This window comes from Neopsephotus bourkii, unplaced genomic scaffold (assembly GCF_033783945.1).
Source record: "Neopsephotus bourkii isolate Nb327-2 ecotype Australia unplaced genomic scaffold, CSIRO-AGI_Nbou_v1 NB_658, whole genome shotgun sequence".
NCBI classification, from domain to species: Eukaryota; Metazoa; Chordata; class Aves; order Psittaciformes; family Psittacidae; genus Neopsephotus; species Neopsephotus bourkii.
In genome coordinates, this window is record NW_026901157.1 from 1 (window position 1) to 108,928 (window position 108,928).

Consider the following 108,928-nt stretch of genomic DNA (forward strand, 5'->3'; position numbering starts at 1 on the left):
ATCACCATCAACACCATCATCACCATCATCATCATCACCATCAACACCATCACCATCAACACCATCACCATCAACACCATCATCACCATCAACACCATCACCATCAACACCATCACCATCAACACCATCACCATCAACACCATCATCACCATCAACACCATCACCATCAACACCATCACCATCAACACCATCACCATCAACACCATCAGCATCAACACCATCACCATCAACACCATCATCACCATCACCATCAACACCATCATCACCATCATCATCATCACCATCAACACCATCACCATCAACACCATCACCATCAACACCATCACCCGCATCACCGCCACCATCACCATCATCATCAATCATCATCATCACCATCAACACCATCAACACCATCACCACCATCATCATCACCATCACCACCACCATCATTACCATCATCACCATCATCACCGCTACCATGACCACCATGACCACCATCATCATCACCACTATCACTACAATCATCAGCACCATCATCATCACCACCACCACCATCATGACCACCATTATCACCATCATCACCATCAACACCATCACCCTCATCACCGCCACCATGACCACCACCATCATCACCATCACTGCAATCATCATCACCATCATCATCATCACCACCACCACCATCACCACCATCATCATCACCACCATCATCATCAACACTATCATCACCATCACCACCATCATCACCACCATCATCACCATCATCAGCACCATCATAGAATCATAGAATAGTTTGGGTTGGAAAGGACCTGAAGATCATCCAGTTCCATCATCACCACCATCATCACCACCATCACCATCACAGAATCATAGAACCATAGAATAGTTATGGTAGGAAAGGACCTTAAAATCATCTAGTTCCATCATCACCACCATCACTACAATCATCATCACCACCATCGCCATCATCATCATCATCACCATCACCACCATCACCACCATCATCACCACCATCACCACCATCATCACCACCATCACCACCATCACCACCATCATCATCACCACCACCACCATCACGACCATTATCGTCACCATCACCTTCATCCCCATCCCCATCCCCATCATCATCAGCATCACCATCATAGAACCATAGAATAGTTATGGTAGGAAAGAACCTTAACATAATCTAGTTCCACCATCAGCATCATCCCCATCATCACCACCACTACCATCCCCGTCACCACCTTCATCACCACCATCACCACCATCACCATCATCACCAGCATCACTACCACCATCATCACCTTCATCACTACCACCACCATCACCCCCATCACTACCACCATCATCACCTTCATCACTACCACCATCATCACCTTCATCACTACCACCACCATCACCCCCATCACTACCACCATCATCACCTTCATCACTACCACTATCATCACCTTCATCACTACCACCACCATCACCCCCATCACCCCCATCCCCACCACCATCACCTCCATCCCCATCCCCACCACCACCGTTCCTACCGGTTGGACGCCCTCTTGGTGGCTGCCTCCAGGTCGTGCTTGCGGCCCAGGTACCCCTCGAGCTGGACGTTGCTGGTGCGGGCCGGGAGCGTCGCCGGCTCCTCCGGCTCCTCCCGCCGCGGCGATGCCGGTTCCTCATCACCCCCCGGGCCCCGGAGCTGGCACCAACCAACGGCCCCGTCACCACCGAGAGCCACGGCGGCACCGCGCTCACCGCCATTGTCCCCAATGGGGGGCGATGGGTGCCGGGGTGGGCGATGGGGACCCCATGGGTGCAGTGCGAGCGGTGCTGGGTGCTCCCCGGTGACAGGGGCACGGTGGGGCCATGGGACAGGGAGCACCCTGGGTGCACACTGAGGGGTTACCGGGGGCAGTGAAGGGGGTCCCAGCGCAGGGCAGGCACTGGGGGTCACAGGAAGGGCTCAGTGATGGCAGGGAGCTGATGATGCCCTCATGCACCCATGGGTGGGCACCGCAGCGCCCTAAGGGATGGGAACAGGGACAATGCCTTAAGGGAGGAAGGGCCTGTGAAAAGGGCCATGTCCCCAAGCAGGAAGAGGGACCCTGTCCCCATGGAGATAGAGGATGCCCATGTCCCCAGGCAGGAAGAGGGACCCTGTCCCCATAGAGATAGAGGATGCCCATGTCCCCAAGCAGGCAGAGGGACCCTGTCCCCATGGAGATAGAGGATGCCCATGTCCCCAAGCAGGCAGAGGGACCCTGTCCCCATGGAGATAGAGGATGCCCATGTCCCCAAGCAGGAAGAGGGGACCCTGTCCCCATGGAGATAGAGGATGCCCATGTCCCCAGGCAGGAAGAGGGACCCTGTCCCCATGGAGATAGAGGATGCCCATGTCCCCAAGCAGGCAGAGGGACCCTGTCCCCATGGAGATAGAGGATGCCCATGTCCCCAAGCAGGAAGAGGGGACCCTGTCCCCATGGAGATAGAGGATGCCCATGTCCCCAGGCAGGAAGAGGGACCCTGTCCCCATGGAGATAGAGGATGCCCATGTCCCCAAGCAGGCAGAGGGACCCTGTCCCCATGGAGATAGAGGATGCCCATGTCCCCGAGCAGGCAGAGGGGACCCTGTCCCCATGGAGATAGAGGATGCCCATGTCCCCATGCAGGCAGAGGGGACCCTGTCCCCATGGAGATAGAGGATGCCCATGTCCCCAAGCAGGAAGAGGGACCCTGTCCCCATGGAGATAGAGGATGCCCATGTCCCCAAGCAGGAAGAGGGACCCTGTCCCCATGGAGATAGAGGATGCCCATGTCCCCAAGCAGGCAGAGGGACCCTGTCCCCATGGAGATAGAGGATGCCCATGCCCCCAAGCAGGAAGAGGGACCCTGTCCCCATGGAGATAGAGGATGCCCATGTCCAGCAGGCAGAGGGACCCTGTCCCCATGGAGATAGAGGATGCCCATGTCCCCAAGCAGGCAGAGGGACCCTGTCCCCATGGAGATAGAGGATGCCCATGTCCCCAAGCAGGCAGAGGGACCCTGTCCCCATGGAGATAGAGGATGCCCATGTCCCCAAGCAGGCAGAGGGACCCTGTCCCCATGGAGATAGAGGATGCCCATGTCCCCAGGCAGGAAGAGGGGACCCTTTCCCCATGGAGATAGAGGATGCCCATGTCCCCAAGCAGGAAGAGGGACCCTGTCCCCATGGAGATAGAGGATGCCCATGTCCCCAAGCAGGAAGAGAGACCCTGTCCCCATGGAGATAGAGGATGCCCATGTCCCCAAGCAGGCAGAGGGACCCTGTCCCCATGGAGATAGAGGATGCCCATGTCCCCAAGGGCAGAGGGACCCTGTCCCCTGATGAGGATGCCCTGCAGGAAGAGGGACCTGTCCCCATGGAGATAGAGGATGCCCATGTCCCCAGGCAGGAAGAGGGACCCTGTCCCCATGGAGATAGAGGATGCCCATGTCCCCAAGCAGGAAGAGGGACCCTGTCCCCATGGAGATAGAGGATGCCCATGTCCCCAAGCAGGCAGAGGGACCCTGTCCCCATGGAGATAGAGGATGCCCATGTCCCCAAGCAGGAAGAGAAGACCCTGTCCCCATGGAGATAGAGGATGCCCATGTCCCCAAGCAGGAAGAGAGACCCTGTCCCCATGGAGATAGAGGATGCCCATGTCCCCAGGCAGGCAGAGGGGACCCTGTCCCCATGGAGATAGAGGATGCCCATGTCCCCAAGCAGGCAGGAGGAGCAGAAGATGCCCATGGCCCCAAGCAGGCAGAGCAGGCAGGAGTGGAGCGGGTGGCAGCAAGCACAAGGTAGGTTGGCACATGGGGTGATGGTGCCCTGATGGTGGCAGTGCCCTGCTGGGTGGTGACTCCATGTGGGGCAGTGATGCCCTACAGGTTGTTGAGGTCTTATAGGGTCACAATGTCCCATGGGGTGACAATGGCTTGCAGGGTGACAGTGCCCCATACAGTGATGATGATCCTTGGTGTGATGATGCCTCATAGGGTGACATCTCCATGGGGTGACCATGTCTATACAGTGATGATGGTCACTGGTGTGATGCCTCACAGGGTGACACCTCCATGGGGTGACCATATCTATACAGTGATGATGCTCATTGGTGTGATGATGCCTCATAGGGTGACATCCCCATGGGGTGACCATGTCTATACAGTGATGATGCTCCTTGGTGTGATGATGCCTCATAGGGTGACATCCCCATGGGGTGACCATGTCTATACAGTGATGATGCTCATTGGTGTGATGATGCCTCACAGGGTGACATCCCCATGGGGTGACCATGTCTATACAGTGATGATGCTCATTGGTGTGATGATGCCTCATAGGGTGACATCCCCATGGGGTGACCATGTCTATACAGTGATGATGCTCATTGGTGATGATGCCTCACAGGGTGACATCCCCATGTGGTGACCATGCCCATACAGTGATGGTATGTCTTGGTGTAATGATGCCTCACAGGGTGACATCCCCATGGGGTGACCATGTCTATACAGTGATGATGCTCATTGATGTGATGATGCCTCATAGGGTGACATCCCCATGGGGTGACCATGCCCATACAGTGATGGTATGTCTTGGTGTAATGATGCCTCACAGGGTGACATCTCCATGGGGTGACCATGCCCATACAGTGATGATGCTCATTGGTGTGATGATGCCTCACAGGGTGACATCCCCATGGGGTGATGATGCCCAAGGAGTGACAACACCCCTGGTGCCACAAGCCATGGTGTGAGCCAGAAGCCACAGTGCTGTGTGTCCATTGCCTGATGTCCCCCCCATGCCAGGGTGCCACAGACCCATGGGGTGTCCCCATGGGTCTCCCTAGGGGTGCACCCCAACAGCAGCGGATGGTGACCGGGATCTGCCCACCCCATGCAGATAACCCATGGTCCCGAAGAGGAGTGATGGGAAGGGAAGGGGAAGGTGCAGCACCCATGGGTGCAGCACCCACGGGCCCAGCCGGCCTTTTTTTGGGGTGATTTATAGCATTTATTCAACTCAAGGCAAGGAACAAGGTGAGGACAAGGGGGGTGCAGGAGCCGTCGGCACGACGCGGTGATGGGTTTGCCAGGAGACGATGGGACATGCAGGGAGACCTTTCCATGCTGCTGGGGAAGGAGGGAGCTAAAGGTGGGAACTGACCGGCTCTGGTCCGTCGGTGGTGGGTGCCGAGGTGTCCTGTGTGCTCGTGTCCTTCCTCTTCTCCTCCTCCTCCTCTTCCTCAGACCTGCAGCAGGGAGGAAGAGGCTTGGAGCAGCCTGGTTTAATGGCAGCGGGTTGGAACTGGATGGGCTTTAAGGCCCCTTCTGACCCAAACCAGTCCGTGGTTCTTTATCCCCATCCCAGCCAGGGCTGGCTGCTCTCCTGCCCCATTGATGGATGGAAGCACTGGAATGGTGGGACTCAGCCTTCCCCTTTCCCTGCGCTGATTCACTGCTCCCAGACCAAACCCTTGGAGAAGAGGGATGCTGCAGGTGGTACCCATGTGCATCCCCCCCAGTGACGACACCGGCGCCTCTTACCCAGGCCCCAGCTCCCCATCCAGATCCAGGCGGTATTCCGGAGCCTCGGAATGCGTCGTCCCGTCCCTCACCAGCCCCTCACGCAGCGTCCGCCCACCCAGGAGCTCCAACTGCCGGGGAAGGGGACAGGGGCGTCAGGGGGCGATGGGGATGCGGGATGGGGATGCGGGATGGGGCTGCGGGATGGGGCTGTGGGATGGGGCTGCGGGATGGGGCTGCGGGATGGGGATGCGGGATGGGGCTGCGGGATGGGGATGCGGGATGGGGATGCGGGATGGGGATGCGGGATGGGGATGCGGGATGGGGACCGGTCTCGGTGCCGAGGCGCGCTCACCGTGGTCAGCTTGCGCAGGGCGGCGATGCGCTCCTCCCACGTGGCCGAGGACTTCTCGAAGGCCTCGTGGCGCTTGAGCAGCTTCTCCACGGCGTCCACCGTGTGCCCGTAGTCGCTGCTGGCCAGGTAGGGCTCCTGAGCCATGAGCCACGACTCGGCCACCGAGGCGTCGCGGGAGAACTGGCACACCTCCAGCACTGCGGCGGGGGTGGGAGCGCTTAGACCCTGCCACCAGCACCAGCACCACCAGCACCAGCACCATCATCAGCACCCATCGTCATCATCATCATCACCAACCATCACCACCCATCATCATCACCAGCCATCACCATCATCATCATCAACCATCACCACCCATCATCATCACCAGCCATTACCATCATCACCATCACCACCCATCATCATCATCATCACCACCCATCGTCATCATCACCAACCATCACCACCCATCGTCATCATCACCAACCATCACCACCCATCGTCATCACCAACCATCACCATCACCACCATCACCACCCATCGTCATCACCATCACCACCCATCATCACCACCATCACCACCCATCATCACCACCAGCCATCACCATCATCACCACCACCATCACCACCCATCGTCATCACCAGCCATCACCATCACCACCATCACCACCCATTGTCATCTCCAACCATCACCGTCACCACCATCACCACCCATCACCATCACCAACCATCATCACTACGACCAGAGAGAACTGGCACACCTGCAGCACTGTGGCACGGATAGGGGCGCTTAGACCCTTCCACCGTCACCATCGTGGTCACCACCATCACCACCCATCATCATCACCACCATCACCACCCATCGTCATCACCAACCATCATCAGCCATCGTCATCACCAACCATCATCACCCATCATCATCACCAACCATCACCATCACCACCACACATCATCATCACCATCACCAACCATCACCATCATCATCCCCACCATCACCACCCATCGTCATCACCAACCATCATCACCCATCGTCATCACCAACCATCATCACCCATCATCATCACCAACCATCACCATCACCACCACACATCATCATCACCATCACCAACCATCACCATCATCATCCCCACCATCACCACCCATCATCATCACCACCATCACCACCCATCATCATCACCAACCATCATCACCCATCGTCATCACCAACCATCACCATCACCACCACACATCATCACCACCATCACCAACCATCACCATCATCTTCACCACCATCACCACCCATCATCATCATCAACCCTCATCACTATGACCCGGGAGAACTGGCACACCTCCAGCACTGCAGGCAGGGAGAGCAGTGCTCAGACCCTGCCACCACCACCATCATCACCACCAGCATCATAACCATCATCACCATCATCACTCCCCATCACCAACCATCATCACCCAGGAGAACAGGGGTGCAGCACTGCACTGCAACAGGGCTGGCAACGCTCAGACCCTGCCACCACCATCACATCACCATCATCATCATCATCACCATCATCACCACCTGAGAGAGTGGTGGTGGGAGAGCACAGCGAGCTCAGTGCTCCATCCTTGCTAAACATAGGAACCCTTTTACCTGCCCCCATTTCACCCTGTGGCTGGGGCCCTGCATGCACCCATCACTGGCACAGGGACAGAACCCTTCCCCTCCCAGATTCCAGCGATCCAACAACCAAATTTGAGCCATGACACCTTAAAAAGGTTCATTTTTCATGGTGATCATTCAGTTAAACACCTTCACTTGGACCTGTCTCTTACAGAGGCTGCCTGGGCAGCCAGCACATCAGTTTTGCTATGCCCATGGCTGGTTGCTGGATTCTATGAGCAATTTTTCAGTCATTTTAAGAAGTATTTCGGTGTTTTTGGCACATCTGACAGTGCTCAGCCCCACCGTCACCACCATCATCAACCATCATTACTGTCACAACTACCATCACCATATTAACAACACCAGCACATCCCCAGCACCACCACATCTCCATCACAACCACCCCATCCCCATCACCACCACCCCATCCCCATCACCAGCACATCTCCATCACCATTGCATCCCTATCACCACCACCATCACATCACCACCACCACATCTCCATCACCACCATCACATCCCCATCGCAACCACCCCAACCCCATCTCATCCCCATCACAACCACCCATCCCCATCACCATCACCACATTTCCATCACCACCACCACATCCCCATCACAACCACCCCATCCCCACAACAACCACCTCTCCCCATCACCTCATCCCCATCACCACGACATCCCCATCACTACCAAATCTCCATCACCATGACATCCCCATCACCATGACATCCCCATCACCATGACATCCCCATCACCATGACATCCCCGTCACCACCACATGCCCACCACTATCACCACATCCCCATCACAACCACCCCATCCCCATCACCCCCTCATCCCCACACAACCACTCCATCCGCATGACAACCACCCATCCCCCTCACCACCAAATCTCCATCACCACAACATCCCCATCACCATGACATCCAAATCACTACCAAATCTCCATCACCATGACATCCCCATCACTACCAAATCTCCATCACCATGACATCCCCATCACCATGACATCCCCGTCACCACCACATGCCCACCACTATTACTACATCCCCATCACAACCACCCCATCCCCATCACCCCCTCATCCCCATCACAACCACCCATCCCCATCCCCACCAAATCTCCATCACCATGACATCCCTATCACCATGACATCCCCGTCACCACCACATGCCCACCAACTATCACCACATCCCCATCACAACCACCCCATCCCCATCACCCCCTCATCCCCATCACAACCACCCCATCCCCATGACAACCACCCATCCCCCTCACCACCAAATCTCCATCACCACGACATCCCCATCACCACTGCATCCCCATCACCACCACATGCCCACCACTATCACCACATCTCCATCACAATCCCTACATCCCCATGACCACTCACACAACAGCAGCTGGTCCCGGCGCTGCTCCCACATTTCCATCATGGTTTTCCTCTTCTCCACCAGCTCCACCAGCTTTGCTTTGATCTGCAGGGGGACACAGTCAGGGGCAGCCCCAGTGGCACCGACCCTACTGCACCCCACAGCCCCGGCTGCCCTCACCTCGGGTGACTCCTGGTGCTTGCGCTGCAGCAGCTTCTTGCCCAGCTCAATGCAGGTGCTGAAGCTCTTGTCCCGGGCGTCCACCTCGGCCTTGATGCCCTGGTGGTATTTAATGAGCAGCTCCACTGAGGAGACGTCCCTGGAGACACAGAGGTGATGGCATTGGAGATGGGTCACAGAGACAAGGGATGGGGTGGGATGAAGGGAGATGAAAGCTCCTCCAGCTCCAACCCCAACCCCTTCCACTGGAGCAGCTTGCTCCAAGCCCCTGTGTCCTTGAGCACTGCCAGGGATGGGGCAGCCACAGCTTCTCTGGGCACCCTGTGCCAGCGCCTCAGCACCCTCACAGGGAAGAGCTTCTGCCTAAGAGCTCAGCTCAGTCTCCCCTCGGGCAGGTTCAAGCCATTCCCCTTGGCCTGGCCCTACAGGCCCTTGTCCCAAGCCCCTCTCCAGGTTCCCTGCAGCCCCTTTAGGCACTGGAGCTGCTCTCAGGTCTCCCCTTCTCCTCTCCAGGCTGACCCCTGCTCTCATCCCATTTGCCCACTGAGCATCACCGGTACCGCGCCGGTCGCAGCCGTACCGGGGTTTCTCCTGGGTCTCGATCTGCCGCACGATGCTCTCCATCCAGCACAGCAGGTCCCGGGCCATGCTGAAGAACCGGTGCCTGTCGGCCGTGTCCTCCAGGCGCGCCCGGCGCCCGCTGCACGCCTCCAGCAGCTCCCGCAGCGCTCGGGCCACCTCCTGCTCCTGCTCCTGGATGCTGCTCGCCTTCTCCCCGGCATAGGCGGTCTGCAGGCGCGCTGCCGTGTCCTGGAACTGCTGCACCTGCACGAGGGAACCGACCCCGTTGGGAAAGAGCCTCAAGCTCACCCAGTGCAACCAGTGCCAGCACTGCCTGACCCACATCCACACATCCTTGCAGCACCCCAAAGGCCAGTGCCTGCAGCCCTGCCCTGGGCAGCCTGTTCCAATGCCTGAGCACCCTCTGGGGCAGGAATTGTTCCTCAGCTCCATCTAACCCTGCCCTGGTGCAGCTTGAGGCCGGTTCCTCTTGTCCCATCCCTTGTTCCTTGGGAGCAGAGCCCAGCCCCTCCTGGCTCCATCCTCCTGTCAGGCAGTTGGAGGCAGCCATCAGGTCCCCCCTGAGCCTTCTCTTCTCCATCTGAACCCCCCAGCTCCCTCAGCCCTTCCCCATCACCCTTGGCCTCCAGCCCCTGCCCCAGCTCCATTGCCCTGCTCTATGGCCTCACCTGCGTCTCCAGCAGCCGGAGGTCGCGCTCGAAGGCGCTGTGCATGCGGTGGAAAGCCTCCACCGAGCTCGTGTCCTCGCCCAGGTCCTGCGGCAGCTCCTGGCGCCGGGCGCCGATGAGGGCCAGCAGCTCAGCACCATCATAGAAGTACTTGTGCAGGTCATAGGAGGCAGCCAGGAGCTGCATGCGGGTGTCGATGAGCTCCAGGAGGTCAGCCCAGCTCTCGTTCAACCCATCCTTCCATTCCGCCATGGTGGCCGCCTCCGCGTGCCCCGCGTCAATGAGGTCCTCGATGGTCAGGTTCACCCGGTCCACGCGTTCCTGCCCCACGCTGCCCGTGTCGCGGGCGAACTCCCGGAACTTCTCCCTTAGGAGCTGCACAAAGGACTCGAGCTCATCCCCCATAACCCCGGCAACGGCATCACCGCTCCCATCCCCGCATCCTCACCGTGACGTGGTCCAGGTCCTGCCCCATCTCCTGCGAGGAGGCCACCACGTCGCGCTCGGCGATCCATTGCTCCAGGTCTTCCACCTCCCGCTTCAGCTGGAAGAGGTGGGCCATGTGCTCCAGGCGCCGGCGCCGCTCCTCGCCCGCCTCCTTCAGCCCCGCGTAGTGCTTGTCCACCTGGCCCTGCAGCCGGATGATCTGCTCCCTGCGCGGCCCCGCACACACACAGCGCCCGTTCGCACCCGCGGCACACCCGGGATGCCAAACGGGGGTCTTTGGGGTGAAGGACCCATGGTGAACCCCTCCCCTGCATCCCTGTGCCACCGCCTCCCCGCTGCATCCACAGCGATGCCACCATCGTGGTGAGCAATGGCACCGGCGCTCCAACCAGAGCACCCATCCTGGTGCTGAGGGCACCCCAGGGACACCCCAAGGGACAGGGGACAGCACCTACCCCTCGGGGTGGCCGTTGGAAAGCAGCTGCTGAGCCCTCGCCGCCAGCTCCTTGATGGTGATGCCATAGTCCTCGATGGAGCGCTGCTGCCGCACGTGCCTTTTGAGCATCACCAGGCTGCTCTCCTCGTCCTGTGGTGGGACAGACGGCAGCACCCATCAGTCCAGCCCCAGCACCCTATGCTATGGGTGCACTACCCACTGTGGTGAGGAGCTCAGCAGGGCACGGCCATGGTAGGGGTTGGTGTGTAATGGGTATGGCTTGGGGAAGGGTGGGATGGCAGGTAATGGGCTAGAACGGGATAGATGACAATGGCCAACTATGGTATGGCCTGTAATGGCATGTAATGGCACGGGAAGACCTCTAATGGAATGGCACAGTGTGGCACGGATGGCATGGTATGAGATGCTAGAGCATGGGATGGGATGATGACATGTAATGGCACAGCACGGCACAGGATGGTGTGTAACAGCACGGCACACGGTGGTACCAGAGCAGAATCAGAGTCATGGAATGGGTTGGGTTGGAAGGGACCTGAAAGCTCATCCAGGGACCCCTTCCACTGGAGCAGCTTGCTCCAAGCCCCTGTGTCCTTGAGCACTGCCAGGGATGGGGCAGCCACAGCTTCTCTGGGCACCCTGTGCCAGCGCCTCAGCACCCTCACAGGGAAGAGCTTCTGCCTAAGAGCTCAGCTCAGTCTCCCCTCGGGCAGGTTCAAGCCATTCCCCTTGGCCTGTCCCTCCAGGCCCTTGTCCCAAGCCCCTCTCCAGGTTCCCTGCAGCCCCTTTAGGCACTGGAGCTGCTCTCAGGTCTCCCCTTCAGGAGCCTTCTCCTCTCCATAGCTGATGGATGCTCATTGCACTGCGCTCCAGTTTAACACAGGATGCCCCAAGGCACGGGAGCACCGCACGGAGCCCCCCTCACCTTGGGCTTCTCCTCATCCCCCATGAACAGCTCCTGCTCGCTGATCCAAGCCTCGGCCTCTGCAGCATCCATGTAGTACAGCTGGGCCTCCTCTGCCTCCCGCAGCCGCTGCTGCCGCGCCGCCACCTCCTCCTGCAGCCTCTCCCACTGCTCCCGCAGCTCCCGCGCCCGCGCCTCCAGCTCCGGCCTCGGCTCCTCTCCCCTTGTGGCCTCCTCAGCCCTGCTCAGGACCTGGGCCAGGCGCGGGCCATGGCCCCGCAGCTCCTTCCGCAGCGTCTGCAGCGCACAGGGTGGGGATGGAGCGGGGCTCAGCCATGGGATGCGGGATCCCATGGCACCCACTGGGTGATGGGGGCTCTCCCTGCTCACCTCGGTCCTCTTGGCCAGGCGCTGCACGCTGGGCAGGTCGCTGCCGTGCTCCGTTGAGCTCGCCAGGGGCAGCCGCTCCTGCACCCAAAGCTGGAGGTGACAGCACCCAATGAACACCGCACAGCACCCATGGGTGCCCCCCTTCCCAGCGCACCAGACCCCTCCTTTGTAAGGATGCTCACCGTCTCGTCCTCCAGGTCCCTCCCCAGCTGGTACATGGCCTGAGCGGTCTCCAGCTCCTTCCTCCTCCTCTGCAGTGGCTCCAGCAGCTCAAGGCACCGCTGCCGGAGCCTCTGGTCGTGCCTGTCACCATCTGGCACATCCCCGGCAGGGGACGGACCCTGTAACCCCAGCTCCTCCAGCTCCTTCATCCACGCTCCCACTTGCTCTTCCAACCTCTGGTAGAGCCATAGAACAGTTAGGGTTGGAAAGGACCTTAAGATCATCCAGTTCCAACCCCTTGCCATGGGCAGGGACACCTCACACTAAACCATGGCACCCAAGGCTCTGTCCAACCTGGCCTTGAACACTGCCAGGGATGGAGCATTCACAACCTCCCTGGGCACCCATTCCAGTGCCTCAGCACCCTCACAGGAAAGAATTTCCTCCTTAGATCCAATCTAAACTTCCCCTGTTTCAGTTTGAACCCATTACCCCTTGTCCTGTCACTGCAGTCCCTAATGAAGAGTCCATCCCCAGTATCCCTATAGGCAGAGTGTGGGGATCAGAACAAGGATGGAGACCAATGGGCTCCATATGGGGACACCCCCATCACCCTCTTTCACCCCATACACACCTCAACACCCCCGCACCAGCTGTGCCCCCCAACCCACCGTCAGCCTCTTGAGCAGCGCCTTGGTGCCGGGCAGGTCCTTGGCGCGCTCGGTGCCGCGCAGCTCCTGCTCGGCGCGGCTCAGCCACGTCTCCAGCTCGCCGTAGCTCCGGGCGTACAGCGCCGCGCGGTTGGCCTCGAAGAGCTGCCGGCCCTTGGCTTGGGCAGCCCCACAGAGCCCGTCCCAGCGCTGCCGCAGCTCCTCCAGGCGCCGCGTCACTGCCTCCCCATGCCGGGGCTTGCGCCGCGCCAGCTCCTGCCCCTCCTGCGGTGCCGATGGGTTGGGGTGAGTGTAAGGATGGATGGCGGCGGCGCAAGCACCTCCTGCCCGGCCCATCGGCACTCACCACCTCCGTCTTCTCCAACCAGCCCTTGTTGGCCTCCAGCTCGGCCAGGAACGCTTGGTGCTTCTGCCACCGGCCGTGGAGACCGCGGGCGTCACCGTAGGACGCATCCTGTGCCGTCAGCATCTTCTCATCCATCCAGGCTTCCAGCTGTGGGTAAAGGGTGTCAGGGCTCGGCCAATGGGAACCCCCTGGCACCGCCGGCTGTGCCATGTGCCTACCTCGCGGCAGCTCTGCAGGAAGCTCTGCAGCTCGTGGTTGTCCTGCAGCAGCTCTGCTGCCTCCTCCGCCTTGGCCATGACGGCTCCGTGCCTGGCGGGGCAACCGGAGATGGGCATGGGGTCAGTGATGCTCATGGCGTGATCCCCACCACTGTGAGCCCACGATGCCATAACCCTAACCCTAACCCGTGCCGGCCTCACCGCTCCTGGAGGCCTTGGCACTTCTCAGCGATCTTCTCAGCAAAGATATTCCCCTCGGCCACCAGCTTGGTGCCACCATTCACCGCCTTGGGGACCTTCTCAGCGGTGCTCTCCATGCCGGCACGGAACTCCTGGAACCGGCGCAGCGCGGTGGCCGAGCCCTCCAGCGTGCCGGGCAGGTCGAGGTGCGCCAGGGTGTACTCCTGATGGGGACACACCATGGGGTCAGCACCTCGCCATGGCCCTAAGGCAGCAAAACCCCCTTAGGACTCACCCACCTGGTTGGTGAGGAGGATCTCCGCCTGCTTGGCGTCCTGCAGGAACTCCTGGAAGCCGCGGCACTGCGTGAGGAAGCGCAGCCGAGCCTCGGCCATCCTGCCCAGGGCAGCCCAGCCGTCCTCGACGCCGCGCAGGCGCTGCCGCAGCCCCTCGTACTGGGGGTCCGTCTGCTCCCCGACCACCCTCTGCCCGGCCTCCATCAGCGCCCCGAAGGCGGGCGCGTGCTCCTCCGCATCCCTGCGCGCCGCCTCGTGCCGCTGCAGCAGCTCCTCCGCCTCCGGCAGCGACGCCGGCACCTCGTCGGTGGCCGCCACGGCTTTCTGAGCCCCGAAGAGCCACGCTTGGAAGTCATCCAGGTCCTGCAGGAAGCGCCGGAGCTGCCCCGCTTCCCCCAGCGATGCTGCCTGCTCCCCGAGGGCGGATTGAAGCTCGTCCCAAGCGGCCACCGCCGCTTCCAGCCGCTCCGACACCTCCGGGGCCACCTCGGGCCGCTCCTGGGCTACTCGGTCGGCTTCGGAGCGCAGCGCATCCAAGCGGTCCTTGGTGAGCGCCAGCTCCCGCTCGATGCCGTAGAGCTTGCGTTGCGTGGCCAAGACGCCGGCCAGGTCCCGGCCCAGCTCGGCGGTGGCCTGCACGACCTGGGTCTTGCTCTGCAGCCACTCCCGGGTCTCCTGGCACTCCAGGCGGTAGTTGAGGAAGCGCAAGGCTGAGCCCACGGCCCCGCGGCGCTCGGACACCAGCGCCCGGAACCGGTCCCACCTGCGGGGAGATGGTGGTGATGGAGGGGACCGGCCCGAGCATCGCAGGGTCATAGAGGCATGGGGTGGGTTGGGATGAAGGGAGCTTAGAGCTCATCCCATTCCAACCCCAACCCCTGCCACTGGAGCAGCTTGCTCCAAGCCCCTGTGTCCTTGAGCACTGCCAGGGATGGAGCATTCACAACCTCCCTGGGCACCCTGTGCCAGCGCCTCAGCATCCTCTTCCTTATCTTCAACCTGAACTGCCCCTGTTTCAGTCTTAACCCATCACCCCTTGTCCTATTGCTCCTGTGTCTGATGAAGAGCCCCTCTCCAGCATCCTTGCAACCCCTTTAGGCACTGGGGCTGCTCTAAGGTCTCCCTGAAGCCTTCTATCCTCCAGGCTGATCCAGCCCAGCTCTGTCAGCCTGGCTCCATACGGGAGCTGCTCCAGCCCCTGATCATCCACTTGACCTCCTCTTGCCTTGCTCCAACAGCTCCATGTCCTTATGCTGAGGACACCAGCACTGCACGCAGTTGCCGACCGCTCACCCCAGTGTCACCCACGATCATACCTCTCATTGAGCTGCTCCTGGCACTGCCGGACCTGCGGGCTCCGTGGGTGACCGCTTGCCAGCAAACCATCGGCTGCTTGGTTGACGGCAGCGATTTGGGAGGCCACAGAGGCCATCTCCTGCTCCAGCCCGTCCAGCCTGCAGAGACACCATGGAATGGGATGGGTTGGGTTGGAAGGGACCTTAAATCCCATCCAGCTCCAACCCCAACCCCTTCCACTGGAGCAGCTTGCTCCAAGCCCCTGTGTCCTTGAGCACTGCCAGGGATGGGGCAGCCACAGCTTCTCTGGGCACCCTGTGCCAGCGCCTCAGCACCCTCACAGGGAAGAGCTTCTGCCTAAGAGCTCAGCTCAGTCTCCCCTCGGGCAGGTTCAAGCCATTCCCCTTGGCCTGGCCCTACAGGCCCTTGTCCCAAGCCCCTCTCCAGGTTCCCTGCAGCCCCTTCAGGCACTGGAGCTGCTCTCAGGTCTCCCTTTAAGGAGCCTTCCCTGCACACCCCAGCTCCCCAGGCTGACACCGCGCAGCAGCTCCGCACCCATCCCGGTTCCCCTTTACCGGTGCTGCGCCACATCCAGGTCCTCCGGTGCTTGAGGCACCTCCAGCTGCCGCAGCCAGGTCTCCTTGGCTCCCATCCACAGGTGGCAGGCATCGCTCTCCCCGAACACCGTGTACAGGTCGAGCGCATCCCTCAGCTGCCTGCCCCTGCGCTCGGCCAGCGCCGCCGCCTCCTCCTGCAGCTCCCGCAGCTCCCGCAGCCGGCTCTGCGCCTCGGGGCCGGCCCGCAGCTCGGCCGGGAACCCCTCCGCTCTCCGGGCCAGGCTCTCCAGCTGCCCCCGCGCTCCCTCCAGCTCCTCCAGCAGCTCCTGGTGCTGCCGTAGGAGGGCGCGGGTGCGGGACTCGTCCTGCCCCAGCTCCTCCGCGCCCGCCCTGCGCCGCGCATCCCGCAGCGCCTCCGCCAGCTCCTCCGCTTCCACCTGGAACTGGAAGAAGCCCTCGGCCTGGTCCAGCCCTCGCCGTCGGAACGCGGCCAACTCCTCCAGCTGCGCCCACAGCGCCCGCACGGCCGCGCCCCGCTCCCGCAGCATCCCCGCAGCCCGCCCCGACAGCCCCGCGCCGGCCGCCAGCGCCCGCTCCAGCCGAGCCCCGCGGCTCCGCAGCTCCGCTTCGAAGGCTTCGTGGCGGCGGCGCAGCAGCAGCACCCCCGGCAGGTCCTTGCCGAAGTCCAACGAGGAGTAAAGCTGCTCCTGCTCCTTGATCCAGCCCTCGGCCTCCTCCAGCTCCCACAGGCACAGCCACAGGGAGCGGGACTGCTCCAGCGAGGCTCTGCGCCGGGCTGCCAGCGCCTGCAGCTCCCGACGGCACAGCTCCAAGTGGCTCACGCGGTCACGGATCACTTTGGGGTCGCAGGGGCGGTAGCCTGGAAGGGAACGGGGTGGGGTGATCGTCATTGGGGTGCATCCGTCCCCTATTGCCGCGGTCCCGGAGCATCCTGGTGCTCCTACCCTCGGCGTCGGCGAAGCGGAGGGCGGCGGCGCTGATGGCCCGGGTCTTCTCCGCCTGCAGGGCCATGTCGGTCTCCAGCATCCGGTGGGTCTGCAGCAGCTCCTCGGCCTCCAGAAGGTGCTTCCCACATTCCGGTGATTCCAACTGCACCTATGGGAGAGCTCGGGGTGTCACCCACTGCCAGGCCCAGCAGCTGCACACAGCATCTCGGCCGCATCCCAAGGTGAGTCCCACCGATGCCCTGCCTGGTTGGAACAAGGGATCCAACCCAAGGTGGCACCCAACCAATGGTGGCATCCAACCCAAGGTGGCATCCAGCCCATGGTGGCACCCAACCCATGGTGGCATCAAACCCTTGGTGGCATCCAACACATGGTAGCATACAACCCACAGTGGCACCTAACCCATGGTGGCATCCAGACCTTGATGTCACCCAACCCACAGTGGCACCCACCCCATAGTGGCGTCCAAACCCACAGTAGCACCCAACCCATGGTGTCACCCGACCCATGGTGTCACCCAACCCATGGTGGCACGCAACCCATGGTGGCACCCAACCCATGGTGTCACCCAACCCGTGGTGTCACCCAACCCACGGTGGCACCCAACCAATGGTGTCACCCAACCCACGGTGTCACCCAACCCACGGTGTCACCCAACCTATGGTGGCATCCAACCCATAGTGGCACCCAACCCATGGTGGCACCCAACTCACAGTGGCACCCAACCCACGGTGGCACCCAACCCACACTGGCATCCAGCCCATGTTGGCACCCAACCCACTGTGGCTCCCAACCCATGGTGGCACCCAACCCACAATGGCACCCAACCCATGGTGGCACCCAACCCATTGTGGCTCCCAACCCATGGTGGCATCCAACCCACAATGTCACCCAACCCATGGTGGCACCCAACCCATGGCAGCTCCCAACCAAGTGTCACCCACCCCATAGTGGCACCCATGATGACACCCACCCCACAGAGGCACCCAACCCTCGGTTCCTCACCTTGACCTCATCCATCCAGTCAATGCAATGGAGCATCTCCTGGAAGAGGTGCTGCAGGGTGAGGTTCATCTCCAGACGCTGCCGTCGGGCAGCCAGGAGCTCCTGGAGCTGCTCCCAGAGCCGCAGGATGTTGTCCTTGCGCTTGTTGATGCGCTGGATGTCGTGGTACCCCTCCGCCTCCAGCTCCTTGGCCACTGCCTCGATGGCCTGCACCCTCTCCTTGTAGGCGGCCGTATCCGTCTCAATGGCCTCATGCTTCTTCTTGGCCGCCTCCACGGCGGGCAGGTCATGGCCGAAGTTGTCCTGCCCATCACAAAGCCCTCGGTGAGGCTCCGGTTGGATGCCCCGGTCCCCATCCTGGTCCCCAGCCTTACCTGTGCCACCAGGCGCTGGTTCTCGCTCAGCCAGGCCTCCCTCATGGCTGCCTTGCGGTCGAAGCGCCGCGCCAGCTGCTCCAGCTTCTCCTGCCGGATGAGCTCGTTGCGCAGCGCCAGCTCCCGCTCGTGTTCCGCCTTCTCCAGCTGCTCCCAGGCCTGTGGATAGGGATGGCACCGGTGTCCCGCCATGGCCCTACACCGACCCATGGGGCTTGTTGTGCTGGGGAGCCCCAGAGGAGCACATGGGTGCTGGGATGCAACCTGGCCTGGGGTGGACCGGACTGCACCAGGGTGGACCGAATGGGTCCTTGAGCTGCTCCTGGGTGGACTCAGCTTGACCCAAGAGATGGACACAAGCTGCCTTGAAACCCATTCTATGATGACTTAAATGGCTTTGGGATGGACCCAAATTGCACCCAGGAGATGGACCCAAACTGCTTTGGGATCCACCCTAAGATGGACCTGAATTGTTCTGGGATGGACCCAAACTTCCCCCAGGAGATGGACCCAAACTGCTTTGGAATCCACCCTAAGATGGACCTGAATTGTTCTGGGATGGACCCAAACTGCCCCCAGGAGATGGATCCAAACTGCTTTGGGATCCACCCTAAGATGGACCTGAATTGCTCTGGGATGGACCCAAACTGCCCCCAGGAGATGGACCCAAACTGCTTTGGAATCCACCCTAAGATGGACCTGAATTGCTCTGGGATGGACCCAAACTGCCCCCAGGGGATAGACCCAAACTGCTTTGGGATCCACCCTAAGATGGACCTGAATTGCTCTGGGATGGACCTAGATTGGTCCAGGAGGTGGATCCAGCCTGCCCCCAAGAGACGGATCCAACCTGCTTTGGGATCCATCCTTGGAAGAACTTGAATTGCTCTGGAATGGGCCTGAACTGCTCTAGGAATGGCACAGGTTGACCTAGCAGATGGATCCAGCAAGGCTTTGGACCCATCCTAAGATCCCTAAGACTTAGGGATGCACCCTAAGATGGACTTGAATTGCTCTGGGATGGACCCAGCTTCACCCAAGAGATGGACCCAACCTGCCCTAGGACAGCCTGGAGAGCAAAACCCCCATGGATACCAGGGCAAGAACAGTCCCCATGTCATAGGGTGCTGTGGGGGCAGCCACACGTCCCCATGGCAGCAGGACATCCCCATACCCGGTTGATGTCGGACACCAGGCGCCCCTCGTGCGGGGTGTAGACGCGCTGGTTGTTGGCTCTCATCCGCGACTGGATGGTGAAGAGCAGCACCTCCAGGTTCCCCTTCTCCTGAAACCTGCCCGGAGCAGAGAGCTGAGCCTGGGGCACCCATGGGTGCTCCACACCAACACACGGGCACGGTGGGGCTGGGGGGCACTCACTTGGGGGGCTTCTCCACGGTGCGGTAGGTGCTGAAGGCCTGGAGCTGGTGCTGAACCCCAGCCAATGAGTTGGCGAAGCTGCGGCTGTTGAGGGAGGCGATGGTCTGCTCGATCCAGGTGAGAAGGTCCGAAGCCAGCCCCCCATAGCCCTCAATCATCCTCTCGGTCTCCTTGGCGTGCTCAATGACCTGTGGTGGGGATGGTGGTGAGCGTGGTTCGGTGCCGGTACCATAGAAGAACCCATCCCACCTCAATGCCATCCCTTTACCTTGCCCAAGCGCCTGCCCTCCACTTCCAGCACCTTCATCTTGGAGAAGTAGTGGTAGAAAGCCACCACGTAGGTGATGATGGACTTCTCATCGGGGTTCTCCGTGAACACATCTGCTCGGCAAGGGCAAGAAGCATCAATCCTGACCCAACATCAATGGGGCCACCACAGCCTCATTGGGTCCCCCCTTGCTCCCACCCACACCCTCCTTCCATGGGGTTGGGAGCCTCTCTGTCCTTTCCACATGGACCCGGGCCTGTCCCCAGGGTGTGATGGGGGAACTGAGGCAGGAGGGGCAGCAGCAGGAGCTCACCTTCGGGGTCAAGCAGTGGGGTGATGCCAAGGTGCCGCTCGGCCACGCTGAACGCGTGCTCCAGGTTGTGCCGTGCATTGGATTTGGTCAGGTTTTGGAAGTCAACCAGCTCAGGCCTGGGGACAAAGGGGGTGGGATAACGGTGATGCACCCATGGGACACCCCCTGGGGATATCGAATCATAGAATGGGTCGGGTTGGAAAGGGCCTTAAGATCATGAAGCTCCAGCACCTACCTGTGCTTGTGGATGAGGGCGTTGAAGGCCAGCCCATCCTTCCAGCTCGAGGTGAAGTTGGTGACGTTCACATGGGGGTACCTGTGATGGGGACAGGACATCCCCATCACCATCACCCTCCGGTCACCCCAAGTGCCCAGCATGGAGGGGTGCGCGTCCCAGTGCTCACCCCGCTGTCTTCATCTGGCACCAGAGCAGCAGCGCGTCCCGTGCAGAGCGCGTCTCCCGGCCCTCCTGCGTCTCCACTATGATGTCCTGGATCTGGGGGCAGAAGAACACCTCGGGGTTGGATGTGGATGTCCATAGAGGAGGGATCCCGCTCGGGAAGGATCTGGGGTGCTGGCTTGGGATGCGCCCCACCTGGAAGCGCAGGATGATGGTCCAGATGAGGCCGAGGACCAGGCGGTGGTTGCCATCCACGATGTCGTGCGAGCCCATGTTCTCCAAGTGCACCCTCTGCTCCTTGAGGAACTGCAGGGCCTTGTCCACGTTCTCCAGGCAGTGGATCCGCATCCGGCCTTTGGTGGGCTTGGGCTGGGACACGACAGAGCTCAGCACCCTCCCTTCTGGGCTGGGCACCCCATTGCCTACCCAGGGACACCACTGCACCCTGGGTACCGCCCTGATGGAACCTTGGGCAACGCCGAGGTCAACAGGCTCGATGGGGCATGGGATGGGATGGGATGGGATGGGATGGGACCGGGTGCGATGGGATGGGATGCGATAGGATGGGATGCAATGGGATGGGATGCAATGGGATGGGATGTGATGGGATGCGATGTAATGGGATGTAATGGGATGGGATGGGATGGGATGGGATGGGCCGGGATGCAATAGGATGGGATGTGATGGGATGGGAAGGGACACGATGGGATGCAATAGGGATGGGATGGGCCGGGATGCGATAGGATGGGATGCGATGGGATGGGATGCAATGGCATGGGATGCAATGGGATGGGATGCAATGGGACGGGCCAGGATGCGGTAGGATGGGGTGCGATGGGATGGGATGCGATGGGATGGGATGCGATGGAATGGGATTGGATGGGCCGGGATGCGATAGGATGGGATGCGATAGGATGGGATGGGACGGGACACGATAGGATGGGATAGGATGGGATGTGATGGGATGGGATGCAATGGGGTGGGGATGCGATGGGATGGGATGCGATGGGACGCGATGCAATGGATCCTGGGGTCTCCATCTGCATAGGCTTCCTACCAGAAGCTCTCCTGACAGCACCTCCAGCAGCTTGATGAGCACTCGCCCGTCCCGGAGGTCCATGTAGAGGTCGGAGATGCGACAGGTCACCCGGGCCAAGTGCGAGTTCACCCACTTGGTGAAGGTCTTCTTCTGCACCGCCTCCCTCTCGTCTGCAACGGGAAGGGACGCGGTGGCACCGCACCGAGGACACCCCCAGCAGCACCAAGGGGCCCCGGTGCGGGACGCACCTGCCAGGGCCTTGATGCGGGAGCGCTCGAAGAGGCGCGCGGAGCTGTTGTCGTTGTCCAGCTCGTCATCGGAGGCGTCCCAGCGCACGTTGATGCGGCTGCAGTGCTGCTGCTGCTGCTGCTGCTGCTGCACCTCGTAGGCGCTCACCGAGCTCATGGTCCCTCCTCTGTCCCCCGCTGGCTGCCGGCGAGAGGCCCCTGGTGCAGAGCGGGAGCCGGGGCCATCACCGTCGGCATCGCCGGCGGCTCACGGGGATTTGGGGCTTAGAAGCTGCTTAAGCTGCTCAAAGGGATTTAACCTCGGCCCCATGGAGGTGTTGGGGGCACCTGGGTGCTGGGTGCTTGGGGGGAACAATGATGGGTGCATGGTCCTGGTGTCACACCCAGCATCCCAAACTGGGTCCCAGCATCCCTCACCCTCGGGTACCCCAGGGACATGGGTGCTCTTGCACCCATCCTGACACTGCAGCATGGAGGAGATGGCACAAAGTGGGTGACAAAGGCACCCAGCATCTCAACCCGGGTCCCCATGGGTGTCCCCTCGCCCTTGGGTACCCCAGGGACATGGGTGCTGTTGCGCCCATCCTAACACTGCATAATGGAGGAGATGGCACAAAGTGGGTGACAAAGGCACCCAGCATCCCAACCTGGGTCCCCATGGGTGTCCCCTCACCCTCGGGTACCCCAGGGACATGGGTGCTCTTGCGCCCATCCTGACACTGCAGCACGGAGGAGGTGGCACAAAGTGGGTGACAAGGGCACCCAGCATCCCAACCCGGGTCCCCATGGGTGTCCCCTCACCCTCGGGTACCCCAGGGACATGGGTGCTGTTGCACCCATTCCAGCACTGCAACATGGAGGAGATGGCACAAAGTGGGTGACAAGGGCACCCAGCATCCCAACCCGGGTCCCCATGGGTGTCCCCTCACCCTCGGGTACCCCAGGGACATGGGTGATGTTGCGCCCATCCTGGCACTGCATCATGGAGGAGATGGCACAAAGTGGGTGACAAGGGCACCCAGCATCCCAACCCGGGTCCCCATGGGTGTCACCTCACCCTCGGGTACCCCAGGGACATGGGTGCTGTTGCACCCATCCTAACACTGCAGCATGGAGGAGATGGCACAAAGTGGGTGACAAGGGCACCCAGCATCCCAACCCGGGTCCCCATGGGTGTCACCTCACTCTTGGGTACCCCAGGGACATGGATGCTCTTGCATCCATCCCGGCACTGCACCATGAAGGGGGTTCACCATCACTGGTGGCACAAAGCAGGTGACAATCACATGCAGCTCCACAACCTGGGTCCCCATGGGTGTCCCCTCAACCCTGGGTACCCCAAGGACATGGGTGCTGTTGCACCCACCCCAACGCTGCACCATGGAGGAGGTTCACTGGCCCCGTTGCAACAAAGCAGGTGACAACAACCCTAACCGATGTCCCCATTGGTGTCCCCTCACCCCTGGTACCCAAAGGGATGTGGGTACTGTTACACCCACCGCATCACAGCACCATGGAGGGGGTTCACCATCACCGGTGGCACAAAGTGGGTGACAATAGCCCCAACCCAGGTCCCCATTGGTGTCCCCTCACCCCTGGTACCCCAAGGGATGTGGGTACTGTTACGCTCACCCCATTGCCACACCATAGAGGGGTTCACTAGCATCACCAGTGGCACAAGGCAGGTGACAATCACACCCAGTGCCACAGCCCTGGTACCCTCATAGACACGGGTGCTATTGCACACATCCCATCACCACACCATAGAGGGGTCATCACCATCACCAGTGGCACAGAGCAGGTGACAATAGCTCCAACCCAGGTCCCATTGGTGTCCTCTCTGCCCTGGTACCCCATGGACACCGATGCTGTTGCACCCGCCCCATAGAGGGGTCACCACCATCACCAATGGCACGGAGCCGGTGACAATCACACCCAGTGCCACAGCCCTGGTACCCCATGGACACCGATGCTGTTGCACCCACCCCATAGAGGGGTCACCACCATCACCAATGGCACGGAGCCGGTGACAATCACACCCAGTGCCACAGCCCTGGTACCCCATGGACACCGATGCTGTTGCACCCACCCCATAGAGGGGTCACCACCATCATCAATGGCACGGAGCCGGTGACAGCTGCCGGGGCCGGGCCCCCCCCTCCCCGTGGACATTTGAGACCCGGTCTATGTCTATAAATGCCCCTGAGCAGCTGGCGGCGGGGGGGGGGGGGCGCTGGGGCCCCGCATGGGAGCAGGAGCCAGCACCCGGCCGGGATCCCCCCCCCCAACCGCGGCTCCGCGGGGTCCCTCGGCCGTGGGTGTCCCCGGAGCCCCCGGGCGTTATCGGGGCCGGCAGCGCTGGGCAGGGCCCGGCTCCCGCAGTAATCGTGGCCCCGCAGGCAGGGACTTGGCTCCGGGGCCCGGCTGGGAGGTGGGGGAGTGCGATAGAGCCTGGGCATGGAGGGGAGCAGGGGTAGGGGACGGCACGTGTGAGCGAGCGTGTGCGGGAGCGTGGTGGAGTGTGCATGCGGGAGCAAGAAAGGGGGGGAGCGTGACAGAGCGTGTAAGAGCGTGTAAGAGCATGCACATGTGTGCAAGGACATGCGGGAGCGTGACAGAGCGTGACAGAGCGTGACAGAGCGTGACAGAGCGTGACAGAGCGTGACAGCATGCACATGTGTGCAAGGACATGCAGGAGCATGGCACAGCGTGTAAGAGCATGCACATGTGAGCAAGGACATGCAGGAGCATGGCAGAGTGTGTAAGAGCATGCACATGTGAGCAAGGACGGGTGGGAGCATGACAGAGCATGACAGAGCGTGCACGTGTGAGCAAGGACATGCAGGAGTGTGACAGAGCATGTAAGAGCATGCATGTGTGAGCAAGGACATGCAAGAGAGTGGCAGAGCGTGCACATGTGAACAAGGACATGCAGGAGCATGGCAGAGCATGTAAGAGCATGCACATGTGTGCAAGGACATGCAGGAGCGTGACAGAGCATGTAGGAGCATGCACATGCGAGCAAGGCCATGGAGAAGCGTGCCAGAGCATGTAAGAGCATGCACATGTGAGCAAGGCCATGGAGAAGCGTGCCAGAGCATGTAGGAGCATGCACATGTGAGCAAGGACATGGAGAAGTGTGCCAGAGCCTGCACATGTGAGCAAGGACATGGAGAAGCGTGCCAGGGCATGTAAGAGCATGCACATGTGAGCAAGGACATGGAGAAGCATGCCAGAGCATGCACATGTGAGCAAGGCCATGGAGAAGCGTGCCAGTGCGTGCACACGTGAGCCAGGACACGCTGGAGCGTGTAAGAGCACACACGTGCACGCAAGGACACGGGAGTGCACGCAAGGACACGCAATAAGGCACAGGGGAGCGCTCAAGACCGTGCAAGTGCTCAGGTCCCGCAGCAGAACCCCAGATGTGGGAACATCCCCCCCCCCCCCCAATAACCCCAATCCCAATCCCAAAGGATCCCAGCCTCGGGATGCGATGCCCCGAGCGGGCCGAGTTGTGTCAGGTCCTGGCTGCATCATCCCACAGCATCATCAGCACAGCAGCGAGCATCCGAGGAGGAGGAGGAGGAGGAAGAGGAAGAGATGGGACCCAAGGGAGCTTCCAGCGTGCATCAGGCGCGGGCGCTCACGCAGCCTTTAAATCTCCCTCTGCTTCCCCAGTGCCTTCCCAAGGGCCCCGCTGGCAGAGCCCCCCCCATTCCCACCCATTGGAATCCCGGGATGCCGTCGCCAGCACCGAGCATCCTGCGGCCGGAGCCAGGGCAGCGCCGTGAATCAGCACTTCCCGGTGAGGGGCTGGCACCGTGCCGCTGCCGGTGTCCCCCCCCATAGGGCCTGGGTGGTGGGGTGACCCCCCCCCTGCACCCCGATGGCGGCCGGGGCACCCCTGGTTCACCCTTCACCGTCACAGTGTGCTGCCAAAACACTGCCTGCTGCTGCTTGAGGGCGCATGGGGACCCCAAAACACCCCGGAATCACCCCAAAACAGCCGCTCCATCACCTTCACAGTGGGACTGGGGAGTCCCGGTGGCACCCAGTGTCACCCCGGCTGCTTCACTTCACCTCCATCACCCTCCATCTCCAGCCCCGTTGGGAATTGGCAGGAATTGAGGGGTATCCCCACATCCCTCCTGCATCCCAAGCGCATGGGAAGGGCCTGGAGCAGATGGTCCCGCTCGGCACGGCACGGGCTCCTTTGGCACGGCATGGCACGGCATGGCACGGCATGGCACAGCTCCTGCAGGCAGCGCCGGGCCTCGCCCTCCCTCCCACCCATGGGTGAGGGTTTGGGTTTCCCTAGGGCTGGAATGGGCTCGGATGCCGGCCGTGCCAGGACTGTCCCATGTCCCCTAACACGGGGACACGCACACGTGCTGACGCTCCACACACATTGCTGCCTATAAATAGGCCTCCCCTTGGCTCCCTTCTTAGGAGCTGCCCCCCCCTCACCCCAAAAGCACTACATGGGGCCCCGAAACCACCCCATAGCGACAAAACGCACCTCGGGGGGAGGCTGGGGGCCAGCACCCACTGCTGTTGGTGGAGGGGGGGGGTCCTTTCCTTATATCCCATTGGGATAAGCCAACAGGGAAACAGCTCCGCAATTCCCTGCCTCCAGGAGTGGGTTTACAAAGGCAAAAGCTGCCTTGAAACAGGAATCTGGCTTATTAAGGGGGGGGGAATCCCTTCATCCCAACACCCATCCCTGAGCATCCTCCTACCGCCGGGACAAGGGGGGGGGGACGGGACACAAGGACACAGGAGATGGGGAACTCCTCCCAGTAACTCCAGTCTGCCCCAGTCGCTATGAGCAGGCTGGGGGGGGACGCATCCCACCGGAGCCCGCTGTCCCACCGCCGCGCTCCCGGTGCTACCGGAGCCCCCAGGACCTTGTTGTTGTTGTTGTTGTTGCTGTGGGTCCCCCCCCATAGGGACAGCGTCCCCGGGCTGCCCCACAAAGTCACCGCCGCTCGCCCGCCCCGTCCTTCCCGTCCCCGTCGGGACCCCCGCTGACACCGAGAGGGGGATAACGGAGAGCGCTGAACTTTACCCGGTACCCGCAGCCCCCGCGGGGCTGCACCGCGTCCTGGTACCCACCCCCCCCTTCCATCTCCATCCCCATCCCCGCATCCCGGCTCTCACCTGCGCGGGGCTGCGGGCGGACGAGCGGCGGCGGCGGCAGCGGGCCCGGGGCCGGAGGGGGAGCCGGGACCGGAGCGGGGCGGGGGGAGCGGAGCCGCCCTGTGCCGCGATATAAATAACATTATCTGTGCGCGCAGGGACATTCCTGCCCGGGGCCACGGCGCTGCCCGGCCCCGATAGCCCCGCTCCCCCCCGCGAGGGCCGGGCCGAGCCGAGCCGAGCCGAGGCGGGCGGGGACGAGCCGCCCGCCCCGCAATGCAGCACAGCGGCCCCCCCCGGCCGCCGCTGCCGCCGCCGCCGCCACCGGCTCCTACCGGGCACGGAGCGGCGCAGAGCCCCCCCCCTCCAACCGGTAACTCGGGACCCCCCGCTCCGGGTACCCCGTTAGGTAGAGGAGGGGGGGAACAGGGACCCAACCAGCGCTGGGTACCATGGGGGGCACGCGGGTGCTGCACCCCCCGAGGGAGGCACGGGTGTCCCCGTGCTCTGGGGGTCTCCCCGTTAGCCCCAGGCACCCCACACTGGCCCTGGGTCTCCCCCACTAGCCCTGTGCGTCCCATAGCTAGTCCCAGCGCTTCCTCAGCTAGCCCAGCGCCTCCCCATAGCTAGTCCCAGGTACCCTCCAGCTAGCCCTGCTCGTCCCCTTGCTAGTCCCAGCGCTTCCTCAGCTAGCCCTGCGCGTCCCTATAGCTAGTCCCAGGTACCCTCCAGCTAGCCCTGCTCGTCTCCTTGCTAGTCCCAGCGCTTCCTCAGCTAGCCCTGCGCGTCCCATAGCTAGTCCCAGGTACCCTCCAGCTCGCCCTGCTCGTCCCCTTGCTAGTCCCAGCGCTCCCTCAGCTAGCCCTGCTCGTCCCCTTGCTAGCCCCAGGTACCCTCCAGCTAGCCCTGCTCGTCCCCTTGCTAGTCCCAGCGCTTCCTCAGCTAGCCCTGCTCGTCCCCTTACTAGTCCCAGGTACTCTCCAGCTAGCCCTGCTCGTCCCCTTGCTAGTTCCAGCGCTTCCTCAGCTAGCCCTAGGGTTCCCCAACTAGCCCTAGGGCACTCCTGGCTAGCCATGGGGGTCACTCCGTCCCAGGCACCCCTCGGCTAGCCCTGGCTGTCCCCCACTAGTCCTCAGTCCCATTATCCCCGTTATCCCTGCTTGTCCCTCAGCTGGTCCCAAGCGCACCCCAGAGAGCCCCAGGCTCTCCTGGCCACCTCTGGGAGGCTCTCAGCTGGTCCCAGCGCTCCCCCAGGTGGCCCTAGGGGTACCCTCGCTAGTCCTGAGTGGTGGCCCCCAGCTTGACCCGAGTAGCTCTGCCTGGCCCCGGGCACTGCTGGCTACCCATGGGGGTCACCCAGGTAGTCCCAGGCACCCCCCACTAGCCCTGGGTGTCTCCCACCAGCCCTGAGGCTCCCTTAGCTGGTCCCAGGGGTACTAGCCCTACGTGTAGCTCAGGTAGCCCTGGGTGCCCCCCAGACAGCCCTGGGTGCTCTTGGTCCTGGGGGCACCCTGGCTAACCCCAGGCACCCCCCTCCGGTCCTGAGAGTCCCCCACTGGCCCTGGGGCTCCCTCAGGTAGCCCTGGGCACTCCCCAAAGCGCTCAGGTGATCCCCATCCTGCCCTGACCCCCCCCAACCCGCCCAGCTTGCCCCCAGCCGGCCCCACTGAGAGCCCCCGACCAACGGCGCTAGGACCCCGCAGCCCAGCGCTGGCTGCCCAAGCACCAACCCTGGGTCGGGGAGGGGGCTACCGATTGGCCACGCCCCCACCCATAAACCACTCCCCTATTCGTAAACCACGCCCAGTCACACGCAAGCCACGCCCATATATAGACACTGATAAGCCCCCATATTGTAGGTGGGGTTAATAGCGTTGGTCACGCCCCCAACCTTGAGCTAAGCTCCGCCCCCACGGCGGAAGTCTCGCGAGAGCTGCGGCGGGATGTGCGGCGGCTGTGTGGGCACCGAGTACCCGGAGCGGGTAGGCCGAGGCCGGGCCGGGGTGGGCCGGGATGGCCCCGGTACTGGTGTCGGTACCGATACCGACCGTGTGCCGGTGCCGTAGGGCACCACGTGCCTGGAGGGCGGCTCCTTCCTGCTCAACTTCGTGGGGTGCGCGCAGTGCGGCCGCCGGGACCTGGTGCTGCTGAGCAACCGCGCGGCCGGGCTGCACGGCGGGGAGGAGATCGTCACCTACGACCGTGAGCGGGAACCGGGGCGGCGGGGATGGGGGGGGGGCCTTGGGGCGATGGGGGACCCCAGGGGATCGGGGGCCCTCAGGGGATGGGGGGGGCCTTTGGAGTTGAGGGTGAGGGGCCTTTGGGGCTGTGGGGTGGGCCTGAGGGGTCTGAGGGTGAGGGGGTCTTTGGGGCTATGGGGGCCTTTGGGGTTTGAGGGTGAGGGGGCCTTTGGGGCTATGGGGGGGCCTTTGGGGTCTGAGGGGGGGGAGCCTTTGGGGCTATGGGGGGCCCTTGGGGCTTGAGGGGGCCTTTGGGGCTATGGGGGGGCCTTTGGGGCTATGGGGTGGGCCTGAGGGGTCTGAGGGTGAGGAGGCCTTTGGGGCTATGGGGTGGGCCTGAGGGGTCTGAGGGTGGGGGGGCCTTTGGGTTGGGAGGGTGGGGGGGCTTTGGGTTTGAGGGTGAGGGGACCTCTGGGGCTATGGGGGGGGCCTTTGGGGTCTGAGGGTGAGGGGTTGCCTTTGGGGCTATGGGGCGGCCTTTGGGGCTGTGGGGTGAGCCTGAGGGGTCTGAGGATGGGGGGGCATGAGGGGTCTGAGGGTGAGGGGGCCTTTGGGGTCTGAGGGTGGGGGGGCCTTTGGGCCTATGGGGGGCCTTTGGGGTGGGGTGGGGGTGGCTGTGGGGATGGGGGGGGGGGTTGGGAGGGTGGGGGGGCCTTTAAGGCTGAGCAGGGCCTTTAGGGCTGGGGGGCCTTTGGGGATAGGGATAGGGGGGACCCTTTGGGGTCATTGGGTGGTGGGGGCTTTAGGGCTGAGCGGGGCCTTTGGGGTCTGAGGTGGGGGGGGCCTTTGGGGCTGATTCGGACCTGTGGGGCTCAGGGGTGCCTTTGGGGTCTAGGGTTCGGGGGGGCATTTAGGGTTATGGGGGGCCTTTAGGGCTGAGCGGAACCTGTGGGGGTAGGGGGAGACCCTTTGGGGTCTGAGGGTGGGATGGTCAAAATGGTTGGAGAGGCCTTTGAGGCTATTGGGGAGCCTTTGGGGATGGGGGTGGCTGTGGGGATGGGAGGGGACCCTTTAGGGTCTGAGGGTGGGGGGGCCTTTGAGGATGGGGGGACCCTTTGGCGTCTGAGGTTGAGGGGGCCTTTAGGGTTATTGAGGGGGCTTTTAAGGCTGAGCAGGGCTTTTAGGGCCGAGGGGGGGCTTTGGGTACGGGGGACTCTTTGGGATTTGAGGGGGGCATTTATGGCTATGGGGGTCCTTTAGGGCTGAGCGGGGCCTTTGGGTATGGGGGGGGACCCTTTGGGGTCTGAGGTTGGGGGATTCTTTAAGGCTGAGCAGGGCCTTTGGGCTCGGGGGTTGGGGGGGGGGGTTGGGGGGCCTTTGGGGATGGGGGACCCTTTGGGGTCTGGGGTTGGGTTAGGATGGGGGAGGCCTTTAGGGCTACTGGGGGCCTTTGGGGTTTTGGGGTTTATACCTCGGGGGGGGGGGCCCTTTGGGGTCTCGTGCTCTGGGGTTTGGGGCTTGAGGGGACCTTTGGGGCTGGATGTGGGGGCTTTAGGGTCTGGGGATGTGGAAAACCTTTGGGATTTGGGGCTTGGAAAGGAATGGAGGGAGTTTGAGGCCTATGGAGATGAGGGAGGTTTTGTTTGGGGTCTGATGCTGGGGGGGGTACCCTTGGGGTGGGGGTGATGCTTTTGCGGGGTCATGGGCTGGGGAAGTGATGCTTAAGGGAGGGATCTCAGGGTTTGGGGTTGAGGGGCGTCAGGGAGCTGATGGCTGGGAAGGGGTTTAGGGGCTGGGGGTGGATTAATGCTACAGGGGATGGGGGGCGCATCCCTTTGTCCCTAAGGGGCTGAGGGCATCGGGGTGGGAACGCTCAGGGGTGGGAGCAGCCGCATCCCCTTAACCCCAGTGTCCTCTCCCCTCCGCAGACCTGTGCCGGAGCTGCCACCACCTCATTGCACGCCACGAGTACACCTTCAGTGTGGTGGATGAGTACCAGGTACCCCCAGAGCCCCACTGTGTGCCCCACTGCTGGGGGGCCAGGCCCCCCCTGTGCTTGCTGGCACTGGGCCCTGCTCCCCGCTCACCTCGTGCATCCCAGGCAGTGCAGTGGGAATGATGGTGCAGCCAAGCATGGCTCTTCCCACCTCCGCCCTGGCACCTTTCCTATGCAGGAGCTCGAGGGTGGAAAATGGGCTGGGGGGAGTGGGAAACTGGATCCCACTGGATCCGATTGCAGTCGGGGATCGGGTGATGGAGCCGGCTTGGGTTTCCCTGCAGGAGAGCAGCGGAGCTGCGGTGCCAGCCCCCCCACTGTGTCCCATCAGAATACACCCTCCTGTGCTCATCCCTCTGTGTCCCATCAGGAATACACCCTCCTGTGCTCATCCCTCTGTGTCCCATCAGAATACACCCTCCTGTGCTCATCCCTCTCTATCCCATCAGGAATACACCCTCCTGTGCTCATCCCTCTCTATCCCATCAGGAATACACCCTCCTGTGCTCATCCCTCTCTATCCCATCAGGAATACACCCTCCTGTGCTCATCCCTCTGTGTCCCATCAGGAATACACCCTCCTGTGCTCATCCCTCTCTTATCCCACCAGGAATACACCCTCCTGTGCTCATCCCTCTGTGTCCCATCAGAATACACCCTCCTGTGCTCATCCCTCTGTGTCCCATCAGAATACACCCTCCTGTGCTCATCCCTCTGTGTCCCATCAGAATACACCCTCCTGTGCTCATCCCTCTGTGTCCCATCAGGAATACACCCTCCTGTGCTCTCCCCTCTGTCCCATCAGGAATACACCCTCCTGTGCTCATCTCCATCCCATCAGGAATACACCCTCCTGTGCTCATCCCTCTGTGTCCCATCAGGAATACACCCTCCTGTGCTCATCCCTCTGAGGAATCCCCTTCCTCCCTGTGCTCATCCCTCTCTATCCCATCAGGAATACACCCTCCTGTGCTCATCCCTCTCTATCCCACCAGGAATACACCCTCCTGTGCTCATCCCTCTGTGTCCCATCAGGAATACACCCTCCTGTGCTCATCCCTCTGTGTCCCATCAGGAATACACCCTCCTGTGCTCATCCCTCTGTGTCCCATCAGGAACACACCCTCCTGTGCTCATCCCTCTCTATCCCATCAGAATACACCCTCCTGTGCTCATCCCTCTGTGTCCCATCAGGAATACACCCTCCTGTGCTCATCCCTCTCTATCCCATCAGGAATACACCCTCCTGTGCTCATCCCTCTGTGTCCCATCAGGAATACACCCTCCTGTGCTCATCCCTCTCTATCCCATCAGGAATACACCCTCCTGTGCTCATCCCTCTGTGTCCCATCAGGAATACACCCTCCTGTGCTCATCCCTCTCTATCCCATGAGGAATACACCCTCCTGTGCTCATCCCTCTCTATCCCATCAGGAATACACCCTCCTGTGCTCATCCCTCTGTGTCCCATCAGAATACACCCTCCTGTGCTCATCCCTCTGTGTCCCATCAGGAATACACCCTCCTGTGCTCATCCCTCTCTATCCCATCAGGAATACACCCTCCTGTGCTCATCCCTCTGTGTCCCATCAGGAATACACCCTCCTGTGCTCATCCCTCTCTATCCCATCAGGAATACACGATGCTGTGCCTGCTCTGTGGCCGGGCTGAGGACTCCATCAGCATCCTCCCTGATGACCCCAGGCAGATGACTCCTCTCTTCTGAAGCCAGTTTGGATCCCAGTATGAGTCCCTGGGTGTCCCAGCATCTCCCTTCCCACTCCCCATCCGCACCAGGAGATCCCTGGCATTGGGATCCCTGTGGGTAATGTTTTCCTTTACCTGGTTTCTCCAGTCTTCCAGCCTGGATGTGGTGCATTCCGGATGCTTCCATGCTCCCATACCCGCATCCCAGCTCCAGGAATAAGCAGGAGCACCACAATCTGAACCCCCCCCCATGTGCTGAAGACATGAAGGGGGCCCCAGCATGTTGTCACCCCACAAAGGGGTCCCAAAGGGTGCTCACCCCACCTCAGGAGCCCACATGTGTGGGGCAATAAATGTGACGTGTTACAGCCTTCATCCCCATGGGCTCCCCAGAGCTGGTTGGGGGGCAAGGAAGGGATTGGGGGGCTTTTCCTTCCTGTGAGGCTATGGAATTCCTTCCCTTTGAGTGGATCCAGCCCTTCCCAGCACCTCAGCACCCGTCCTGCTCTCTGAAACCCTGGTGAGAAGCTACATGGGATCCTTTGGGATCACTGCACCCCCAGGGCCTGTTTCCCTGGGTTGTGTCACCCAGTGACACCCAATGCTGCCCTTGGGTACCCAGTGACACCCAAAATCAGTTCTTGGGGTGCGATGCTGCCCTTGGCACCCAATGACACCCGAAATCACTCCCTGGGGTGTGATGCTGCCCTTGGCACCCAATGACACCCAAAATCACTCCTTGGGATGCGATGCTGCCTTTGGCACCCAATGACACCCAAAATCACTCCTTGGGGTGTGATGCTGCCCTTGGCACCCAAAATCACTCCCTGGGGTGCGATGCTGCCCTTGGTACCCAATGACACCCAAAATCACTCCCTGGGGTGTGATGCTTCCCTTGGCACCCAATGACACCCAAAATCACTCCCTGGGGTGCGATGCTGCCCTTGGTACCCAATGACACCCAGAATCACTCCCTGGGGTGTGATGCTCCCCTTGGCACCCAATGACACCCAAAATCACTCCTTGGGATGCGATGCTGCCCTTGGCACCCAATGACACCCAAAATCACTCCCTGGGGTGTGATGCTGCCCTTGGCACCCAATGACACCCAAAATCACTCCTTGGGATGCGATGCTGCCCTTGGCACCCAATGACACCCAAAATCACTCCCTGGGGTGCGATGCTGCCCTTGGCACCCAATGACACCCAAAATCATTCCTTGGGATGTGATGCTGCCCTTGGCACCCAAAATCACTCCTTGGGATGCGATTCTGCCCTTGGTACCCAATGACACCCGAAATCACTCCCTGGGATGCGATGCTGCCCTTGGCACCCAGTGATACCCAAAATCACTCCTTGGGGTGCGATGCTGCCCTTGGTACCCAATGACACCCAAAATCACTCCCTGGGATGTGATGCTTCCCTTGGCACCCAATGGCACCCGCAGGGATCCGGTCACCGCTCCCTCCACCACCAATCCATCATCCCGCTGCTTTCCCCCCTGCTCCCCCCACAAACCACGCACACTTCGGGCTTCACCCCCTCCTCCTTTATTCCCCCCCACCCTCAGCACCCCAATGCCTCCCTCTCTCTGCCCCCATCCAGCCCCCTCCCCGCGCCCGTTTCGGAGGGGACCATCACACTGCAGAGAGCCGGGAGCATCCCTCGGGATGCAGCGGGTGCGCTGCGGGCTCTATTTGGCCAGCTTGAGGAGGCGCTGGATGTCGGGCTCCAGCTGCGCCGTGGCCGTGCGGGGCCCGTAGCGCCGGAAGGGTTCCCCTTCGGGTCCCACCAGGAACTTCTCGAAGTTCCAGGAGATGTCGGAGCGGCGCACGGGGCTCCAGGCCAGGAAGCGCGGCTCTGCCATGAGGATCCCGGCCTCGTCGGCCGGAGCGGGGAGATGCAGCTTCAGGTAGGCGAAGACCGGGTGCGTGTCGGCGCCGTTCACCTGGCACTTCTGGAACAGGGTGAAGTTGGGCTCGAAGCCGCCCCCCGGCCGCACGTGCTTCAGGATGCTGAGGATCTCCTCGTTGGTGCTGTTCTCCTGCAAGGAAGGGTTCCATGAGGAGAGCGCTTCCCAATGGAGCTGCTGAGGGACCGGCACTGGGATGCGCTGATGGTGCTTGGAGGGAAGCATCCCTGCCCATTGGGATGAGCAACCCGTTCCACAGCTCCCAGTTGTTACTTGGCAGCCGAACTGGTTGCAGGGGAAGCCCAGCACCACGAGGAAAGCATCCCTGCCCATTGGGATGAGCAACCCGTTCCACAGCTCCCAGTTGTTACCTGGCAGCCGAACTGGTTGCAGGGGAAGCCCAGCACCATGAGGAAAGCATCCCATCCCTGCCCATTGGGATGAGCTTTACCCTCCCAACCCATTCCACAGCTCCCAGTTGTTACCTGGCAGCCGAACTGGTTGCAGGGGAAGCCCAGCACCACGGGGAAAGCATCCCTGCATCCCTGCCCGTTGGGATGAGCTTTATGCTCCCAACCCATTCCACAGCTCCCAGCTCTCACCTGGCAGCCGAACTGGTTGCAGGGGAAGCCCAGCACCACGAGGAAAGCATCCCAGCATCCCTGCCCATTGGGATGAGCTTTACGCTCCCAACCCATTCCACAGCTCCCAGTTGTTACCTGGCAGCCGAACTGGTTGCAGGGGAAGCCCAGCACCACGGGGAAAGCATCCCTGCATCCCTGCCCGTTGGGATGAGCTTTATGCTCCCAACCCATTCCACAGCTCCCAGCTCTCACCTGGCAGCCGAACTGGTTGCAGGGGAAGCCCAGCACCATGAGGAAAGCATCCCAGCATCCCTGCCCATTGGGATGAGCTTTATGCTCCCAACCCATTCCACAGCTCCCAGTTGTTACCTGGCAGCCGAACTGGTTGCAGGGGAAGCCCAGCACCACGGGGAAAGCATCCCTGCATCCCTGCCCGTTGGGATGAGCTTTATGCTCCCAACCCATTCCACAGCTCCCAGCTCTCACCTGGCAGCCGAACTGGTTGCAGGGGAAGCCCAGCACCATGAGGAAAGCATCCCAGCATCCCTGCCCATTGGGATGAGCTTTATGCTCCCAACCCATTCCACAGCTCCCAGTTGTTACCTGGCAGCCGAACTGGTTGCAGGGGAAGCCCAGCACCACAAGGAAAGCATCCCAGCATCCCTGCCCGTTGGGATGAGCTTTATGCTCCCAACCCATCCCACAGCTCCCAGTTGTTACCTGGCAGCCAAACTGGTTGCAAGGGAAGCCCAGCACCACGAGGAAAGCATCCCTGCATCCCTGCCCATTGGGATGAGCTTTACCCCCCCAACCCATTCCACAGCTCCCAGCTCTTACCTGGGAGCCGAACTGGTTGCAGGGGAAGCCCAGCACCACGAGGAAAGCATCCCAGCATCCCTGCCCATTGGGATGAGCTTTACCCCCCCAACCCATTCCACAGCTCCCAGTTGTTACCTGGCAGCCGAACTGGTTGCAAGGGAAGCCCAGCACCACGAGGAAAGCATCCCAGCATCCCTGCCCATTGGGATGAGCTTTACCCCCCCAACCCATTCCACAGCTCCCAGTTGTTACCTGGCAGCCAAACTGGTTGCAGGGGAAGCCCAGCACCACGAGGAAAGCATCCCAGCATCCCTGCCCATTGGGATGAGCTTTATGCTCCCAACCCATTCCACAGCTCCCAGTTGTTACCTGGCAGCCGAACTGGTTGCAGGGGAAGCCCAGCACCACGAGGCGCCGCGGGTAGCGGGCCTGCAGCTGGTTGAGCTGGGTGTAATCCCGCACCGTGGAGCCTCAGAGCGATGCCACGTTCTCGATGAGGACCACGCGGCCCCGGAACACGTTGAAATCCACCCTCTCCCCCTGCAGGGAGGTGGCGCTCAGGTCGTAGAAGGACTTGGCGATGGGGATGCTCATGGCTGCGGGTGCTGCTGCCTCGCTTCGCCCTGCGCCCACCCGCAGACTTAAGGGCTTCGCGGTGCCCCACGTGATGGGATGGGAGCCGGAGCTGCGCCGTTGGTAACCGGATCCGTCCGCCCTGGTGCCAGGGAGGGAGCCGTGGCACAGGGCCAGGGCCATGGATGCGCCAACCCGGCTCAATAATTGATGGCGCGGATGCGGTTCCCAGTGCCCGATCGGCTGCGGGATGCGGGGAGCTGGGGGTGTATGGGGTGGGGATGTGTGGGGTGGCTCAGACCCACATGAGATGGGGATGGGGGGCATGGTGGGGATCACACCCCGAAGGCTGCCTTGGCATCGCCTGCGGGCTGATGGTGTTTGCCATCCCGGTGCCTGCTGCTGCCCACCAGGGCCAATGCACACTGGTGCCAGGGCCGGTGTTCACCCTGGCTTCCATCTGCTTTGGGCCAGCAGCATCCCAGTGCCCATCACCAGCCCAGTGCCCACCAGGATCCCAGTGCCCATCACCAGGATCCCACTGTCCATCCATGCCAGTGCCCACCACCGTCTAATGCCAATCATCATCCTGCTGTCCACCCATCCCAGTGCCCATCACCAACCCAGTGATCACCAGGATCCCAGTGCTTATCCCTGCCAATGCCCACCAGGATCTCAGTGCCCATCACCAGCCCAGTGCCCACCAGGATCCCAGTGCTTACCCCTGCCAATGCCCACCAGGATCTCAGTGCCCATCACCAGCCCAGTGCCCATCACCAGTCCAGTGCCCATCAGTGCCGATGCCCACCCATCCCAGTGCCCATCACCAGCCCAGTGCCCACCAGGATCCCAGTGCCCATCCAGGCCAATGCCCACCAGGATCTCAGTGCCCATCACCAGCCCAGTGCCCACCAGGATCCCAGTGCCCAGCCATGCCAATGCCCACCACCGTCTAATGCCAATCATCATCCTGCTGTCCACCCATCCCAGTGCCCATCACCAGCCCAGTGATCACCAGGATCCCAGGGCCCATCACCACCCCAGTGCTCATTGGGTCCTCAGTGCCCATCACCACCCCAGTGCCCATCCATGCCAATGCCCACCAGGATCCATAATTCTGCTGCCCACCCATCCCAGTGCCCATCACTGAGCTGACATCGACATCCCTGTCCATGCCAGGGCCAGCTCCTGCATCCCTGTGGGGATGCTCCCACAGCTGGGACTGTGCTGACACTGGTGGTAGACACAGCACCCCATGGACCCAGCACCCCATGGACACAGCACACATACACCCAGCACCCATACACCCAGCACCCATACACCCAGCACCCCATGGACACAGCACCCATACACCCAGCACCCATACACCCAGCACCCCATGGACACAGCACCCATACACCCAGCACCCATACACCCAGCACCCATACACCCAGCATCCATACACCCAGCACCCCACATCCCCATCCCCTGGCCTGGAAAGGGGACACCCTCCCCGGCACAGCCTCAATTATTGATACCCGCTCGTGTTGCCGTGCCCCGGCGCTGCCCCGTGCCCGGTGCCAGGGCCTCCAATGGGGCACAGCCACCCATGGACCCCCCCATCCCTGGTACCCATGGAGCACCCCCATCCTGGTACCCATGGACCCCCCCATCCTGGTACCCATGGACCCCCCCATCCCTGGTACCCATGGACCCCCCCATCCTGGTACCCATGGACCCCCCATCCCGGTACCCATACCCCCCCCCATCCTTGGTACCCATGGACCCCCATCCCTGGTACCCATGGACCCCCACCATCCCTGGTACCCATGGACCCCCCATCCCTGGTACCCATGGACCCCCCATCCCTGGTACCCATGGACCCCCATCCCTGGTACCCATGGACCCCCCCATCCCTGGTACCCATGGACCCCCCCATCCCTGGTACCCATGGACCCCCCCATCCCTGGTACCCATGGACCCCCCCATCCCTGGTACCCATGGACCCCCCCATCCCTGGTACCCATGGACCCCCCCATCCCTGGTACCCATGGACCCCCCCATCCTGGTACCCATGGACCCCCCATCCCTGGTACCCACAGCACCTCCAGCATCACCTTTATTGTACGTGTAAAACAAGGGGGGGGGGGGCCCAGCACCCATCACCCCCCCCCCACCATGGGCGCTGCACCCCTCACCCCTGTCCCTATCACCCCCCTCCATGGGGCTGCCCCATCCCGCACCCACGCTCTGCACAGCCCAGGGATGGGGGGGATCCAAACTGGGGTCCATTGGGAGGGGGGGGGTTCCGTGCTTCAACACCAGCAGGATTTGGGGGGGTCCTCGCTGCACAGGGGCTGCTGCTCGGCCTCCTCCAAGCGGGCCAAGGTGGGGGTGCGGGGGGGACCCCGCAGCCCCTCCAGCTCCTTGCGATGCGCCTGCAGCACCAGCTCCGTGAGCCGTGTGAAGGACTGCGAATGGGGGTGAGAATGGGGGAGCCCCCTGAACCCCTTCATTGAACCCCCCTGAACCCCCTTTATTGACCCCCCTGAACCCCTTTATTGACCCCCTGAACCCCCTTTATTGAACACCCCATAACCCCTTTATTGACCCCCCTGAACCCCCTTTATTGACCCCCTGAACCCCTTTATTGACCCCCCTGAACCCCCTTTATTGACCCCCCGTACCCCTTTATTGACCCCCTGAACCCCCTTTATTGCCCCCCTGAACCCCCTTTATTGACCCCCCTGACCCCCCTTTATTGAGCCCCCCGAACCCCCTTTATTGACCCCCGAACCCCCTTTATTGACCCTCTGAATCCCCTTTATTGGCCCCCCTGAACCCCCTTTATTGACCCCCTGAACCCTCTTTATTAACCCCCCGAACCCCCTTTATTGACCCACCCAAACCCCTTTATTGCCCCCCCGAACCCCCTCTTATGCCCCCTAGACCCCCCCTTCTTGCCCCCCCAAAAACCCCCCCCTCTTATTGCCCCTCCCTTCACCCCCTCTTATTGCCCCCCCCGAACCCCCTCTTATTGACCCCCCTGAACCCCTTTTATTACCCCCCCTGCACCCCCTCTAATTGCCCCCATGCCCCCCAGTACCTCCTTGATGTTGAGGTTGCTGCAGGCACTGGTCTCATAGAAATCCATCCCATACTCCCTGGCCAGCTGCAGGCGAGGGGTTTTGGGGGGCAGCAGCACCCCCAATGTGTCCCCCCCACCCAGGCACATGGAGGGGCTGTGCTGGCCATGGGGGGGGCTGCAATAGGGGCACCCCCTGGGGCTGGGCAATGGGAGCAAGGGGGACTCGGGGGAGGGGGGTCTGGGTGCTTTGGGGGTGCAGGGGGGGTGGTTGGGGTTATGGGGGGGCACTGACGGGGGGTCCCTGGGTATGATGGGGGGGCTGGTAATGCTGGAGAGGGGGGAATGGACACAAAGAGGGGTGCAGGAGGGATATTGGGGTCCCTATGGAGTACGGGGGGGGGGTCTGTCCATGTTGGGGTGCAGGGGGGGGATTTGGGGTCACACTGGGGGGAGGTGTCCCTGGTCATGCTGGGGGGGGTATGGACACATACAGGGCTGCTGGGGTCCCTATGGAGTACAGGGGGGTCTCATGGGGGCTCTGTCCATGTTGGGGTTCAGGGGGGGGATTTGGGGTCACACTGCGGGGAGGTGTCCCTGGTCATGCTGGGGGGGGTATGGACACACACAGGGCTGCTGGGGTCCCTATGGAGTACAGGGGGGTCTCATGGGGGCTCTGTCCATGTTGGGGTGCAGAGCGGGGATTTGGGGTTACAATGGGGGGGGACACAGGGAGGTGTCAGAGCAGCACTAGGGGTGCACAGGAATGGGGGGGGTCCCTGGTCATGATGGGGGGGTCCCTGGACATAAATAGGGGTGCAGGAGGGATATTGGGGTCCCTATGGAGTACAGGGGGGGCTCAGCCCATACTGGGGTGCAGAGGGGGGATTTGGGGTCACACTGGGGGGGGGTACGGACACACACAGGCCTGGGCCTATGGAGTACAGGGAGGGGCTCAGCCCATACTGGGGTGCAGAGGGGGGATTTGGGGTCACACTGGGGGGGCAATGGGGGGTCCCTGGTCATTCTGGGGGGGGTATAGGGGTGCAGGAGGGATATTGGAGTCCCTATGGAGTACAAGGGGGGGGCTCAGCCCATATTGGGGTGCAGAGGGGGGATTTGGGGTCACACTGGGGTGGGGGTACGGACACACACAGGGCTGCTGGGGTCCCTATGGAGTACACGGGGGGCTCAGCCCATATTGGGGTGCAGGGAGGGATTTGGGGTCACACTGGGGGGGTACGGACACACACAGGGCTACTGGGATCCCTATGGAGTACAGGCGGGGCTCAGCCCATATTGGGGTGCAGAGGGGGGATTTGGGGTCACACTGGGGGGGTACGGACACACACAGGGCTGCTGGGGTCCCTATGGAGTACAGGCGGGGCTCAGCCCATATTGGGGTGCAGAGGGGGGATTTGGGGTCACACTGGGGGCGGTACGGACACACACAGGGCTGCTGTTGCCCCTATGGAGTACAAGGGGGGGCTCAGCCCATATTGGGGTGCAGGGAGGGATTTGGGGTCACACTGGGGGCGGTACGGACACACACAGGGCTGCAGGAGGGCTGCTGGGGTCCCTGTGGATGCAGGGGGACTCCGTCCATGCCGGGGCGCGGGGGGGGGGTCCCGCAGCCCCCGCTCACCTGCAGCCCTTGCTCTTTGGCCACTTGCCTCTTGTGCTCCTCGTCCGCCTTGTTCCCAATGAGGATCTTCTGGACACCATCGGGGGCGTACTGATGGGGGGGGGGCAACGTGAGGGACCCCCCCCATTACATCGAGGGGACCCCCCCTTCTTCCCTCCAGTTCTTTGCATCCCCCCCCTCCCCAGACCTCATCCACGTCGCTGGCCCACTTCACAATGTGCTGATAGGAGCGCTCGCTGCTGATGTCGTACACCAGGAAGATGCCCTATGGAATAACGGGGGGGATGTAGGATGAATGTGGCAGGATGAACCCCCTTTATTGACCCCCCCGGACCCCCTTTATTGACACCCCCGAACCCCCTTTACTGACCCCCCTGAGCCCCCTTTATTGACCCCCCCGAACCCCCTTTATTGACCCCCCCGAACCCCCTTTACTGACCCCCCTGAGCCCCCTTTACTGACCCCCCTGAGCCCCCTTTATTGACCCCCCAAACCCCCTTTATTGACACCCCCGAACCCCCTTTATTGACCCCCAAACCCCCTTTACTCACCCCCCTGAGCCCCCTTTGACCCCCCCCGAACCCCCTTTATTGACCACCCTGAACCCCCTTTATTGACACCCCCGAACCCCCTTTATTGACCCCTCTGAACCCCCTTTATTGACACCCCCAAACCCCCTTTATTGACCCCCTGACCTCCTTTTATTGCTCCCCCCGAACCCCCTTTATTGACCCCCCTGAAGCCCCTTTTTATTGCCCCCCCGAACCCCCTTTACTGACCCCCTGAGCCCCCTTTATTGACCCCCCTGAACCCCCTTTATTGACCCCCCTGAACCCCCTTTCATTGCTCCCCCCGAACCCCCTTTCTGACCCCCCTGAACCCCCTTTCAGTCCCCACCCCGAACCCCCTTTCATTGCCCCCCCGAACCCCCTTTCATTGCCCCCCCGTGCCTCAGTTTCCCCTCTCCGTGCTCCAGTCCGTGCTCCCCCATTGCCCGTACCTGTGCCCTCCGGTAGTACTGCTTGGTGATGGTCTGGTACCGCTCCTGCCCTGCCGTGTCCCTGCACCGGGGCCGAGGGCTCAGCCCCCATGGCCCGGCCACAGCCCCCGGGCCCGCTTTGAGGGGGTAGGACCGGGGCCCCCCCCTTCCCGCACTCACCAGATCTGTATCCGCACCTTGATGCCGTCCACCTCGATGGTCTTCATCTTGAAGTCAACGCCTGCGATATGGGGGGGTTATGGGGGTGCATCGGGGTCCCCCCACACACACACCGGGGTCCCCCTGCCCTGCTCCTCCCACCCCGTCCCGGTCCCTCTCCAGGCCCCGTTGTGAAGCCAAACCGCTCCCCGGTGCCCCCCTCTCCGCCTTCCCCGGTGCTGCTGCTCCCCAGCGCTCCCGGTGCCCACGGTTCCCCCCCTGCATCCCCCGCTGCGATCCCGGGACATCCCCGGTGCCCGCGGCTTCCCCGTTCCCCGCTGCTCCCGGTGCCCACGGCCCCCCGGTGCTCGCGGTTTCCCGTTCCCCGGTGCCTTGGCTCCCCGTTGCTCCCGGTTCCCCAGGCCCGCAGCTCCCCCGCTGCTCCCGGTTCCCCATTCCCTTGGCTCCCCACTGCTCCCGGTTCCCCATTCCCTTGGCTCCCCGTTGCTCCCGGTTCCCCATTCCCTTGGCTCCCCGTTGCTCCCGGTTCCCCATTCCCTTGGCTCCCCGTTGCTCCCGGTTCCCCATTCCCTTGGCTCCCCGTTGCTCCCGGTTCCCCATTCCCTTGGCTCCCCACTGCTCCCGGTTCCCCATTCCCTTGGCTCCCCGTTGCTCCCGGTTCCCCATTCCCTTGGCTCCCCACTGCTCCCGGTTCCCCATTCCCTTGGCTCCCCGTTGCTCCCGGTTCCCCAGGCCCGCAGCTCCCCCGGTGCTCCCGGTTCCCCACTCCCTTTGCTCCCCGTTGCTCCCGGTTCCCCAGGCCCGCAGCTCCCCCGCTGCTCCCGGTTCCCCATTCCGTTGTCTCCCCACTGCTCCCGGTTCCCCGATGCTCCTGGCTCCCCGCTATCCCCGGTCCCCCGTTCCCCGGTGCCTTGTCTCCCCCGTTGCCCGGTGCTCCCGGTTCCCCATCCCCTTGTCTCCCCGTTGCTCCCGGTTCCCCGATGATCCTGGCTCCCCGCTCCCCCGTTCCCTAGCACCGCATCTCTCCCATCGCTCCCCGGTGCCGCTGCTTCCCGGGTCCACCCCGGTGCCTTGTCCCCCCTTGTTCCCCATCTCCCCGCTGCTCCTGGCTCCCCGCTTCCCCCGTTCCACGGCTCCCGGTGCGGCCGGTACCGATGGTGGAGATGTGCGCGGGGTGGAACTGGTTGTCGGTGAAGCGGCAGAGCAGGCAGGTCTTGCCCACGCCCGAGTCGCCCAGCAGCAGCAGCCGGAACAACACGTCGTACTGCTTGGCCATGGCCGCCCGGGCCGCACCGGGGCCGCCGCCGCCACCGCCGCCGGTAACCGGGGCCGGGAGCGCTGCGCCGCCGCCACCGCCACCGCCACCGCGCCGGGCTGGCACCGGGGCGGGGCGAGGGCTGGAGGCGGGTGTAAGAGGGGATGTGGGGGGGAGACACCGGGGATGGAGCGGGGATGGACCGGGGGATGCAGGGATGGAGAGGGGATGAAGAGGGGGATGCAGGGATGGAGAGGGGATGGACCGGGGGATGCAGGGGTGGAGAGGGGATGAAGAGGGGGATGCAGGGATGGAGAGGGGATGGACCGGGGGATGCAGGGGTGGAGAGGGGATGAAGAGGGGGATGCAGGGATGGAGCGGAGATGGACCGGGGGATGCAGGGGTGGAGAGGGGATGGAGCGGGGATGCAGGGATGGAACAGAGATGGATCAGGGGATGCAGGGATGGAGAGGTGAGGGATGGAGCGGGGATGGACCGGGGGATGCAGGGATGGAGCGGGGATGGATCAGGGGATGCAGGGATGGAGAGGGGATGGACCGGGGGATGCAGGGATGGAGCGGAGATGGACCGGAGGATGCAGGGATGGAGCGGAGATGGACCGGAGGATGCAGGGATGGAGCGGGGATGGATCAGGGGATGCAGGGATGGAGCAGGGATGGACCGGAGGATGCAGGGATGGACCGGAGGATGCAGGGATGGAGAGGGGATGGACCGGGGGATGCAGGGATGGAACGGAGATGGACCGGGGGATGCAGGGATGGAGAGGGGATGGACCGGGGGATGCAGGGATGGAACGGAGATGGACCGGGGGATGCAGGAGTGGAGCAGGGATGGACCGAGAGATGCAGGGATGGAGCGGGGGATGCAGGGATGGAGCCGGGGATGCAGGGGATGGAGCTGGGATACAGGGGATGGACCGGAGATGGACCGAGGGATGCAGGAACGGAGCGGGAATGGACCGAGGGATGCAGGGATGGAAGGGGGATGGAGTGGGGTATGAAGGGGATGAAGTGGGGACGGAGGGATGAAGGGATGGAGTGGGGGATGCAGGGGATGGAGCGGGGATGGACCGAGGGATGCAGAGGATGAAGCGGAGGATGCAGGGGATGAAGCAGGAATAGACCGCGGGAAAACCGGGAGATGCAGGGGAGGGAGCACCAGGGATGCACCGGGGGATGCGCTGGGGAACGGGGAGTGACACTGGGGAGGGACCAGCGGATGTAGAAGCGAAAGCACCGGAGATGGTGCGGGGAATGATGGGGGAGACAGCGGGAATGGACTGGGGGAACACTGGGAACGGAGTGGGGAATGATGGGGGGAAAGCACCGGGGACGGACCGGGGAATGCTTTGGAGAACGGGGGGAGCGATTCCGGGGGTGGACCGGGGGAACACCGGGGGAAGGACCAGCGGGGGAACCGGGGGATGCAGCGGAGGGAGCAGCAGGGATGCACCGGGGGATGCTCCAGGGAACGGGGAGGGGAAACCGGGAATGGAGCAGGGAGGATGCAGGGGAGGGGACACCGGGGATGCACCGTGGGTACCACCCACGGGAGGATGCTGTGGGGAACGAGGTGGGAAAACCGGGGGATCCAGGGGACACCGGGGATGCACCGGGAGATGCTTCGGGAAATGGAGGGGAGAGACAGTGGGGATGGACCGGGGGATACACAAGGGATGGTCTGGGGTACCGGGAGGGGAACACCGGGGATGCACCGCGAGAGCATCGGGAATACCGGGGGATGCAAGGGGAAGAACACGGGGAGGGGATGAAGGATGCACCGGGAGGGACATCGGGAATGGTCTGGGAGGGGGGTACCGGGGATGGACCGGGATGCAGGGGACGGAGCACCAGGGATGCTCCGGGCACACGGGGGATGCGCGGGGGAGCAGGAGGGGACGCACCGGGAGATGCCCGGGGGCAGCAGGAAGGGCACCGGGGATGCTGTGGGGCACCGGGGGGGGGGAACTCGGGGGGTGCAAGGGGGAATGTGGGGAGGGGCAACTCGGGAACCCCCCAGGACCCCCCTGTGCTGGGTTCCGCAAAGGGAAGGGCTGGGGGTGCAGCGGGAACAGGGGGTGACCCACGGGGCTGCACCGGGGAGACCAGCGGAGGGACTGGGGGGTGCTGGGTGCAGGATGGGTGTTGGATGCAGTGATGGGTGCTGGATGCAGTGATGGGTGCTGGATGCAGTGATGGGTGTTGGATGCAGTGATGGGTGCTGGGTGCAGTGATGGGTGCTGGGTATAGGATGGGTGCTGGGTATAGGATGGGTGTTGGGTACAGGATGGGTGTTGGGTGCAGTGATGGGTGTTGGGTGCAGGATGGGTGTTGGGTACAGGATGGGTGTTGGGTGCAGTGCTGGGTGCTGGGTGCAGGATGGGTGTTGGGTGCAGTGATGGGTACTGGGGTGCAGTGATGGGTGCAGTGCTGGGTGTAGTGCTGGGTGCTGGGAGCAGAATGGGTGCCAGTGACACATCAGCCTGTTCCTGGTGGGTGCTGTGGCTCCTGTGTGTGGGTGCTGGTGCCCAAGCCCTGTGCATTAAAGGCTCTTGGTTGGACCTCTCTGTGTGTGTGTGTGCAGGTGCGTGCATGCACGGCTTTCCTATCCTGGGTATTCCCTACGTTGGGAATGAACTCCCTGCTCCTGCTCCCTGCTCCTGCTCCCTACTCCCTGCTCCCTGCTCCCTGCTCCTGCTCCCTGCTCCCTGCTCCCTGCTCCCTGCTCCTGCTCCCATCGTTCCGTGTCCGAACCCAGCTGAGGATGCTCTGGATGCGCTGGAGCCATCGGGGTGCACGGCAGGGACCGGATTCCCTCCATCCGCACCGAGCAGCACAGGAGATTCCTGTTGGGAATGGCGCTGGAGCCGGGCTGAGAGCGGGCTCCTGAAGGGGAGCAGGGAACCTGGAGAGGGGCTTGGGATATAGGAATATAGGGATGTAGGGATATAAGAGATATAAGGGATATAAGGAATATAAGAGATATAAGGGATATAAGGGATATAAGGGATATAAGGGATATAAGAGATATAAGAGATATAAGGGATATAGGGATATAAGAGATATAAGGGATATAAGGGATATAGGGGTATAAGGATATAGGGATATAGGGATATAAGGGATATAAGGGATATAGGGATATAAGGGATATAGGGATATAGGGGTATAAGGAATATAAGGGATATAGGGGTATAAGGAATATAGGGATATAGGGATATAGGGATATAAGGGATATAGGGATATAGGGATATAAGGGATATAGGGATATAGGGATATGGGGATATAGGGATATAGGGATATAGGGATAGGATATGGTATAGGGGTATAGGGATATAAGTAGGATATAGGGGGGGATATAGGGGATATAGGGATATAGGGATATGGGATAGGGATATAGGGATATAGGATATAGGGATATAGGGATATGGGGATATAGGGATATAGGGATATAGGGATATAGGGATATAGGGATATGGGGATATAGGGATATAGGGATATAGGGATATAGGGGTATAGGGATATAGGGATATAGGGATATGGGGTATAGGGATATAGGGATATAGGGATATGGGGTATAGGGATATAGGGATATAGGGGTATAAGGGATACGGGGATATAGGGGTATAGGGATATAGGGATATACGGATACAGGGATACAGGGATATAAGGGATATACGGATACAGGGATATAGGGATATAAGGGATATACGGATATAGGGATACAGGGGTATAAGGGATATACGGATACAGGGATACAGGGGTATGGGGATACAGGGATATAGGGACAGGCCAAAGGAACGGTTTGAAGCTGTCCCGGTGACCCCATCCCGACCCCTTCCACGCGGGAATGCGGTGACGTCACAGGGCGCTGTGACGCGGCGCGCCCCCTGGCGGGCGGGGCTCGGCTTGGCGCGGGGCGGGGCGGGGCGCGGGGCGGGGTCACGTGTTCCCGCCCGCAGCATGGCGGGAGCGGCCCCGGCCCCGGCCCCGGACCCGCGCGGGTCTCCCGGCGGGAGGAGGCGGCTGCGGGACGATGGGGTCCGGACCGCGACCTCCGCCGAGCAGGTGTGGGGGGGTCATGGGGGGGTATGGGGGGCAATGGGGAGCTATGGGGGGCTGTGGGGGCAATGGGGCTATGGGGGGCTATGGAGCTGTGGGGCGGCTATGGGGCGCTATGGGGAGCTGTGGGGGGCTATGGGGGCAATGGGGGGCTATGGGGAGCTGTGGGGGCTGTGGCGGCTATGGCGCTATGGGGCTATGGGGAGCTATGGGAGCTATGGAGCTATGGGGCAATGGGGGGGCTATGGGGCAATGGGGGAGCTATGGGGGGCAATGGGGAGCTATGGAGCTATGGGGGCAATGGGGGGCTATGGGGCAATGGGGGGGCTATGGGGAGCTATGGAGACCTATGGAGCTATGGGGCTATGGGGGGCTATGGGGGGCTATGGGGGCAATGGGGCTATGGGGGGCATGGGCTGGGTTATGGATGCCATGGGGGGCTATGGGTGCTGTGAATCTATGGGTGCCATGGGGGGCTATGGGTGCTATGGGGAGTCATGGGTGCTATGGTTGCTATGGGGCTGTGCTGTGTGTGCCATGGGGAGCTGTGGGTGCCATGGGGCTGGGCTATAGGTGCTATGGGGCTGGGCCATTTAGTGCTATGGGGCTGGGATATGGGTGCCATGGGCTATGGGAGCCATGGGGCTGGGCTATGGGTGCCATGGGCTATGGGTGTCATGGGGCTGGCCCTGGGGCTGCCCTAGGGCCAGGCTATGGGGTGCTCTGTGGCCAGACTGTGGGATGCTGTGGGGCTGGCTCTGAGGCTTGCTGGGCTGCTGTGGGGCAGGGCTATGGGGTGCTGTAGGGTCATGGTGCCCTGAGGCTGGCTCTGAGGATGCTGTGGGGCTGGGCTATGGGGTGCTATCGGGTCATGGTGCCCTGGGGCTGGCTTTGAGGATGCTGTGGGGCTGGCTTTGAAGCTGCCCTGGGGCTGGCCCTGATGCCACCAGGCTGCTTTAAGGCCCAGCTATGGGGTGCTATGGGGCTGGCCCTGAGGGTGCTGTAAGGCTGGGCTGGTGGGGCTGGATCTGAGCGTGCTGTGGGGCTGGGCTATGGGGTGCTATGGGGTCATGGTGCCCTGGGGCTGGGCTATGGGGTGCTATGGGGCTGGCTTTGGGGCTGCCCTGGGGCTGGCTGCTGTGGGGCCGGGCTATAGGGTGCTATGAAGCTTGCCCTGAGGGTGCTGTGGGGCAGGGCTATGGGGTGCTATAGGGTCATGGTGCCCTGGGGCTGGCTTTGAGGGTGCTATGGGGCAGGGCTATGGGTGCTTTGGGGCTGCCCTAGGGGTGGCTGCTGTGGGGCCGGGCTATGGGTGCTATGGGGCTGGCTTTGGGGCTGCCCTGGGGCTGGCTGCTGTGGGGCCGGGCTATGGGTGCTATGAAGCTTGCCCTGAGGGTGCTATGGGGCCAGGCTATGGGATGCCATGGGGCTGGGTGATCCCTGCCCCACTTCCTCCCTGTGACAGCAGCGGGGGCACCCCCATTCCCATCTTGGGGTGGGCTCCCCTCTGCCCCATGTGGATCTGATCCAGCCCCGGCACTGGGATGGGTCCCAGTGGTGCAGGAGGCAGCGCTGTGTTTCCCAATCCCTGCAGCATTCCCGCTCATCCCAGCAGCGCTCGGTGCCCATGGCTGGGGTGCGGTGGTTCCGGTGCTGCCTGGTGTTTTCCATAGGGATTATACTGGGTTGGGGCAGCCCCGGTGCCGGGCGCTGAACTGGGCTCCAGATCCCGGCTTTTCCATAGGGATGCGCCCAGCTCCATCCTTCAGCCTTGGGGGAGCAGCCCCATAGGGGGCGATTCCCAGCTCAGGGCTGCCCCTTGGCTCCTTCCTGCTGAGCATCCCATAGGGCACAATGGGATCGAGCGGCTTCTCCCACTGTTCCCACTGGGAATGGGGCAGGAGCTTCCCAGCCCTCACACTGGCTTTGCTTCCCCTCCATGGTGGCTGCAGAGCAGGGTGGAGGACATCGTGCAGGAGGTGTTCGATGCCTACAAGGGGAACCACCGCATCCCGCAGTGAGTTCCCATGGGAGCCGGGCCCGCAGGGATGCGGTCGGGAAGCTGGGATGCGCTGGGATCGGTTCCCTGTCCCTGCCTCCCTTCCAGGTTCATCCTGCAGCGGGAGAAGCACTTCCATTACCTGAAGAGGGGCCTGCGCCAGCTCACGGAAGCCTATGAGGTACTGGGGGTGCTGGTCCATTGGGATGAAGGGGCCTGGGATCCCATTCCAACACCAACACCTCCCATTAGAGCAGGGTGCTCCAAGCCCCATCCAACCCGGCCTTGATCCGCAGGGATGGGGCAGCCGCGGCTGCTCTGTGCTCAGCACCCCATAGGGGAGGATCCCATCCTTACACCCAGTGTGAACCCCATTGTTCCAGTCGGGATCCATCACCCCTTTGTCCCATGGCTCTGATCCGGGATGAAGGAGCTGCTCCAGCTCCTGAGCATCCCTGCGGCCCCCATTTAAACCCCATAAGAAGAGGGGTGGCGTGGAGCAGGATGCTCCCTGCACCCCCATATCCTCCATGGTCCCCCCGTTATCCCGCAGTGCCTGGATGCCAGCCGCCCTTGGCTCTGCTACTGGATCCTGCACAGCCTGGAGCTGCTGGAGGAGCCCATTCCCCACTCGGTTGCCTCTGAGTAAGCACCAGCAGCACCCCAATAACCCCCCCCCATATCCCACCCTATGGGGACCCTCACCCCGCATCCTGCCTGCTCCCCATGTGATGCTGGAGGTGCCAACTCCTGCTGCCCCCACACTAAGGGAGCTTTGTTCCTCCCTTTGGCACCATCAATGGGGCCTTTCTTGCTGGAGCGCCTCGTGATGGGGTTGGACAGGGATGAGATAACCCCAGCCTTGACCTTATGGGGGGGGGGAACGGGATGGGAACCCCTGTGTGCATTGGGGTGTCCCCATCGCCTCAATGGGTCACTGCCACCCTTCCTTTAGTGTCTGCCAGTTCCTGAGCCGCTGCCAGAGCCCCCAAGGGGGTTTTGGGGGGGGTCCAGGCCAGCACCCCCACCTCGCCCCCACCTACGCTGCGGTCAATGCGCTCTGCATCATCGGCACGGAGGAGGCCTTCGGGGTCATTGACAGGTAGGGACGGTGCTGGGGTACGGGGGGGGCACAGGATGTGTGTGTGTGCCCCCCCCTGCAGCCCCATGGCTCCGCAGGCAGAAGCTGCTGCAGTACCTGCACTCGCTGAAGCAGCCCGATGGCTCCTTCCTCATGCACGTCGGGGGCGAGGTGGATGTCAGGTGGGTGAATGGGGATGCTCTGGGTACCAGTGCGGCGCTGGGCTCGCCCTTGCTGACCCGCTCCATCCCACTGCATCCCGCTCCATCCCACTGCATCCTGCATCCCGCATCCCGTTCCATCCCGCTCCATCCCACTGCATCCCACAGGAGCGCCTACTGCGCCGCATCCGTGGCCTCCCTCACCAACATCCTGAGCCCCGCGCTCTTCGCTGGCACGGCCGAGTGGATTGCGAGGTGAGAGGTGGGGATGGGGCAGGACATGGGATGGGATGCACGGAGCCTGAAGCCCATCCAACCCCAACCCCTTCCACTGGAGCAGCTTGCTCCAAGCCCCTGTGTCCTTGAGCACTGCCAGGGATGGGGCAGCCACAGCTTCTCTGGGCACCCTGTGCCAGCGCCTCAGCACCCTCACAGGGAAGAGCTTCTGCCTAAGAGCTCAGCTCAGTCTCCCCTCGGGCAGGTTCAAGCCATTCCCCTTGGCCTGGCCCTACAGGCCCTTGTCCCAAGCCCCTCTCCAGGTTCCCTGCAGCCCCTTTAGGCACTGGAGCTGCTCTCAGGTCTCCCCTTCAGGAGCCTTCTCTTCCCCAGCTCTCCCATCCTGGCTCCAGAGCAGAGCTGCTCCATTGCAGCACCCCCATGCCCTCCTCTGCCCCTGCTCCAGCAGCTCCACATCCTGATGCTGGGATGTCCTCATGCCCCATCCCATCCCTCTCTCCCTATGCAGGTGCCAGAACTGGGAGGGCGGCATCGGTGGCGTACCAGGGATGGAAGCCCACGGTGGTTACACCTTCTGTGGCGTGGCAGCCTTGGTCATCCTCAAGCAGGAGCATCTCCTGAACCTGCGCAGCTTACTGGTGAGCACCCCAAGCCCCTTCCTCACTGGGACACAAGGGGGGTTCGGACCCCCCCATCCCTGCCATGGCCTCATCCTGCTCTGTGCTGCCCAGCACTGGGTGACCAGCCGGCAGATGCGCTTCGAGGGCGGCTTCCAAGGCCGCTGCAACAAGCTGGTGGATGGATGCTATTCCTTCTGGCAAGCGGGGCTCCTGCCCCTGCTGCACCGAGCCCTCCACGCCAAGGGTGAGTTGGCTTTTGGAGATGGGGGGGTCCTGCCTTCCTCTGCCCCCCCAAAACAGCATCCCCATGTAGGTGGTGTGGGAAGGGAGTGAAGCGCAGTGATTTTGTGTCCCTGTTCCCAGTGGGAGCTGCTGCATCCGGGATGCTCTTGAGGCTTTGGGGGTGTGGAGGGGAGCCCTGCAAAAGGGGCAGTTCCCACATTCCTGCACCCCCTTCCCCTTTTTTTGTCCATGGATTTCAGCACCTTCCCATCCCTTCCAGGGGACCCAGCCCTGAGCATGACCCATTGGATGTTCGACCAGTCGGCACTGCAGGAATACATCCTCCTGTGCTGCCAATGCCCGGCCGGGGGGCTGCTGGACAAGCCTGGCAAGTGAGTCCCATGCTTATGGGGCCGGGGATGGAGTGGGGGGGCACTGGACCCCTCCCTCCACATCCCACCCTCCCCTTTCCCATCACCAGATCCCGGGATTTCTACCACACCTGCTACTGCCTGAGCGGCCTGGCCATAGCGCAGCACTTCGGCAGCGGCGACCTCCACCATGAAGTGATCCTGGGGGCCCCTGAGAACCGCTTGGTAGGTGCTGAACCCCACGGTGGTGATGGGATGGGGGGGTCCTCCCCAGCCCCACAAGCAGGCTCCGAGCCCCCTTTCTCCTCTTGCTTGCCCGCAGCAGGCCACGCACCCCGTGTACAACATCGCCCCGGACAAGGTGGTGCAGGCGGTGATGCACTTCCTGCAGCAGCCCGTGCCCAGCCTGGAGCCTGCAAGCTGAGGGGATTGGGGTACCCCTGCTGCACCCCAACACCCTGCCCCATACACCCCCCCCTTCCATGTGCAGCAGCACCCCGGGTGCTTTGGTGCAGAGAGAGGTCCTCAGGGTGCTAGCAATACCAAAACCGTGCTCCCGTGGCCACCAGCTCCTGCCACCATTCCCAATGGGAGAGCTCTTTGGAATGAATAAAGCCCCAAAAAGGATGAGCTGCACCCCTACCCCCCCCCAGTGTGTGTGTGTGCAGTGGGGCAGAGCTGCTGCCCCTCTCCGTGCCGTGCTTATGGGGCTGGGGAGGTGATGCTTGGGCTCCAATCCCAGTGTCCTGCTCTGGGAATGTTGGGAAGTGAAAATAAGGCTGCTTTTCTATGTCCCATTTTATTCTTTAGAGTCTTATAGTAAAGGGGAAGCCTCAACTTGCAAGACAACTGTGGGCAGTATGTACAACATACCTTAGATCCATGGAATGAATTGGCATCAAAATGGGAATGGGAATGGGGGGGACCTATGGGGCGGAGGGGGGGGGGATGCTAGAGATCAGAGAATGCCATAGAGGTGAGGATGGGGAAGGTGACAAAGGGGGGGGGGACACAGGATGCACACAGAGAGCACCCAGCCTGGCTCTGTGCTGTGGGAAGAGGGGGTGCAGGCGTTGTGTGTGTGTGTGTGCCCCCCCAAAGCTCCCACAGCCATTGGGGGCAGTTGGAATTGCACACATAGAGAATAAATAGCAAGGACCCCCCCCCCCCCATTTCCTTCCAGTGCTTGCCGGATTGGGGGGGGGGGGGCAGGAGCAGCTCCCCTGTGTGGGGCCTGGCTTTTTGGGGGGCACACACACATACACAGAGTGGGGGGGCTGCAGAGCCTCCCCCTTCAGCTCAGCTCAGGCCTGCTCTGGTCCCCGGGTATAAATAGAAACGCTCATATAAAAGAGGAAGGATTAGGGTGAGGGGCTCGCTGGTTGCTTGGGGGGGGCAATGGGGACGTCTCCTTGAAGCCCCCCCCTTCCAAGTCTATCGGGGCCCTGCCTGGCCGGCTCCCCCCTTGGGGTTGGAGCGGGGAAAGGGCCGGGATGGGCTTTGGGAAGCTGCAGTCCAAGAGCCTCTAGGAGAGGAAGGGAAGAGTCCTGGCACGGCTGGGGGGGCCGGGGGGGGGCCTAGCTGGCCTCCATGCGCAGCTTCTTCCTGTTCTGGGGCTCCTCGGGCTCCGAGTCCGAGCTGGAATCGGAGCCGCCGTCGAAGGCGGAGATGGTGCTGCCCTTGGCGTTGGTGTAGAGGCTGCTGCCGTCCGTCGAGGGGTAACTGCCTTGGAGCTGGGCGCTCGACCTGGCCTTCTCCAGCGCCCGCACTGCAAGGCACGGCCATGGCCTGTGTCCTCCCTGTGCCTCATCCCCCTGTGCATCATCCCACCTGGATCCCACTGCCTGCATCCCCCATGTGCTTCATCCCCCCTGTGCCTTATCCCACCTGGATCCCTCTTGCGCCTCATCCCCCCCTGTGCCTCATCCCCCCCTGTGCCTCATCCCCCCCTGTGCATCATCCCCCCCTGTACATCATCCCACCTGGATCCCTCCTGTACCTTATCCCACCTGGATCCCACCGCCTGCATCCCACCTGTGCCTTATCCCACCTGTGCCTCATCCCACCTGGGTCCCTCCTGTGCCTTATCCCATCTGGATCCCTCCTGTGCCTTATCCCACCTGGATCCCTCCTGTGCCTTATCCCACCTGGGTCCCTCCTGTGCCTTATCCCCCCTGTGCCTTATCCCACCTGGATCCCACCGCCTGCATCCCACCTGTGCCTCATCCCACCTGCATCCCCCCTGCGCCTCATCCCACTTGGATCCCACCGCCTGCATCCCACCTGGATCCCTCCTGTGCCTTATCCCACCTGAATCCCACCACCTGGATCCCTTAGGCCTCATCCCATCTGGATCCCTCCTGTGCCTCACCCCCCTGCACCTCATCCCACCTGTATCCCACCGCCTGCATCCCCCCTGTGCCTTATCCCTCCTGCACCTCATCCCACTTGGATCCCACTGCCTGCATCCCTCCTGTGCCTCATCCCACCTGGATCCCCCCTGTGCCTTATCCCACCTGAATCCCACCACCTGCATCCCCTGTGCCTTATCCCACCACCTGGATCCCTTAGGCCTTATCCCACCTGGATCCCACCACCTGCATCCCCCCTGTGCCTTATCCCACCTGCATCCCCCCTGTGCCTGATCCCACCTGGATCCCTCCTGTGCCTGATCCCACCTGGATCCCTCCTGTGCCTTATCCCACCTGGATCCCACCGCCTGCATCCCACCTGTGCCTTATCCCACTTGTGCATCATCCCACCTGCATCCCCCCTGTGCCTCATCCCACCTGCCTCCCCCCTGTGCCTCATCCCCCCCTGTATCCCACGGGATTCCCTTCACCCCCTCACCCTGCTGCTCCAGGAGCGCGTTCTGGCGCTTGAGGTCGTCGATGTCCTGCTGGTGCGTGTGGTTTTTCCGGCGCATGTACTGGATGTACTCTGTGGCTTTGTCCAGGATTTGGGCCCGGGATGCCTGTTGCAATAGTGGGAAAAGAAAGAGGCGAGATAAAGACCTAGGCCTGGGAGGATCCAATGGGATTTGGTCCATCCCATCCCACCCGTGGCGATGGAACCAGAGCCCAGCTCTTGTCTTAGGACCTGCGTGGGGAGGGCTGTGACCTCCGGGTGGTGCTGGATTAGGCTGAGAACTGAGCCATGGGATCAGGGAATGGGTTGGGATGAAGGGAGCTGAAATCCCATCCAGCCCCAACCCCTTCCACTGGAGCAGCTTGCTCCAAGCCCCTGTGTCCTTGAGCACTGCCAGGGATGGGGCAGCCACAGCTTCTCTGGGCACCCTGTGCCAGCGCCTCAGCACCCTCACAGGGAAGAGCTTCTGCCTAAGAGCTCAGCTCAGTCTCCCCTCGGGCAGGTTCAAGCCATTCCCCTTGGCCTGGCCCTACAGGCCCTTGTCCCAAGCCCCTCTCCACGTTAGGAGCTGCTCCAAGGCCTCCCCTGCAGCCGCAGCCCTATGGATTCCACAGGGACTCCAATTCCAGCCCTCGGGAACGGGGGCCCCCAGCACGCTCCCCAACCTCACCTTCTCTCCCTGCAGGGAGGGCACGGAGTCCCGCAGGCTGTGGAAGCTGTCCTTGATGTGGTCCCTGCGCTTGCGCTCCAGCGCGTTGTGATGGGCGCGTTTGTCCGCCTTGGGATGGAGGGGGGCAAAGGGACCATGGGGGTGGCACCATGGGGCCGGGGGGGGGGGATCCATGCCCTGCTCCCCAATCCTGCTCTGGGACAGCCCCTTTGGGGGTGGGTGCATGGGAAGAGCCTCGGGGGGGCCTCAGCATCCACAGGGAAGGATGCGGCTCCTGGTGCTTTCAGTTGCTCCTCTGGATGCTCCTGCTGCCCCCAGGGACCCCAGCCCTAGGGTACCCTCACCAACAGGCACAGCCCCCATGGGTTACACCCCACACCCACACCCAGCCCCATAGGAAACCTGAGCCCCAAACCCCAGTGCCCCACACCAAGAGCCCCAGCCCCATCTCCATCCGGATCCCCAGCCCCAGAAGGGGGCTCCTATCCCCAGCCCCACAGGTCCCCTCCTAAGAAGCCCCCCAAGCCCATGAGTGCCCCCTCCCCACAAGACCCCAGCCCCACAGATCTCCCTCCTGCAAGACCCCCACCCCACATGTGTCCCCTCCCAGCCCCACATGTTGTCCCCCCCCAAGACCCCCAGCCCCATGGGCATTCCCATAAGGACCCCAACCCCAAAGGACATCCCCATCCCCACATATCCCCCCCCTTAGGAGACCCCAGCCCCACAGATCCTCCCTCCCCTGGACACCCCAGCCCCACAGATCCCATCCTCCAGAAGACCCCCACCCCACATATGCCCCCTCCCAGCCCCACAGGCCCCCCCCCCAAGACCCTCAGCCCCATGGGCATTCACATAAGGACCCCATCCCCAAAGGAACCCTTATACAGATACCCCCCAGAAGACCCCAGCCCCACAGATTCCCCCCCCCCAGGAGACCCCAGCCCCATAGCCCTCCCCCTAAGACCCTCAGCCCCATGGGCATCCCCATAAGGACCCCGTCCCCAAAGGAACCCTTATGCAGATCCCCCCCAGGAGACCCCAGCCCCACAAATCCTCCCCCCTTAGGAGACCCCATCCCCACACATTCCCCCACCCCCAGAAGACCCCAGCCCCACAGATTCACCCCCCCGAAGACCCCAGACCCACCGATCCCCCCTCCCTTAGAAGACCCCAGCCCCACAGACCCCCCCCCCCAGGACACCACAGCCCCACCGATCCCCCCCCCCTTAGGAGTCCCCCTCCCCACAGATCCCCCCCAGAAGACCCCATCCCCACAGATCCCCCACCCTTAGGAGTCCCCATCCCCACAGATCCCCCCCCCCTCCGGACACCCCCATCCCCACACCTTCCCCCTCCCCCTCAAGACCCCATCCCCCATTTGACACCCCCAAAAACCCGTTCCCCGCCCCCCCCCTCCTCCCCTCCCCCCCCACGTGCTCGGGTCCCGGCGCTTACCGCGGACTGGAACCGCGGCTGCTCCTCCTGATGGGGCCCGGTTGTGGGGGAGGGGAAGGAGAGGGAGGGGGAGGGGGGGCACGAACGGGACGAGGAGGAGGAAGAGGAGGAGGAAGGCACCAGGAAACGGCGCCGCGATGAGGAAGAGGGAACAGAAACCAAACGTTACCGGTGCTACCCCCTTTCCCGTTGCCCATAGGGAAGCGATAGAAGGGGAAGGGGAGGGGTGGGGAGGGAGGTTTCCTATCGCGCTGTCGCGACAGCGGGGCTCGACTCACGTCGCTCTCCACCTCGATGTCATCGTTGTCGCTCATCGCTACCGGCCGGGCCGCGCCGCCACAACAACAGCCCGCAGCGCGCAGGCGCTGCGGCCGAGGAGCACGTGACAGCACGCTCTCCCCGCCCAGCCAGCGCGGGGGATTGTGGGGGTTGTAGTTCGAGGGTGGGAAGCGGTGCAGCGCCATCTTGGGGCGGGGACTACAGCTCCCGGCGTGCACCGCGCTCTAAGGCGCGGTGCACGCGGGGCGCTGTAGTCCCCGCCTCAGGGTGGCGCTGGTGGTTGATGCCCCTCATGGAGGGAGGAGAAGCCGCGGCGAGGCGAAGAACGAAGATGGAAGAAGCTTTATTGAGGTACAGGGGGGTTAAAAGGGGCTGGTAGGGAGCTGTAGGTCTGTTTTTTGGGGGGGGCTATGGGTCCGTCTGTGGCTGGGGGTCTGGAGGCCTGGTTTGAGCGCCTGTGGGTCCGGCCTGAGGGGGTTTAGGCTTGGTTAGGGGCTCTGCAGGCCTGGCGGGGGGGGCTATGGGGCTGCAGGCCGGGTCTGAGGGGCTTTAGGCTTGGTTAGGGGCTCTGCAGGCCTCCCTTGGGGGGGCTATGGGGCTGCAGGCTGGGTCTGAGGGGCTGCAGGCCTGGCCTGAAGGGCTTTAGGCTTGGTTAGGTGGTCTGCAGGCCCGCCTGGGGGGGGCTCTGGGGTTGGCTATTGGGCTGTAGGCTGGGTCTGAGGGGCTGTAGGCTTAGTTAGGGGCTCTGCAGGCCTGCCTGGGGGGAGCTATGGGGCTGCAGGCTGGGTCTGAGGGGCTGTGGGTCCACCGTGCGGGGCTTCAGGCTTGGTTAGTGGGTCTGTAGGCCTCCCTTGGGAGGCTGTGGGGCTGGCTATGGGGCTTCAGGCTTGGCATGAGGGGCTGTGGGGCTGGCCTGAGGGGCTTTAGGCTTGGCTAGGGGATCTGCAGGCCTCCTCTGGGGGGGCTTTGGGGCTGTGGGTCCAGCCTGAGGGGCTTTAGGCTTGGTTAGGGGGTCTGCAGGCCTGCCTGGGGGCGGCTGTGGGGCTGGCTATGGGGCTGCAGGCCTGGCCTGAGGGGTTTTGGGTCTTTCTAGGGGCTGCACTGCTTTGCAATGGGGTCTTTAGGCCTGCCTGGGGTTGCTGCAGAGGGACCTCCGAAAGCTTGAGCCTGTCCCGGAGTCTTTGTGCAGCTCCAGAGTGGGTTGAGGCCCCCCCACTTCCCCTTTCTGCTATAGAGAACAAGGTGGGGGCCCCCCCAGTGCTGCAGCAGCTCTAACCCCGCTGCTCCTCCTCCCCTCGGGGCAGCTCCTCAGTGCTGCTGGCCTGTGCTGGGCGCTCCTCCTGCTCCTCCCCATCGCCCTCGGAGCCCGTCTGGTCCGAGCCGTCCTCCTCCAGGTAGCGGTAGCCGCGCATGCGGTGGCGCGGGCGCGGGATGCGGGGCAGGCGGTACTCCACGCGCTGCCCCAGCTGCTGCTCCATCCGCAGGTACGCGCCCACCGCCACCACCAGCGTCGCCAGCAGGATGGAGAGCTTGGCCTGCAGTGGGGCAAAGAGGGGCTGAGCTGAGGGGGGGCTGCAGCCCCCTGCAACGGCCACGTTATGGAATGGTTTGGGTTGGAAAGGACCTTAAGATCATCCAGTTCCAACCCCCTGCCATGGGCAGGGACACCTCACACTAAACCATATTACCCAAGGCTCTGTCCAACCTGGCCTTGAACACTGCCAGGGATGGAGCATTCATAACCTCCCTGGGCACCCATTCCAGTGCCTCAGCACCCTCACACGAAAGAATTTCTTCCTTAGATCCAATCTAAACTTCCCCTGTTTCAGTTTTAACCCATTACCCCTTGCCCTGTCACTGCAGTCCCTAATGAAGAGTCCATCCCCAGCATCCCCATAGGCCCCCTTCAGACACTGGAAGCTGCTCTGAGGTCTCCACGCAGCCTTCTCTTCTCCAGGCTGAGCAGCCCTGACTTTCTCAGCCTATCTCCATACAGGAGCTGCTCCAGGCCCTGAGCATCCTCGTGGCCTCCTCTGCACTTGTTCCAACAGTTCCATGTCCTTTTTATGTTGAGGTTCTGCCCACCCCACCACGGTCACCTTCATGGGTAGCTCTGACCACAGGTAGACGGTGAAGATAGCCAGGGCTTGCCACCAGTGGTAGATGGTGAAGATGAAGTCTTGGCGCTCCTTGTTCTTGTACAACATGCCCAGGAGGACTGTGAAGGGAGGAGAGCTGCTGTCAGTGTCCCCCTGTGGGGACACCGTGGGTCAGCGTGTCCAAGGAGCAGGTTGTGGCATGAGGAGATGCTGCAGGAGGAAGCTGGGGGACAAGAGAAGCCGTGCTGGGGAGCTCCCTGCTACTCACTGCTGATGCTGGTCTTGTTGAGGGCGCTCCCTGTGCCCCAGAGCGCGGCGATGGTGTAGAGCAGAGGAGCCTGGCCCACGAGCCGGGGCTCTGGTGCCCAGCAGAACAGCGTCACCAGGAGGGCAGCGTGGATGAAGGCTCCAGCCAGCAGCGGGATGTGCCGCTGCAGGCGCAGCATGCACAGTGCCAGGCTGGAGCAGGCCGAGGCAGACAGCCCATAGGCCATGAGGAGGTAGGCCAGCTTCTCCAGCCCCAGCGCACACACACCGTAGTTCTGCAGGGAGAACGGGCTCAACGTCACTTGGGTTGTCCCTGCTTTGTCACCTCCCCTCTGTCCCCATCCGTCCCTACCAGGGAGAAGCCGGTGCAGACAAAGAGCACCTCAAAGCCGCTGTAGATGAAGATGGGGAAGAGGTGGCGCAGGCGATAGTCCCTCATGTGCTTGAAGGGCAGCTGGAAGATGTTCCCCCAGCCGATGCTGCGCAGGTCGATCTCCTCCGTGGGTCGATAGGCTGCCCCACAGAGCACCAGGACCTGCGTGTGGGGAGCACATGGTCATGGAGCACATCATCCCAAGGGAGAGGGTTTGCCTTGCAAAGGACCTTAGGATCATCCGGTCGCAGCCCTTCTGCTGTGGATCACAAAGCACGTGCAGGACAACAGGAGGATCGGTACAATCAGCACCAGAAGGGCAGGTCCTGCTTGCCCAACCTCATCTCCTCCTACAACAATTGACCTGCCTGGTGAATGAGGGAAAGGCTGTGGGCATCGTCCCTTTGGACCTTGGTAAAGCATCGATATGGTGTCCCACAGTGTTCCCCTGGAGACAGTGGCTGCTCATGGCCCGGGTGGGTGGATTCTTTGCTGGGTAAAAGACTGGCTGGATGGCAGAGCCCAGAGAGTGCTGGTGAATGGTGTCACATCGAGATGGTGACTGGTCACTGGTGGTGGCCCTCAGGGCTTGGGGCTGGGGCCAGTGCTGTTTGGTGTGTTCATTGATGAGGGGCTGGAGGGCCCCCTGAGTCACTTCGGATGACACCAAGGGTGGGAGTGGATCTGCTGGAGGATAGGGAGGCTCTGCAAGGAGGATCTGGCCGGGCTGGATCCCTGGGCTGTGGTCAATGGCGTGAGATTCAACCAGGCTCAGGGCTGGGTCCTGCGCTGGGGCCACAACAGCCCCATGGAGCGCTCCAGGCTTGGGGAGAGCGGCTGGAAACTGCTGGTGGCAAAGGAGCTGCTGGAGCTGAGCAGGAGCAGCTTGAGCCCAAGGAGCCCCCAGCGTCCTGGCCTGCACCAGCACCAGTGCGGCAGCAGGAGCAGGGCAGGGACTGGGCCCCTGTGCTGGGCACTGGGGAGGCTGCACCTCGGATCCTGGGCTCAGCTCTGGGCCCCTCACTGCAAGAGAGACCTTGAGGGGCTGGAGCGGGGCCAGAGCAGGGCAATGGAGCTGGTGCAGGGCCTGGAGCCCAAGGGTGATGGGGAAGGGCTGAGGGAGCTGGGGGGTTCAGATGGAGAAGAGAAGGCTCAGGGGGGACCTGATGGCTGCCTCCAACTGCCTGACAGGAGGATGGAGCCAGGAGGGGCTGGGCTCTGCTCCCAAGGAACAAGGGATGGGACAAGAGGAACCGGCCTCAAGCTGCACCAGGGCAGGGTTAGATGGAGCTGAGGAACAATTCCTGCCCCAGAGGGTGCTCAGGCATTGGAACAGGCTGCCCAGGGCACGGCTGCAGGCACCGGCACTGGAGGGATTTAGAAGAGGTGTGGATGTGGCTCCTGGGGCCGTGAGCCTTGGCAGTGCTGGCAATGGTTGGGCTGGATGATCTTCAAGCTCTTTCCAAGCTGATTGATTCCATAGGGATGATGCTGGTCCTGCTGGAGCCCTGTCCCTCTGCCCCCCAGCTCACTCACCACCAGCATGGCGAGGAAGGCGGCCGCCATCAGCACGCTGTCCACCACGATGAGGTTGACGCTGCGGGGCAGGCTCTGCAGCACTGTGGTGTTGAAGCCAGGCAGGGTGCCGTGGCTCAGGGTCCCTGTTGGGGGGCACACACCATGGGTCCTGCCCACCCAGAGGGGTCCCCGTGGCACCCCACTGCACCACCCCGTACTCACCGCAGTGCTTGACCCCAAAGAGCGTGTGGTTGAGCTGGTAGAGGTAGTTGTTGAGGAAGAAGAGCATGGGCATCTGGGCGCAGACGAAGCTCAACTGCAGCATGGGGAGCAGGAGGTGCTCAGCACCACGCTGCCCACCACATCCCATTCCCTGTGCCAGCACTCACGTGGAAGAAGGCATAGAAGATGGTGTGGAAGACGATGATGTAGGCATCACTGGCCCCTCGTGGTGCCCGCTGCTCCTCCTTGTAGTTGACGTGCTCGTGGTACTTCTGGGCCATCCTGCATGGCACAATGGGTCCATTGGTGTCACCCAGGACCTCTCACCCACCCCACCCCTGCCTACCTGGTGATGTAGTTGCCCATGGAAGCCCAGAGGGGCACGATGGCCACCCCGATGGCCACGGCGGAGGGCACCAACGTGTAGTAGCGCTCCCAGTAGTTGCTGGAGACGAAGAAGGCGTAGATCCCCACCGCGAGGAACATGGCCCACTTGATGCCGAAGAACCTGCCGGGCATTGGGAGAGGGAAGCAGGGATTCCCATTGGGAATGCTGTGGGGCAGCATGGAGAGCGCTGTACCTGATGAGGACGGGGGTATAGAGCAGCGCTGCAATGGGGGTGACGTTGATGCCCATCAACACCTTGCGGTCGATGTCCTCCAGTTGGATGTTGCTGTACTTCACCTCCCGGTACGTCTCATCGTAGTGCAGGATCAGCTGCATCTGCAGCAGGCCTGATGGGGAGGGGGGGGTCCAGAGCCTGTCACCCCCCCCACACACACACCCTGACCCCACTGGGGGCCCCTGAGGAGCAGCAGGACCATACCCAGGTACACCCCATAGGTGAGGGTCCCGGCCAGGCTGGTGGCCAACACGTTCTTGATGACCCCCAGGCGCTTGCGGCGGAAGAACTTGTGCTCCTCCTCCTCCTCGTTGTAGTCGGGGTGAGCACCCACAAAGTCATCCAGCTAATGGGGGGGGTGATGGGGACAGTGCCTGTCAGCCCCTGGGGTGGGGGGGGCACCATTGGGACCCTATGGGGGGCACCCATAGGGACCTCACCTGCGTCTCTGGCCCCTCAGCACCCAGCCTGTCACCGGCCGCTGCTGTGGCTGCATCCTGGTACCCGCTGGGGTCCTTCTGCATCCTGCCTCCGGGGGGGCCTGCGTGGGGCAGGGTGGTGCTGGCAACCCCCGAGTGCTGCACCCGTGGCTTGTGTGCCCCCAGAGATGAACCCAGCACCCCCAGACCTGCACCCAGGCGCTTTGCACCCCTGTACCCAGCACCCCCAGACCTGCACCCATGTGCTTTGCACCCCAGCACCCCCACACCTGCACCCATGCGCTTTGCACCCCTGCACCCATGCACTTTGCAGCCCTGCACCCAGCACCCCCAGACCTGCACCCATGTGCTTTGCACCCCTGCACCCATGCACTTTGCAGCCCTGCACCCAGCACCCCCAGACCTGCACCCAGCACCCCCAGACCCGCACCCATGCACTTTGCCCCCTGCACTCCAGACCCTGCACCCGTCTCTTGCACCCCCAGCCCTTCCCCCCCGCACCCAGCACCCCCAGCCCCGCACCCCAGTGTTCCCTACCGGAGCCCGGGGCGGGGCGGGCGCTGCTTCCTCTTTCGAATGGGGCGGGCGGGACGGGGACGCTTAAAGGGGCCGATCCTGAACCTCCAGCACCCATTGACCCCCAGCACCCTGACCCCTGCACAGCACCCACTGCCCCCCCCAGCACCCTGACCCCTGCACAGCACCCATTGAGCCCCCAGCACCCTGATCCCTGCACAGCACCCATTGACCCCCCAGCACCCTGACCCCTGCACACCACCCACTGCCCCCCCCAGCACCCTGACCCCTGCACAGCACCCATTGACCCCCCAGCACCCTGACCCCTGCACAGCACCTATTCAGCCCCCAGCACCCTGACCCCTGCACAGCACCCATTGACCCCCCAGCACCCTGACCCCTGCACAGCACCCATTGAACCCCCAGCACCCTGACCCCTGCACAGCACCCATTGAACCCCCTTCTCCCCCAGCACCCTGACCCCCCCAGCACCCTGACCCCCCCAGCACCCTGACCCCTGCACAGCACCCATTGATCCCCAGCACCCTGACCCCTGCACAGCACCCATTGAACCCCCCCAGCACCCTGACCCCCCCCCAGCACCCACTGGATCCCCATCCCCACCAGGCCCCAGTGTGGGTGCTCCAGCCCCGGCTGCCGCCGCCTCCCTCCCCTCTCACTTCCCCTTTCCCAGCCCTGGGCCGTTTGTGGGTGCGGGGCCGGTTTGGGGGTGCCCGCGCACGTGCGGGTCCCTGCGGCGCCCAGAGCCGGTGCTGGGAGCACCCATGGGTGCGGGGGTGCCCGGGGGCAGGGAGCGCCCGAGGGTGACGCCCGGGACGGTCACGGGGCAGGGGCAGGATCCGGCCCAGCCGGTACCGGGGGATGCCTGGGGTGAGGAGAGGGAGCCACTGGTGCTGGGGGGGTCAATGGGTGCTGGGGGGGTTCAATGGGTGCTGGGGGGTCAATGGGTGCTGGGGGGGGTCAATCGGTGCTGGGGGCTCAATGGGTGCTGGGGGGGGCAATGGGTGCTGGGGGGGTCAATGGGTGCTGGGGGGGTCAGTGGGTGTTGCTGGGGGGTCAATGGGTGCTGGGGGCGCAATGGGTGCTGGGGGGCTCTGGGTGCTGGGGGCTCAATGGGTGCTGGGGGGGTCAATGGGTGCTGGGGGGGGTCAATCGGTGCTGGGGGCTCAATGGGTGCTGGGGGGGTCAATGGGTGCTGGGGGGTCAATGGGTGCTGGGGGGGTCAATGGGTGCTGGGGGCTCAATGGGTGCTGGGGGGTCAATAGGTGCTGGGGGGATCAATGGCTGCTGTGCAGGGTTTAGGGTGCTGGGGAGGGGTCAGGGTGCTGGGGGAGTCAGTGGGTGCTGAGTTGCAGGGGTCAGGGTGCTGGGGGGGGCAGTGGGTGCTGTGCAGGGGTCAGGGTGCTGGGGGGTGTTCAATGGGTGCTGGGGAGGGGTCAGGGTGCTGGGGGAGTCAATGGGTGCTGAGTTGCAGGGGTCAGGGTGCTGGGGGGGGCAGTGGGTGCTGTGCAGGGGTCAGGGTGCTGGGGGGGCAGTGTAATGGGAGACCCCCCCTTGATCCCATCCCATTCCAGTCTCTGATCCCTGCTGTCCCTTTAGGTCTCCGGTGACCTGAGGCATCCTCCATGGGGACAGCGGCTGCTTGGGGCCGACTGCATCCCCCTCTATGGGGCCAGTTCAGGTGTTGCCATTGGGGTGCTCTGGGTGAGCCCCATGGTGCTGGGGATGTGGGGTCCCCATGGGTCAGGGTGGCCCTGGGTACCAGCTCCATGGGTGTTTATGGGCTCCCCATGGTTCATGGTGGTGCTGGGGACCACAGGAGCCCCCCCTGGGACCCCTGTCCATGGAGGGGAGGTCCCAGCCCAGGCCTTGGCCCCATTGCCGGCCCCATAGAGGCGGGGCCCAGCCCTGCCCATCGCTGGCCATGGGGCCTGGCCACCAGCCCCACAGCATTTAGGAGCAACCCCCTGAGCATCAGCAGCACCTCCAGCTCCTGTGGCCACCGCTCAGCCCCACAGGTGAGCACTTTGGGGTCCCACGGAGGTTGTGGGGCACCCCTCTGGGTGGGTTCCCTTGAGGGAAGGTGGGTGCATTGGGGTGCAGCTCTGCCCCACAGCTCCTGGTGTGCTGGTGGACCCAAGTGGGTTATGGAAGTCCCAGTGCTGGCCCACACTTGGGGGTCCCTATGGGTCACTGTGGGTCCTTGAGGTCCCTATGGGGTGATCCCATAGGAGCAGATGATGGTGATGATGCCAGGAATGCCAGGAGCTGCTCTGGGATGAGTCAGCCCGGGACAGCCCCAAGCAGCACCCTCCAGGGGTGCTATGGGTGACTCCTGGGATGCAGCCGCATTCCAGCCCTATCCCAGTGCTTCCATCCCTGTGTCTGTCCCCAGGGCCACCCCGCTCCCAGTGCGGACCAGCAGCTCCTTCCAAGCCCTTGGCATGCAGCAAGCCCCTGAGCCACCGGGCTGTGGGACGTGCATCCCTGTGGGCAGTGATCCCGGGAATGGCGCCGGATGCAGTGGGAGCAGCACCGGGAAGGGACCGGTGATGTGCGGTGCTGGATGGTGAGTGAGGGGCTGGGGGGCAGAAGGGAGACAGAGGGTGATGGGGCCCCCGTATTGGTGCTGATGGGGGGGGGGGGACAGGTTTGGGGTCCAGGGGCCACCGCATCCCAGCAGCTCCCAGGGGTGGGGATGCTCCTGAGGAGGATGATGGTGGTGATGGGAAGGGGAGCATGGATGGTGATGGCATGGGGTAAGAGAATGGGGCTGGGATGGAGGGGCGGCTGACAGGGTGCTTGGTGCTCTGCCTGCACCCCAGGGTGCTGTTTGGTGCTGGTGGGGGGTGATGCAGACCTGGGTGCTGGGGGGCAGGTTTGGGGTCCAGGGGTGGGGATGCTCCTGAGGAGGATGATGGTGGTGATGAAGGGGAGCATGAACGGTGATGGGAGAGCGTGAGGCTGGGGTGAATGGGAGCAGGAGGGGTCTGGGTGCTGTGCCCTCACCCCGGGGTGCTGGGGGCCAAGGGAACCCCGGGATCAGTGCCATGGAGGGGGCACAGGGGGGACTCCGTGCCCCATCCCTGGGCTCTGTGGGGCCGTGCTGGGCGCGGGGTCCCTGTGACACCCCCGTCCGTGCAGCGGGAACCCCTATGCGGGGCTGGTGGCCCTGCTGCGGGCAGCCTGGCTCTCGGGGAAGACGCGGCCCATGGAGTACCGGGTGGCGCAGCTGGAGGCCCTGGGCCGCTTCCTGGAGGAGAAGAAGCAGGAGATCCTGGAGGCCACGGCCCTGGACGTGGGCAAGGTGAGGGCAAGGGGAGCCTTTGGGACCCTTCCTCTGTTCTTGTGTCTGGGGCTCTCTGCGCATCCCCATTGGGGTCCTGCATCCCCCTTGCTGGGCTTGAGCTGGACATGGGGACCACGCTGCTGGGCAGGCTCTGTGCTGTTAACACCATCCCTGGGGCATTAAAGCAGGCCAAGCCCCCGTTGGCCAATGCAAGTTGGGGACCTGATGAGGACAGACTGAGGGAGCTGGGTCTCTATAGTTCAGAGGAGACTGAGGGGTGACCTTATTAGTGCATATAAATATATAAAGGGGGAGTGTGCCGAGGATGGAGCCAGGCTCTTCTCAGTGGCAAACAATGATAGGACAAGGGGCAATGGGTACAAACTGGAACACAAGAGGTTCCACTTAAACTTCTTCTCAGTGAGGGTGACAGAACACTGGACCAGGCTGCCCAGGGAGGTTGTGGAGTCTCCTTCTCTGGAGACATCAAAACCCACCTGGACACGTTCCTGTGTAACCTTATCTGGGTGTTCCTGCTCCATAGGGGGATTGGACTGGATGAGCTTATGGGGTCCCTTCCAATCTCTAACATACTGGGATACTGTGATGCTGTGACCCTGGGGGCCACCAAGCTTTGCCACATGGAGGCAGGGGTGGCTTGAGGTGCCCCCCGCAGCGGCGATGCCTTGGGGTGCTCCCCAGCCGGGGTTACCGGTGGTGTTGTGCAATGTGCTGGGGTTGCACATTTCCTCCCAGGGCTCCTGGCAGGGACCGGTTCCACCGGGATCTGCATCCGGGTCCCTCCTGGGTGGTGGCCCTGGGTACTGCAGCGCACTGACAACAGCAGCAGCATCCCCACCATGGCTCTGCCTTGTGCTATGAGCTCCATGTGGGTGCTTCAGGCCCTTTTCCCCTCCCTGAGGTGGGCTGCAGCCCATCCCCTGCTTCCCTCCTGGAGCATCAGGTGTTCTCAGAGGGGTGGCTGCTCTTATCACGTGCTGGGATCACTCAGACCTAAAGGCCTTGCATCTATGGGTGTATCAGAGCCGGCTTTCGACATCCTGACGTCTCCCAGTGTTTGTAATTGCCTTGTTTGTGTGAGGGGAGGACCTCCTCCTTCAGCATCAGATGGGCAGCAGAGCCCCAGGTGCGTCCTTCATCTCTCCTAATTGCCTGTAATTAGTTCCTGTTGTCCACTCACCCCTTGGTTATGCAGTTGGGCCTTCATAGCTAGATGGACAATTCACCTGCTCTTGCATATCTGAGGTGGGTGCCTCACCTCCAGCCATGCCCCCTGCTCCCCATTGATCTTGGATGACCTCAGCTGGAAAATCCCATCTCCTATCCTTGAGGTCTCCTTGGAACCCGTAATCTGCAGGCACAGTTTCCTCCTCCTTGCAGTGATGCAATGCTCAAGACAGGGCTGAGAGCATCCCCCTTGCTTCACCGGCCACCTCCTGGCCTTGCTGAGCCCCCCATGCACCCCAGCCTCCTGGCAGTGACACATCCGGTGGCACTGGGCACCTGAAGGTCTCTCCTGAGTGGCCTTTGCTGCTGGGACATCAGAAGTTACTGCCTCCAGACCCCCAACCCCAAAGCCCTGCGGTGATGGATGAAGGCTCCCACCCTTTGGGTGGGTTGCAGGAGCCTGAAGGATGCAGGAGCAGCAGCTTCCCCGTGGCCTCGATGTACCTGGAGGGGACACATTCCCACTGGGAATCGGGGTGTCCCCTCCTTGCGCATTGATACCCCAAGGGCACTGGTACCCTAAATGGGAGCATCAGCATCCCCCAGGGCGGGATGGGGAGCACCAAGTGGTCCTGAGCGTGAAGGTGGCATCACGCAGGCACAGCAGTGGGATGTGCTTTGCAGTGCAGGGGCTTTGCTCTTCCTGCTCTAAAGGACTTGGGAAGGGCTTTACTGGGCCTGCTGGGTACCTCCTTGTGTCTCCCCACTTCTGCAAGGACACCCTGAGCTGTGCCTCGTGGTCACAGCAGCGGAGGGGACCCACCGTGGGCAGGATGTGCATTGGAAGCCGCTGTGGTCCCACCACCCTTCCCCATCACTGTCCCATTGTGTCCGTTGCCCATTGGGGTGGTTTATGTTGGGTTTAATCCCCAAACGAAGGCATCTCGCCCCATTTGCCTTTCCCACGTCACTGCAGGAGCACCATGGGGGGTTCTGCCTGTTCTGCTGGTCAGGACATGGGCACGACAGTGGGGGCATGGTCCCATCTGATGTCTGCAGCATGGAGACACCAGCACCAGCTCGTCTGGAGCTCCTGGGGCCATTGCTTGGTCCCCCCTTGGCTCAGATGGTCCCCCCCCATCTGCAGGTCACAGATGTGGTCTCAGGAGAAGGGGAAATGTAGGGACAGGCCAAGGGGAATGGCTTTAACCTGCCAGAGGGACAGCAAGGGGAGTGGAAGGGGTCCCTGCCCATGGCAGGGGTTGGAACTGGCTGAGCTTTAAGGTCCCTTCAACACAGACCTCCTATGGTTCTGCTTCATAGCTTCTACTTAATGTCTTGTGCTCCTCTCCATGGGCAGAAGAGGGGGGAGATGCCTCCTGTGGAAGGGGAGGTGGTGTTGGGATGATGTCTATCCTGATCCATGATGGTGCCTGTCCCCAGCCATCCTTCGAGGCTTATCTCATTGAGATCCTCCTGTGCAAGAACGAGCTCAACAACACCCTGAACAACCTGTGCCACTGGATGAAGGACGAGCACGTGGACAAGAACCTGGTGAGGCAGAGCCCTGGGTTGGGAAGGGACGAGGGGGACACTCATGGGGCAGAGCAGCACTGAGGTCACGGTCTTCTTGCAGATGACCCAGCTGGACTCTGTCTTCATCCGCAAGGACCCCTATGGGGTGGTGCTCATCATTGGGCCTTGGAACTACCCCATCCACCTCATCCTGGGGCCTCTCATTGGGGCCATCGCTGCTGGTGAGCTGAAGCATCCAGGCTGGGGAGCCCCAAGGGCTGGTTGTCACCCGGTCACTGCAGTGATGTCCTCTCCATCTCCCCCCAGGTAACTGCGTTGTCCTCAAGCCCTCTGAGAAGGCCAAGAACACTGGGAGGCTCCTTGCTGAATCCCTGGGCTGCTACCTGGACAGTGTGAGGAGCAATTCCTGCCCTTCCCCTGTCCCTGCTGAGGGCCATGGGGCTCCCAACCCTGCCTTGCCCTCAGCAGCACTGCTCTGAGCTGCTGCTGTGCCTCCTAACACTGGTGTCCACATGCCCGGGATGCTGCTGGTGGGGATGGGGACACCACAGACGTGGGTGATGCTGAGCATGGGGGACCCTTCCTCTTGCACTGCAGGACTGCTTTGCCGTGGTGACCGCCGGTCCTCAGGAGACCACGAGGCTGCTGGAGAACAAGTTTGACTACATCTTCTTCACTGGTACGTGCAGAGCAGAGCCTGCCCTGGCCTTGGTGCAGTGTGGGAAGAGGGATTCCCTCTGGAAACCCCACTGCTCCTTACCCTGCCCACACAGCCTGTGCTTGCTCTAAGAGCCCTCTGAGCCAGCTTCAGTGTGCGCTTGAGCCCAGAAACCAACCGTATCCTGGGCTGCATCCAAAGGAGCGTGACCAGCAGGTCCAAGGAGCTGATCCTGCCCCTCTGCTCTGCTCTTGTGAGACCTCCCCTGGAGCATTGTGTGCAGTTCTGGTGTCCTCAGCATAAAAAGGACATGGAACTGTTGGAACAAGTCCAGAGGAGGCCACGAGGATGCTCAGGGGCTGGAGCAGCTCCTGTATGGAGATAGGCTGAGAAAGTTGGGGCTGTTCAGCCTGGAGAAGAGAAGCTGCGTGGAGACCTCAGAGCAGCTTCCAGTGTCTGAAGGGGGCCTATAGGGATGCTGGGGAGGGACTCTTCATTAGGGACTGCAGTGACAGGACAAGGGGTAACGGGTTCAAACTGAAACAGGGGAAGTTTAGATTGGATCTAAGGAAGAAGTTCTTTCCTGTGAGGGTGGTGAGGCACTGGAATGGGTGCCCAGGGAGGTTGTGAATGCTCCATCCCTGGCAGTGTTCAAGGCCAGGTTGGACAGAGCCTTGGGTGCCATGGTTTAGTGTGAGGTGTCCCTGCCCATGGCAGGGGGGTTGGAACTGGATGATCTTAAGGTCCTTTCCAACCCGAACTGTTCTATGATTCTATTAAGTCAGAGCTCGTTGTGCTGGAGATGTGGTGTCAGGATGTGTTGGGGGATCCAGGGTGTTGTAACAGGGGGGAGCACAAGGGCCTGTAGGGCCAGGCCAAGGGGAATGGCTTGAACCTGCCCGAGGGGAGACTGAGCTGAGCTCTTAGGCAGAAGCTCTTCCCTGTGAGGGTGCTGAGGCGCTGGCACAGGGTGCCCAGAGAAGCTGTGGCTGCCCCATCCCTGGCAGTGCTCAAGGACACAGGGGCTTGGAGCAAGCTGCTCCAATGGAAGGGGTTGGGATTGGAGCTGGAGGAGCTTTCGGCTCCCTGCATCCCAACCCATCCCATGACCCTATGGGGTTAGATGGGGTTTGGTGGCACCTGCCTCCCCAGCGCGCTCCCTCTTTGAGCCAGGCTGTCCCTGCTGTGTCCCCAGCCCTGACCCCGCTCCTCCCTTGCCCTCAGGCAGCCCCTCCGTGGGGAGGGCGGTGATGGCAGCCGCTGCCCAGCACCTCACCCCAGTGACACTGGAGCTGGGGGGCAAGAACCCCTGTTACGTGTCGGAGCCGTGCGACGTGCGCAGCGTGGCCCGGCGGGTGGCCTGGGGCCGCTTCTTCAACGCGGGGCAGACCTGCGTGGCCCCCGACTACGTGCTCTGCAGCCTGGAGCTGCAGGAGAAGCTGCTGCCCGCCCTGCGCGAGGCCATCACCGAGTTCTACGGCTCCGACCCTCGGGGATCGCCCGACCTGGGGCGCATCGTGGACCAGAAGGAATTCCAGCGCATCCGGATGCTGCTGCGCAGCGGGAGGGTGGCCATCGGCGGGCAGGCGGAGGAGGAGGAGCGGTACATCGGTGAGGCTGGGGGGCTGGGGGGGCCGGGAGCTCCTTCACCAGGGTGATGTGGTCACCTTATCAGTGCATATCAATATATAAAGGGGGAGCATCACGAGGATGGAGCCGGGCTCTTCTCAGTGGCAAACAATGATAGGACAAGGGGCAATGGGTACAAACTGGAACACAAGAGGTTCCACTTAAACCTCTTCTCAGTGAGGTGACAGAACACTGGACCAGGCTGCCCAGGGAGGTTGTGGGGTCTCCTTCTCTGGAGACATCAAAACCCGCCTGGACACGTTCCTGTGTAACCTTATCTGGGTGCTCCTGCTCCATAGGGGGATTGGACTGGATGAGCTTCTGAGGTCCCTTCCAATCTCTAACATACTGGGATACCCCTTTCCACAGCTCCCACGGTGCTGGCGGATGTGCTGCCCTCTGATCCCATCATGCAGGAGGAGATCTTCGGGCCCATCCTGCCCATCGTCGTCGTGGCCAGCATGGAGGAAGCCATTGAGTTCATCAACAAGAGGCCGCGGCCGTTGGCTGTCTATGCCTTCTGCAGTGATTGCAAGGTGTGTGTGGGGGCATGGAACAGGAAAGGGGGTGAGGAAATAGGGTGTTAGGGCTTGGGCCCACCTCACTGAAGCCCCAGGGCATGCTCTGAGGGGTCTTTTGAGCCCTGCTCTAAGCACATGGGACTGGTGGATGAGGTGGGTGATGATCTCGTGAGAGCCCCACTCTGGAGCACTGTGTTCAGCTCTGGGGCAGCAGCACAAGAGGGATCTGGAGCTGCTGGAGTGAGTCCAGAGGAGGCCATGGGGATGCTGCAATGGAGCAGCTCTGCTCTGGAGCCAGGCTGAGAGAGCTGGGCTGGGGCAGCCTGGACAAGAGAAGGCTCCTGAAGGGGAGACCTTAGAGCAGCTCCAGTGCCTAAAGGGGAAACCTGGAGAGGGGCTTGGGACAAGGGCCTGTAGGGACAGGGCAAGGGGAATGGCTTGAACCTGCCCGAGGGGAGACTGAGCTGAGCTCTTAGGCAGAAGCTCTTCCCTGTGAGGGTGCTGAGGCGCTGGCACAGGGTGCCCAGCAGAGCTGTTATGAATTGGATGTTCTTTAAGGCCCCTTCCAACCCAAACCAGTCTGGCTCTGTGATGAACCCAAGCTGGTTTTACGGTTCTGGCTTCATCTGTTACTGGCTTAACCTGGTTTGAAGCTATTCCAAGTTCTCTCTCTGGTTTTGGTCTTCATACTTCTCACCCTTGGGATGAAGAACCTCGGGACATTGTGAGGGACAGACATCAGGGACTGCAGTGACAGGACAAGGGGTAATGGGTTCAAACTGAAACAGGGGAAGTTTAGATTGGATCTAAGGAAGAAGTTCTTCCCTGTGAGGGTGCTGAGGCACTGGAATGGGTGCCCAGGGAGGTTGTGAATGCTCCATCCCTGGCAGTGTTCAAGGACACAGGGGCTTGGAGCAAGCTGCTCCAGTGGAAGGGGTTGGGGTTGGGACTGGAGGAGCTCTCAGGTCCAAGCGTTCCCGGTGGAACCAAGGTGTGAGCCCCAGGTCCTCCTCCTCTGCTCCCCTCGCAGGTGGTGGCCCAGGTCCTGGAGCGCACGAGCAGCGGTGGCTTCTGTGGCAATGACACCCTGACCCACATGACACTGAGCTCCCTGCCCTTCGGTGGCATCGGTAGGTGCAGACCCCAACCCTGCCTCACACTGGCCATGGGTGAGGAAGGGTCCTGGTGGCCCCAGAGCTCCATGGTGTGCAGGAACCCCCTCTGCACCTCTAGGACTACAGCAGAAGCCCTTGGCTTCACTGCACAAGGGCTGAGCTCTGCACTGTGAGGTTCTCCTCTCCCTGTTTCCTGTCCCCACCACCACATCCCCTGTGTAGGTGCGGATGTTCCATATAAAAGGTTGGGAATTCTCTGCCCCTTGGTTGTTTCCCTGCTGTTCCTGAGCAGTGTGGGCACTGTGAGTGCCTTTTGTGCCAGGGCTGGGTTCCTGCCTTGCTCAAGTGGGAGGGAAGCGTTGCTCCCTTTGCTCTGTCCTCACTATGGAGCACAGCAGCTCATTGTGCTCTTGGATAGGTGATGGGTAAGTGGGTGGCTCTTCCTCCTCCAGCCATCCTGGTGCTGGATTGGAGCCCTCAGCATCCCTCAGGAGCAGCCTTGTGCCTTCACTCTGCCTTTTAGGGCTAAATAGGGGGAGCAAAACTCGTGTAACCACCTGGAGAACCTCCTTATGGTACCTTGGGGATGGGCAGGACAAAGAGTTCCTGGTCTGCAGGGCAGCAGCAGTTGTGTTCTCAGGGGAAAGGTGAGGTGGGCTCTGCCCTGGGCCCTGCCTGCTGCATTACCCAGGGAGAACAGGGATCCTCTCCCCGTGCTTTCCCAACCTCCTGGGCTCCGGTGTGCTCGGGAGGAGCCAGCTCAGTCTGTGCTCAGCAGCTTGAATCAGCCCTAATGGGACACCACGAGAGCCAACCCCAGGTAATTCCTCACCTGCCTGTGCCTCAGGAACAATCCTTGGTGGTTCCCATTCCGGAGCTTGTCTTTATGGAAGTGATTCAGCCAAAGTACCTGGGATGAGGAGGTGAAGCCATTCCATAGCAGGGCCTGAGCTCATGGCATTGGTCAAGGCTTCCACAGCACAGCAGTCATTGGGCAACCTCAAGGTGAAACCAGCCCCAGCCGTCCGGAGAGCTGCTGGTCATAATGGGGGTCCCAATTGGAAATACTGTGGGAAGAAGCTGCCCTTCATAGGGGCCACACTGGGAGCTCCTCACCATGGGTCCATAGAGGCTGTAGAGGGAAATGGAGCCTTGTAGATCCAGCAAAGCTGGTGTAGGTACATGGAGTAGAACTCATACGGGATCATGGAATGGTTTGGGTTGGAAGGGACCTTAAAGCTCATCTGGTTCCAACCATGGGTAAGACCAGGGTGCTCCAGGCCCATCTAAGACGAGGCCCTTGCACCTCAAACATTGATCTGAGCAAGGATTTGCTGGGTTAACCCTGCCAAGTGCAAGGGCCTGCACCTGGGTGGGAGCAATCCCAGGCCCAGCTACAGGCTGGGCAGAGAAGAGATTCAGAGCAGCCCAAGGAGAAGGACTTGGGGGTGCTGGTCCATGAGAAAATGAACATGAGCCGGCTTCAGTGTGCGCTTGAGCCCAGAAACCAACCGTATCCTGGGCTGCATCCAAAGGAGCGTGACCAGCAGGTCCAAGGAGCTGATCCTGCCCCTCTGCTCTGCTCTCGTGAGACCTCCCCTGGAGCATTGTGTGCAGTTCTGGTGTCCTCAGCATAAAAAGGACATGGAACTGTTGGAACAAGTCCAGAGGAGGCCACGAGGATGCTCAGGGGCTGGAGCAGCTCCTGTATGGAGATAGGCTGAGAAAGTTGGGGCTGTTCAGCCTGGAGAAGAGAAGCTGCGTGGAGACCTCAGAGCAGCTTCCAGTGTCTGAAGGGGGCCTATAGGGATGCTGGGGAGGGACTCTTCATTAGGGACTGTAGTGACAGGACAAGGGGTAATGGGTTCAAACTGAAACAGGGGAAGTTTAGATTGGATCTAAGGAGGAAATTCTTTCCTGTGAGGGTGCTGAGGCACTGGAATGGGTGCCCAGGGAGGTTGTGAATGCTCCATCCCTGGCAGTGTTCAAGGCCAGAGCCTTGGGTGCCATGGTTTAGTGTGAGGTGTCCCTGCCCATGGCAGGGGTTGGCACTGGATGCTCTTCAGCTCCCTCCCAGCCCCATCCATTCCTTGATTCCATGCCTGAGGAGCTGGAAAAGGCCAAGGGAAGGGCGAGCTCCCCATGGCCACGTCCCCGCTCAGCAGCAGGAGCGCTTCCAGGAGCAAAGCTTCCCTTGGGGCAGGCAGGAGCCCCTTGGATCCCTGGGGCAGCTCTGGAGCCCTGTGCTGTGTTCCAGGGTGCAGCGGGCTGGGCAAGTACCACGGCAAGTTCACCTTCGACACCTTCAGCCACCAGCGCGGGTGCCTGCACCGCAGCATGGGCCTGGAGGCCCTCAACGCCCTGCGCTACCCCCCCTACAGCCAGCAGAAGCTGGGCTTCCTCACGGCCACCTTCGAGATCAAGCGCAAGGGGACCTGCACCCTGCTCTGAGGCTGCTCCGCACCCTCCTGCCTCCGGGATGGGGACCCCTGTGACACCGATGCTCTGCTCCTCTCCCCTTTGGGGTCACACTGTGGGATGGACGCCTCATCCCGTACCCATCCTGCTCCGCAGCGGGCTCTGCTCTGCATCCTCCTGCCTCCGGGATGGGGACCCCTGTGACACCGATGCTCTGCTCCTCTCCCCTTTGGGGTCGCACTGTGGGATGGACGCCTCATCCCGCACCCGTCCTGCTCCACAGCAGGCTCTGCTCTGCACTCTCCTGCCTTTGGGATGGGGACCCCTGTGACACCGATGCTCTGCTCCTCTCCCCTTTGGGCTCGCACTGTGGGATGGACGCCTCATCCCGTACCCATCCTGCCCCACAGCGGGCTCTGCTCTGCATCCTCGCCATGGACACGCCATGGAGCGCCCTAAAGTTCTGCTTTCCAGCCCCAGCTTCCCTTCCCTGGAAGGAAAGGGTCCCCAGGAGGATGCGGAGCAGCAGCTCACCCCATCCCCTCTTAGACGGGCCTCTCCTTCTGCAGGGACCCCGCTCTGCCTTCTCCCACTGCTGGCTCCGGCTTCTCTGCTCTCTGTAACCTTGCTGTAGTAAGGGCAGGGCTTTACCTTGCCTGTAGTAAAGACTTTGCATTGAGCTCTGCTCCCTGGCCTCCCCTTGCTCCATCACCCAGCTTCGGGGCAGGAACCCATCCGCTGAGCCCCAGGGATGGGTGCTCAGAGCCCCAGTGTCCCCATCCAGCCCCAGCCCCATCGCTGCTGAGCTCCATCAGCCCCTGTGCTGGGCACTGGGGAGGCTGCACCTCGGATCCTGGGCTCAGCTCTGGGCCCCTCACTGCAAGAGAGACCTTGAGGGGCTGGAGCGGGGCCAGAGCAGGGCAATGGAGCTGGGGCAGGGCCTGGAGCCCAAGGGTGATGGGGAAGGGCTGAGGGAGCTGGGGGGTTCAGATGGAGAAGAGAAGGCTCAGGGGGGACCTGATGGCTGCCTCCAACTGCCTGACAGGAGGATGGAGCCAGGAGGGGCTGGGCTCTGCTCCCAAGGAACAAGGGATGGGACAAGAGGAACCGGCCTCAAGCTGCACCAGGGCAGGGTTAGATGGAGCTGAGGAACAATTCCTGCCCCAGAGGGTGCTCAGGCATTGGAACAGGCTGCCCAGGGCAGGGCTGCAGGCACCGGCCTTTGGGGTGCTGTGAGGATGTGTGGATGTGGCTCTCGGTGCTGTGGGTCAGTGCTGGCCATGGTTGCACTGGGTGATCCTAAAGCTCTTTCCCAACGTGGCTGATCCCGTGATTCCACGACCATCCCGTACCCGGTGGCTGCAGTTGCGGTGCTCCAGGGATGGATTTAGGGGCACGGTTTGCACCCCAAGTGCTTGTGGGGCTGGAGCGGAGCCAGCGCTGACGCTGTGGGGCAGAGGAGGAAGCGGGCAGGCTCCCTCCGCAGGCTGAACCAGCACCCACAGCAGCACCCAGCCTGCCCCACAGCTCACCAGGGTCCTGGCACCCCAAAGCCTCCTCCTCGGGGCAGAGCACCCCATTGGTTACCTGCGGTGGGGAGCTTGGGGGTTGCATCCTTTGCTGTGGAGCTCCAGCCCCATCCTGCTCCAGTGGGACCATGGAAACCAGCAGCGAGTTCCCAGTGCCTGGCACGCAGCAGGTCCCAAGCAGGGCCACTGGGAACGCTCCTGAGGAGGATGATGGTGGTGATGGGAAGGGGAGCATGGATGGTGATGGCATGGGGTAAGAGAATGGGGCTGGGATGGAGGGGCGGCTGACAGGGTGCTTGGTGCTCTGCCTGCACCCCAGGGTGCTGTTTGGTGCTGGTGGGGGGTGATGCAGACCTGGGTGCTGGGGGGCAGGTTTGGGGTCCAGGGGCCACCGCATCCCACAGTGGTGGGGATGCTCCTGAGGAGGATGATGGTGGTGATGAAGGGGAGCATGAACGGTGATGGGAGAGCGTGAGGCTGGGGTGAATGGGAGCAGGAGGGGTCTGGGTGCTGTGCCCTCACCCCGGGGTGCTGGGGGCCAAGGGAACCCCGGGATCAGTGCCATGGAGGGGGCACAGGGGGGACTCCGTGCCCCATCCCTGGGCTCTGTGGGGCCGTGCTGGGCGCGGGGTCCCTGTGACACCCCCGTCCGTGCAGCGGGAACCCCTATGCGGGGCTGGTGGCCCTGCTGCGGGCAGCCTGGCTCTCGGGGAAGACGCGGCCCATGGAGTACCGGGTGGCGCAGCTGGAGGCCCTGGGCCGCTTCCTGGAGGACAAGAAGCAGGAGATCCTGGAGGCCACGGCCCTGGACGTGGGCAAGGTGAGGGCAAGGGGAGCCGGGAACGGGGGAGCAGAGGCTGGAGGTGCCGAGGGGCTGCGGGTGTGCATGGGGCTGGATGGAGCCTGGAGCATCCTCCTCCAGCAGAAGGTGTCCGTGCACGGCTGGGGTTGGAGCTGGAGGAGCTTTAAGCTCCCTTCATCCCAACCCCCCTGTGGGTCTCTTGGTAGCATCCTCCCGCCTGTGGTCCAGCCCGTTCCTTCCTGGGGGCCCTTTGCACCCCCCATCAGCCCCCCTGCCCCTGGGCCCTCTGCTTCCTCTTTGCACCCTGCGGTGAGCTCCCAGGCTCCTCTTCTCTGACCTCACCTTGGGGAGCCCCGTGGGGGCTCTGCCTTGTCTTGGTTGGCATCGCCTGGCCCATCGTGACCACAGTGGTGATGGGTGGAGGTCACCGGTGGTGATGGACGGAGGTCACCGGTGGTGATGGATGGATGTCACCAGTGGTGATGGATGTCACCAGTGATGATGGATGGAGGTCACCGGTGGTGATGGATGGATGTCACCGGTGGTGATGGATGGATGTCACCAGTGGTGATGGATGGATGTCACCAGTGGTGATGGATGGATGTCACCAGTGATGACGGATGGATGTCACCAGTGGTGATGGATGTAGGTCACCGGTGGTGATGGATGGATGTCACTGGTGGTGATGGATGGAGGTCACCGGTGGTGATGGATGGATGTCACCAGTGATGATGGATGTCACCAGTGGTGATGGATGGAGGTCACCGCAGTGGTGATGGATGGATGTCACCGGTGGTGATGGATGGATGTCACCAGTGGTGATGGATGTCACCGCCATGGTGATGGATGCCCTTCAGATCAGCCGCAGTGCTTCCCCATTGGTCTCAGGTTCCCTTTTCCTTGGAAGAGGCACCGCTGTGGTGTTCCCCTCCTGCTGCCCCCCACTTCTTCCACCTCCCTCCCTCCTCCTGGTGCTGCTCTGCTCCCAGACTCCTCCCCCCTGCAGGTTCCCTCTCCACAAGGCAGGGGTTGGGGCTGGGTGAGCTTTGAGGTCCCTCCCACCCCATGATCCCATGAGCATCCCGATCCCACCCTGCACCGGTGTCCTTTGCTTCCTGCAGCCTCAGCAGTGGATCCTCTCCACGCTTCCTCAGCTCCCTCTGCCCAGACCCCTACAGAACAGGCCCCAAAAGCTGGGCATTCCCTTTTCCACCCCATTCCCTCCCAAATCGTGCCTCCTGGGTGCTGGGTATCCCTCAGGACCAGCTGGTTTGAGCCCTCAGAGGGTGTATATAGGGATAATGTGTATATAGGGGAAAAGTATATATAGGGATAAGGTGTATATAGGAATAAGGTATATATATAGGGATAAGGTGTATATAGGTATAAGCTGTATATATATAGGGATAAGGTGTATATAGGGATAAGGTGTATATATATAGGGATAAGGTGTATATATATAGGGATAAGGTGTATATATATAGGGATAAGGTGTATATAGGGATAAGGTGTATATATATAGGGATAAGGTGTATATATATAGGGATAATGTATATATAGGGATAAGGCGTATATATAGAGGGATAAGGTGTATATATATAGGGATAAGGTGTATATAGGGTTAAGGTGTATATATAGGGATAAAGTGTATATATAGGGATAAGGTGTATATAGGATAAGGTGTATATAGGGATAAGGTATATATATCAGCATAAGGTGTATATAGGGATAAGGTGTATATATAGGGATAAGGTGTATATAGGGATAAGGTGTATATATATAGGGATAAGGTGTATATATATAGGGATAAGGTGTATATATAGGGATAAGGTGTATATATATAGGGATAAGGTGTATATATAGGGATAAGGTGTATATATAGGGATAAGGTGTATATAGGGATAAGGTGTATATATATAGGGATAAGGTGTATATATAGGAATAAGGTGTATATATATAGGGATAAGGTGTATATATATAGGGATAAGGTGTATATATAGGGATAAGGTGTATATATAGGGATAAAGTGTATATAGGGATAAGGTGTATATATAGGGATAATGTGTATATAGGGATAAGGTGTGTATATATAGGAATAAGGTGTATATAGGGATAATGTGTATATAGGGATAAGGTGTGTATATATAGGGATAATGGCTCCCTGTGCTCAGCCCCCCTTTGAAGCCCAACTGGCCGAGATCCTCCTGTGCAAGAACGAGCTCCACGCGGCGCTGAACAACCTCAGCCAGTGGATGAAGGACGAGCCCGTGGAGAGGAACCTGGTGAGAGCAGGGAGAGGATGGGGCCGGGACCCACACCCTGCACAGAGCTGGGTGCGATGGGGCCTGCAGCGAGGAGATGGGGTCCTCACGAGGGGGGTGTCCTGCAGGCCACGCACCTGGACTCTGCCTTCATCCGCAAGGAGCCCTATGGGGTGGTGCTCATCATGGGGCCGTGGTGCTGCCCCGTCAGCCTCCTCCTGGGGCCTCTCATTGGGGCCATCGCTGCTGGTGAGCTGAAGCATCCAGGCTGGGGTGCCCCAAGGGCTGGTTGTCACCGGTCACTGCAGTGATGTCCTCTCCATCTCCCCCCAGGTAACTGCGCTGTCCTCAAGCCCTCCGAGATGACCAAGAACGTTGAGAAACTCATGGTGGAAGCGCTGCCCGGTTACCTGGATACAGTAAGGAGCAATTCCTGCCCTTCCCCTGTCCCTGCTGAGGGCCATGGGGCTCCCAACCCTGCCTTGCCCTCAGCAGCACTGCTCTGAGCTGCTGCTGTGCCTCCTAACACTGGTGTCCACATGCCCGGGATGCTGCTGGTGGGGATGGGGACACCACAGACGTGGGTGATGCTGAGCATGGGGGACCCTTCCTCTTGCATTGCAGGACTGCTTTGCCGTGGTGACCGCCGGTCCTCAGGAGACCACGAGGCTGCTGGAGAACAAGTTTGACTACATCTTCTTCACTGGTACGTGCAGAGCAGAGCCTGCCCTGGCCTTGGTGCAGTGTGGGATGGGGGGTCCGCTGAACCCCTCGCTGCTCCTTACCTTTCCCATCCATGTGAGTTGCTGGGCAGCATCCCCTTACTGGTCCGCTATGAAGATAGGGCCCATTGTGCTGGGGATCTGGTGTCGGGATGTCTGAGCATCTCATAGCCGTAACGGGTTTGTAATGGATGAACTGGGGGACACCATGGTGGGGATGGAGGTGAGGGCTCTGCCTCCACCGAGGTGGGTGCAGGACAGGAGTGGTGCTCGACACGGCTCTCCTGGCTCCTCATTGAATGCTTTGGGTTGGAAAGGACCTTCGGATCATCCCTTTCCAATGAAGCGAAGGGCACGGGTTGGGCTGTAGCATAGACCCACAGAACCCACCAGGTTGGAGAAGACCTTTGAGGCCATCACATCCAACCTTACCCCAGCACTGCCGAGGCCACCCCGGACCCACGGCATTGGGGGACCTGGGTTTGTGACCATGGTGGGGTCCTGCACCCACTGCATCAATCCCTTGCCCGCAGGGAGCCCGCCCATGGGGAGGGCGGTGATGGCAGCCGCTGCCCAGCACCTCACCCCAGTGACACTGGAGCTGGGGGGCAAGAACCCCTGTTACGTGTCGGAGCCGTGCGACGTGCGCAGCGTGGCCCGGCGGGTGGCCTGGGGCCGCTTCTTCAACGCGGGGCAGACCTGCGTGGCCCCCGACTACGTGCTCTGCAGCCTGGAGCTGCAGGAGAAGCTGCTGCCCGCCCTGCGCGAGGCCATCACCGAGTTCTACGGCTCCGACCCTCGGGGATCGCCCGACCTGGGGCGCATCGTGGACCAGAAGGAATTCCAGCGCATCCGGATGCTGCTGCGCAGCGGGAGGGTGGCCATCGGCGGGCAGGCGGAGGAGGAGGAGCGGTACATCGGTGAGGCTGGGGGGCTGGGGGGGCCGGGAGCTCCTTCACCAGGGTGATGTGGTCACCTTATCAGTGCATATCAATATATAAGGGGGAGCATCACGAGGATGGAGCCAGGCTCTTCTCAGTGGCAAACAATGATAGGACAAGGGGCAATGGGTACAAACTGGAACACAAGAGGTTCCACTTAAACCTCTTCTCAGTGAGGTGACAGAACACTGGACCAGGCTGCCCAGGGAGGTTGTGGGGTCTCCTTCTCTGGAGACATCAAAACCCGCCTGGACACGTTCCTGTGTAACCTTATCTGGGTGCTCCTGCTCCATAGGGGGATTGGACTGGATGAGCTTCTGAGGTCCCTTCCAATCTCTAACATACTGGGATACCCCTTTCCACAGCTCCCACGGTGCTGGCGGATGTGCTGCCCTCTGATCCCATAATGCAGGAGGAGATCTTCGGGCCCATCCTGCCCATCGTCGTCGTGGCCAGCATGGAGGAAGCCATTGAGTTCATCAACAAGAGGCCGCGGCCGTTGGCTGTCTATGCCTTCTGCAGTGATTGCAAGGTGTGTGTGGGGGCATGGAACAGGAAAGGGGGTGAGGAAATAGGGTGTTAGGGCTTGGGCCCACCTCACTGAAGCCCCAGGGCATGCTCTGAGGGGTCTTTTGAGCCCTGCTCTAAGCACATGGGACTGGTGGATGAGGTGGGTGATGATCTCGTGAGAGCCCCACTCTGGAGCACTGTGTTCAGCTCTGGGGCAGCAGCACAAGAGGGATCTGGAGCTGCTGGAGTGAGTCCAGAGGAGGCCATGGGGATGCTGCAATGGAGCAGCTCTGCTCTGGAGCCAGGCTGAGAGAGCTGGGCTGGGGCAGCCTGGACAAGAGAAGGCTCCTGAAGGGGAGACCTTAGAGCAGCTCCAGTGCCTAAAGGGGCTGCAGGGAACCTGGAGAGGGGCTTGGGACAAGGGCCTGTAGGGACAGGCCAAGGGGAATGGCTTGAACCTGCCCGAGGGGAGACTGAGCTGAGCTCTTAGGCAGAAGCTCTTCCCTGTGAGGGTGCTGAGGCGCTGGCACAGGGTGCCCAGAGAAGCTGTGGCTGCCCCATCCCTGGCAGTGCTCAAGGACACAGGGGCTTGGAGCAAGCTGCTCCAGTGGAAGGGGTTGGGGTTGGGACTGGAGGAGCTCTCAGGTCCAAGCGTTCCCGGTGGAACCAAGGTGTGAGCCCCACGTCCTCCTCCTCTGCTCCCCTCGCAGGTGGTGGCCCAGGTCCTGGAGCGCACGAGCAGCGGTGGCTTCTGTGGCAATGACACCCTGACCCACATGACACTGAGCTCCCTGCCCTTCGGTGGCATCGGTAGGTGCAGACCCCAACCCTGCCCCACACTGGCCATGGGTGAGGAAGGGTCCTGGTGGCCCCAGAGCTCCATGGTGTGCAGGAACCCCCTCTGCACCTCTGGGACTACAGCAGAAGCCCTTGGCTTCACTGCACAAGGGCTGAGCTCTGCACTGTGAGGTTCTCCTCTCCCTGTTTCCTGTCCCCACCACCACATCCCCTGTGTAGGTGCGGATGTTCCATATAAAAGGTTGGGAATTCTCTTCCCCTTGGTTGTTTCCCTGCTGTTCCTGAGCAGTGTGGGCACTGTGAGTGCCTTTTGTGCCAGGGCTGGGTTCCTGCCTTGCTCAAGTGGGAGGGAAGCGTTGCTCCCTTTGCTCTGTCCTCACTATGGAGCACAGCAGCTCATTGTGCTCTTGGATAGGTGATGGGTAAGTGGGTGGCTCTTCCTCCTCCAGCCATCCTGGTGCTGGATTGGAGCCCTCAGCATCCCTCAGGAGCAGCCTTGTGCCTTCATTCTGCCTTTTAGGACTAAATAGGGGGAGCAAAACTCTTGCAACCACCTGGAGAACCTCCTTATGGTACCTTGGGGATGGGCAGGACAAAGAGTTCCTGGTCTGCAGGGCAGCAGCAGTTGTGTTCTCAGGGGAAGGGTGAGCTGAGCCCTGCCCTGGGCCCTGCCTGCTGCATTACCCAGGGAGAACAGGGATCCTCTCCCCGTGCTTTCCCAACCTCCTGGGCTCCGGTGTGCTCGGAGGAACCAGCTCAGTCTGTGCTCAGCAGCTTGAATCAGCCCTAATGGGACACCACGAGAGCCAACCCCAGGTAATTCCTCACCTGCCTGTGCCTCAGGAACAATCCTTGGTGGTTCCCATTCCGGAGCTTGTCTTTATGGAAGTGATTCAGCCAAAGTACCTGGGATGAGGAGGTGAAGCCATTCCATAGCAGGGCCTGAGCTCATGGCATTGGTCAAGGCTTCCACAGCACAGCAGTCATTGGGCAACCTCAAGGTGAAACCAGCCCCAGCCATCCGGAGAGCTGCTGGTCATAATGGGGGTCCCAATTGGAAATACTGTGGGAAGAAGCTGCCCTTCATAGGGGCCACACTGGGAGCTCCTCACCATGGGTCCATAGAGGCTGTAGAGGGAAATGGAGCCTTGTAGATCCAGCAAAGCTGGTGTAGGTACATGGAGTAGAACTCAGACGGGATCATGGAATGGTTTGGGTTGGAAGGGACCTTAAAGCTCATCTGCTTCCAACCATGGGTAAGACCAGGGTGCTCCAGGCCCATCTAAGACGAGGCCCTTGCACCTCAAACATTGATCTGAGCAAGGATTTGCTGGGTTAACCCTGCCAAGTGCAAGGGCCTGCACCTGGGTGGGAGCAATCCCAGGCCCAGCTCCAGGCTGGGCAGAGAAGAGATTCAGAGCAGCCCAAGGAGAAGGACTTGGGGGTGCTGGTCCATGAGAAAATGAACATGAGCCGGCTTCAGTGTGCGCTTGAGCCCAGAAGCCAACCGTATCCTGGGCTGCATCCAAAGGAGCGTGACCAGCAGGTCCAAGGAGCTGATCCTGCCCCTCTGCTCTGCTCTCGTGAGACCTCCCCTGGAGCATTGTGTGCAGTTCTGGTGTCCTCAACATAAAAAGGACATGGAACTGTTGGAACAAGTCCAGAGGAGGCCACGAGGATGCTCAGGGGCTGGAGCAGCTCCTGTATGGAGATAGGCTGAGAAAGTTGGGGCTGTTCAGCCTGGAGAAGAGAAGCTGCGTGGAGACCTCAGAGCAGCTTCCAGTGTCTGAAGGGGGCCTATAGGGATGCTGGGGAGGGACTCTTCATTAGGGACTGCAGTGACAGGACAAGGGGTAATGGGTTCAAACTGAAACAGGGGAAGTTTAGATTGGATCTAAGGAGGAAGTTCTTTCCTGTGAGGGTGGTGAGGCACTGGAATGGGTTGCCCAGGGAGGTTGTGAATGCTCCATCCCTGGCAGTGTTCAAGGCCAGAGCCTTGGGTGCCATGGTTTAGTGTGAGGTGTCCCTGCCCATGGCAGGGGTTGGACCTGGATGCTCTTCAGGTCCCTCCCAACCCCATCCATTCCTTGATTCCATGCCTGAGGAGCTGGAAAAGGCCAAGGGAAGGGCGAGCTCCCCATGGCCACGTCCGCGCTCAGCAGCAGGAGCGCTTTCAGGGGCAAAGCTTCCCTTGGAGCAGGCAGGAGCCCCTTGGATCCCTGGGGCAGCTCTGGAGCCCTGTGCTGTGTTCCAGGGTGCAGCGGGCTGGGCAAGTACCACGGCAAGTTCACCTTCGACACCTTCAGCCACCAGCGCGGGTGCCTGCACCGCAGCATGGGCCTGGAGGCCCTCAACGCCCTGCGCTACCCCCCCTACAGCCAGCAGAAGCTGGGCTTCCTCACGGCCACCTTCGAGATCAAGCGCAAGGGGACCTGCACCCTGCTCTGAGGCTGCTCTGCACCCTCCTGCCTCCGGGATGGGGACCCCTGTGACACCGATGCTCTGCTCCTCTCCTCCCTTTGGGGTCGCACTGTGGGATGGACGCCTCGTCCCGTACCCATCCTGCTCTGCACCCTCCTGCCTCTGGGATGGGGACCCCTGTGACACCGATGCTCTGCTCCTCTCCCCTTTGGGCTCGCACTGTGGGATGGACGCCTCATCCCGCACCCATCCTGCTCCGCACCCTCCTGGCTCCGGGATGGGGACCCCTGTGAACGTGCTTGCTCCTCCCTCCCTTTGGGTCGCCTGTGGGATGCGCCTCGCGTACCCATCCTGCTCCGCACCCTCCTGCCTCTGGGATGGGGACCCCTGTGACACCGATGCTCTGCTCCTCTCCCCTTTGGGGTCGCACTGCGGGATGGACGCCTCATCCTGTACCCATCCTGCTCCGCAGCGGGCTCTGCTCTGCACCCTCCTGCCTCCGGGATGGGGACCCCTGTGACACCGATGCTCTGCTCCTCTCCTCCCTTTGGGGTCGCACTGTGGGATGGACGCCTCATCCCGTACCCATCCTGCTCCACAGCGGGCTCTGCTCTGCACGTTCCTGCTTCCGGAATGGGGACCCCTGTGACACCGATGCTCTGCTCCTCTCCCCTTTGGGGTCCACTGGGGATGGACGCCTCATCCCGTACCCTCCTGCTCTGCATCCTCCTGGCTCCGGGATGGGGACCCCTGTGACACCGATGCTCTGCTCCTCTCCCCTTTGGGCTCGCACTGTGGGATGGACGCCTCATCCCGTACCCATCCTGCCCCACAGCGGGCTCTGCTCTGCATCCTCGCCATGGACACGCCATGGAGCGCCCTAAAGTTCTGCTTTCGAGCCCCAACTTCCCTTCCCTGGAAGGAAAGGGTCCCCAGGAGGATGCGGAGCAGCAGCTCACCCCATCCCCTCTTAGACGGGCCTCTCCTTCTGCAGGGACCCCGCTCTGCCTTCTCCCACTGCTGGCTCCGGCTTCTCTGCTCTCTGTAACCTTGCTGTAGTAAGGGCAGGGCTTTACCTTGCCTGTAGTAAAGACTTTGCATTGAGCTCTGCTCCCTGGCCTCCCCTTGCTCCATCACCCAGCTTCGGGGCAGGAACCCATCCGCTGAGCCCCAGGGATGGGTGCTCAGAGCCCCAGTGTCCCCATCCAGCCCCAGCCCCATCGCTGCTGAGCTCCATCAGCCCCTGTGCTGGGCACTGGGGAGGCTGCACCTCGGATCCTGGGCTCAGCTCTGGGCCCCTCACTGCAAGAGAGACCTTGAGGGGCTGGAGCGGGGCCAGAGCAGGGCAATGGAGCTGGGGCAGGGCCTGGAGCCCAAGGGTGATGGGGAAGGGCTGAGGGAGCTGGGGGGTTCAGATGGAGAAGAGAAGGCTCAGGGGGGACCTGATGGCTGCCTCCAACTGCCTGACAGGAGGATGGAGCCAGGAGGGGCTGGGCTCTGCTCCCAAGGAACAAGGGATGGGACAAGAGGAACCGGCCTCAAGCTGCACCAGGGCAGGGTTAGATGGAGCTGAGGAACAATTCCTGCCCCAGAGGGTGCTCAGGCATTGGAACAGGCTGCCCAGGGCAGGGCTGCAGGCACCGGCCTTTGGGGTGCTGTGAGGATGTGTGGATGTGGCTCTCGGTGCTGTGGGTCAGTGCTGGCAATGGTTGCACTTGGTGATCCTAAAGCTCTTTCCCAACGTGGCTGATCCCGTGATTCCACGACCATCCCGTACCCGGTGGCTGCAGTTGCGGTGCTCCAGGGATGGATTTAGGGGCACGGTTTGCACCCCAAGTGCTTGTGGGGCTGGAGCGGAGCCAGCGCTGACGCTGTGGGGCAGAGGAGGAAGCGGGCAGGCTCCCTCCGCAGGCTGAACCAGCACCCACAGCAGCACCCAGCCTGCCCCACAGCTCACCAGGGTCCTGGCACCCCAAAGCCTCCTCCTCGGGGCAGAGCACCCCATTGGTTACCTGCGGTGGGGAGCTTGGGGGTTGCATCCTTTGCTGTGGAGCTCCAGCCCCATCCTGCTCCAGTGGGACCATGGAAACCAGCAGCGAGTTCCCAGTGCCTGGCACGCAGCAGGTCCCAAGCAGGGCCACTGGGAACGCTCCTGAGGAGGATGATGGTGGTGATGGGAAGGGGAGCATGGATGGTGATGGCATGGGGTAAGAGAATGGGGCTGGGATGGAGGGGCGGCTGACAGGGTGCTTGGTGCTCTGCCTGCACCCCAGGGTGCTGTTTGGTGCTGGTGGGGGGTGATGCAGACCTGGGTGCTGGGGGGCAGGTTTGGGGTCCAGGGGCCACCGCATCCCACAGTGGTGGGGATGCTCCTGAGGAGGATGATGGTGGTGATGAAGGGGAGCATGAACGGTGATGGGAGAGCGTGAGGCTGGGGTGAATGGGAGCAGGAGGGGTCTGGGTGCTGTGCCCTCACCCCGGGGTGCTGGGGGCCAAGGGAACCCCGGGATCAGTGCCATGGAGGGGGCACAGGGGGGACTCCGTGCCCCATCCCTGGGCTCTGTGGGGCCGTGCTGGGCGCGGGGTCCCTGTGACACCCCCGTCCGTGCAGCGGGAACCCCTATGCGGGGCTGGTGGCCCTGCTGCGGGCAGCCTGGCTCTCGGGGAAGACGCGGCCCATGGAGTACCGGGTGGCGCAGCTGGAGGCCCTGGGCCGCTTCCTGGAGGACAAGAAGCAGGAGATCCTGGAGGCCACGGCCCTGGACGTGGGCAAGGTGAGGGCAAGGGGAGCCGGGAACGGGGGAGCAGAGGCTGGAGGTGCCGAGGGGCTGCGGGTGTGCATGGGGCTGGATGGAGCCTGGAGCATCCTCCTCCAGCAGAAGGTGTCCGTGCACGGCTGGGGTTGGAGCTGGAGGAGCTTTAAGCTCCCTTCATCCCAACCCCCCTGTGGGTCTCTTGGTAGCATCCTCCCGCCTGTGGTCCAGCCCGTTCCTTCCTGGGGGCCCTTTGCACCCCCCATCAGCCCCCCTGCCCCTGGGCCCTCTGCTTCCTCTTTGCACCCTGCGGTGAGCTCCCAGGCTCCTCTTCTCTGACCTCACCTTGGGGAGCCCCGTGGGGGCTCTGCCTTGTCTTGGTTGGCATCGCCTGGCCCATCGTGACCACAGTGGTGATGGGTGGAGGTCACCGGTGGTGATGGACGGAGGTCACCGGTGGTGATGGATGGATGTCACCAGTGGTGATGGATGGATGTCACCAGTGGTGATGGATGGAGGTCACCGGTGGTGATGGATGGATGTCACCGGTGGTGATGGATGGATGTCACCAGTGGTGATGGATGGATGTCACCAGTGGTGATGGATGGATGTCACCAGTGGTGATGGATGGAGGTCACCAGTGGTGATGGATGGAGGTCACCGGTGGTGATGGATGGATGTCACCGGTGGTGATGGATGGAGGTCACCAGTGGTGATGGATGGAGGTCACCGGTGGTGATGGATGGATGTCACCGGTGGTGATGGATGGATGTCACCAGTGTGTGTGATGTCACCGTGTGATGGATGTCACCAGTGGTGATGGATGGATGTCACCAGTGGTGATGGATGTCACCAGTGATGATGGATGGTGTGTGTGTGGTGTGTGGTGTGGTGGTGTGGTGTGGTGTGTCACCAGTGATGATGGATGTCACCAGTGGTGATGGATGGAGGTCACCAGTGGTGATGGATGGATGTCACCGGTGGTGATGGATGGATGTCACCAGTGTTGATGGATGTCACCGCCATGGTGATGGATGCCCTTCAGATCAGCCGCAGTGCTTCCCCATTGGTCTCAGGTTCCCTTTTCCTTGGAAGAGGCACCGCTGTGGTGTTCCCCTCCTGCTGCCCCCCACTTCTTCCACCTCCCTCCCTCCTCCTGGTGCTGCTCTGCTCCCAGACTCCTCCCCCCTGCAGGTTCCCTCTCCACAAGGCAGGGGTTGGGGCTGGGTGAGCTTTGAGGTCCCTCCCACCCCATGATCCCATGAGCATCCCGATCCCACCCTGCACCGGTGTCCTTTGCTTCCTGCAGCCTCAGCAGTGGATCCTCTCCACGCTTCCTCAGCTCCCTCTGCCCAGACCCCTACAGAACAGGCCCCAAAAGCTGGGCATTCCCTTTTCCACCCCATTCCCTCCCAAATCGTGCCTCCTGGGTGCTGGGTATCCCTCAGGACCAGCTGGTTTGAGCCCTCAGAGGGTGTATATAGGGATAATGTGTATATAGGGGAAAAGTATATATAGGGATAAGGTGTATATAGGAATAAGGTATATATATAGGGATAAGGTGTATATAGGGATAAGCTGTATATATATAGGGATAAGGTGTATATAGGGATAAGGTGTATATATATAGGGATAAGGTGTATATATATAGGGATAATGTATATATAGGGATAAGGCGTATATATAGAGGGATAAGGTGTATATATATAGGGATAAGGTGTATATAGGGTTAAGGTGTATATATAGGGATAAAGTGTATATATAGGGATAAGGTGTATATAGGATAAGGTGTATATAGGGATAAGGTATATATATCAGCATAAGGTGTATATAGGGATAAGGTGTATATATAGGGATAAGGTGTATATATAGGGATAAGGTGTATATATATAGGGATAAGGTGTATATATAGGGATAAGGTGTATATATAGGGATAAGGTGAATATAGGGATAACGTATATATATAGGGATAAGGTGTATATAGGGATAAGGTGTATATATATAGGGATAAGGTGTATATATAGGAATAAGGTGTATATATATAGGGATAAGGTGTATATATATAGGGATAAGGTGTATATATAGGGATAAGGTGTATATATAGGGATAAAGTGTATATAGGGATAAGGTGTATATATAGGGATAAGGTGTATATAGGGATAAGGTGTATATAGGGATAAGGTGTATATAGGGATAAGGTGTATATAGGGATAAGGTGTATATATATAGGGATAATGGCTCCCTGTGCTCAGCCCCCCTTCGAAGCCCAACTGGCCGAGATCCTCCTGTGCAAGAACGAGCTCCACGCGGCGCTGAACAACCTCAGCCAGTGGATGAAGGACGAGCCCGTGGAGAGGAACCTGGTGAGAGCAGGGAGAGGATGGGGCCGGGACCCACACCCTGCACAGAGCTGGGTGCGATGGGGCCTGCAGCGAGGAGATGGGGTCCTCACGAGGGGGGTGTCCTGCAGGCCACGCACCTGGACTCTGCCTTCATCCGCAAGGAGCCCTATGGGGTGGTGCTCATCATGGGGCCGTGGTGCTGCCCCGTCAGCCTCCTCCTGGGGCCTCTCATTGGGGCCATCGCTGCTGGTGAGCTGAAGCATCCAGGCTGGGGTGCCCCAAGGGCTGGTTGTCACCGGTCACTGCAGTGATGTCCTCTCCATCTCCCCCCAGGTAACTGCGCTGTCCTCAAGCCCTCCGAGATGACCAAGAACGTTGAGAAACTCATGGTGGAAGCGCTGCCCGGTTACCTGGATACAGTAAGGAGCAATTCCTGCCCTTCCCCTGTCCCTGCTGAGGGCCATGGGGCTCCCAACCCTGCCTTGCCCTCAGCAGCACTGCTCTGAGCTGCTGCTGTGCCTCCTAACACTGGTGTCCACATGCCCGGGATGCTGCTGGTGGGGATGGGGACACCACAGACGTGGGTGATGCTGAGCATGGGGGACCCTTCCTCTTGCATTGCAGGACTGCTTTGCCGTGGTGACCGCCGGTCCTCAGGAGACCACGAGGCTGCTGGAGAACAAGTTTGACTACATCTTCTTCACTGGTACGTGCAGAGCAGAGCCTGCCCTGGCCTTGGTGCAGTGTGGGATGGGGGGTCCGCTGAACCCCTCGCTGCTCCTTACCTTTCCCATCCATGTGAGTTGCTGGGCAGCATCCCCTTACTGGTCCGCTATGAAGATAGGGCCCATTGTGCTGGGGATCTGGTGTCGGGATGTCTGAGCATCTCATAGCCGTAACTCGGGTTCGTAATGGGTGAACTGGGGGACATCATGGTGGGGATGGAGATGAGGGCTCAGCCTCCACTGAGGTGGGTGCAGGACAGGAGTGGGGCTCGACACGGCTCTCCTGGCTCCTCATTGAATGCCTTGGGTTGGAAAGGACCTTCGGATCATCCCTTTCCAATGAAGCGAAGGGCACGGGTTGGGCTGTAGCATAGACCCACAGAACCCACCAGGTTGGAGAAGACCTTTGAGACCATCACATCCAACCTTACCCCAGCACTGCCGAGGCCACCCCGGACCCACGGCATTGGGGGACCTGGGTTTGTGACCATGGTGGGGTCCTGCACCCACTGCATCAATCCCTTGCCCGCAGGGAGCCCGCCCATGGGGAGGGCGGTGATGGCAGCCGCTGCCCAGCACCTCACCCCAGTGACACTGGAGCTGGGGGGCAAGAACCCCTGTTACGTGTCGGAGCCGTGCGACGTGCGCAGCGTGGCCCGGCGGGTGGCCTGGGGCCGCTTCTTCAACGCGGGGCAGACCTGCGTGGCCCCCGACTACGTGCTCTGCAGCCTGGAGCTGCAGGAGAAGCTGCTGCCCGCCCTGCGCGAGGCCATCACCGAGTTCTACGGCTCCGACCCTCGGGGATCGCCCGACCTGGGGCGCATCGTGGACCAGAAGGAATTCCAGCGCATCCGGATGCTGCTGCGCAGCGGGAGGGTGGCCATCGGCGGGCAGGCGGAGGAGGAGGAGCGGTACATCGGTGAGGGCTGCGTCTGCATCCTTGAGCTTGGGTCCTGGGGAGGGTCCCGTCAGTGATGGGGAGGTTCTGGATGGAGGGGATGCTCTGGGAAGCGTCTCATGGGAACCATAGAATAGTTTGGGTTGGCAAGGACCTTAAGATCATCCAGTTCCAAACCCCCTGCCATGGGCAGGGACACCTCACTCTAAACCATGGCACCCAAGGCCCTGTCCAACCTGGCCTTGAACACTGCCAGGGATGGAGCATTCACAACCTCCCTGGGCACCCATTCCAGTGCCTCACCACCCTCACAGGAAAGAATTTCCTCCTTAGATCCAATCTAAACTTCCCCTGTTTCAGTTTGAACCCATTACCCCTTGTCCTGTCACTGCAGTCCCTAATGAAGAGTCCCTCCCCAGCATCCCTATAGGCCCCCTTCAGACACTGGAAGCTGCTCTGAGGTCTCCATGCAGCTTCTCTTCTCCAGGCTGAACAGCCCCAACTTTCTCAGCCTATCTCCATACAGGAGCTGCTCCAGCCCCTGAGCATCCTCGTGGCCTCCTCTGGACTTGTTCCAACAGTTCCATGTCCTTTTTATGCTGAGGACACCAGAACTGCACACAATGCTCCAGGGGAGGACTCACGAGAGCAGAGCAGAGGGGCAGGATCAGCTCCTTGGACCTGCTGGTCACGCTCCTTTGGATGCAGCCCAGGATAGGGTTGGTTTCTGGGCTCAAGCGCACACTGAAGCCAGCTCATGTTCATTTTCTCATGGACCAGCACCCCCAAGTCCTTCTCCTTGGGCTGCTCTGAATCTCTTCCCTCCCAGCCTGTAGCTGGGCCTGGGATTGCTCCCACCCAGGAGCAGGCCCTTGCACTTGGCATGGTTAAACTCCATGAGGTTGACATCAGCCCAGCTCACAAGTGTGTCAGGGTCCCTCTGGATGGCATTCCTTCCCTCCAGCTGGATGCATTGCCCTTCCACAGAGGAGCTGTGGGGAGAGGACCAAGGCGTCACCTCCAACCTCTGCTGCCATTGGGGTGGTGTCTCCGCAGCTCCCACTGTCCTGGTGGACGTGCAGCCCTCGGATCCCATCATGCAGGAGATCATCCTCGGCCCCATCCTGCCCATTGTCATTGTGGCCAGTGTGGATGAAGCCATTGAGTTCATCAACAGCCGCGAGCGGCCGCTGGCTGTGTATGTCTTCTCCTCTGATGAACAGGTACGGCCATGGGGCTGTGGGGAAGGGCTGGGGCTGGAAGCAGGCTCCAAGCCTCACCTCCACCTCCTCTGCTGCCCTCGCAGGTGGTGGCCCAGGTCCTGGAGCGCACGAGCAGCGGTGGCTTCTGCAGCAACGACACCCTCATGCACATGATCCTGACCTCGCTGCCCTTCGGTGGCATCGGTGGGTGCAAGCCCCATGACCGCTGTGAGCTGAGCCTGAGACCATCCCCGGCAGTGCTCAAGGACACAGGGGCTTGGAGCAAGCTGCTCCAGTGGAAGGGGTTGGGGTTGGATGGGCTTTAAGCTCCCTTCCAACCCAACCCATTCCATGATTCCACTTGGGCATCCGTGTAGGCCACCTGCATGGTCCTCTTTATATCACTTTCTTGGGAAGCTTGGCCATGGCCAGCGCTCCCCATGATGCTGGTGGTAGAAAGCAGCTGGATGAAGATGTGGTGCCAGGCACAAGTCTCCATCACCGGCTGCCCTATGAGGGGAGATTAAGTATCATAGGATCCCAAACTGGTTTGGGTTGGAAGGGACCTTAAAGCTCATCCCATTTCAACCCCAACCCCTTCCAGTGGAGCAGCTTGCTCCAAGCCCCTGTGTCCTTGAGCACTGCCAGGGATGGGGCAGCCACAGCTTCTCTGGGCACCCTGTGCCAGCGCCTCAGCACCCTCACAGAGGGTCCTGTACCAGGTGGTGATGCAGGGTGGGATGAAGGCTGCCCCCATCCAGCCGCCGCCTGGAGCCCTGTGCTGTGTTCCAGGGGGCAGCGGGCTGGGCAAGTACCACGGCAAGTTCACCTTCGACACCTTCAGCCACCAGCGCGGGTGCCTGCACCGCAGCATGGGCCTGGAGGCCCTCAATGCCCTGCGCTACCCCCCCTACAGCCAGCACAGGGTGGGCATCGTCTGCGCTGCTGCTGGGGTGAAGCACAAGGGCTCCTGCACCCTGCTCTGAGCATCCCCCAGCCGCTCGCATCCCTCCCTGCTGGCACTGGTGCCTGTGGGCGGTGAAAGGTGTTGCCTTCCGTCCGGTGAGGCTGCGTGCTTCCATCCCATCCCATTCCAGTTCATCCCATCCCATTCCAAACCATTCCATCCTATCCCATTCCATTCCATCCCATTAAAACCCATTCCATCCCATCCCATCCATCCCAGCCCATTCCATCACATCCCATTCCAGTCCATCCCATTCCCTCCAATCCCATTAAAACCCATTCTATCCCATCCCATTCCAGTCCATCCCATTAAAACCTATTCCATTCCATTTCATCCCAACCCATCTATCCCGTCCCATTAAAACCCATTCTATCCCATCCCATTCCAGTCCATCCCATTCCATCCAGTCCCATTAAAACCCATTCCATCCCATCCCATCCAATCCCATTCCATCCAATCCCATTAAAACCCATTCCATTCCATCCCATCCCATCCATCCCATCCCATTCCATCACATCCCGTTCCAGTCCATCCCATTCCATCCAATCCCATTAAAACCCATTCTATCCCATCCCATTCCAGTCCGTCCCATTCCATTCAGTCCCATTAAAACCCATTCCATCCCATACCATCCAATCCATCACATCCCATTCCAGTCCATCCCATTCCATCCAATCCCATTAAAACCCATTCTATCCCATCCCATTCATTCCGTCCCATCAGGGTATGGGATGGAGATGGGGGTCAGGAAGAGGGAGGACCTCGGAAGGTGCACTGGGAGCTGGTGGGGGTGCAGGAGGGAGCGGAAGGGTCCCACTGGTCCCTGTTCCCATCACTGCTGGCCATGGCAGAGGGGCGGAAGGGCTCTGGGTGATGCCCTTTGGGAAGGTCCATAGCAACGTTCTGCTCCCCAGTCCTGGAGCTGGGCTCATCCCAGTCCCCTTTGCCCATTGTCTCACATGGATTGGGCAGGTTCAAACCATTCCCCTTGGCCTGTCCCTACAGGCCCTTGTCCCAAGCCCCTCCCCAGGTTCCCTGCAGCCCCTTTGGGCACTGGAACACTGGACCTAAAGGGGCTTCTTTATCCGTACATCCCACAGGATGCTCCTGTCCCATCCCATCCTTTCCATGGCACGAGCACAGCCATGGGGCTGCCCCTGTGGGCCCGATGTCGATTCCTGGGGTGGTTTTGACCACACTGGGCTCACGCTGCCGTGAGCAGCACCTCTATGGGGAGAATCATGGTGCCAGCAGAGGACAAGAACCCCTGTGACGGGCAGAATATGGCCCGGGTGCTGCTGGAGATGCAATGGGATAACCCCATCATCCGGGAGGAGGGATCTTCAGGCGCATCCTCAGGGTCCAGCACGGATGCTGCCACCACCTCCATCTGCAGCCAGGAGCAGCCGCTGGGTCCTCTCCTCCTGCAGAGCTGGGCCAGCAGCAGCATCCTCAGGTCCCATCCGGATGGGAGGGTTTAATTCCGATCCAAGCAGTCCCTTCCCAATGGTGGGATGGGAAGGAGAACGGGAAAACCGAGGGATGAGAGAACAGTTGAGTGATGGAGCACAGGAAATATAGGGATAAAAGGAAACGGAGAAACACAGCAAGGGATGCACAGCTCCCAGTCAGTCCCGTCCCCCCTTTTCTATACTGGCCATGGCATGTATGGAATATCCAGTATGGAATATTTAATATGGAATATCCCTTGGGATAGCTCGGGGCAGGTTCCTGTCTCTGCTCCCAGCTCCCTGGCAGAGCAGGAGAGGCTGGAACCTCCTCGAGCAGGGGTAAGTGCTGCTGAGCATCACCCAGTGATGGGTCTGTTATTGGAGCCGGTCTGAGCCTGGTGCCTGGGCTGATGCTGGGATCATGGAACCATGGAATGGGCTGGGATGAAGGGACCTTAAAGCTCCTCCAGCTCCAACCCCTTCCACTGGAGCAGCTTGCTCCAAGCCCCTTCCTATGTCCCTCATAGTGACGAATTCGTTCCTTACATCCAACCTGGATCCCCCCTGTTTCACTCTGAACCCATCACCCCTTGTCCCATCGCTCCAGTCCCTATAAAGAGCCCTCCCCAGCATCCCTGCATCCCCTTCACACACTGAAGCTGCTCTGAGCTCCCCACGCAGCCCCAGTGCCCCCAGCCTGGCTCCATCCGGAGCTCCTCCAGCCCCGCAGCATCCTCGGGGCTCCCCTGCGCTCTCTCCATCACCTCCGGGTCCTTGCACTGGGGGCACCGGTACCGCACCGCTCGGGACCCTGCCCATGGCCCCGCTGTCATCCTAGGGCCGGTCCCGGGGATTCCGGTGCCTCCGACCCGCCTGCAGCGGGGCCGCGCTCGGTGCCCTCCTCCGGTGCCGCCCCCGGACCGCCGGTGCCCGGTCTCGAACCCGCGACCCACGCACCCACCGCGACCGCAGCCGCCATCAACACCGGCCTAAGGCTTAGCCCCGCCTCTCCTCACCCTCTAGCCAATCACCGCCCAGCTTCGCCGCCTCACAGGCCAATCCACGGCTCCCTCCATCCTACCCCTTCCTTTGCGCGGCGGGACTCAGCCAATGGGAAGCGAGCTTAGCTCCGCCCTTCCCGCTGAGGCCCCGCCCGATGTCCTTCGCCGCCGCTTCGCGCCTGCGCAGTGCGGCCCGGGGGCGGCCGGGGTCAGGACGGCCGGGTCCTTGCGGGAGGTGAGCGGAGGGGGGGCCCAGGCCCTTATGGGGCCCCCCCGGTGTCCGTGGAGGTTTATGGAGGTTTATGGAGGTCTATGAGGGTCTATGGAGGGCCATGGAGGTCTATGAGGGTCTATGGAGGGCTATGGTGGTCTGTGAGGGTCTATGGAGGGCCATGGAGGTCTATGAGGGCCTATGGAGGGCCCCGGAACCCGCTTAGAGCAGGGGCTGGATGGGCCCCCCCGGGGGCATGCGCCTGGTCCCATAAGGGGGGTGGCAGTTGGGCCTTGGGGTGCTGTGGGGCAGGGGAGGCTGAATGGGGGCATTAAAGGGGTACGGGGGGGGGGAAGGACATCCGGGTCTTTTATGGAACATGGAGGGGGTCAGGACCCATGGCGGGGGGGCCCCCACCCCAGGGTTCCTTTGGGGTGGGTGTTGGGATCCTTGGGTCTGTTGGGAGGGTGTGGGGGGGTGACAGGGCCCTGAGTCTCTTATTGGGGGGGGCAGGACCCCTGGGTCTGTTATGGGGGGGTATTGGGACCCCTGGGGGGGGGGTACCTCATTGTTTTGTATGGGGAGAAGACCCCTGGGTTGTCTGGGGGGGGTTAGGACCCCACTGTCCTTTGCTGGGGGTCCAGGACCCCTGGGGGTGGGTGGTGGGGTACCCCAGTCCCTATGGGGGGCAGGATCCATGGGTCCCTTGAGGGGAGGGTATTGGGACCCCTGGGTGCTATGGGGGGTGTGTGAATATCTTGGTCCCTTATGGGGGCAGAGAACCCCTGGGTGTCATGGGGAGGGTGGGGGGGTGGAACAAGCCCCCTGGGTCTCTTGGGGGGGGATACCCGGGTATCTTATGGGAATTGGGGGGGGGGGTGTCCCAATCGGTGGTGAGCACCAGGCCAGGCCCCTCTGTGGCTGCAGGACCGGATATGGCTGCGCTGCGCTTGGTGTCCCGGGCTGCCCACCCAGGTGAGCCCCCACCGGGACCCCATTGCCCCCCTTTTACTCCCCTATCACCCCCCCATCAACCCCCTTGTCCCCCACCAACACCCCCTTGACCCTTCTCCCTTCACCCCCCCCAGGCCCTCCAGCCCCTCTGGGCTACCTGCGCCTGCTCGGGACCACCCCCCGCAGGGGCTGCTACAGTGAGTAAAGGACAGGCTGCCCCATCCCTGCCCCACAGCAGCCCCTCCATGGGGTGGGCCCAGCTCCCTTCTCCCCCCAGAGTACGTCAACGTGCAGGAGCCGGCCATGGACATGCGCTCCATCACCGACCGCGCGGCACAGACCCTGCTCTGGACCGAGCTCATCCGAGGTGAGCCCTGGAGCTGCCTCCGCAAGGAACAGAGCCCTCGGGGCCTCCTCAGTGGGGAGCGGGTCCAGAGGAGGCCCCGAGGATGCTGCGGGGCTGGAGCAGCTCCGGATGGAGCCAGGCTGGGGGCACTGGGGCTGTGTGGGGAGCTCAGAGCAGCTTCAGTGTGTGAAGGGGATGCAGGGATGCTGGGGAGGGCTCTTCATAGGGACTGGAGCGATGGGACAAGGGTGATGGGTTCAGAGTGAAACAGAGGAGGTTCAGTTGGGGATAAGGACTGGCACTGGGGCAGAGCACAAGGATGTGGAGCTGTTGGAGTGAGGTCAGAGGCCACGAGGATGCTCTTGTATGGAGCCAGCCTGAGGGCACTGGGGCTGTTCAGCCTGGAGAAGAGAAGGCTGCGTGGAGGCAATGATCCTATGGAAACTAAGCTTCCATCTCCCCTTTGAGGGCAGCTGGTGATGGACGTTGTGTCTGCAGCACGTATGCAGCTGACCTACACTAACAGTGAGAGCTGGCCATAGCCAAGCCTCCCAGGAAAGTGCTCTGAAAGGGACCATACAGGTGGTCCAGGTGGATGCCCAATGGAATCATAGTCATGGAAAGGTTTGGGTTGGAAGGCAGCTGAAGGCTCCTCCAGCTCCAACTCCAACCCCTTCCACTGGAGCAGCTTGCTCCAAGCCCCTGTGTCCTTGAGCACTGCCAGGGATGGGGCAGCCACAGCTTCTCTGGGCACCCTGTGCCAGCGCCTCAGCACCCTCACAGGGAAGAGCTTCTGCCTAAGAGCTCAGCTCAGTCTCCCCTCGGGCAGGTTCAAGCCATTCCCCTTGGCCTGTCCCTACAGGCCCTTGTCCCAAGCCCCTCTCCAGGTTCCCTGCAGCCCCTTTAGGCACTGGAGCTGCTCTCAGGTCTCCCCTTCAGGAGCCTCCTCTTCTCCAGGCTGAACAGATGCTGCTTGAGGGATGTTTCCATGATGCTCTGTGCATCCCTGCTCTCTCCATGGGGCACCAGCCCCCACCATGCACACCATAACCCATCTCCTCCTCTCCCAGGCCTCTCCATGACTCTGAGTTACCTGTTCCGGGAGCCAGCCACCATCAACTACCCCTTTGAGAAGGGTCCCCTGAGCCCCCGCTTCCGGGGGGAGCACGCTCTGCGCCGTTACCCCTCTGGGGAGGAGAGGTGCATCGCCTGCAAGCTCTGCGAGGCCATCTGCCCGGCACAGGTCCAGCCTTCCCCCTCTTCCTCCTCCTCCCCGTGGGGCGCTGGGTGCCCCCATTGAGGGTGACACCGGCCCCCCCTCATCCACCACAGGCCATCACCATCGAGGCCGAGCCCCGCGCTGACGGCAGCCGCCGCACCACCCGCTATGACATTGACATGACCAAGTGCATCTACTGCGGGTTCTGCCAGGAGGCCTGTCCTGTGGATGCCATCGTGGAGGTGAGGATGGGGCAACCACAACCCTGTGGGGGGGCATAGAGCCAGCATCTCCTTAGAGCAGCTCCAGTGCCTAAAGGGGCTGCAGGGAGCGTGGAGAGGGGCTTGGGACAAGGGCCTGTAGGGCCGGGACAAGGGGAATGGCTTGAACCTGCCCGAGGGGAGACTGAGCTGAGCTCTTAGGCAGAAGCTCTTCCCTGTGAGGGTGCTGAGGCGCTGGCACAGGGTGCCCAGAGAAGCTGTGGCTGCCCCATCCCTGGCAGTGCTCAAGGACACAGGGGCTTGGAGCAAGCTGCTCCAGTGGAAGGGGTTGGGGTTGGAGCTGGGGGAGCTTTCAGCTCCCTTCATCCCAACCCATTCCGTGCTCTCCCACCCTGGCAGGGTCCCAACTTCGAGTTCTCCACGGAGACCCACGAGGAGCTACTCTACAACAAGGAGAAGCTGCTCAACAACGGCGACAAGTGGGAGGCCGAGATCGCTGCCAACATCCAGGCTGATTACCTGTACCGGTGACACCCAGGCCTCCCTGCTCCCCAATAAAGGGTCTGGGGGGGGATCTGCCACCGTCACCCCCCCCCAGCACTGGGGCCACCAGCCCCTTCCTAACCTGGAGCTCTGGTTTCCTCTGTTCATTCCCAGCGCTGGAGCAGGGAATGGGGGGAACCTCCCAGGGGTCCTGGGCATCACTGCTGGAGGAGGGCCTGGAGCCCAAGGGTGATGGGGAAGGGCTGAGGGAGCTGGGGGGTTCAGATGGAGAAGAGAAGGCTCAGGGGGGACCTGATGGCTGCCTCCAACTGCCTGACAGGAGGATGGAGCCAGGAGGGGCTGGGCTCTGCTCCCAAGGAACAAGGGATGGGACAAGAGGAACCGGCCTCAAGCTGCACCAGGGCAGGGTTAGATGGAGCTGAGGAACAATTCCTGCCCCAGAGGGTGCTCAGGCATTGGAACAGGCTGCCCAGGGCAGGGCTGCAGGCACCGGCCCTGGGGGTGCTCTGAGGATGTGTGGATGTGGCTCTTGGGGCCATGGGTTAGGGGTGCCCCTGATGAGCTTGGGGCCCTTTAACCCCGGCCGGTTCTGGGTTCCCTCCTGGCCGGGGTTTAGGGATGAGGGGAGGAAGAGGTGCGGGGTAAAGAGGCTCGGGGCGGGCTCAGTGGGAGGGGACGCCCCTGCCTGCACCCGGCCCTGTTCCCAACCTCCTGCCCCGGGGGGGGGTCCCGCTGAGCAGCGGGGCCGGGTTCCTCCTCCCGTGCCCCCGGACGGCCCCGTTCTTAGGGGGGGGCTCCCCCACCTCCGGGTCCGGTCCCTCCCCACGGCCGGGCCCTTCCTGGGGAAGAGGAAGTGCGGAGCCCGCTGCGGCCCCGCGCTGCCGGGTAGGGGCGGGCGGGCGGCTCCGCGCCGGGGCAGGGGCGGGGGGGTCCCGGGTCCCGTCGGGGGGCGGAGGGAAGGGGAAGGGGAGGGGAAGGGAAGGGGGGGTCCGGTCCCCGTGACCGTGACTCAGTGGGGCCGGGGGGGGGACGGGGATGGGGAGGGTTTTGCAATGCGGAGCCTCGCGTGTCCCAGCGCTTCCCGAGGGACCCGCGACCGGACGGCTCCGCTCTGCGATCCCAGCCCCTGCGGTACCCGCTTAACGTCGAACCCTGCCGATACCCCGGTAACATCGAACCCTCCCCGTACCCCGTTAACATCCAACCCTGCCGGTACCCCGGTAACATCCGACCCTGCCGGTACCCCGGTAACATCGAACCCTGCCGGTACCCCGTTAACATCGAACCCTGCCGGTACCCCGGTAACATCCGACCCTGCTGGTACCCCGTTAACATCCAACCCTGCCGGTACCCCGGTAACATCGAACCCTGCTGGTACCCCGGTAACATCCAACCCTGCCGGTACCCTGGTAACATCCAACCCTCCCGCTACCCCGGTAACATCCAACCCTGCCGGTACCCTGGTAACATCCAACCGTGCCGGTACCCCGTTAACATCCAACCCTGCCGGTACCCCGGTAACATCCAACCCTGCCAGTACCCCGTTAACATCCAACCCTGCCGGTACCCCGGTAACATCCAACCCTCCCCGTACCCTGGTAACATCCAACCCTGCCGGTACCCCGGTAACATCCAACCCTCCCCGTACCCCGGTAACATCCAACCCTCCCGGTACCCCGGTAACATCCAACCCTGCCGGTACCCCGGTAACATCCAACCCTGCCGGTACCCCGGTAACATCCAACCCTCCCCGTACCCCGGTAACATCCAACGCTGCCGGTACCCCGGTAACATCCAACCCTGCCGGTACCCCGGTAACATCGAACCCTGCCGGTACCCCGGTAACATCCAACCCTCCCCGTACCCCGGTAACATCCAACCCTGCCGGTACCCCGGTAACATCCGACCCTGCCGGTACCCCGGTAACATCCAACCCTGCCGGTACCCCGTTAACATCCAACCCTCCCCGTACCCCGGTAACATCCAACCCTGCCGGTACCCCGGTAACATCCAACCCTGCCGGTACCCCGGTAACATCCAACCCTCCCCGTACCCCGGTAACATCCAACCCTGCCGGTACCCCGGTAACATCCGACCCTGCCGGTACCCCGATAACATCCAACCCTGCCGGTACCCCGGTAACATCCAACCCTGCCCGTACCCCGGTAACATCCAACCCTGCCGGTACCCCGGTAACATCCAACCCTGCCGGTACCCCGGTAACATCCAACCCTGCCGGTACCCCGGTAACATCGAACCCTGCCGGTACCCCGGTAACATCCAACCCTGCCGGTACCCCGGTAACATCCAACCCTGCCGGTACCCCGTTAACATCCAACCCCGCCGGTACCCCGGTAACATCCAACCCTGCCGGTACCCCGGTAACATCCAACCCTGCCGGTACCCCGGTAACATCCAACCCTGCCGGTACCCCGTTAACATCCGACCCTGCCGGTACCCCGTTAACATCCAACCCTGCCGGTACCCCGGTAACATCCAACCCTGCCGGTACCCCGTTAACATCCAACCCCGCCGGTACCCCGGTAACATCCAACCCTGCCGGTACCCCGTTAACATCCAACCCTGCCGGTACCCCGGTAACATCCAACCCTGCCGGTACCCCGTTAACATCCAACCCTGCCGGTACCCCGTTAACATCCAACCCTGCCGGTACCCCGGTAACATCCAACCCTGCTGATACCCCATTTGCATCCCACCCCATCTCCATCCCTGCTGTGCCGTCCCCCCTCACACCCCAACCCTCACCCATCTCCATCCCTCAGCACCCCCCCCCTTAGTACTGACCCCACTGCTGCCCCCGCAGGCGGGAGCCGTGTCCGGTCGCAGCGCAGCCCCGCGGCCGGGTGTGGGCCTGCGATGGGGTCCCTGTTCCGCAGCGAGGAGGTTTGCCTGGCCCAGCTCTTCCTCCAGTCCGCCTCGGCCTACAGCTGCATCAGCGAGCTGGGAGAGCGGGGGCTGCTCGAGTTCAGGGATGTGAGTGCGGCAAGGGGGGGGTTTATGGTGCCATGGGTGCAGTGGGGTTGGTTGGGGTGGTTTGGGATGCTCTGGGTGCAGTGGGGTTGGTTGGGGTGGTTTGGATGCCGTGGATGCAGAGGCATAGGGGTACACGGTTTGGGATGCTCTGGGTGCAGTGGGGTGGTTGGGGTGGTTTGGGGTGCCCTGGGTGCAGTGGGGTTGGTTGGGGTGGTTTGGGATGCTCTGGGTGCAGTGGGGTGGTTGGGGTGGTTTGGGGTGCTCTGGATGCAGTGGGGTTGGTTGGGGTGGTTTGGATGCTGTGGATGCAGGGGCACTGGGGTCTATACTTTGGGGTGCCCTGTGTGCGAGGGGCTATGCTTGGGTGCCCTGGGGTGCAGATGTACTGCGCTGGGCCAGGGGTGCTGGTGCCATCAGCCCCTCTGTGTCCCCTTGGGGCCGTGCTGTGACCGTGTCCCCCCAGCTGAACCCCCATGTGAGCCCCTTCCAGCGCCGCTTCGTGGGCGAGGTGCGGCGCTGCGAGGAGATGGAGAAGACCTTCAGTGAGTGATGGGGATGCTGCATGGGGGGGAGGGTGCCCCAAACACCATCTAACCCCATAGGGACATGGGATGGGTTGGGATGCAGGGAGCTGAAAGCTCCTCCAGCTCCAACCCCAACCCCTTCCACTGGAGCAGCTTGCTCCAAGCCCCTGTGTCCTTGAGCACTGCCAGGGATGGGGCCGCCCCCGGTCCCGCTCCCTCAGCCCCTCCGGTCCCGCAGCGTTCCTGCTCCAGGAGCTGCGCGGTGCAGGGCGGGAGCCGGGCCCGGTGCGGGGCTCCCCGCGGGCGCCGCTGGCGCGGGAGGCGCTGGGGCTGCAGGAGGAGGCGGAGCAGCTGGCGCGGGAGCTGCGCGAGGGCGCCCGGAACCGCGCGTCCCTGCGGAGCCGCCTGCGGGACCTGCGCCGCTTCCTGCACGTGCTGCGGGAGGGGCAGCGCCTCACGGGCCCCGCGGTGCGTGCGGGGGGGCGGGGTCATGGGGGGGCGGGGTCATGGGGGCGGGGTCATGGGGCGAGGTCATGTGGGGGTCATGGGGGGCGGGGTCATGGGGGTACTGGGGGCATTCAGGGTCATGGGGGCGCTGGGGGTGCTGGGAGTGCTGGGAGGGTGCGGGGTTATAGGAGGGTGCTAGGGGTGCTGGGGGGGTGCTGGCGGGTGTGGGGTCATGGGGAGTGCTGGGGGCTCAGCGTCATGGGGGGTCTGGGGAGGGTTGGGGTCATGGGGGGTGTGGGGTCATGGGGTGCTGGGGGGGGTCAGAGTCATGGGTGGTCTGGGGGGGTTTGGGGTTAATGGGGGTGTGGGGTCATGGGGGTGCTGGGGGGAGTGTGGGTTCATAGGGGGGTGCTAGGGGTGCTGCAGGTGAGCTGGGGGGTATGGGGTCATGGGGAGTGTTGGGGGGGTCAGAGTCATGGGGGTCTGGGGGGGGTGTGGGGTCATGGGGGTGCTGGAGGGTGTGTGGGGTCATGGAGGGGTTCAGGCTCATAGGGGCTGCTGGGTGGGTATGGGGTCATGGGGGAAATGTGGGGTCATGGTGGGTACTGGAGGGGGTGCGTGGTCCTGGGGGGTGTTGGGGTGGTCCTGGAGGTGCTGGGTGGTGCTTGGGGGATCCTGGGGGTTCTGCAGAGTCCTGGGGTGTCCTGCTGGTGCTGCAGGGTCTTGGGGGTGCTGGGGGTTGCTGTGGGGTGCTGGGGGTGTCCTAAGGGGTGCTGAGGGGGTCCTGGTGGGTGCTGGGGGTTGCTGGTGGGTGCTGGTGGGGGATCCTGCTGGGTGCTCTGTTGGGTCCCCCCCCCTTGGGCTCAGCTCCCTGGTGCCCATCACCGCAGGCAGCCCTGGGCTCACCGGCGCGGCCGCGGGCGCTCTCGGAGCAGGAGCCCATCCTCGAGCCCTCGGTGCACCAGCACCTGGAGCGCAAGATCAGGTAAGAGGGGACGTGGGGCAGTGGGTATGGGGTAGGGTAAGGGTTGGAGCAGGGCCATGGGGCAGTGGGTATGGTGTAGGGTAAGGGTTGGAGATGGGCCGTGGGGCAGTGGGTATGGGGTAGGGTAAGGGTTGGAGATGGGCCATGGGGCAGTGGGTATGGTGTAGGGTAAGGGTTGGAGATGGGCCATGGGGCAGTGGGTATGGTGTAGGGTAAGGGTTGGAGATGGGCCATGGGGCAGTGGGTATGGTGTAGGGTAAGGGTCGGAGATGGGCCATGGGGCAGTGGGTATGGTGTAGGGTAAGGGTTGGAGATGGGCCATGGGGCAGTGGGTATGGTGTAGGGTAAGGGTTGGAGATGGGCCATGGGGCAGTGGGTATGGGGTAGGGTAAGGGTTGGAGATGGGCCATGGGGCAGTGGGTATGGGGTAGGGTAAGGGTTGGAGATGGGCCATGGGGCAGTGGGTATGGTGTAGGGTAAGGGTTGGAGATGGGCCATGGGGCAGTGGGTATGGTGTAGGGTAAGGGTTGGAGATGGGCCATGGGGCAGTGGGTATGGGGTAGGGTAAGGGTTGGAGATGGGCCATGGGGCAGTGGGTATGGGGTAGGGTAAGGGTTGGAGATGGGCCATGGGGCAGTGGGTATGGGGTAGGGTAAGGGTTGGAGATGGGCCATGGGGCAGTGGGTATGGTGTAGGGTAAGGGTTGGAGATGGGCCATGGGGCAGTGGGTATGGTGTAGGGTAAGGGTTGGAGATGGGCCATGGGGCAATGGGTATGGTGTAGGGTAAGGGTTGGAGATGGGCCATGGGGCAATGGGTATGGTGTAGGGTAAGTGGAGATGGGCCATGGGGCAGTGGGTATGGTGTAGGGTAAGGGTTGGAGATGGGCCATGGGGCAGTGGGTATGGTGTAGGGTAAGGGTTGGAGATGGGCCATGGGGCAGTGGGTATGGTGTAGGGTAAGGGTTGGAGATGGGCCATGGGGCAGTGGGTATGGTGTAGGGTAAGGGTTGGAGATGGGCCATGGGGCAATGGGTATGGTGTAGGGTAAGGGTTGGAGATGGGCCATGGGGTGATGGGTATGGTGTAGGGTAAGGGTTGGAGATGGGCCATGGGGCAATGGGTATGGTGTAGGGTAAGGGTTGGAGATGGGCCATGGGGCAATGGGTATGTTGTAGGGTAAGGGTTGGAGATGGGCCATGGGGTGATGGGTATGGTGTAGGGTAAGGCTTGGAGCAGGGCCATGGGGCAGGAGCCGCAGCAGAGCCATGCCCACCCCATCCCTCTTGGTGTCCCCGCAGCTTCGTGACCGGTGTCATCCACCCGTGGCGGGTGAGCGCCTTCGAGCGGCTGCTGTGGCGCGCGTGCCGGGGGTACCTGGTGGCCACCTTCGTGGAGATGCCCGAGCCCATGGAGGACCCGGCCACAGTGAGATGGGGGGGGGACACAGGACAGGATGGGGACACCCCCAGTGCTTGGGGGGGTGGCAGGGCCAGGGGGCAGCCATGGTGACAGGGATGTGCTGTCCCCAGGGCGAGAGCATCACCTGGGTCATCTTCCTCATCTCCTACTGGGGCGAGCAGATCGGGCAGAAGATCCGCAAGATCTCGGACTGGTGAGGCAGCATGGGTCCCACACGGGTTTATTGAGCACCATGGACCCCCCCATGGGGACGTGCTGGTCCCCCCCCATACATTGGTGTCCATCTATCCCAGCTTCCACTGCCACGTGTATCCCTACCCGGAGAGTGAATCCATCCGCATGGACACCATGAGCGGGCTGCAGAGCCAGATCCAGGACCTCAGTGTGGTGAGCTGGGCACCGTGGTGGGTACCGGGGGTACCGCGGTGAGAACCCCATCCCTGACCCCCACTGGGCACCCGTAGGTGCTGGAGGAGACGGAGCAGTACCTGGCGCAGGTGCTGGACAAGGTGGTGCTGGCGCTGCCGACCTGGCAGGTCCAGGTCCAGAAGATGAAGGCCATCTACCTGGTGCTCAACCAGTGCAGCTTCGATGTCACTGAGAAGTGCCTCATTGCTGAGGTCTGGTGCCCCGTGAGGGACCTCCCCCAAGTGCAGGACGCGCTGCGCCAGGGGTCGGTGAGTTGCTTGGTGTCCCCATGTCCTTGTGTTGGGGTACTAGGTGTCCCCATGTCCTTGTGTTGGGGTTTGCTTGGTGTCCCCATGTCATTGTGTTGCGGTGCTTGATGTTCCCATCTCCTTGTGTTGGGGTTTGCTTGGTGTCCCCATGTCCTTGTGTTGGGGTACTTGATGTTCCCATCTCCTTGTGTTGGGGTTTGCTTGGTGTCCCCATGTCCTTGTGTTGCGGTGCTTGATGTTCCCATCTCCTTGTGTTGGGGTACTTGGTGTCCCCATGTCCTTGTGTTGGGGTACTAGGTGTCCCCATGTCCTTGTGTTGGGGTTTGCTTGGTGTCCCCATGTCATAGAATCACAGAACAGTTAGGATTGGAAAGGACCTTAAGATAACAAGTTAT

General features: G+C 61.8%; 12 protein-coding genes and 1 long non-coding RNA gene across 15 annotated transcripts; 8 read left to right on the top strand and 5 right to left on the bottom strand.

The window, feature by feature from the left end:
• Positions 1-4,975: 4,975 nt before the first annotated feature.
• LOC133211711 (spectrin beta chain, erythrocytic-like) lies at positions 4,976-22,351 on the bottom strand. Its single transcript, XM_061352298.1, has 31 exons — positions 22,195-22,351; positions 21,965-22,116; positions 21,103-21,276; positions 20,912-21,003; positions 20,743-20,823; positions 20,508-20,623; positions 20,195-20,307; positions 19,927-20,114; positions 19,724-19,841; positions 18,550-18,708; positions 18,176-18,478; positions 17,168-17,318; positions 16,221-17,082; positions 15,666-15,803; positions 14,353-15,112; positions 14,075-14,277; positions 13,874-13,964; positions 13,656-13,802; positions 13,310-13,573; positions 12,659-12,874; positions 12,477-12,566; positions 12,108-12,383; positions 11,184-11,314; positions 10,730-10,934; positions 10,282-10,656; positions 9,612-9,856; positions 9,032-9,170; positions 8,872-8,956; positions 5,867-6,063; positions 5,520-5,642; positions 4,976-5,221 (listed from the first exon to the last, which is right to left on the bottom strand). The coding sequence occupies exons 1-30, from the start codon at positions 22,349-22,351 to the stop codon at positions 5,529-5,531; spliced, it is 6,342 nt and encodes a 2,113-aa protein (XP_061208282.1). The 3' UTR covers positions 4,976-5,221; positions 5,520-5,528.
• Positions 22,352-29,246: 6,895 nt separating this feature from the next.
• CHURC1 (churchill domain containing 1) lies at positions 29,247-33,594 on the top strand. The gene is made up of 4 exons (XM_061352297.1): positions 29,247-29,318; positions 29,403-29,538; positions 31,445-31,515; positions 33,146-33,594. The coding sequence occupies exons 1-4, from the start codon at positions 29,280-29,282 to the stop codon at positions 33,236-33,238; spliced, it is 339 nt and encodes a 112-aa protein (XP_061208281.1). The 5' UTR covers positions 29,247-29,279; the 3' UTR covers positions 33,239-33,594.
• A 1,198-nt stretch (positions 33,595-34,792) lies between these two features.
• GPX2 (glutathione peroxidase 2) lies at positions 34,793-37,189 on the bottom strand. Of its 2 annotated transcripts, none has more exons than XM_061352289.1 (2): positions 36,997-37,189; positions 34,793-35,263 (listed from the first exon to the last, which is right to left on the bottom strand). In XM_061352289.1, the coding sequence occupies exons 1-2, from the start codon at positions 37,126-37,128 to the stop codon at positions 34,913-34,915; spliced, it is 483 nt and encodes a 160-aa protein (XP_061208273.1). In that variant the 5' UTR covers positions 37,129-37,189; the 3' UTR covers positions 34,793-34,912. The 2 variants fall into 2 exon arrangements, with proteins under 2 accessions (XP_061208273.1, XP_061208272.1); XM_061352288.1 differs by having other exon boundaries at positions 36,904-37,189.
• A 2,203-nt stretch (positions 37,190-39,392) lies between these two features.
• Positions 39,393-44,331, bottom strand: RAB15 (RAB15, member RAS oncogene family). The gene is made up of 7 exons (XM_061352296.1): positions 44,128-44,331; positions 42,976-43,036; positions 42,817-42,877; positions 42,004-42,081; positions 41,817-41,906; positions 40,193-40,258; positions 39,393-39,557 (listed from the first exon to the last, which is right to left on the bottom strand). The coding sequence occupies exons 1-7, from the start codon at positions 44,249-44,251 to the stop codon at positions 39,402-39,404; spliced, it is 636 nt and encodes a 211-aa protein (XP_061208280.1). The 5' UTR covers positions 44,252-44,331; the 3' UTR covers positions 39,393-39,401.
• A 3,837-nt stretch (positions 44,332-48,168) lies between these two features.
• Positions 48,169-53,424, top strand: FNTB (farnesyltransferase, CAAX box, beta). The gene is made up of 12 exons (XM_061352295.1): positions 48,169-48,315; positions 50,262-50,326; positions 50,417-50,489; positions 50,862-50,953; positions 51,264-51,410; positions 51,488-51,571; positions 51,719-51,805; positions 52,296-52,425; positions 52,519-52,651; positions 52,910-53,021; positions 53,111-53,225; positions 53,323-53,424. Exons 1-12 carry the CDS (start codon positions 48,211-48,213, stop codon positions 53,422-53,424), a joined length of 1,245 nt encoding a protein of 414 aa, XP_061208279.1. The 5' UTR covers positions 48,169-48,210.
• An 864-nt stretch (positions 53,425-54,288) lies between these two features.
• MAX (MYC associated factor X) lies at positions 54,289-58,359 on the bottom strand. Its single transcript, XM_061352300.1, has 5 exons — positions 58,275-58,359; positions 57,997-58,023; positions 56,539-56,646; positions 55,851-55,974; positions 54,289-54,768 (listed from the first exon to the last, which is right to left on the bottom strand). The coding sequence occupies exons 1-5, from the start codon at positions 58,308-58,310 to the stop codon at positions 54,578-54,580; spliced, it is 486 nt and encodes a 161-aa protein (XP_061208284.1). The 5' UTR covers positions 58,311-58,359; the 3' UTR covers positions 54,289-54,577.
• A 1,187-nt stretch (positions 58,360-59,546) lies between these two features.
• UNC93B1 (unc-93 homolog B1, TLR signaling regulator) lies at positions 59,547-63,930 on the bottom strand. The gene is given in 11 exon segments (XM_061352301.1): positions 59,547-59,810; positions 60,375-60,493; positions 60,643-60,946; positions 60,949-61,176; positions 62,551-62,675; positions 62,755-62,848; positions 62,922-63,036; positions 63,101-63,262; positions 63,336-63,489; positions 63,582-63,723; positions 63,818-63,930. Coding segments are annotated over 11 exon segments (1,791 nt in total). The 5' UTR covers positions 63,902-63,930.
• On the top strand, positions 59,629-61,447 carry LOC133211715 (uncharacterized). Its single transcript, XR_009725264.1, has 2 exons — positions 59,629-59,759; positions 60,997-61,447. It is a non-coding gene; the product is annotated as an uncharacterized LOC133211715 (long non-coding RNA).
• A 3,544-nt stretch (positions 63,931-67,474) lies between the features above and the next one.
• ALDH3B1 (aldehyde dehydrogenase 3 family member B1) lies at positions 67,475-76,771 on the top strand. Its single transcript, XM_061352302.1, has 9 exons — positions 67,475-67,661; positions 70,275-70,385; positions 70,468-70,588; positions 70,674-70,759; positions 70,965-71,046; positions 72,250-72,636; positions 73,024-73,190; positions 74,206-74,305; positions 76,548-76,771. The coding sequence occupies exons 1-9, from the start codon at positions 67,566-67,568 to the stop codon at positions 76,739-76,741; spliced, it is 1,344 nt and encodes a 447-aa protein (XP_061208286.1). The 5' UTR covers positions 67,475-67,565; the 3' UTR covers positions 76,742-76,771.
• A 1,594-nt stretch (positions 76,772-78,365) lies between these two features.
• Positions 78,366-86,754, top strand: LOC133211704 (aldehyde dehydrogenase family 3 member B1-like). The gene is made up of 10 exons (XM_061352292.1): positions 78,366-78,490; positions 78,895-79,057; positions 81,211-81,321; positions 81,429-81,549; positions 81,634-81,719; positions 81,925-82,006; positions 82,556-82,942; positions 83,329-83,495; positions 84,184-84,283; positions 86,526-86,754. Exons 1-10 carry the CDS (start codon positions 78,366-78,368, stop codon positions 86,717-86,719), a joined length of 1,536 nt encoding a protein of 511 aa, XP_061208276.1. The 3' UTR covers positions 86,720-86,754.
• A 2,020-nt stretch (positions 86,755-88,774) lies between these two features.
• On the top strand, positions 88,775-95,601 carry LOC133211705 (aldehyde dehydrogenase family 3 member B1-like). The gene is made up of 10 exons (XM_061352293.1): positions 88,775-88,899; positions 89,304-89,466; positions 91,698-91,808; positions 91,916-92,036; positions 92,121-92,206; positions 92,412-92,493; positions 93,045-93,431; positions 94,467-94,633; positions 94,717-94,816; positions 95,405-95,601. The coding sequence occupies exons 1-10, from the start codon at positions 88,775-88,777 to the stop codon at positions 95,596-95,598; spliced, it is 1,536 nt and encodes a 511-aa protein (XP_061208277.1). The 3' UTR covers positions 95,599-95,601.
• A 2,572-nt stretch (positions 95,602-98,173) lies between these two features.
• On the top strand, positions 98,174-101,608 carry NDUFS8 (NADH:ubiquinone oxidoreductase core subunit S8). Of its 2 annotated transcripts, none has more exons than XM_061352290.1 (7): positions 98,174-98,266; positions 99,170-99,217; positions 99,331-99,393; positions 99,474-99,563; positions 100,613-100,785; positions 100,875-101,003; positions 101,382-101,608. In XM_061352290.1, the coding sequence occupies exons 2-7, from the start codon at positions 99,178-99,180 to the stop codon at positions 101,511-101,513; spliced, it is 627 nt and encodes a 208-aa protein (XP_061208274.1). In that variant the 5' UTR covers positions 98,174-98,266; positions 99,170-99,177; the 3' UTR covers positions 101,514-101,608. The 2 variants fall into 2 exon arrangements, with proteins under 2 accessions (XP_061208274.1, XP_061208275.1); XM_061352291.1 differs by having other exon boundaries at positions 98,239-98,266; positions 99,147-99,217.
• Positions 101,609-102,279: 671 nt separating this feature from the next.
• On the top strand, positions 102,280-108,569 carry LOC133211706 (V-type proton ATPase 116 kDa subunit a 3-like; the record flags this gene model as incomplete). The annotated part of the gene is made up of 9 exons (XM_061352294.1): positions 102,280-102,371; positions 104,311-104,480; positions 104,944-105,022; positions 105,243-105,472; positions 106,342-106,436; positions 107,736-107,862; positions 107,967-108,049; positions 108,150-108,243; positions 108,321-108,569. Coding segments are annotated over exons 2-9 (1,074 nt in total), but the record flags the coding sequence as incomplete, so codon positions are not given.
• Between the last annotated feature and the right edge of the window lie 359 nt (positions 108,570-108,928).

Bases quoted from the DNA above. Each gene is read 5' to 3' on its own strand.
- FNTB (XM_061352295.1), top strand. From the start codon at position 48,211: ATGGCGGGAGCGGCCCCGGCCCCGGCCCCGGACCCGCGCGGGTCTCCC. The intron at 51,572-51,718 runs GTGGGTGAATGG...TGCATCCCACAG, and splicing joins GGGGGCGAGGTGGATGTCAG to GAGCGCCTACTGCGCCGCAT. The intron at 53,226-53,322 runs GTAGGTGCTGAA...GCTTGCCCGCAG, and splicing joins GGGCCCCTGAGAACCGCTTG to CAGGCCACGCACCCCGTGTA.
- NDUFS8 (XM_061352290.1), top strand. From the start codon at position 99,178: ATGGCTGCGCTGCGCTTGGTGTCCCGGGCTGCCCACCCAG. The intron at 99,218-99,330 runs GTGAGCCCCCAC...CACCCCCCCCAG, and splicing joins GTCCCGGGCTGCCCACCCAG to GCCCTCCAGCCCCTCTGGGC. The intron at 99,564-100,612 runs GTGAGCCCTGGA...CTCCTCTCCCAG, and splicing joins CTGGACCGAGCTCATCCGAG to GCCTCTCCATGACTCTGAGT.
- CHURC1 (XM_061352297.1), top strand. From the start codon at position 29,280: ATGTGCGGCGGCTGTGTGGGCACCGAGTACCCGGAGCGG. The intron at 29,319-29,402 runs GTAGGCCGAGGC...CCGGTGCCGTAG, and splicing joins GCACCGAGTACCCGGAGCGG to GGCACCACGTGCCTGGAGGG. The intron at 31,516-33,145 runs GTACCCCCAGAG...CTATCCCATCAG, and splicing joins GTGTGGTGGATGAGTACCAG to GAATACACGATGCTGTGCCT.
- MAX (XM_061352300.1), bottom strand. From the start codon at position 58,310: ATGAGCGACAACGATGACATCGAGGTGGAGAGCGAC. The intron at 56,647-57,996 runs GTAAGCGCCGGG...CTCCATCCCAAG, and splicing joins AGCCGCGGTTCCAGTCCGCG to GCGGACAAACGCGCCCATCA. The intron at 54,769-55,850 runs GTGAGGGGGTGA...CGTGCCTTGCAG, and splicing joins CGCGCTCCTGGAGCAGCAGG to TGCGGGCGCTGGAGAAGGCC.
- ALDH3B1 (XM_061352302.1), top strand. From the start codon at position 67,566: ATGGAGTACCGGGTGGCGCAGCTGGAGGCCCTGGGCCGCTTCCTGGAG. The intron at 71,047-72,249 runs GTACGTGCAGAG...CCTTGCCCTCAG, and splicing joins TGACTACATCTTCTTCACTG to GCAGCCCCTCCGTGGGGAGG. The intron at 74,306-76,547 runs GTAGGTGCAGAC...GCTGTGTTCCAG, and splicing joins CCTGCCCTTCGGTGGCATCG to GGTGCAGCGGGCTGGGCAAG.
- LOC133211705 (XM_061352293.1), top strand. From the start codon at position 88,775: ATGGAAACCAGCAGCGAGTTCCCAGTGCCTGGCACGCAGCAGGTCCCA. The intron at 89,467-91,697 runs GTGAGGGCAAGG...CCCTGTGCTCAG, and splicing joins CGGCCCTGGACGTGGGCAAG to CCCCCCTTCGAAGCCCAACT. The intron at 92,494-93,044 runs GTACGTGCAGAG...CCTTGCCCGCAG, and splicing joins TGACTACATCTTCTTCACTG to GGAGCCCGCCCATGGGGAGG.
- RAB15 (XM_061352296.1), bottom strand. From the start codon at position 44,251: ATGGCCAAGCAGTACGACGTGTTGTTCCGGCTGCTGCTGCTGGGCGAC. The intron at 43,037-44,127 runs GTACCGGCCGCA...CCCATATCGCAG, and splicing joins CGCGCACATCTCCACCATCG to GCGTTGACTTCAAGATGAAG. The intron at 42,082-42,816 runs GTACGGGCAATG...GTTATTCCATAG, and splicing joins AGTACTACCGGAGGGCACAG to GGCATCTTCCTGGTGTACGA.
- LOC133211711 (XM_061352298.1), bottom strand. From the start codon at position 22,351: ATGAGCTCGGTGAGCGCCTACGAGGTGCAGCAGCAGCAGCAGCAGCAG. The intron at 20,115-20,194 runs GTAAAGGGATGG...TCCCCACCACAG, and splicing joins AGGGCAGGCGCTTGGGCAAG to GTCATTGAGCACGCCAAGGA. The intron at 15,113-15,665 runs GTATGATCGTGG...ATCTCCCCGCAG, and splicing joins CAGGAGCAGCTCAATGAGAG to GTGGGACCGGTTCCGGGCGC.
- LOC133211704 (XM_061352292.1), top strand. From the start codon at position 78,366: ATGGAAACCAGCAGCGAGTTCCCAGTGCCTGGCACGCAGCAGGTCCCA. The intron at 79,058-81,210 runs GTGAGGGCAAGG...CCCTGTGCTCAG, and splicing joins CGGCCCTGGACGTGGGCAAG to CCCCCCTTTGAAGCCCAACT. The intron at 81,322-81,428 runs GTGAGAGCAGGG...GGTGTCCTGCAG, and splicing joins AGCCCGTGGAGAGGAACCTG to GCCACGCACCTGGACTCTGC.